This window comes from Panthera pardus, unplaced genomic scaffold (genome assembly GCF_024362965.1).
Source record: "Panthera pardus isolate Hobbes unplaced genomic scaffold, ASM2436296v1 HiC_scaffold_13, whole genome shotgun sequence".
In the NCBI taxonomy this organism is placed as follows: Eukaryota; Metazoa; Chordata; class Mammalia; order Carnivora; family Felidae; genus Panthera; species Panthera pardus.
Window position 1 is genome coordinate 161,739,522 of NW_026526688.1, and position 144,179 is coordinate 161,883,700.

General features: G+C 41.6%; 2 protein-coding genes and 1 long non-coding RNA gene across 4 annotated transcripts; 2 read left to right on the forward strand and 1 right to left on the reverse strand.

The window, feature by feature from the left end:
• Positions 1-6,068: 6,068 nt before the first annotated feature.
• Positions 6,069-8,469, reverse strand: GSX2 (GS homeobox 2). The gene is made up of 2 exons (XM_019469760.2): positions 7,689-8,469; positions 6,069-7,004 (listed from the first exon to the last, which is right to left on the reverse strand). The coding sequence occupies exons 1-2, from the start codon at positions 8,263-8,265 to the stop codon at positions 6,664-6,666; spliced, it is 918 nt and encodes a 305-aa protein (XP_019325305.2). The 5' UTR covers positions 8,266-8,469; the 3' UTR covers positions 6,069-6,663.
• Positions 7,594-33,121, forward strand: LOC109279050 (uncharacterized). The gene is made up of 4 exons (XR_002085974.1): positions 7,594-7,751; positions 14,579-14,744; positions 30,741-30,818; positions 32,982-33,121. It is a non-coding gene; the product is annotated as an uncharacterized LOC109279050 (long non-coding RNA).
• An 11,318-nt stretch (positions 33,122-44,439) lies between these two features.
• On the forward strand, positions 44,440-96,733 carry CHIC2 (cysteine rich hydrophobic domain 2). 2 transcript variants are annotated; one of them, XM_019469768.2, is made up of 6 exons: positions 44,440-44,870; positions 67,636-67,690; positions 67,839-67,994; positions 91,547-91,603; positions 91,770-91,829; positions 95,298-96,733. In XM_019469768.2, exons 1-6 carry the CDS (start codon positions 44,752-44,754, stop codon positions 95,346-95,348), a joined length of 498 nt encoding a protein of 165 aa, XP_019325313.1. In that variant the 5' UTR covers positions 44,440-44,751; the 3' UTR covers positions 95,349-96,733. The 2 variants fall into 2 exon arrangements, with proteins under 2 accessions (XP_019325313.1, XP_019325321.1); XM_019469776.2 differs by lacking the exon at positions 44,440-44,870 and adding an exon at positions 48,736-49,235.
• Positions 96,734-144,179: the final 47,446 nt, after the last annotated feature.

Below are 144,179 nucleotides of genomic sequence, written 5' to 3' on the forward strand. Positions count from 1 at the left end.
AGCCTGCCCTCCCCCCCCCTCCCCTTCCTATTCTTTCTCTTTCACGCTCTCAAAAATTTCCATTATAATCCTCAGCGGTCTGGGCCCGGCGAGCTGCGTGTCCCTCTCCAGCCAGCCCTTCCCCGCAAACTGAGGCCGTGGGGGTGGGAGCCGGCTGCCGCCCACGGGCAGGGAACTCTTTGCCATCCGAACAGCATCACCTGCCTTTTTTTCTCTGCACCTGCTGTGGGTTGTTTCTCCCTGAACTTCAGACATCAGGTCGTTGCCTGAGAATTGGCCGGGGTGTAGTGTTCCTACAGGCTAAACATTGCTACATTTGCTGTTTTCTCCACCTTCTCTCTCCCTCTCTCTCCCTGTTCCTCTCTCTTCCCTTCCCTTCCTTTGCTCCCTCCCTCTCCCTCTCTCCTTTTCCACCCTCTGGCTTGAGACTTGAGTTCCTTATTTGAAATGGTGCAGCTAATACAAAGTCATCAAAGCACTATGGTTCTTGTCTTAAAGTGACAGCCCTCTTTATGGGGCTGTTTAAAATACGCCCCCTGCTTTTCAATGTCTCTCTATCCATCTTTGTCTGCTCTTCAGAAAAGCGGACAATATAAAGCCCAGCCTGGCGAGCTCCCCACGCTCAGGCCTGGGCAGTGCCAACCTCCGCCTTTAAGCAGATTGAAATTGTCACTGCTTCATTAATCTGAAACTAGTTACTTTCCTAAGCACACAGCACACACTTCCGATCTGCCGGGATTCACTCAGAGGAGCCCCTGGGGCCTTCCTGGGTTTGGGATTTGGAAGGCTCAACAAAGGTAGGACAAGGGCTCAGGAAAACATAGGGCTCAGCTTGAAGAAAGGCAGTGCCCAGTGCAGAAAGGCAGGCATCGACATCAATGTAAGGGCACACAAAACACTCTTCTCAGAGACAATGGGATGCCCAGAATTTTGGAGAACAAGGAACACAGCCATGGGAACAGACAAAAATATCTACGTCGATGTGGCATAGCTTTCAGGACTGTGAGGTCCCGCGGCCTTTAGGTTTCCTTTCCCCCAAACAGAAGCACCTTACTTCCAAATATGAGTCAGGGCTGGCTTTTGTTTTTCATCTGCGCTCGGATTCAACTCTGACACTGAAGGGTCTCTTCAAGTTCCTGCTTTTTTTTTTGGCCGGTCCTCACTTCCAGCCTGTGTCAGTCACCCCATGTGCCGGGCCTTGGGTGTAGGAAACCTGTCTTACCTTCTGTGAAACAAACTGCCTTAACTCTTCACGTTTGCACCATTAACAAAAGACAATGCAAAAGATTCTCCTACTTTTAGTATTTCCACTGGCTTAGAATAGCAAGTTTTTGGATTGGATTCTATTCCATCGAATTTAGCGGAGAGACACGGGCATTTTTTTTTTCAGAGAAGCTCAATTTTCAGTAATGTGAGCCTAAAGATTTATAAAATAGATTTATATTAAATTATGTTAATAGAAGCCTAGTAAATGCACCATTTAATTGCATGGAAAAAATGTTCTCTTTTAAGAGGTCTGTCACCTTAACAGGTACATTCAAAGATTCCCTGTGAATAATGAAAATAGGAACAATTGCTTTGATGCGCTGAGCTGTATTCATCGTCTAGGACAGCTTTAGGCTGTGTTTGGAGAGGGTGGGAGGAGCTCCTTTTAAAGCAGTGATTGCTCCTTTAAACCCCATTTCCTCTAGCAAATAGGTTCTGTTGCTCTGTCGTTCTCCTCTCCCAGCACCCCGAACGAAGGCCGGGCCTGAGATCCTACCCAGACCTCTCTCCTGGCTCTCTCAACTTTTTCTCCTCCCCCCAACCCAGCTCCAAACACCTTCCCACCTCCCTCCAACAAATCTCTCAAGGAGTGCCAGGAAAAGTGAGTGGAACCTGCAGGAAAGGTAGAGGTGGGACGGAAAACAAAACAAGACAAAATCTGGTGCAAATAACTCTTTTCTTTCTGTATATATGACCACTACCAGTGGAGAGCTCTCTCTCACACATACACACACATACACATGCAGGCGGGCGCGCGCGCGCCCACACACACACACACACACACACACACCCTGTTGCTTTTTGTGACCACTTTCAGTTAGAACAATCAATCACCTTTCTGACAATTCTCTGACCAGAGTAAGCCAAGCAAACTGCATTTCTAATCCTTTTTTTAAATGTTTTAATTTTTTAAAATTTACATCCAAATCAGTTAGCATCTAGGTGCAACAGTGATTTCAGGAGTAGATTCCTTAATGCCCTTTACCCATTTAGCCCATCCCCCCTCCCACAACCCCTCCAATAACCCTCAGTGTGTTCTCCATATTTATGAGTCTTTTCTGTTTTGTCCCCCTCCCTGTTTTTATATGATTTTTGTTTCCCTTCCCTTATGTTCATCTGGCTTGTCTCTTAAAGTCCTCATACGAGTGAAGTCATATGATCTTTGTCTTTCTCTGACTGGCTAATTTCACTTAGCATGCATTTCTAATCCTGATCGTGTTTGGTATAGGGTTCTGGTGAGGAAATGAAGGAGGGAGCCCAAAATCAAAGACTTCACATCCCCAAGTTTTCCTTCTCTTAAAATACCCTTTGCCATCCTTGAGGGGAGTGGGATTATGGATGTGCCAGGCGGAGGGGGACCAAGGTAAGAAGGCCACTGCAGAATAGCTCAGAATGAGAGGAGTCATCAGTGTCTCTATCAGCTGCATGGGTTGACATCCCCACCCCAGGGATAGGCTGCTGGTTGTCTTCTGCTCTGGGTATGGTTTGCATCAAAAAAGACTTGCCAAGTGCTCCTATCAATGGTAGGCCCTTGGCCTTGGGCTTGTATTGGTCACTGTGGGAGGATGAAGGAGAAAGGTCTCCGTTCCTCTTTTTCTCTCAGAATATTAGGACTGGGTTAGGGCACAAGGGCAGGGGTCATCCACTCCCACCCAGGACCTCTTCCTGTTTGAAGCCACCACAGGACTTGCTTTCAGAGATAGGCTCAACCACACTAATGGCTCCTGCTGCTCATTCCTTTTCTCTTCGTGGAGCAAGATCCTAATTTCTAATTCTTATTTTCATTCTCCCTCTCTCTTTCCAATATGTGTGTATAGTCCCCTAAGAGGCCACGGTTTGGGGAGGGAGGACAGAATTCTGTTTTTCAAGTGGGGTCATAATGAAAAGCTGGCATCTGGTGCTTCCCAGGTAGAGAAATTGTCAAGGGTGGCCCCACACACCCTAAACAGTCCTCTTTAATAAATCTGTGGATATTTTGGGGCGCCTGGGTGGCTTGGTCGGTTAAGCGTCCAACTTCGGCTCAGGTCATGATCTCACGGTCCGTGGGTTCGAGCCCCGCGTCAGGCTCTGTGCTGACAGCTCAGAGCCTGGAGCCTGCTTCCGATTCTGTGTCTCCCTCTCTCTCTGCTCCTCCCCTGTTCGTGCTCTGTCTCTCTCTGTCTCAAAAATAAATAAGCGTTAAAAAAAATAAAAAATAAATAAAAATAAAAATAAATCTGTGGATATTTCACTTAGAGTGTTTGATATCAAGATTGTTTAGCAGGGCAATTGTGTGTCCCAGGGTTGGCCTAGGATTTCTTAACCTAAGTGAAACTGTAGGCCTTTAAAATCAGAGATTCCCGGGGTGCCTGGGTGGCTCAGTTGGCTGACTGTCAGACTTTGGCTCAGGTCATGATTTCATGGTTCGTGGGTTCAAGCCCCTCCACCAGCTCGGGGCTGACAGCTCAGAGCCTGGAGCCTGCTTCAGATTCTGTCTCCCTCTCTCTCTCTGCCCCTCCCGTTAAAAAAAATTAAATAGGAGATTCCCAAAGCCTTGTTCAGATTTGTAAACTTCAGAAACATCAACTGATTACTTTGGGGGGTGGAGAGGGAGAGAGGGTTTGGGAGAGATGTAAAATCTACCCTAGTAGACAAGGAGACCTCATGGTTCACTCTTACAGTGAGAAGAAGGTCCACTCGGCACCTAATATCCTAGAACCTCCCTGAAAACCCTAGAGAAGGTGTCTTTGGAGAATGTCCAAAGTCTAGATAGGTATCTGTGCCTGAAACTTTTTGCCTCTGGTTGGGGGGGGGGGGGGAGTACATTGTTTATTCTCTCTTCCCTGAGGAATTTCCCCCCAAAGACAAGAAGGAGAGGGGCTGAGACCATCCAAGCAGCCCAAAACCTGGCTAGAAGGGCTGGCGCCGCGTGTCCCTCGCAGGGCGGTGGAGCTGGGCGCGCCGCGCGGCACGGGTGTGGCAGGTGCGTGGCTCCGCGCTCCGGGCGCAGGGCCTGGGGTGAAGCCAGGCGAGGCGCAGAGGCTCGGGTTCGTCCTCGGCTAGAACTTGGGAAGGGCCAGGCCTGAGCGCGGGACGGCTCGGGGGCAGAGCCCGGAGTGGGTGGGAGGGGGACGGAGGTGTGTGCCGACCGCCCCGCTGAGGCTTCGCTTTGAGCAGGAGCGCAGAGAGCTGCCGCAGGGGCGCTTTGTCCTTCCTGTTCTTTCCCGAGAAAAGAATTCTCCGTAAACGCCGGTTCTCGCCTCGAAACCCCTTTCCTCCCACCCCTGGACTCGTGCAGAGAGAGGACTGTTGATTGGGAAAGAGGGAGACGGGATCTTCAGGAAAGGCAGTGGGCCGGCGTGACCGGCCCGGGGCTCCGCGCGTGACAGAGAGACCCGGAGGCTGAGCCTCCCAAGCCCGGGCAGGAGAGAGCTGGATGCCTGTGACCGCTGCGCAGGACCAGGCCCAGGTCTCTGCACAAAGCCTCGGCCGCTCCCTATTCAGTCCGACGCTGTGCGATCCCTCCTCCCTCCCTCCTGTCCCAGCCGGTACCCGAATGGGAGCTGACCACGGGGGGCCTCGGAAGTTGGGAGGGGGGCTTTCCTTCTCCTGAGCCTCCGGTGAGTGTGTGTGTGTGTGTGTGTGTGTGTGTGTGTGTGTGTGAGAGAGAGAGAGAGAGAGAGAGAGAGAGAGAGAGAGAGGCACGTGGGGGGTGGGGAGAAAGAAAGAAAGACCATGATCACATCCTCCCTCCTTTCCCTTTGCCCAAACTAGCTTCCAGACCTCAGTTTTAGAGCCCCATCCCACCTGGTGAGGTATCAGTTCCTACATACCTAAAGTAAATCAGACCTAAAGAAATGTGTGTTGTAAACAGTTCCTATGGCTTGAACCTCTTGGGTGGCATCTTTCCAGAAAATAATTATATAATAATAACGCTAATGGATGTTAGTGGGCTCAGCTTGCAGGGAATGAGATCTAGTTTCCACATTTCCAGCTTCACTTCTCTCCCTTGGATGACAGGTCCTGGCTGCACTGAGCAGAGAGCCAGGTGGCCCTGCTAAAGGCAGAGCTAGAGTCAATCTCCAGGACCAGGTTTGCAGAAATTAACTCTGCAAGACTATGAGGAAGAGAGGGACTATAAGGGAACAGATTTAGGCTAAAGTTAGGGAGACCAAAAAAACCCTGCAAGAGTCCAAAGCACCTCTGAGCTATTTTGGAAAAGTGAGAATATAAACCTTTGGGAAGAATAATTCCCTGTGCCTGTTTGTTTCCTTGGCACCGTGGAAACCAGCTAATTTCTTAGCTAGGGGAACAGCCAGGAAGTAAGGTTTCTAGTCACTTGCAGCATCATTTGTAAGTTTCCTTGTGTGTCCTTCCACCCTGATGATGGATTGTTGCTCTTTCTAAAACTGTTCTGACTATTCAAATTCCTTCACATGACTCGGGTTTTAGTACTGAGAGCGATGGAGGGGGAAAGGCAGGGAGAGGGGAACTGCCACAGAAAGAATCTTTCCCTGTTAAATAAATCAAAAGGTTTGTCCGTCATTAATTGTCAGTGTCACTTTAAACGGAGTGACCTGTCCTAGCCACTGTGAATGGCTTAGCTGTTTTGAGGATGGGGAGTTACTACTTGGTAGGTGAAAATCATGCTTGATGGTGTGCCACATACTCCCTCAACCAAAGACCTACATTACCAGGTTTTAGTCAACACTTTCCTCTAAATTCTCATACACGTTTTCCGCCCCGTCCATGTTTTTTTTCAAGATACAGGTGAGAGGAAGATGGGGAAAGATGGTGAGAGCAAGCACCACAAGTTTAAAACCTTGATTTTGTTTCATTTATTTAAATAAATATAAATATAAATTTTATATAAAACTATTCACATACAAAGGGACTTCCAGTAACTTGAATTCCAATCTCTCCCCAGGCAAATTTTCAGAAAGCGAGACCTACAGCGTTTAATTTTCTAAGTTATTTGAAATTCATATGCTTTCACTAAAACAACAACAACAACAACAAAAGAAAATAATCAAGAAACCCGGTGTTCTTCTTAGGTTCTGTAAGACTGTAGGGAAGGGGAAAGGACATGCGCTTTCAAAAAGCCCCACACAGTGTTAAACTTGAATCAACCCTGGTTCCCCCCCCCCCCCCCCCCGTTATATGACAAGACTGAGTTGAATCTAGATTATTTACATTAAAAAAAAAAAACGATCTATAACTTCGAGTGGAGCTTCAAACACATAGGTCAAGGAGGAGATGCGAAGGGTCAGGCCAGACTACTCCGCTCAGCCAGCACTCAGCTCCCTCCTTCTCCAAATGGGACCACGCAGTGGCTGAGGATCTGGCGCCCTGCGTGCCAGGCGCGTTGGTGGCGTGGGGGCTGCCAGGAGCGTGTGGTGCGGCGGAGGCATCCCTCCCTCACAAGGGAGAAATCTCCTTGTCATCATTGGCCGAGGCCGGCGACAGGGAGTCCTCATCCTCCGAGCGCGGGTAGTGCGCCTGGCTGCCGACACACTTGCAGCCCGCGTGACTGTTCCTCTGTGTGCCCTTCCCTTCCTTCTTATGCTTCACCCGGCGGTTCTGAAACCAGATTTTCACCTGTTTCTCCGACAGGTTCAGGTAGGTCGCGATTTCGATCCTCCGGAGTCGAGACAGGTACATGTTGGAGGAGAATTCCCGCTCCAGCTCCAGGAGCTGCGTGCTGGTGAACGCCGTCCTCATCCTCTTGCCATTGGGTACCTGGCTGGCGTCCGAGCCCCCTGCAGACCGGCCAAGAGAGGGCAGAGAGGTCATTCTCGGATGACGTGTTCCCACCCCACGCGCCATCCCTTGGAAGGGACGCCTCTCAAGGACCCTCCCGCGGAGCTCAACCAAACACCTGTATCCATCCCTCACCCCTTCCCATTCCACGGCACTTCGTTACTCAGCACGGAAGGACAGAGACGCCCAAAGCAAGTGAAGGAAGGCCTTTGCTGTGCGAGATGTAAAGTCAGAGGCTTAAGGGAGGGGTCGGGGCTTGCGCTGTCCGGTCGTCTCCCTTCAAGCCCAGCAGAGAGGCAAGCAGGCTTAGCCCAGAACATCGAAACGCTTCAGCTAGCCTCGACGACGGACTGCCACACCGAAGTTCCAACATACCCACCCCAAACCCTCACGCAGTTAGCCTCCGCTTTCTGAGCCCTCAAGTGCGAGGTCCCAAAGGCCCCGATACTGTGCAAGACTCGGACACCAGGTAGCGGGCGTGAAAGCACCAGGCTGCTTGGAGAGGTTCGAAGCTAACTTCCACTTTCGTGGAACTTCTGGGGACGTCTCCACAGTTACACGAAAAGCCCCTCCTCCCACCCCACCCCGCCCCCCAGGCTGCCACTTCCTCCCCTGGAGGCGGAAAGTTTGCTCCCGGGAGCCGCGAAGGCGCGGCGCGCAGGTGCCCAGAGACCCCACCCTACCCATGGTGAGGCAGTGGAATCTCCGCGGGTCCCCTACGTTGTAGGTGGTGGCGGCGCAGACAGGTGCGTGGTGCTGAGGGTGCCCCAAGGCCGCCGCGGCCGCCGCCGCGGCCGCCGCGGCTGCGGCAGCGGCGGCCGAGCCTGGCTGCTGGGGCTGATGGTGGTGATGGTGGTGCTGCGGCGGGTGGTGATGATGGTGCGCGTGGCTCACGCGCGGGCAGAACTGCGCGTCCCCAGGACCCGAAGAGAACTGACTCTTGAGCAGGGGCAGGGTCCCGGCGCCCCCCGGCGCTCCCCCACCACTCCCGGCCCCTGCGCCCCCCGCCCCGGCGCCCCCGCCGCCGGAGCCCGCCGGCCCACGAGAGGAGTGCAGGTGCGAAGTGACGCAGAGTGGGCAAACGCAGAACGCGCCACTCTTGCGGGACGGGCAGCCGGGCCCCGACACAGACATCACCAGCGGGGATGGCATGCCCAGCGGGATGAAGAAATCTGGCCCGGGGTGCGGCTCAGGCAGCGAGGGCGCGGGCCGCGAGGAGTCCTTGATGATGAGCGAGTCGACATAGAAGGAGCGCGACATGTCGGGAGGGGTGGGTGGCTGGAGGGCCCGGTGGCCGGCGCTGGCGCCCCCTCCCCTCTCCTGTTCTGAGCTCTGCCCCGAGTGCGGCGCGGACGCAGGCGGTCAAGCCCTTGGGGACGCGGAGGTGTTCGGCGTCTGGGCTGCGAACAAAGGGGTCCCTGGAGAGGGCTGGTCCTCACGTCCCCCGCCCGGCGCCCCGGCTCCGGGATTTTATAGCCCCCACCCCGGCACGTGATGCTGCAGAGTACCGCTCGGCTCAGGCTCCTCAGCAGCTCCCCACCCTCGGGATAGGCTGCCCGAGTCACAACAGAAGCGGCGAGGAGGGGCGGGCGCGCTGCAGGGAAGAACTCGAGGGAGGGGGAGTGGGGGGGGACTTTGCAAAGTGTAGGTTTTGTGAATTTCGCGGGGACGCCGGCCTCCTCCCCCTCTTTCTCCACGCTTTCTCGAGAAATCAGAGCTGCATCCCCCATTCTACCCCTTTCCCTGGCCTGGGCCCCAGCCCAACTCTTCCCCACGCCCGGCCGAAAAGCGCCCCAGGTGGGGACCTTGAGGCCTTTGTAATAGGGATGCCCAATGCTCCCTGCCCTTCTGTACCAGCCGAGGCTGAGGCGCGGTAAAGTGTGAGGCCTGCAGTTTGGAGCACGGCCGTGTGGGCGGCGGACTGGCAGTAGCCCAGCCCGGGATCGCGGTTTGCACCACGGACCACACGCACGCGCGCGCGCGCGCACACACACACACACACACACACACACACAGTCCCCCAGCATTTGGACTTGGCCACAGTCATTCAGGTGGTTAGTTCGTGACGGATCCGGGGCGTACCAATGAGGCCTCCCAGCTAAGAAGCTGCCTAGCTTTTCATTCGAATGCTTGAGAAGCTCCAAGATGCCTTTGCACTTGGGGCTTCCCTGGGGCCGCTGGGATCAGCGACACTTCCTCGCGCTCCTTTGTAATCGGCAGCATGCCCTGTGGCGGAGAGAGGCGTTGAAGCGTCACTCTGCTTTCTCCAAGCCGATGCCTTTCCCGAGACACCCCTGCAAACTCCATCCCAATGATTTTGGAGAGAGGACCCAAACCCTAGCCCTCCTGGAGACTGGGCAGGGCTTGGGGAAGGCCTTTGCTCTGGGTCCCGCCACTTCCTGCCCCTTTACATTTCACAGCCTGACCTTGGGCGGCTGGCAGACTAACCAGCAAGCACTCTCCACGCTGCACCCCTTTAAAAGCTGAGAGAGGTTGAAGGGATTTGACCTACGGGAGGAATCCTGCCTCAGGATGGGAGAAGTGGCTTGGTAAAGGAAATCTGGGGGGCACCGTCTTCAGTGGAAGATGTGTATTAGTGGCTGTGTGACAGAAGGTGGCTGTCAAGCTAGGGGCTGTTGATCTTTGGGGAAGGTGAGGTCTTCCCCCCCACCCCCACCCCCGCTGGAGAAAATCTGGTCGGGGCAGGGAGCAAGCAATAGAGTCTGATCCTTTTTCCCAAACAGCAGACTTCAGACCTGAGTTCACACTGGTGTTAAGAAACTTGGGGACGGAACTCCCTCCACCTGTGAGAACCAAGTGCCCAAATCCCAGGGGAGCAACAGCTTCTCCGCTGGAGGCATGGCCACCTCTCTGCCCTCTGTCTCTTCTCTCCCCTTTTTCATCTCTGGGACAGTTTCTCTTGCCTGCCGGAGAAGTGTAATTGCGTTGTATGGACGCCCCGCTCTGGGGAGCCCAGGATTTATGGATGGCAATTAAAGTTTTATGAATTGCAGCTGAGGCTGGTTATTGAGCTATTTGAATGTGATTAGAATTCAATTAGAAAGCGGTTAGTGGACGGTGGGTCTCCAGAGTGTAAACAGACAGCTATTCCAGAAATGTGCTAATCCAACATCTTGTGACAACAATTAAGGAGTCTCAGGGCTTAACTCAGGGCAGCTCAGCTGTAACTACTTTTGTACCACAAGGTTTGACGATGCAGCCATCACAGACGTTCAGCCTCAACCTGGCCTGCCTGCCCACCCGCCCTCGCTCCAGTCAGGAGGACGCAGCTAGTCCCGAAATCATTCCAACCCTGAGAACCCTGGAAGCTCAACCACTAAGAGATGTTTGATGGCTGGGTGTTTTTTAAAGGCCTAAATTGTCCAAATAGGTGACATGATTTTCCCATTCACTTTGCAAGTGTGTGAATGTATATTTGTATGTGCACATATATGTATACATACACTATTAAAAATTTATCTAATACATACCTATATGTATGTATTTATTCACTTTGTGAGTGCTCAAAGAAAAGTAATACCTTTTCTCTCTCCTTTTTTCGTCTTCTGGGTTAGGTAGTAGGTTATCTGAGGTTTGTTTTGGGCTTACCGTTTGGGTCACTGTGTTCCCAGTGGTTCTGGGTATGCTCACTCTAGAATCCCCATGTTGATGTGCTGGAATGTGTGCTTATAGAAGGTTCAATTTTACTTTAGAGAATCCTAATTATGAAGCTCGAACAACTAATTTAACTTCTGTATAAGTATGGAAACATCCAGTTGGAGTGCTAAGGAATTTTGCAAAAAGTGAGAGGCTGGCGGGGGGGAGTGGGGGTCACTTAGGGCTGCAAGGGGTACAGTAGCTTGGGGACAGACTGGGGCTGAAAGCAGACCATGTCAGAGAAACCTGCTTGTAAGAGGACCTGGTGAAATTGCTTGAGCCTTCGTGATGAACACAGGGCGATGTATGGCAGTGCTGAGTCACTGTATTGTCCACCTGAAACTAACATAACATTGTATGTTAACTAAGTGCAATTAAAAACATTTTTAAAGTAAATTGCTCAGAAAAATAAATACATTGCTCAAGCCCACCAAAAGCAAGTCTTTTGGGGTTACGTTCCACATTGGAGGTTCTCAGGTTCTTCTCATTAATTCTCTTTGGCTCTCTCAGTTTCCCTCTTTCTCTTTAGCCCTATCTTCAGAAGTTGGCCCCACTGTGCCTTGCCACCCCCACTCCCAAAGGAAGCCTACCCTCCATGGCCCTGAGCAGCTACCAGCCAGACCCTTCCCCAGGATAGCAGAACCTCGAACCTGCTCAAAGCAGAAGGGGACCCCTGGGCAGCCCGTCAGTGTGCCCCCACCGTGCCCCCGCTGCCACGCAATTTTATTTCTCAGTGATTCTGTCCGATAAAATTTCATCGTCCATTAAGTAATCCCTGAAATGAGAGCTCTTATGAGCCTATAATGAGCTCTAATTGCCACGACTCGGGGAGCCACGTGGAAGGATTTATTCGGTATTAAGCAGTCGGGTACAGAGTACAGGCTGTTACCTAAGCCATTACTTTCATAATTCAAGGAGAAAATTAGTTCTTTTAAGGGGAGGGGGGATCCTTTGATTTCCTCTCTTTTGCTGGGATGACAGAGGATGGCTTTGTCTTCCTTGAGTGCAAGACAATGTCACAGATATGAAGGTAACAAAACTGTCCCCTCCTCTCCCCCTAACACACACCAGTCAGGGTACCCCACCCCTACCCTCAAATGAGAAAAAAAAATCAAAGCGGTTTAGAGGTGCCGTCTTCTTGCCCCTGGATCCTCCAACTTGAGCCTGGAGGAGCAGTTTCCTCCTAGCTCAACCTTGAGATTTCAATTCTAGGTTGTAGCTTTCAAGAAGTGTTCCAGTACTTCCCCCATCCAGGGTCACACCTGACCTGGACCTCACATTCCCCTCTTGCTTCCCACTCTTTCTATTTCCTTTCATGGGCAAAGTCAGGAAAAGCAAAGAATGTGGACTTAGCCGTTGCTTATTCCACAGGCCCTAGAGTTCTGACCTACTGATGTGCTTAGCTGTTTTTCCATCCGTAACTCCCGCATTGTCTTTCCCTCTGCACCCCCTCCAAAGTACCCCCCCCCCATCCCCAGTCCTCCTTTTTCCTCTCAGTTTTAGCATTTGCCTGCATGGTTCTTCTGCCCCAAACGGAGGCCGAGAGCAGGGCGGGACAGCCCAGGAGTTGGCGGGGCCGGCCTCGGATTTATTTGCTCCTCTTACATTGATTTCATATTAGTTTCCAAAGCGATGAATGATCTCAAAGCTGGGTTTTGTTAGCCGAACACAAACAGGAGACAGGACTTACTTGCCCCCAGCTCCCTTTAATGAGGTCATTATCAAAGCGTGAACAAGTCTATGAATGTTTTATTGAAAGCGCATCGTTAACTTGTATCCATCCTTTTCTCCGAGTGGCATTGTGATATTGCTGTCTGTGGCACATCTTACCCGATATAGCCCGAGATTTCCCCATTCTCTGTAACCAGGCAACCCTTTCTGAATACCCAAAAATTGAAAAGAACCGCTTAGTCTTCAAGAAAGTCCTCAATAATAGTGGAAAAGAACAAAGATCCAGGAGACAACAAAATGCCACAGGGGTGACTTTTCATGAGCAATTATCTCTCATTAATCAGAAGAACAGCTGCAATATTAATTTTCTCTCTTTCTTCCTCTCTTTTCACAGTCCCCAACATTTGAATAATCATAAATTTTGATTTTATGAAGGAGTCACATTTTCAGGGGCTGGAGGAAAGCAGCTACCTAGGTGAAGACAAGCAGAAAAACGCTCTCATTTTTTGTTTGTTTGTTGGGGTAAAGCTGCCGACAAAGCAAACTGAAAAAAAAAATAATAACAAAAACAAGAGGGATATACTAGAGAAAATGGCCTGCCACCCCCCCCCCCCCCCGCCCCTTTCTTCTAGATGGCGGCTTAGAATCAGGACTGTTTTCCCGCGCCGCCCCCTGACAACTCCCGCTCCCTCCCTTCTTCCCCCTGCCCAGACCCAGTCCCCGGTGCTGCTCTGAACTGGGCGGAGGGAAGCGTCCCCGGCGTCTGGCGTGGGAGTTTCAGCCGGGTTTCTGCCCGTTTAACTTGCAAACGTGAAGCCAAGCGTTGTCGATCTGACCAAAGAGACACTCTTTGGGCGTAACTCGCATTGTGGCCATCAAAAGCCCGCCAGCCTTGGATGAACTGAGACGTGCATTCAGCAGAAATGGGGCGCTCGCTCTCCTTTCAGGGGCCGGAGAGGCGATTGTTCACAGACGTGTAGCTGGGGTGGAAAACGAGGGTCCCCAGATAAGGCTGTAACCTACAAACCGGACTGGGGGTGGGGGAGTTCAAAGAATCTCATTAAAGCCGAGGCTGCAATTAGCAAATACACACTCAGAGAATCTAAGCCTCTCTTGAAAAGCCTGGAGTCGGGATGAAAGCAGGGCACTTAGGAGTCAGCCCCCACATTCCTACGCTGGCAGCGTGAAGAGGGGCCGGTGCCCGGCTCTGCCTTCAGCTGCGCGACTAGTGTTATTTCTAACGCAGCGCCCGGCCAGCGCGTTGCGCGGAGAGGGCAGGCTGCGGGCCGCGTGTTCACCCACCGCCAAAAAGTGGTCTTGCTTCTCCCTAGTGCGCATTCAGAGCGGAGGGGCCATTGAGAAACCTCAGTTCGCCTTTGTGCTCGCCACAGGCGCGAGAGTTCAATTCGGCCCCCGGAGAAGGGGGTGGGAAGAGGCTTGTGGGAAAGGAGTGAGGAATCTGGCTCAGAATTTCGGAAGCGGCCCGGCCTCCGTACCCTCTGAACAGAGTTTTGGTGACACCGAGGGCCTGCCACACAGCCCCTCTGCTCCCCGCCTCACCTTAATTGACATTCGCCCCCCCCCCCCAAATCCTTAAGCCTAACAGGACATCCCTCCCCCACCCTTAAAGCTCTCCTCTGTCATCAGAATAAAATTTATTGAGCGCCTACTCGGTGCCCAGCGTGTGCTAGGCCCTGCGGGGAGCACGCCTGAAAAGGCGAGGACTGGATCCAATAGAATATTGTTTCATTTCGGTAACAATGGCCTGAGGTAGGGAACAATTATCCGGATAATTGAAGCAAATGCTCCACCTCCCTCCCTCCCTCTCCAGTTCCCAGCGCTGGCCTTTTTTTTTTAACACTATCTTTTTCAGAGTTGGTGGTTTTGTTTGGTTGGGGAGGAGGTTGCTGGGAGCCTAAGGGGAAGGCAGAATTATTCACACGCGTCCACTCGTTCGAGTTCCCCACATCCCTTGGCCCAAAATTTACTGAAAGCACTGGCCTGAAATAGCTGCTTAATAATGGAATCCAAGACAGTTTTTTTTTTTTTTTTTTAATCCTACCCAAAAGAGAGTGAACCTTTATCATTTTTAGTGATCTGGCCTTTCTGGTCATCTACAAAAATCACCTGGACAGCATTATGAAAGTATAATGTATAAATGCCTAAGAGATTTGATTTAATGGTGCGGGACCCAAACTTAAGAATGAAACAAACAAAAACCGGCTTTGCGTGTTTCTGAATGCAGGTGAGGGTTGAGAAATCAGTGAGAAATCCTACCCCGCTTATCCTGGAGCCTGAAGAGAATGACTTAACCTGAGCCTCCTTCAGCAGTTGGTGGTTGGAAAGTGTGTATGGGGTGCCTCCTCTCTGCTGGGCTCTGGGCGTACAGGGAATTCCGTTGCACAAGGCAGGTAAGTCCCTTGGGAGTTTCTAGTACCTTAAAATGAATGGACAAATGAATTCAGAGGCCGTGAATTGCAAAAGGTAGCATGAATATCAAAGAAAAGCCCAGTTGGCTCTAGGAGGGGATAAAACTGAAGTCTGAAGTGACTCATGAGGACTGTGTTCGATGGTCGCGGAAGGGTGCACAGAGAAGCAGGGAAGAGTTTCTCTTGCTCAGTTAATTGCAAGAACTAAAAGGAAGCCAGGGAGATTGGTGGAAAAATCTGTTTCTGTGCCTGGTAGATAGGAAAAATGCCCCCACCTTCCAGTCCTTGGGAGGAATGAAGGACTGCTTAGCGCTGGGCCTGGTACCTGGTGTCTTGGGCATCTCTAGTTTTTATTATTATCCTGGACCTGCAGGTCTGTGTGCCCTAGAGGCTGGGGAATGACGCATCAGAGCCCCAGGCTTCACAGGGAGGGAGGAAGCTAGAGCAGCCCAATCATCTCTCCAGGATGGCTTGCCTTTTCTAAGCTGAGCTTCTATTTCCAAGTCTCCTAGCTTGGTGCTCCCACCCTGAAGCCGCCCAAGTTGGAGTTTATCTAGCCTTTGATTTCTGGACATACCTGTCTCCTTCAGCAGCCCCCCAAACCTGGACCTACCAGGGGAATTTCCCCACACCCTACTCTCTACCCCTATCAAAGGCCTCGGGTCCTGGAAGACCCTACTTGGGACTCAGCTTTAAATTTCTTTCTTTCTTTTTTTTTTTAATTGGAAATACTTTATTTATTTTTTTAATATATGAAATTTATTGTCAAATTGGTTTCCATACAACACCCAGTGCTCATCCCAAAAGGTGCCCTCCTCAATACCCATCACCCACCCTCCCCTCCCTCCCACCCCCCATCAACCCTCAGTTTGTTCTCAGTTTTTAACAGTCTCCTATGCTTTGGCTCTCTCCCACTCTAACCTCTTTTTTTTTTTTTTTTTCCTTCCCCTCCCCCATGGGTTTCTGTTAAGTTTCTCAGGATCCACATAAGAGTGAAACCATATGGTATATGTCTTTCTCTGTATGGCTTATTTCACTTAGCATCACACTCTCCAGTTCCATCCACGTTGCTACAAAAGGCCATATTTCATTCTTTCTCATTGCCACGTAGTATTCCATTGTGTATATAAACCACAATTTCTTTATCCATTCATCAGTTGATGGACATTTAGGCTCTTTCCATAATTTGGCTATTGTTGAGAGTGCTGCTATAAACATTGGGGTACAAGTGCCCCTATGCATCAGTACTCCTGTATCCCTTGGATAAATTCCTAGCAGTTCAGCTTTAAATTTCAAGGGTCCTTTGGCCTGGAGAAACTTTCCAGCTTTGCTGGTCTGTGTTGCACAGGAAGCAGGTGCCATCGCAGTAGGCCAGTCTTCATAACCACCATTTTCTGAGCTTCCTGTGTGCTTGGCCCTGAATGAGGAACCTTGCCTGCATGACCTTATTTGATCTGTTGGATAAAACACCAATATTATGGCTGTTTCTTGTTTAAAAATCCTGAATCTTAATGATGTCCAAAGACTTACAAGGTCACACAACTAAAGATGGCAGAGCCAGGATTCAGACCCTGTGTATCTAATGCAGGGGATCGGGAGTTTTAGGCACTGCTATCGCCTAATAATACCTGGCATTTATTGAGGGCCTATTATATGCCAGGGTATGAGTAAGAGTTTTAATGTATCATTTATTTTTCACAATGACCCAGCAAGGTAGTTACTTTTATCATTTACTCATTTGGTTATTATTGTTCACTTCTTGGTTAGTGTGGGTTTTCTGTAAAAGATCACAAAGAGGGCGCCTTGGTGGCTCAGTCGGTTAAGCGTCCGACTCGGTTTCAGCTCCAGGTCATGATCTCACGGTTTGTGGGTTCAGGCCCTGCCATCAGGTTCCAATCTGACAGCTTGGAGACTGCTTGGGAGCCTCTCTCTTCCTCTCTTTCTGCCCCTCCCCCCACTAGCTCTGTCTCTCTCTCTCTCTCTCTTTCAAAAATAAACACACACACACACAAAGATCACAAAAGCCATTCTAATGTGGCCCATATAATGGGGCACAAACTGGCATTGGGATGAGGGTATTGAATGTGATTGTTTTTATTCACCTGCACCCTGAACGTAGTAAGTGCTGAAAGACATTGAAGTGGGTGAAAACAACAGCTTATTCTTTTACTCCAAAATCCTTCATTATAATCAATACATATGTCCACTGGTTGGTTGGGTATCTGTCCCTCCCCAACTGACTACAAGCTGCACCTGGGCAAGAGACTGGGTCTGTTTTGTTTATTCACCGAGCATGTCAAACACCCAGCCTAGAGCTGGCATAGATTAGGAGTGAGATACCTATTTGTTGAATGATTCCTCATCCTACATTAAAGGAGACTAAGGCTCAGAGAGGCTATGCAAATTGTCCAAGGCCCCAGAGCTTCCAAGTGGCAGTTGGAGGATTCAAACCGAGGTCTTCCTCTTTTCACCCTAGCCCACAGCGTCCTGCGCTGTGTCCCCTGGGCCACAGGGACTGAGCGCGGGAACCGGGCTGCGCGGCTGCGGGGGGGGGGGGGAGGACAGTTTGAAGTCGGTCCTCACTCAACCCCCAAACCCCACGCGTGGGTGAAGCCCGGGGAGGCCGAGGCTTTAAGAGGCTCGAGAGGCCGCTCCCTGGATGGGGGTAAATCGGCTCCGAGACCCTGCGAGGCGCTGCGGCGTGTCCGCTGCTCCGGGCGCTTTCGCTGCCAGAGCTCCAGAACCGCACCCTACCCCCTTCCTGGCGTCAGTCTCTCCTTCTCCCTAACTTATCACTGGAAAACGAAGCGACTCTAAGGGATCGTATTGAGTCTACAGCCCGACGACATCGCGACCAGTAACCGAACCTAAACTCCAAACACACCGCATCCCCCACGCTGGGCCCTCGGTCCCCGCCGCGACAGGTGCGCATGCGCGCGCGCGTGCAAGGAGGGAGAATTTGCCGTGAGTCCGTGTGCGCAAGCGCGCGTGAAGTGTGCGTGAGAGTTGAAAACGGGGGCGTACGTGACCGTGTGACAGCGGGTGACGGGGTGTGTGTGACGAAGGTGAAGAGTGCGAGTGTTAGTAGCATGCGCGCGTGTGATGTGTATACAACTGAGGAGGGTGGGTGTGTGAGAGCTTGAGTGGAGGTTGTAAGCAGGACTGTGTGATACAGGAGTGTGTGAATGAATACACGACGGGGCGAATGAGGCCAGGTGTGTGAACAGCGTGTGTGTGAACGTGAGCGTGTGCTCCAGTCAGTCTGTGCGTAGGAGAATGTGTAAGAACGTGCGCGCGCGCGCCGGGGTGCGTGTAAAGAGTATGAGCAGGGGTGCGGCAGAGCGCGCGCCTGTGGAGTTTGCCCGTGAGCGTGTGCGTGCGTGGGACGCGTGCGTGGGGCGTGGCTCCGGGGTCCGACCTCCGCCGCTCGCCCCCACCCACCCAGTGGGCAGTCGCCGCAGCCAGCCGCCCCTCTGGCTGAGCGAGGTCGCCGAGAGGGGTAGGGAAGGGAGGAGGGGACACCGGGGGCCCCTCACGGTAGAAACCTGCAGGAGCGCAAATAAGTGGGAGGGGCTCTGGAGGCATCACCAGGCGTGCCCTTTTTCACCTGTCCTCAGGTTTCCTCACTCACCCTCTGGATCGTCTTTCTATTTACCCAACAAGTATTGATGGAGTGCCTGCAGTATATACCGGGCTCTGCGCTGGGAAAACCCGAAGAACCGGACAGCTTAGGTGCCACTCATCATGGAGCGTCCGCGGGACTTTCTGTTCGTGCGTAACTGCTTTGCAAAACGCTGGTGGTACAAACACACACTTTGGTCTCTACCCTCAAGCAGTGGGCGGGTAATGGAGGGCTTAGAAGACAGTATGATGGCAATGAGACAGTATATTGAAAACGATGCATTCCATCTGCATCCAAGCCTCAATCCTCCCACTGTGCTCTTGAGCTTGGGCTTGAGGTTAGGCGGTCCTAGAGGTGCATCCCGTTCCTTTGACAATGGAAATTATGATGGCACTCTTCTTACGGGGTTAAGTGAGTTGTCATGACAACCCTTGGCACAGTGCCTGGCACAGGGTTAGCACTCAGTATGTACAAGCTATAATGATGATGACGATGTTCCGCTGGCCTGATGGAATGTTGTGGACAAGGGGAGATGTGCTGTAGGCTACACAGTTTGAGAGATTTTCTATGGGCTTAAATTAATTTGTGTATATTTATATTCTTCTGTTGCGTCAGGTTGTGAATATCAGATGCTTGGTCTTTATTCTTCTCTACTAACTTCTTAACTTCCTGGACCAATGTTATTACTACTGCCATTGTTAAGGGAAAATGAAAAAGTATTGGCGGAAGACAGCAAGCACCCACAGGAGCCCGGTGTCCTTTCAGGCAGCCTTAGAAGCATTTTTCGTCCACCCATGTGCCATTAAAGCAAAAGGGAATATTTTCACAGTAACACACAATGCTTGCTGTAATTTAACCTTGTGAGCAAAACTTCTAATTAAGTATGACAGTAGGAAATAGGTGTCCTGATTAGCCATGTACCTCCCTGGAACGAGGTATTGTATAAACAGTTGCAGGACATGTTGTTAAAAAAAATTTTTTTTTACATTTATTTATTTTTGAGAGACAGAGAGAGACAGTGTGAACAGGGGAAGGGCAGAGAGAGAGGAAGACACAGAATCTGAAGCAGGTTCCAGGCTCTGAGCTGTCAGCACAGAGCCCATGCGGGGCTCGAACCCATGAACTGTGAGATCATGACCTGAGCCGAGTCGGACACTTAACCGACTGAGGCACCTAGGCACCCCTGTTGCTGTTGTTTTAAATGTCTTACTAAGATTCTTTTTTGGTGGGGGGAGGGCGGTGTTCAGACTAGGATCACAAAATAATTTTGTTTTAAGCCAAAAAGAAAACCCCAAAAAGAATATTTTTAACAATTGAATTTACTTATGGAGACTTTTCAAGAAAACATATATTTAAAAAAAATCTTGAAAAGTGTGAGAATTGGTTGTAGCATGTAGGTTCTCAAATTTAGCCACTGAAAAGGAATTTTACCATTATCCAGCTGGCCTATCCATCTCGTGTTACAGTAAGAGAAACTGAGGTGCAAAGAGATAAAGTGGTAAAAGTGGTCAGTCCCTTCCAGCAGTCACCAAGTAGGACTATCTCAGTTTTGTTCCTCTGTCCACACTATCCACACTTACACATTTCTCCTCCTGGTTGCCTGAGCAACTAGGAGGAGAAAAGGGAGAGGACTTCCCGTTCCCTTCTGTATGAACACATCTCTATTGCTGGCCGCTCTGTCTTCTGGTGTCTCAGACCCAAACCCTTGGAAGCTTCCTCAAATCCTCTTTCTCTCTGTACATTTAATTTGTCAGGAAGTCCTGATGGCTTGACCTTTAAACACATCCAGAAACTGCCCGCTTTCAGCGTCCCCACCACTATCACACTGGTCCAAATCACACTCTGTGGTCTCCCGCAGAGTCTTCTGACTGGGCTCCTTCCTCCCATACTTGCCTCTACAATCTGTTCTCAATTCAGCAGCCAGAAGAAGCCTCTGAAAACAGAAGTCAGATCGGGTCAGAGCAAGACCCAAAGGACTTAGAATGGCCCTCCATGATCTTAACGGTGGCTGTCTCTCTGAACTCCTCCCCTTCTATTGACCTACTCACCCACTCTGCTTTCCTTTCTTGTCTGGCTGTCTCCTGCACTGCCCTCCCCTCTTCCAGGAACTCTTCCCTACAAGTCCACTTGCTCACTTTATTATTTATTTATTTATTTATGTTTATTTGTGTGTGTGTGTGTGTGTGTGTGTGTGTGTGTGAGAGAGAGAGAGAGAGAGAGAGAGAGCGCGCACAAGTTCAACACTGCGCCGAACAGGGCGAGGGGCGGAGAGAGAGGAGAGAGAGAATCCCAAGCAGGCTTACCCCTGTCAGGCTGTCAGCACAGAGCCCAATGCAGGGCTCAGTCTCACCAATCTGGGAGGTGATGACCTGAGCCGAAATCAGGAGTCACTTGATGCTTAATGAACTGAGCCACCCGTGCAGTCCTCACTCTTTTTAAAAATACTGAAGCTCCTACTATTCCCTCTGAACTCCCTCCCCCCCTTTTCCCCATGCTTCATTTTGTTCTCCATAGCATTTGCCACTTTCCAACATAGTATATAACATACTGAGCTTATGTGTTTATTATCTGAATCTCCCTGAGGGAACAAAAACTCCTGGAGGATATTTATGTCCGTGGGGTCACTAAGAACAGTGCCGGGCATAATAGTTGCTCGGTCAATAGTTGACGAGGGATTAAAAGAAGAAAGCCCGTGTTCTTGGTAGATGCCTGACCACAATTCTATCTTACCTCTGTGTAGCACTTTGGGGTTTACAAAGACTCTTTAATATCATTGGATGTGCACGATTATATAAGCTGGATAGGACTTTTTAAAAATAAACTGTTACTTCCACAATGATGTATTCAGAGGTTAAAGGATGTGTCCAAATCAAATCCAGGACTAAGATCTAAATCAGAGTGTCGTTTTTGGTGGGAGACAAGTTCTCTATTCTAAACTTCTTGGCTAAAAGAGGAAAAGTTATAGGTTACTGGATTCACTGTGGCTCCTTCTAAATTTTGGCCCTGGGATGAGGGCTGGGGTCCTTTCTCCACTGCCTGCTTCTGGTATTAGGTAGTTGTTCAATCCCTAGCTAAATGAGTGGTGCTTGGGGGAACATGTCACAATGGCCACATCCTCTTGTTTTTATAATTTGCACAGGGTCAAAAACAAGAGATATTGTTTTGTTGTTAGCTCCAGCTCATTTGGAGTCTGGCCTGAATCTCTTGACTTGGCTGGATGCCCTTCCTCATCTGACTGCTCTGGGCAAACCAACATACTGTCTTAGTCAGTCCATTACAGTTCCTTCCTCATGTTTGGGTTCTCTGTCAGTCCATCAGATTTAGCTGATGAGCTCATTGACTGAAAACCAATTGAGCAAGACAATGTCCCTCATTCTCTGGGCACACACAGCACCATTGTCTTCCACAGATACTAGTAATAATTGACAGCCCCTTATGAGGACGTTAATATCTCAAGTTGCTAATCAATAACTGTTGCTAGAGCCAGAATTTATCATATTGAACTACAAAGGTAGCAAAAAAATACTATGATTCAGAACAATAGATGTAAATACAAGTTTACCAATTCTGAGCAAGTTTTTAAGATAACACTATTTCCAGGGCACCTGGTTGGCTCCATTGAAAGAGTATTCGACTTTTGACCTTGGGACTATGGGTTCAAGCCCCACTCTGAGTGTAGAGATTACTAAAAATAAATAGATAAATTTGAAAAAAGATAACAGTATTTCCTCAAAGATGTTCACATGTAAAATAAATGATAGTTACTTCTTTGCTATCTCTCATATATCATAAATTATTACTTTTTAATGTGAATGAGGAAAATGTAAGCATTTTGAGACAAGAAAAGGAACAGAATAATTTGTGTATTGAAATATCAATTCAATGTTGGATTATTCACAGATTAACCCATGCCATCTCCACTAGAATGTAACACGTGTCTCAGTTATACACTCTTTTTCTGTTCCAGGTACTTAGAGCAACAGAGATGTTAATTATGAATGCAGGAGACATAGTTCAGAAAGGTGTAATGGCAGCCAAAGTTAACTGCATCGTTGCCTTTCTGAAGGGGGCTTTTTACCTGGGATCTGTTGTTGTTGTTGTTGTTGTTGTTGTTGAGACTGAGCAAGTTAACGGAGTTCCAAACAACGTACGCAGGAATGATCATAATACCATTTTTAAAAAATGTTTATGTATTTTGAGAAAGAACGTGTGTGAGTGGGGGAGGGGCAGAGGTGTGTGTGCTTGCGTGAGCGTGTGTGTGTGTGTGTGTGTGTGTGTGTGAGAGAGAGAGAGAGAGATAGACACAGAGAGACAGAGAGACAGAGAATCCCAAGCAGGCTCCGCACTGCCAATGCAGAGCCAGACGAGGAGCTCCATCTCACGAACCATGAAATCATGACTGGAGCCAAAATCAAGAGTGGGACAATTAACCAGCTGAGCCAGCCAGGTGCCCCATAATACCATTTATATTGGCCTGAGAATAACCCCCAGCCAGAGAACTCTTAGCGTATTTAGTTGTCAACAAAAGACAAAGCATAACAGATTAATGGCTACTTTTAAATATAAGGCCTCGGTCATACTGTTAGATGGACCTCTGGAAACAGAGCTACAGTTGCTACTGAAGTTCGCCATTATTTACTGGGTGCCTGCATGTGCTAGGTGCTGGGATACAAAGGTGGCCAAAGCCTCACCACAGCCCTCAACGAAATCTAATAGGTGTGTGATGATGGAATGCAATAATCTATGGAGCCATGGAAGAGAGAGCCATCCCTTCTTCCAGCCGGCATCAGGGACTCCGGGGCTGGGCTTTGAACTATTTAGAGTATATGCTCAGATTAAAAACAACACAGCAACAACAATAGCACAACAACAGAGAAGAGCCTTCCAGGCTAAGGGTCCATTCATGAGCCCAGGCCTGGAAGATGCATCCTGTAAAGGTAGAATGGCTGCATGCAACAGGGAGAAACAGCAAGGGCTGCTTGGCAGCAGAAACAAAGGGTCTGAGTGGTAGGTGAAGGAGTACGAGATATCTCTATATTAGATGGATTGTCTCTGAGGGATGCTAAGTAGAGAACTGAAAAGATTATATTGAAATCACTAACAGGATGGATTGAAAGAGAGAAAACCCAGAGCAGTTAAAGTCTTAGAGTCAGTCTCAAGGTGATGAGGGTCACATTAATCCGTGGCGATGGGAAAGGAGAGGAGAAGTTAAATTCAAGAGTCGTTTGGAAGGGAGTGCCAACAACCCTCGGTTGCTAATTAGATGGGATGCGGGTACAGAAAGAGGAATGAGTCAGTGCAGAGTTGGATTTCTGGCTCAGCTATCCTGTTAGCAAGGGTAGTGTTAACAAAATAGTGGTTACAGAAGATAAGCAGTTTTTCCTTGTTTCGGATAGGCTTGTGGGTAGAGTGGATGAACGAGGAAGAAGGTGAAGGTTTTGATTGGAAGCACTTTGAGTTTTAAGTACTGTTAGAACAGCCAATGGGACATTTTTGATGTGTAATAGCAGTTGGAAATATGGATCTGAACTTCAGAGAAATTGGGGTTGGAAATAAAAATTCCATCAGCCTATTGTATTTAAATTGTATATAATTGTTGGAACATCAAGGTAAAATGAAATTACTGGGGGTTGAGGTGATGGTTAGGACAGCCAAGCTCGTTGCTTTGGTATAGTATCTTTCTGACTAATTGGCACATCGTATTTAACATATTTGTTGAATGCTGACTCTGTTCCAGAGTCTTACTTTCTACTCTTGGGAATTGTATAATCTCTTGGTCAGTCTATTGAGATGTAATCAAATACCTACCACTCAACTGTGGGACTGGAATACAGTGGATTTGGAAACCAAAACAAGATTGGAAGGCAGCTTGGTGTGAATATGGGATTAGAGTTAAAAATAGCCTCCTTTAGAGGCACCTGCGTGGCTCAGCTGGTTGAGTGTCCAACTTCAGCTTAGGTCATGATCTCACAGTTTGTTCGTTCGAGCCCTGTGTCGGGCTCACTGCTGTCAGTGGGCACCTGCTTTGGATCTTCTGTCTCTCTCTGCCTCTTCCCGGCTTGTGCTCTCTCTCTCTCTCAAAAGTAAATAAAACACTTTAAAAAATAATAAAAATGGCTTCCTTTGGCCAACCAGGTGCCTTAGAAGTTTGGCCTGAGCACTCTCTGCTCATCCCATCCTATATAACAGAAATAGAGTAAAGTAGGGAAATCCTGGTGTCATATTCAGGTACCCTGCCTTGTTTTCATTCCAAAAGACTTCTTTTCCCATGTAGACCTTAAACATTTTCTGATAGACTCAACCTTATCTTCACAGGGCCTGCTGACAAATGCCAAGGATCCATCAAGTAGGGCAGCCAGATGTTTATGGCCTCGTTCTGGCTTATTAGCACAGCATTACTCAGATTCCCAGTCTGAGTCAGAATCCTAAGTGACTGTTCCAGGTCACAAGATGTTTGTGTTTTCCGAAGGATTTAAAGTGCTTGCAAAATGGTCTGTCATACCCACCTCCAGAAGGAAGATTGCTCATCTTTGAGATTGCAGGTAGATGGAAAAAGGAGGAGGAAATGGCAAATCAATGCACAGAATCAAATCCAGTATCATCATTTATCATCAGCTAGAACTGGTCATTGGTCCTGTTAATTTTCCATCAGTTACCACATTGCCTCACTGCCCTAGTGCTATGGCATTCTGATCAACCTCTCTGCCTCAACCAGGTGGGACTGTTTGTGGTCATAGCACACACAGCCCCATATCCAAGTCTTCTTACCTACATCTTTCCCCACTTAAAGTGCTTCTACCTTTTTCTCACTAATCCATTTGTAATCTTTAAAATGCTCCTCAAAATGGTAGCGTCTTCATATGACTTTTTCTTCCTAAGGGTAACCACTCAAATTGTTCACAATTCCTCAGTGTTTCCATATATGGTAACTGTCAGTTTCGTCTCTGTTTATATCCTGAGGCATAATTTCTTAGGACTTGTTTGTGAATACCGTTAATTTTTCCAGAGCAATATCTTATAGACTAGCCTTCGGCATCACCTAGAAAAATTGTTGAGTTGAATGAACTATTCAGTTAAATCAGTTTGAAGTTTTTTGGATGAGGAGAATAATAATGATGATTCATTCACTGAATATTGTGGCAGACAATGTACTAAGCATTTTGCCATGTCACACTAAAGAATGAGGAGAGATCATCTTCATTTTACAGATGACAAAACAGGTTCTAAGAGGTTAAGTGATTTGCTTGAGGTCACATGATTAGTAAAGAGCAGAGCCTCGATTCACACCCCTGTCTTTGAAACTCTACAGTTCATAATCTTGCCATGTTTTTAGCGTTCATTTAAAAAAATTTTTTTTAAGGGGCGCCTGGGTGGCTCAGTCGGTTGAGCGGCCGACTTCGGCTCGGGTCATGATCTCACGGTCCGTGAGTTCGAGCCCCGCGTCGGGCTCTGTGCTGACAGCTCAGAGCCTGGAGCCTGTTTCCGATTCTGTGTCTCCCTCTCTCTGACCCTCCCCTGTTCATGCTCTGTCTCTCTCTGTCTCAAAAATAAATAAACGTTAAAAAAAAAAATTTTTTTTTAAATTTTTTAAAAATAATTTAAAAAAATTTTTTTAATATTTATTAATTTTTGAGAGAGAGAGAGAGAGAGAGAGTGAACAGGGGAGGAGAAGAGAGAGAGGGAGACAGAATCAGAAGCAAGCTCCAGGCCCTGAGCTGTCAGCACAGGGCCCAACGCGGGGCTTGAACTCACAAGCCGGGAGATCATGACCTGAGCTGAAGTTGGATGCTTAACCCACTGAGCCACCCAGGCGCCCCTAGTGTTCATTTTTTAAAGGACAAAAACAGTTTCTGGTATCGTCTTGATCTCTTTCCATTCCTCCTCGTATAGGGCTGTGTACTGAACGTTGTAATTTAATTTTAGGTTGCAGGAACACATGGATGATAGCTTCCTTCAGCAGATGAGTGTTTTGGTAAGGATAGGTGGGGAAGTAAAGGAAAGTAGGTCCGCCTCAGCAACTGCACAGCAAGACCTCATGGAGCGTTGAAAAAATTCCCTCCTCATGCCCATTTCCTCAGAAGGGGGCTTACTCAGAGTTTTATGGATTTTCTTTCCCTATGAGAACAAAGCTTTCAGATAAAACGCCCTTCATTAGAAACCAGTTCTTTCAGGACTGCCTGAGTGGCTTAGTTGGTTGAACGTCTGACTCTTGATTTCGGCTCCGGTCATGATCCCAGGGTCGTGGGATCAAAGCCCTGTGTCAGGCTCTGTCTTGAGCATGGAGCCTGCTTAAGATTCTGTCTCCGTCTGCCCCCCTTTCCCCTGCTTGAACTCTCTCTCTAAAGTAAAAAACAAAACAAAACAGTTCTTTCATTGATTCAACAAATATTTATTGAGTGCTTACAATATGTCAGCTATTCTCCAATGCACCAGGGAAAAGTGGTGAGCATAACAGATACATTTTCTCCTAAGAGGGCTTCTGTTCCAACAGTCTTATATTAAGTTTTGGTGATCATAAATCTCATGGGACTGATCTCTTCCTGATGCTTATTCTCTAGGCTTGAAGGCTTCCTCCTTTTCAGGACTGTGCTTGAACTTAGAAGTGAGTATAAGCCTGTGTTTTCCAAATTTATTGATAGGGGACACCTGTTAGTTGCTTCTACAGCACTCATCGTGTGTGGTCTCAGCCTTGGAATTCTGGGGAACCTGACACTATCTATGGCTCCACAGAGGTACATGTGATCTAGGCTAAGCCAATCAGTATGTTATCCCTTCCACGGTATTGGCTTGGTAAATAGCAGGTGACCTGAGACGGTCCAATAAGAGCCAATCTCAAAAATTTTAAAGAATACTGATTCTCTTTAATACTCTGGAGACTATGAGGGCTGGATCTGCTGCAGTCATTTTGCAGAGAAGAGGGAAGAGTCTAATATACAGATGTAAGCAGAGTCCAGAAATAGATCTGGAGGCCTGGGCAAACTACATTTTGCCTGCCCCACCTGTAGACTCTAGCCATCAGTGAAGCCAATAAATATCTCCATGTTTTGAAACAGTTTGAATTTAATTTTGTTAGTTACAACTTAAAGCATAGCAATCTATACTAAGAAAAGAAAAAAGAAGAAAAGAAAGGAAAAAAGAAAAATACGCTTCTCTGTTTTTTTGTTTTTTTCTGGAAGCATTTTATAGAACTAGATTTTCTCAGAATAAAATCACATTGGGAGAGGTGCCTGGGTGACTCATTTGGTTAAGCGTTCAATTTCGGCTTAGGTCATGATCTCATGGTTCATATGTTTGAGCCACACATTGGGCTCTGCTCTGCACTGACAGTGCAGAGCCTGTTTGGGATTCTCTCTCCCTTTCTCTCTGCTCCTCCCCTACTCAAGTGCTCTCGCTCTCTCTCTCTCTCTCTCTCTCTCAAAATAAATAAAGGAACTTAAAAAAATCACAGTGAGAAATGCTGATTTTGACAGTTAGATGGCTATAAGCCAATGTCCCAGAGAGGACAAACTATGCCTCCCTTTGACCAAATATTCTTTTTTTTTTTTTTTAAGTTTATTTATTTTTGACAGAGACAGAGTGCGAGCATGAGCTGGGGAGGGGCAGAGAGAGAGAGAGAGAGAGAGAGAGGGAGACACAGAATCTGAAGCAGGCTCCAGGCTCTGAGCTGTCAGCACAGTGCCTGACGCAGGGCTCAAACTCACGAACTGTGAGATCATGACCTGGACCAAAGTCAGACGCTTAACCGACTGAGCCACCCAGGCGCCCCTTGACCAAATATTCTTAAGAAATATTTTTGTATCTACTGCAATGTAGTCTAAATGCAAAGAAATCTTCTTCACTGTTAATCTTCGAAAACGGCATGTGGTTAAAATTTTTAATACAGTTGTTCGGTCAGTATTTAAACCATCTTTGAGATATTAAGGAAAGGAAGAGAAAAAAAGAGGTCACTGTGATTATAGCCAAAGGAAAGAAATAACATATCTCAGGAGAAAGAAGATATAGAAAAGATGGAAGAAATCAAAAGATGTGGATGAAAGTCAATTTTCTGGAAAAGGAAGTTTTAACACTAACCTGGAAGAGAAAGTATACAGTAAAATTTCTTGATTGTGTAATTCAGTGTCATGTAGGCAAATGTGAAGATAATAGTTAATAAATCACAAGAAGATCTCTTAAGTTTGAGTGGACAGAAAACTGAAAGACAGGCTCAATACAGATGAATATAGTTGCAACTATATTAATAAAGTTGTTTCTATATTATTTTAATTATGATCCGAGACAAAAGGGGTATTAAAAAGGATTGTAAGAATGTTCCCTAATGATATGAGCCTAATCTGACTCAATTAAATCTGACCGAACTGTTCTGTTCAACATGACCATCATAATGTTGTTTTTGATCATCTCAGGAATGAGAACAGAAAGTAATACCTAAGCCTTTGGCAATGGCATTTATCAAATGACGTTTGACACGTATGTGATGATAGGGGACCTGAACTATCTAAAATTTATAAGCTCATTTCACTAACCTGAAATAGCCCATATTAGTGGGCACTAATTATAAAATCAACATGTGAGAAACATTACATTCATGGGTTGATTGGCATCGCTCACAGTTGACCTAAGATTATCATCTAAAGAGCTTTTGATTCTGGATTCATTTGCCAAGTTACATCATTCCTGAAACATCTCAAATCAAGCAGGACAGTGTAGAATCGCATGCTATTACCACAGCGTGTAGTTGGGTCCGAATGACCCTGACTTAGTCAACAATCATGATCTGATCATGAATGATCAGCTGCTCTGTGATACTGACAAGAATGATCACTTACTCATGTGACAAGCCCTTAAACATCTGTTCCCAGTGGTTGGCAGTGGGGTGGCAGGAGGAATGCTGTTGGAATGAAGTTACAGGGATCTAACAGAGTGAGATCTCTGAACCAAAGTGAGATCACTTCTTTTTTTTTATTTAATTTTTTTATTTTATTATTATTAATATGAAATTTATTGTCAAGCCGGTTTCCGTACAACACCCAGTGCTCATCCCAACAGGTGCCTTCCCCAATGCCCATCACCCACTTTCCCCTCCCTCCCACCCCCCATCAACCCTCAGTTTATTCTCAGTTTTTAAGAGTCTCTTATGGTTTGCCTCCCTCCCTCTCTAACTTTTTTTTCCCCTTCCCCTCCCCCATGGTCTTCTGTTAAGTAAGTCATACAGAGAAAGACTTCTTTTTTTTTTTTAATTTTTTAAAATGCTTATTTATTTTTGAGAGAGAGAGAGAGAGAGAGCAAGTGGGAAAGGGTCAGAGAGAGAGGGAGACACAGAATCCAAAGTGGGCTCCAGGATCCGCACTCGGCACAGAGCCTGACTCGTGCTCGAACTCAAGAACCACAAGATCATGACCTGAGCTGAAGCTGGATGCTCAACTGACTGAGCCAGCTAGGCACCCCCGAAGTGGGATCACTTCTAAGGTAAACAGCAGCCACAACAGCCTTACAAGGACATTTGGAGGAAGTATCTCCTTGTGCACAAACCTCTCACGGGCTAATCACTATGCTAATCCATGGCAAAATAATCTGTCCATTCCTTAGATGGTACATGAACCCCTTACAGATGATAAGAGCTATTCGTCTGAATCTCAGAAGACAATGAAGTCAAGTTGACTGTTCTTTCCAGTTCAGCCATTGAATTTTTAAGCTGTCGGGCAACTGCGTAGGTCTGAAGGGATGACTACTCATAAACCCCTTCCATTGCCCTGTTGTGTGGCTTTGCTCAGGAGGGCAAGAAGAGAGAAAAACGGGGAGAGAAATAGTTGCGGTATTTTCTTGTATTCCTATACAGCTTTTCAATGCTCAGAACACGATCCAGCATGATGAATTGTTTCTGTGAAGGAGGCAGCTAGAAAGGAACATTGTCTTCATTCTCCAGATAAGAGAACTGAAGGAAGATAATTCAGGGTAGGCTGATTACAATGTGGCATGAAAATGCATATCTACTACTCTTTATTCTAGTATTCGATCCACCCTGATTGAAATAACACAGTCATCAATAATAACAACTAACACTTATTGAATACTTACCATTCTTTAAATATATTATCTTATTTAATCCTCCCAACAACTGCACACAATGTATACTATAATTAGCTTCGCCGCACAACTGAGGATAACAAGTATTGAGTCAACCCAGCTTCCTGTTTCTTAAATATCATCCTGGGAATGTTAAGTGTTTGGGGAGGTAAATGAGCTTTTTTATAACCACTCAGCAGTGCCTCGTTATATACTGTGTAAAAAACGGTTAGCCACATTTTCCCATTAAGTTTGTATTTTTTTCCTTCTTATTTATCTTCCCTTCCTGGTAGTGGAAACTTACCCACAGAAACAAAAGGAGTCTTTGATCGTCACTACATCTCAGCCTTTCAGGAGCCATTTGAGCTTGAGTAAGTCATTTAACCTGTTTCCTCTGAAATTTATAGAATGGGAATAACATCCCACTGTTTAGTTCATTGGATTGTTGTGAGGGTGAGATGAGACATAAGTGAAATGTTTTGTAAAATGTTTTGCACTGTGTATAAGCGCTGATATAAATATTATTTTTAACGTAGATGGTCTTTTTTCTTTGCCTCATTTCCCCCTTATTTTTCTGAACAAAGAGTGCATTCTTTTACATGTTCAATCCAAATGTCTTCCTGTGGTGCAATTAACTACAACAATAAAAATAATAGCAAGATTTCATGCTGTCTCTCTCTCTCTCTCTCACAAATAAACATTAAAAAAAAATTTTTTTTTAAAAAGAGGGGTTGCACCTGAGTGGCTCAGTCAGTTAAGCATCTGACTTCGGCTCAGGTCATGATCTCACGGTTCGTGGGTTCCAGACCCACGTCGAGCTCTGTGCTGACAGCTCAGAGCCTGGAGCCTGCTTCGGATTCTGTGACTCCCTCTCTCTCTGACCCTCCCCCATTCACTCTTCTTCTCTCTCTCTTAAAAATAACGTTAACAAATTTAAGAAAATAATAATAGCAAGATTTCTGAAGTTCACTTAGAACTATTTTGTTCCTCCAGGTGTAAGTTATTCTCATGGTAGTAAGGTGCATTTATTTTTCTGAACCCCCTGAGTACCTCAAAGTTCATTATATCTTCTAAGGACACACTAGTATCTTTAAATATATCAAGCACAGAGTTATTAGTGGATTTCCCAAAGCCTAAAATTGTTCACGAATCTTCTTAAGTGCTTAATATCATTAGGAGCAATATAATACTTTGAATATTGAAGCCCTAAAGTTAACTTGAGAGAATTTTATCTTTGAAATTTAGTTCTATATCAGGGTACCTGGTAGGCTCAGTTGGTTAAGCATCCGATTCTTCATTTCTTGATTTTGGCTCAGGTCATGATCTTAGGTTCGAACCCTGCATGGGGCTCCAGGCTGACAGTGCAGAGCCCGCTTGGATTCTCTCTCTCTTTCTGCCCCTGCCTGGCTCAGTTGGGTAAGTGTCCGACTGGCTCAGGTTATGATCGCGCAGTCTGTGAGTTCGAGCCCCACGTCAGGCTCTGTGCTGACAGCTCAGAGCCTGGAGCCTGCTTCCAATTTTGTGTCTCCCTCTCTCTCTCTGCACCTCTCCCACTCGCACTCTGTCTGTCTCTCTCTGTTTCTCAAAAATAAATAAACATTAAAAATTTTTTTTAAATGAATAAACTTAAAAAAATGTAGTTCAATATATAAAAAAATAAATTTAGTTCTATATAAAAGTAACTCATGTTTGCAGAAGAGGTTGGGACACACTACCCAATGGTAGTAGAAAAGAAAGAAACTTCAAAGTATAAATGTAAGAAGCAGACATTCAGAAAGAAAATGCTATGAGAAAATATTGTAAGAACAAACTAGATGTGAGTGAAAACACCATAGCAAGGCTAGTGCCTAAGTGTGGGGGGTGGGGTGAGAAGTGAGACAAGGACACAGAGGCAGACTGTCTTCTAAGTTCCTGTTCGAAGCTAGGTGTTGTCTAAACTGAATCATGTGAGAAGTCCAGCCTGACTATTAAATCCAACTTTTCCCTGTACCATGCTCAAAGAAGTGTAGAAAAATCTTAACATTGGTGAACAAGAGGGCCACTGGCTCCCAGTGAGAGTTCCAAAAGGGTGCAGAATAGATTTTCATCTCACCCATTCATGAGCAAAAAGTGGTTGTGCTTCTCAAGCCTTAAAGGTGAAGCACAATATTTAAAAAGTTACGTGCTGAGTGTCTATGTAAGTATGGCATTATGGCAATGCTGCAGAGGCATAAAATAAAACAGCTTAACTGAGGCACCTGTTTGGCTCAGTGCGAGGAGCATGTGAGTCTTGATCTTGGGCCGTGAGTTCAAGCCCTGTGTTGGGTGTAGAGATTACTTAATAAACTTAAAACACACGCGCACACACACACACACACACATACACACACACACAACTTACCTAAAAAAGATACCAGAGAAATTTTTACACATGGACACACACACATCTCCCCCAAATCTTAAAAATTAATGGTTTGATCAATCTATTGATTGAAAGATTTCTTTCAATGGTCTTTCTTTCAAATGGTCTTTCTGCCATTTCTTATGATATCCAGGGTCAAGAAGGAAGAGCTAATCCTTTTGTCTTCTGACTTGGTTGGAATAATCATCTATTACTACGTAACTGAGTACCCCAAAACCTTGTGGCTTAAGGAAGAATAAATGTTTGTTATTTCCGGCAGTTTCTGTGTGTTCGGAATTGGTAAGTGGCTTAGCTGGGTGGTCTGGAACAGGGTCTCTCATAATATTGCAGTCATCATGGTAGTTGGGGCTGCAGTCATCTGAAGGCTTGATTAGGGCTGGAGAATCTGCTTTTAAGATGGCTTAATTCGCATGAGTGACAGAAAACCTCAGTTCCTCTCCATCTGAGCCTACTTATGGTGGAGTTTGAGTGTCCTCGTGACATTTCAGCTGGCATTCCCCCAGACTGAGTGATTTAAGAGAATAATATAGTTGCCGCCATGTCTTTAATAGCCTAGATTCAGAAATCACATACTGTCATGTTCACAAATCCTATTGGTCGCACCAGTCAGCTCTATTCAGTGTGGGAGGGGACTACAGAAGGGCATGAATACCGGATGATGAGGCTCAGGAGGGATCTTCTTGGAGGCTGGCTCTCACCTTAGTCAAATCACACTATATCTGGTTCTGATCCCCAAATAATAAAAAAGGTGTGGGAGTCGGATACAGCCTCTGCAAAGAGTCAGGAACTTGAATCTACCTTCTTGAAGAAAAACTGGTTGAAGTAAATGGGCAGGTTTAGCTCAAAGAAAAATGATTTCAGGTGGGGATATCTTCACTTATTCGACGGACTGTCACATAGAAGAAAGAGTAAACTTGTGTCCCCAGAGATTGGAATGAGAATTAATGGATGAGGTTGTATTGAATGACTCTTGGATTCCAGGCTATATTCAAGGGCTTGGAGAAAAAAAAGAAGGAAAAAAAAAAAAAGTGCCAAGACATAATTTTAGACCTTAAAGAATCTAGTCTTTAAAAACTGTGGAAGAACATCATATTTTTGCTTATGCTCAATATGCTATAGCTATTTAATGTAATTATTGAGATGCTCAATAAAGAAGGAAGCACCACATGGTTTAGACTGAAGCAAAGTTCTGGAGCCAGTGTGGACAAGATGACTTCTGGGCACCATTCTGTTTCTGTGAGCCTATAATTTTAGGGGTAGTGTCCAGACATTTGTGAATTTAAAAGATGGCAGAGAAGAAAAGCCAGTACAACTTGTATGTCATATTTACAGTGTTGGTTTAAATCACGTAAGCAGCCACAGATATTATTCTAGGGTAATCTAAGAAAATCCATATATTTTACCGATCTTTTTTATTTTTATTTAAAAAAAATTTTTAATGTTTATTTATTATTGAGACACAGGGAGAGACAGAGCATGAGCAGGGGAGGGGCTGAGAGAGAGGGAGGCACAGAATCTGAAGCAGGTTCCAGGCTCTGAGCTGTCAGCACAAAGCCCGATGCAGGGCTCGAACTCATGAACCACGAGGTCATGACCTGAGCCGAAGTTGGACGCTCAACCAACTGAGCCACCCAGGTGCCCCTATTTTACCGTTTTTTATAAAAATATCTGGGGGCAGACACAGTAATTATGTATATACAGTGTGAAATCAAGGAAGAAAAGAAATGGGATGACTTCATGTATCTAATATTTTTAAGGCACCAAACGTGCTAAGCACTATTGTAGTTATTGGGAAGGTAGAGGGAAGTAATCTGAATAGTTCCCTTGCTGGAGTTTAAAAACAAAGCGTAAGATCATGGGAAGAGGAAACTCTCTGTTTAGGCTCCAGTCCTGGTTCTACCACTTCCTAGGTGTGTGACCTTGGGCCAAGTTACCTAATTTCCTTTTGCCTCAGTTTGCACACATGTGAGGTAGGGATGAAGGTGTTACATTATAAGGATGTTTGTGAGGCTAGGTGAGTTGCTGTGGGCAAAGGGTTTAGAACAGTGCCTGATGGCATGTCTGCCTCATAAGTGTTTGTTTCTGTTCCCAAACAAAATAGATTCTGCTTTCAGGAGGCTCCCAGTCCGTTTATATCATCTTTTTTCCCTCTCCCTCAGGAGCACAATTGTTGAGGTGACTATGGAAGCAGCAGAGGGTATCTGTTGCTTCCTCAGAGCTTTTGACATAGTCGTATGGCAAGCAACCTTTCCTTCATCCACTGGAGTTAAGCAGTGCTATTTTACATTACTTATGCTCTGGGGACCACAAACTCTAAGGGTGGCACCCATCACACAAATTTTAGGTTGAAAAAGATCTTTTAAAATGATCGGTGAGGGTTGAGATGATCAATTTCTGTTTTTGGAACCATACCTGTGAGTAAAGACTAAGTAAGACATTTTGTTTGTCTTCCCAGAGAACAAAGAAGTTTGAGTTTCTCAAAACAATATAAAACCCTCTTGATGTGTTTTAAAATTCTTCCTTGCCCCTAGGAAGGTGGTGCTTAGGGCTGGAACATAGTGCTCATGGCTGACACTACACATTTCTACTCCTGTTGCCAGGTATCCTAATATCATATCTACTTCATGCAAATAAATAAGTTCAGGAACATTAAAGAAAAGCATATGTTAATCTCAGTACAATCGTTCCTATTACTCTTGTTCACTCTTGTCATGTTTTAATAGCGATAAAATAGTAAGAGGAAAAATAGCTGACGTATTCTCTGTGATTACCAGGTTCCAGGCACTATATTCTAGATCCCATCTCATTTGCCCTTTTCAGGAATCATATACTTGATATGATCCCTTCTCCAACTAATTTCTTAGGTTGGCCATTCCTGTATCACAAGTTTGGTGTATATTTAGCCTTTTTAAAAAAATTCTTATTTCTTTTTAAAAAATTTTTTAAAATATTTATTTATTTTCAAGAGAGAGTGAGACAGAGAGCAAGCAGGAGAGGGGCAGAGATTGAGAGAGGGAGACACAGAATCTGAAGCAGGCTCCAGGCTCTGAGCTATCAGAACAGATGCTTAACCAGATGCTTTTGGCTTAGGTTATGATCTCACAGTCATGGCATGGAGCCTTCTTGGGATTCTCTCTCTCCCTCTCTCTTGGCAGCCCCCTCAAAATAAATAAATAAACTTAATTTTTTTTAATAAAAAAATAAAAAAGAAAATATTTGCAAATGACATATATGATAAAGAGTTAGTATCCCAAATCTATAAAGAACTTATCAAACTCAACACCCAAAAAACAAATAACTGACTGAGCCACCCAGACACCCCAATTGAGACATTTTTTAAACCTAAAAAATATTTTTAAAGAAGTCTCTTAGAGTTTTCTTCCCTCTCTCTCTTTTTCCCCCCGTCCCATATGTTCATCTGTTTTGTTTCTTCTTTTTTTTTTTTTAAGTTTATTTATTTATTTTGAGAGAGACAGAGACAGCACAAGTGGGGAGGGGCAGAGAGAGGAAGAGAGAGAGAGGATCCCAAACAGGCTCTGTGCTGCCAGCACAAAGCCCGACGCAGGGCTTGAACAAACAAAACCGTGAGATCATGACCTGAGCCAAAACCAAGAGTCGAATGCTTAACCGACTGAGCCACCCAGGTGCCTCTGTTTTGGTTTCTTAAATTCCACATGTAAGTGAAATCATATGGCATTTGTCTTTCTTTGACTATTTTATTTCACTTAGCATAATACACTCCTGCTCTATCCACAGCATAGCAAATGGCAAGATTTCATTCTTTTTGATGGCTGAGTAAAATTGCATTATATGCATGTATATATATACACCACATCTTTTTTATCTATTCATCAATCAGTGGACATTTGGGCTCTTTCTATAGTTTGACTATTGTCGATAATGATGCTATAAACATTGGGGTGGATGTATCCCTTCAAATCAGTATTTTTGCATCCTTTGGGTAAGTACCTCATAGTGCAATTGCTGGATCATAGGGTAGTTTTATTAACTTTTTGAGGAACCTCTATACTGTTCTCCAGAGTGGCTGCACCTGTTTGCATTCCCACCAACAGAGTGAAAGTGTTCCCCTTTCTCTGCCTTCTCACCAACACCTGTGGTCTTTTTGTGTTGTTAATTTTAGCCATTCTTACAGGCATGAGGTCATATCTCATCATAGTTTTGATAAGTATTTCCCTGATGATGAATGATATTGAGCATCTTTTCATGTTTCTGTTAGCCATCTGGATGTCTTTGGGAAAATGTCTGTTCATACCTTCTGCCCATTTCTTGGCTAGATGATTTGTTTTTTGGGTGTTGGGTTTGATAAGTTCTTTATAGATTTGGGATACTAACTCTTTATCATAAATGTCATTTGCAAATATCTTCTTTTTTATATTTTTTAAAATTTAAGTGTATTTATTTATTTTGAGGGGGCTGCCGAGAGAGAGAGAGAGAGAGAGAGAGAGAGAGAGAGAGAATCCCAAGCAGGCTCCATGCCCATGACTGTGAGGTCATAACCTAAGCCAAAATCAAGAGTTGGTCGCTTAACTGACTAAGCCACCCCAGCATTCCACAAATATCTTCTCCCATTCCATGGATAGCATTTTGGTTTTGTTGATTGTTTCCCTCACTGTGCAGAAGCTTCTTATTTTGATGAGGTCCCAATAGTTCATGTTTGCTTTTGTTTCCCTTACCTCTAGAGATGTGTCTAGTAAGAAATGGCCCCAGCCAAGGTTAAAGAGGTTGCTGTCTGTGTTCTCCTCTAGAATTTTTGATGGTTTCCTATCTCACATTTAGGTCTTTCATCTATTTTAAACTTATTGTTGTGTATGGTGTAAGAAAGTGGTCCCGTTTCATTCTTCTGCATGTTGCTGTCCATTTCCCAACACCATTTGTTGGAAAGACTCTTTTTTTAATTGGATATTCAATCCTGCTTTGTCAAAGATGAGTTGACCATATAGTTGTGGGTGATACATTTTTATCAACTACAGTCCACAGTTTATTCAGATTTCCTTAGTTTTTACCTAATTTCCTTTATCTATTCCAGAATCCCATTCAGGATATCACATTGTATTTAGTCATCATGTCTCCTTAGGCTCCTCTTGGCTGTGACAGTTTCTTAGACTTTTCTTGTTTTTGATGACCTTGACAGCCGTGAGGAGTACCTACCAGGTATTTTGCAGGATGCCTCACTATTGGAATTTGTGTAATGTTTTTCTCATGGTTAGGGTGGTGCTGTGGGTATTTAGGAGGAAGATCAGAAAGGTTAGGTGCCATTTTCACCATATCATAACAAAGGTACCTATTATCAACATGATTTACAGCTGTTGATATTGACCTTGATTTCCAGGCTGCAGTAGCATTTTTGAGGTGTTGCCATTGTAGTTAGTCATCTCTACTTTCCACGCTGCACTCTTTGAATTTTTTTTTTAACGTTTATTTATTTTTGAGACAGGGAGAGACAGAGCATGAACGGGGGAGGGTCAGAGAGAGGGAGACACAGAATCTGAAACAGGCTCCGGGCTCTGAGCTGTCAGTACAGAGCCCGACGCGGGGCTCGAACTCACGGACCGTGAGATCATGACCTGAGCCAAAGTTGGCCGCTTAACCGACTGAGCCACCCAGGCGCCCCCACGCTGCACTCTTTGGAGTAAAGTCTCTGCATAGTCTCCACTTAAGGAGTGGGGAGTTTTGCTCCCTTTTTGTTACTGTTTTTTAATTATATTGATTTAGGATTCCTATGTGTTTGCAGAGTCAAGGGTTCTGGTTGGCTCTGTCAATTGCTGGCTACAGAATTAAGTCCTTCCCTAGGATTTGCTCTTCTCCTAAATACAGCGGATATTCTTTGATTCCTGTCTTACATCATCTCTGCAGCATCTCATGTGGACAATTACTATCTCCTTATTCTTTCCTTTCCCTTCCCTTCCCTTCCCTTCCCTTCCCTTCCCTTCCCTTCCCTTCCCTTCCCTTCCCTTCCCTTCCCTTCCTTTTCCATTCGTAACACCACACTGTCTCAGTTTGCCTTTCACCAGTTTGGCTTTTTCCTCTCAATTTCCTTCATCGGTCCCTCTTCCTCTCCCTATCCCTAATCACTGAAATTCCTTTATCTTAGATCCTCTTATCTTCTTACACTCTCCCTAGGCCATCTCACCTCTTGACTCTTGAGCCATCTCAGTCATTTCTTTCTTTCTTTTTTTTTTTTTAATTTTTTAAATGTTTATGCACACACGCGCGCACACACACACACACACACACACACACACGTGGGGGAGGGGCAGTGAGACAGAGACACAGAATCCGAAGCAGACTTCAGGTCCGAAGCAGACTTCAGGCTCTGAGCTGTCAGCACTGAGCCTGACGTGGGGCTTGAACTCGCGGAGCCTTGAGATCATGACCTGAGCCGAAGTTGGCGCTTAACGAACTGAGCCACCCAGGCACCCCCATCTCGGTCATTTCTATGGCTGCTTTTACCATCTGTGGGATCTGATGGATCCCAATGTGTTTCCTGTCAAGAATAGTTTTTTAAGGCGACAGGAGTTTATTGAATACACCACAAGGGAGTGGAGGACAGGACAGCATAGGAGAGACTGCATTCCCTGCCAAGAGTTCTGTTTTGCATCTCCTCCTTCCCTTTCTTCCCTTTGCCCTGCATTGTCTGTCTATCCATTCGCCCATGCACACATCTATCCATCTATCTTTCTAATGTCTTTATCTATGTTCTACTGGGCATCTCCATTTGGTGTCTCCCATTCCACAAACTGAATCCACTATCCTCTCCTATAAACCTGGGCTGAACGCAGGAGACTCAAACATGATCATGAAGACAAAGTCATGTTTGCTTCATCCCTTGACCCTATTTTCCTCAGGGTTGGCATCATTTCTAAGCATTTTCCACCATGGCAAGAGCGACATAGCTCCTGTTTCATGCAAAAGGAGTTTTCCCTGCTTCCCCATAGTTCTATTAAAAGTCCTGGTATTGAATCTCATTGGTGTTGTCTGAATCATGTGTCCATTCAAAGCAATCACTGTGCCCCAAGGTATCCTATGGCCTCTGATTTGCCAGCTTTAGGCCATGAGCCCACTCTTGGAATTGATGATATGGTCAGCTTAACCCAATCACAAGTACTTAGAGTGGGGGAGGTATGATTTACCACAAATCATCTGGGGATATGCTGGTTTCAGAAGAAGTGGGAGATGTATTCTGGGTAGGTTGGACTACTGGTCTCCCACTTGAAAATTAAAAAAAATATTTTTTAAGTTTATTCATTTTTGAGAGAGAGAGACAGAGCGTGAGCAGGGAACAGGCAGAGAGAGAGAGAGAGAGAGAGAGAGAGAGAGACACAGAATCTGAAGCAGGCTCCAGGCTCTGAGCTGTCAGCACAGAGCCAGACGTGGGACTCGAACCCACGAACTGCAAGATCATGACCTGAGCCGAAGTTGGATGCTTAACCAACTGAGCCATCCAGGTGCCCCTCCCACTTGAAAATTTTAAAATGCACTGGCTTTCTTGGACCCATTGCCTGGCTTCACGTCCTCAGTGTATCACCTTTACTTTCAGGATGAAGTTCAGACTCCTTAGCAAGGCCTTCAAGTGTCTATCAACCTCTTTGAACCCATCTCAGTTTGGCTCTGCCTTCCTTATTATGGTCCAACCACAGTGGCTTTGGTTTGTACCTGATTTAGGCCATGCTCTTTTCTGCTTCAGGGTCTTTAACCATTGCTATAGACTGAATGTTTGTGTTTCCCCACAATTCATAGGTTGAAGTCTTAACCCCCAATGTGATGGTGTTGGGAGGTGGGGTCTTTGGTAGAAGAGTAGGTCATGAGGGTGGAGAAATAAATTTCTGTTTTTTATATGTCTATGGTACTCCATTATAGCAGCCTCTGTTGCTACAAACATGCTTGTCCCACTACCTGGAACTTTCTCTTCTGTTCTGTTTCCCATCCTTATACTTTTGCTGATTTCTCAGAGTTGAGTTACAACCATTAACTGTTCTCATGGTCCCTGAACTTCTCCACAGGACAGACTACAATTCTAATAGTTAATCATTTTTGAAATTACCCGTCAGCCCTCCCTCGTGCCCCAATGTACTTTATGCTACATGGAGGCACGGATTGTGTTTTAATATATTATTGCTAAGCCCTCGTTCCTGGCACAGAATATGGCATATGGGAATAAGTCAATGCATATTTATTTAATGAATAAATGAGTGAAAAAGGGAGGGTTGACATGCTGTCATAGTTCGGGCTGTCATGACAAAATACCACAGACTGGGTGGCTTCAACAACCAAAGATTATTTCTCACAGTTCTGGAGACTGGAAGTCCAAGATCAAAGGGCTGGCTTATTTGGCTCCTGGTGAGAGATAGCTTCCTGTGATGCCAGCGGCAATCTTTTTTTCTGTGTCCTCACACCAAGGGGAGATTGGTGGGGAGAGCAAGCTCTTTGGTCTCTTCTTAACAAAGGCACTAAATCCTAAGGACCTACTCTTGGGACCTCACCTAAACCTAATTACCTCCAGAGGCCTGACTTCCCCAATACCATCACATTGGAGGGTTAGGATTCCTACATATAAATTTTAGGTGGGGGGATACAATTCAGTCCACAGCATTACCTCATTTGATCTTTGACAACCTCAATGGCATGAGTTCCATTTCAGAATGAAGAAAAGGAGGCTTAGGAAGTTGAATCTGCCCAAAGCCACTGGCTAGGTAGTGATAGAACTGGTAAGTTTTCAAATCTAGGAATATCTGCCTTAAAAGCAACTGAATGTCCGTCTGTTGCCTCATGAGGCCTCTGAGGCATTATCTCGTTTGGTTTTGAGTCATTTAGTCTGAAGGTAAACGTGACAGCGTGTGAAGTAGGAATGTAAAGGGGAGCCAAATGGAGAGGAGCCTGTACAGTAGAGAGCTGGAGAACACTGAACACTGAGGGAAAAGATATTGAGAAGGGGAGTTTGTTCCCGGGGAGAAACTGGGGAAGAAGTTTGACAGGAAACTGGGCCCTGGAAGGTTGGGGGTGGAGTTTGGGATTGTGATGTCATCGATCATTAGGGAAACTTTGGACTCATCTTCTCTCATCCTCTCCGCCTCGTTCCCAGGTCCCACACCCCTTTGCTAGCTCTGACAGGTTTTTTTCAGAGCAGGAAAAAGAAGAGCAAAATAGGAAGAACAAAAATAAAACAGCCCCCCACCTTACACCGAGGCAGCGGGAGATACAAAGATCTCTCTGTTGAATAGATCTTAGACTAAGAACATTTCTCCCACACAGAACCAGTGTTAAGATAAAGGGTGACATTCACACAGTCCTCAGAAGCCTAGTTAACTCGTGCTGTTCTGGAACTAGCACTAGTAGCAATATGTGTCCATTCAGAGAACATTTATCCAGCTCCTTTTCTGAAGCAGGAGCTGTGGCTGAGCTGTGAGTTGCTGTGGGTGACTTCCTCTGTCCTTGGGAAGTTTCCAGCTATGTGATGGTTTAGATACTTTGGGGCCCCAGCCCCTTATCTCGGCCACTGTTTCCACAGAAAGGTGAATTCTCAGTCACGGCACGCTGGGTGTGGGCCACGCTTAGAACATGCTGACCTTCCTTCCTCTTGTTCCCTTTTTTCACCCTCCCATTTGCAGCGGCTCCTTCAACGGAGGGCAGCCACTGGCCTCTTGGTTCCTGCTAAGAAGGAGACTCAGGAGCTTGGCCTACCCAGTGCACTGAGGTTGAAGCCGTGGGTTTGACTATTAAATAGCCATTTGGCGATGAGAAAGTCACATAGAGTCTCCGAGATGAAGGACTAAATTACATCCTCCTTAGTTACCTCATAGGAGTCTTGGGGGAATATTAAATGATATGTATGTGCTTTATAAACAGTAAAGCATTACATAATGCGAGCAATTGTGCTGATCCTCATAGAGCTGATTAGTGGGATGGGGCCTTAGACAGCCCTTATTTGCTGTGTGCCAGACCTTCTTCTAGGCATTTCATGCATCTGCGGAGGAGGCCAGTGTGGGGGTGGGGGGTGGGTACTATTATTCTTATTTGACACATGAGGAACAGAGAGGTTAAGTGACCTGTTCAGGGTCACATAGTAAGTGACAGAGCTGAGATTCAAAGGCAGGCAGTCACGCTTCACAGCCCACTGCTAACCACCAAACTAAGCTGCCTTCTGTGTGCTTCATTAGTACCCTCTGTATACTCCTCTGGGAGCACTTGACACAATTATAATTGCTTACGTTAGTGATAAATAAACTACTAGAAGGCAGGGACTGTATTTCATTCACACACACACACACACACACACACACACACACACGCACACACGCACACAGTGCCTGACACATAGAGCTCAGTATATATTTGTTGAATTAGTAAATGAATAAATGTCCTCTGGGGAGATATACAGCAAGTCTGATACAACTACTGCGGTTTTCCTTTATCTTTTCTTGGCTACCTATGCTCATTTCCTTCAACCATTTCCAGTAAGAAAATGTTTGGTATTTCTTGCCGTCCTTATTGCCCTCCTTTGCATTTTTCTCAAGTTCAACAATGACCCATCTAAAGGGAAATGTCAGAATGTGAACACTGTACTTGCAGAATAGTCTGACACCAGCCCTAGATCCAGTATGACTGTTCTCTCCTGTCTTTGTGGTATATACTCATTATCTAGGACTCCCTCAGGAGTCCACTGCTGCCCCTGAACTTTTTGTATGGCCGGACAGGTTCTTGACTATGAAATTAAGCACCCAGAGTGACCCTTAGGCCTTCATTAGTGGTCTAGGCAGGTAAGCAGAATCCATTAAACTCTTTCTCCCCTCCCCTCTTCTCCCTCCTCTACCCTTTCCATTCTAGAAGGGGCTGTAAGGAAGGGAAAGGGATTCCGTAAGGTCTTAAGGGAAGAAAACAGGTTATGGTTGATGAGGGAGTTGGGGCAGGAAAACTGCATCTTTCAAACTGGAATCCAGAGAATGTGGCAATTTTTTTGCTTCATGTCATGACTACAGTGAGTTCTCTTGTAAGAAAAAAATAGCATCATTGGCCTGTATTTAAGGGGATGATGGGACATGATGTTTCAGTTTGGACATGTTTTGAAAATTCTTTTATCAAAGTGGACAAAAACATTTGCAATGTTTCTGTTGGGCTCCTCAAATTGGGAAAGTACAGACTCTGGCTTCCATCAAGACTAAAAACACTGACAAAAAGCGAGATTCATCTATTAGATAAACTGGCAAACACGCACTATAAATTTTGTATTCCAACCAGGGTTTTTGTTTTTAGTAGTTTTGGGTAGAGGTTACTTTGGGTGATTAAGTGCTCCACTGGACAGACACCCCTGGCTCCATTCCTCCAGGCGGGATCAACGCCCCGGGCCCTCGGAGCCGCCCTTTGCAGGACTCACTTGCTGGAGGGCGGGACCGCGCCGGCGGGGGCGCGCTGCCGAAGCGTCGTCGGCGGGTGGGAGCGGAGGAAGGAAGGAAGGCGCCCTGGGAGCGCGCGAGGCCACACGTTCGCGCGCGCCCGCGCGCCCACGCGCCCGACCGCACTCCCGGGAAGTCTCGCGATGCCGTAGCCGGCTGCTCCCGCTGCGGGTGGCTCTGGCTGTTGCTGTGGTTGCCTGAGTTGCTGCTGCTGCGGCGGCGGCGGCAGCGGCGGTACTGGTGGAGGTGTCGGCCCTTGGGCGGATGTTGACATTGTGTTGTTGTTATTGCTGATGGTAATGGCGGCGGCGGCGACGGCCGGGACCCCATCTCCTCTGTAGCCGGAGCCGAGGCAGCGAAGAGCTAACTCCGCGGCCTCTGAGCCCGAGGCAGCGACTCCCCTCAGCCTCCGCCGCCTCGCCTGCCCGTTTCCCGGCCGCGGCCCCGGCCCCTGGAGTCAGGCCCCTTTGGGCAGGGGGGCCTCGGAGGCTCAGGATGGCGGATTTCGACGAGATCTATGAGGAGGAGGAGGACGAGGAGCGGGCCCTGGAGGAGCAGCTGCTCAAATACTCGCCGGACCCAGTGGTGGTCCGCGGCTCCGGTCACGTCACCGTGTAAGGCCCGGAGGAGGGGAGGGCGAGGACGGGAAGGTGCAGGGCTGGGGTGGGCGCCCCCCCTTTACTCCTCGGGAGCCCTCTTTCCCCGGTGTCCGTCTTGTGTCGGGGCCTTCGGGAAGAGTAGGAGACCAGGAAGTGAGAACTTGCTTTAATTTCGTTTGTTTCGATCTCCGGAGTGGGGACAGACACTGCCCTTCCTCCCCCACACGCCCCCTTTAGCAGGCCCTACAGGCCTGGGCGATGTGACGGATCCCAGGAGCGAAGGTTTTTCTTGAGTCTGCCCTTTGGGCCACCTCTTCAGCTTCGGGGTGGAAGTACACGTATTTATGAGGTTCCTCCCCCTTGTTTTCTCTTCCAGTTACCCTGTGGTTCTCTCCTCTCATCTGTGCCTTTGAGCCTAGTGACATATGGCTCAGAGGCCAGATCTGGGCCATGTGAGACCCCAGTGACAATTGGTAATGAGTGGTTCACCGTGGTGTCTGTGCCTTTCACACATACTCACAGGTCTTCCCAGTTTCTTGCAGAGTCAATTTCAGCGGAAATGCAGGTTCCTGTAATTGTATATGATAAAAATGTGTGGATGAACCTATATTTAAGATCTGCAGAACGATATATGTTTACTACCAGTTTTTAAAAAGAAATCTACGTGCTGGACACACTCTGCTGGGGTTACTGAGTTCTCTCTGTAATCAGAGCCTCCTTTGGGCATGAACTCTGGGATGGCTTCTTCATTTGATAAGGGTTCCTTCCTGTAAGTCTGATTTGCAACATTTAAAAGTCCGATGTTATTCAAACAATAAGGAATGAGAGCTTTGTAAAAAGGTCATGACTAATCAAAGGAATGTGAAGACTTGAACCAAATAATGAGCTGTCCGGAAGCAGGAAGTTTTGTAATGTTTGTCTGAGAAGTCCAGAGTTGTGTACAACTTGAAGTATTTATATTCTTCATTTTAGATCTCTTGTTCAAATCCTAGATCAAACTTGTATGCTTGTCAGAAATCTCCACAGTACACCCTTCTAGTAAAATAAAAGGGCCAGCAGATCCGAGACTGTCTGGAACAGTTTTCGTTGGGTTTTTGGTGTGGGGTGAGTGGGATGTGCAGTGAATAACTTTTAGTGAAAAGGTAAGACTCCTTATAGAAGATTTTCAGCAAAATCCTTGTATTTCTCACTACGTGATATGACCAGCCATATTGTTGTTTGGGTATGCTTATGTAATGCTTTGATTTCTTTAGCACCTGTTAGTCTATATTCAGGTGACTTAATAGGGTAAAAACACTGCATAATCATTGTCACAGTGCCATGGGAAGACAATGGGATTTATCACCACAATAACAGTTACTTAGTATTTTCACTGTCATCTCCAGCAGAATTAAGAAGTTTCATGGATACTAAATCTTTCTTTAACATGTATTACAGAACTTTTTTAGTCTCATAGCCTGCCATTTAATTTTTTAGTTTGACACTCAGGACCTTTTTACATACATTTATTTATTTATTTATTTATTTATTTATTTATTTTCTTTTTACATTGTTTTAAACCTAATGAGTGTATGTGTGCATAAAGAAGGGATTTTTTTTTTTCAAACTCTTTGATGCTATCTCCCTGCCTTTCCCCCCCTAAATTCCTCTTGTTAAAGAAAAGCAGGCAATTTTTTGCTATTTAAAAAGGCGCTGCTTGAGTTATAATGTTTCCTCTGTTTAAGGAAAAGAAAAACTAAGCACTTTGTTGGGTAAATAGAAAATATAATAAAGTGCTCAGAACTAAATAGGTGATTAGTAAATTTGATTGTAGTTGGCTACTCAGACAGGTTAATGGGGTGGGAAATGATTATTAGTGGTTTTCAATCTCACTGCCCATTAAAATTACCTACGGAAATTAAACAAACAAAAGAACAACAACAAGAAAAGCTGCGTTTTCCCCAGGGCCAGGCCAGTTGAAGGCCTAGTATCTGAGTGAGGTCCCAGGCCTGGATGTTGGTTTAGAAAGTCCTACAGGTGATTCTAATGTACAGGCAGAGTTGAAAATCTCTCATCCAGAGTATGAGGAGGGACTCCATGCCCCCAGTAAGCAGTATGCCTTTCTGCACTGGAGTTCATGTTTCTGTGATCTCTCTCAGTCACTTTCCCTCTTTTCCCCATTACCTTGGTTCTAGGCTCTGGGTTCAAATCTACTCTCTGCCACTAGGGTAAATTATTTATGCCTCTTCAGTTACGATGGGGATCGTTATAGTCCTTAATTTTTAAGGTTATTAAGGATTAAATGAGACAGTATACGCCAGGAAGTCATCACATTGTGTGATACTGTGCCCAATAAATATTAACCTTCATTAGTTACCCTCTGTATTTAAAAGTGTTCCACTTTGAGAAACATGAGTGTAAAGCACAGTACTAAGAAATCCGAACTGCCATTTTCAAACCTAACAGTGATTGACTTTAGTCCTATTTTTCCATTTCTAAACAATGTATATGAGGTTAAATTACTGTGTGAAGTATTTGCATGAAAATTAGTGAGAATCTTCATTGAAAACCTAAACCCGTTTTGTAACGACATAGATAAGTATAGTAATAGTAATACAAAACTTTTTACATGACTCTGTCATATATAATTCACTGGCATACTATGCCCGTGGGTAGCCCACTTAGTGCCTATAAGGTTTTTGAAATTGGCTCTTTTTTAAAAAAAATTTTTTTTAAGTTTATTTATTTTTGAGAGAGAGAGAGCGAGAGAGAGCGAGAGAGAGCAAGCACGAGCTGGAAAGGGGCAGAGAAAGATGGAGAAAGAGAATCCAAAGCAGGCTCCAGGCTCTGAGCTGTCAGCACAGAGCCCCATGCAGGGCTTGAACCCACAAGCTGTGAGATCGTGACCTGACCAAAGTTGGACGCTTACCCGACTGAGCTACCCAGGCACCCCTGAAATTGGTTCTTATGGGTTACTGTAACTGTTGAGCATGTTCAGTTTTTCTTACCTTTAATTATAAATAAGAGTTGTTAAAACAGTTGTAGTAAAGCTGCTGCTGCTCCCACCCTACCTGTTTTTTTTAAACTAAGGAGCTCTTCAGAGCAGTCTTCTCTTACAGGTTTAGAAGTAAATGATAGTGCCACCTGAATCGTCTGTAATCCTGATCAATCTCAAAACATATCGATTCATCCATATTTGTTTTTCATAGATTTCACTTTTGAGTAGACCTTTATATCTGAATATTTCCACTCTTTTTTCCTCCCTACCATAATAATCATTTTACAGTATTACTCTTACTTTATTTTAGAAATTACTGTATTCTCATGTGACATGATCTGGCATGTCATTATAGTGATGTGAAAAAGTAAGATACCTTCCATTTTCCCCTACATAGGCAGGTCGTGGTTATTTTGGGGGTATAATTGTATAATCAGATTTTTGGGATATAAGGATGTAAAACAATTTGTCTAAACAAAGTCTGTTTTAATGTGTTTTTTAACACAAATATTTTTATATCGATTGCAAATCAGACTTATACTTTGTACTTCCATCATGATCAGTATTCTTTTTTGACATTCTTCTGGATAAGTTTAATAATTTTCTTCATTGCTAGATTTGCATGTAACAATATGGAACAGAGTGGCAGCTCCAACAGGGAGAAATCTTATACAGAAGCATATTTTGAGGAAAGGTGGTATTTGAAGGAAGAGGGAAATAAGTTCCTATTATTGCATAACATTTATGTGCATGGAACTTAAGACTTGAGTTCACACTTCAATTAAAAGTAGATTTCCTGTGTGTGTGTGTGTGTGTGAGAGAGAGAGAGAGAGAGAGAGAGAGAGAGAGAGAGTTTTCTTATTTTATTATGTAATGAAAATGAGGGGAAAGTGATTATCTCATTAGGGGGTATAGGCGAGATTGGTTAATATTCTTAAATTATAAAGTTTTTTACTCTTCAGTAGATTTGCCAAAATATAGTGATCATTGTTGAAGACTTTGATTTTTCACAATGATGACAGTGTTAAAGGATTTAATCTAAAACTTAGAATTTAAAAATAGTTTTTAGACCAGTATTTTCTAGCTGATCTATCATTATAACCGACATTATTTGCTTCTGGCTCATTTAATGCCCTCCCATATCAGAATCACACTTGGGGCTTTCCTAGGGCATATATAATCTTTGACTTCTAACTTAAGTCCTGTCAAAGAGGCAAGTTATTTTGCTAAGGTTTGTTTCTAATAATGTTATTCTCTTTTAATTTCACTAAATTATTGTATCTTCATGTACTCTCTTCTGAGGTATAATCTTCCTACCATCTCCACAAATAATTCCTCATTCTTCAGTACCAGTTTTTACCAATGGCTGTGGAACTCAATCTCTTTGCTTGTCTTCATGTCAGGTATGCTGTGGAAAATTGAAAGATTTAGAATGGGGCTTGAAATGAAAAAACTTGGAAACTACTTTGGGGTGCAATAAAATCTTTGCATAGGAGACATCACAAGAACATGTTGACCTTTCAAATGGTAGAGTTAATAAAAAATGGTCTATCTTGAAATGTATCAGTATTCCAAGACTGATACCAGATGCTGTAGTTAGCAACAGGAGATCTGAACGTGATTTTCCCAAAAAATAGAATCACTTCAGTTAAACAAGTTTTTTAACTTCATAGCTTTCACCTTCTCTCCCCCACCCAGCATGATATGTAAGGTGTATTCCATTTTTATTTTATTTTATTTTATTTTATTTTATTTTATTTTATTTTATTTATTAAAAATATTTTTTAATGTTTATTTAATATTGAGAGACAGAGAGAGATAGAGCATGAGCAGGGGAGGGGCATAGAGAGGAGGAGACACAGAATCCGAAACGCTCCAGGCTCTGAGCTGTTAGCACAGAGCCTGACATGGGGCTCGAACCCACAAACCGCGAGATATGACCTGAGCCAAAGTCGGATGCTTAACCGACTGAGCCACTCAGGTGCCCCAGGTGTATTCCATTTTTAAGGATTAAACTTTTGTTCTGAGATTTTTTTTTTAAGACATTATTGATCTTTCTCCATAAGGCTGTGAAGTTGTTTGAAGTCAGGAATTGTGGTTATTAGTTTGTATTTCTCCACTGTTTAATCTAGTGTCTGGAATTTTATGGGTCCTAAAATGTTTGCTAAATAAATGAGATAATTGCATACATCTTTGGATCTTGTCAGAATTGCCAAAGGAGTAACTGTTTTCTTTCCTGAACCTCCTGATGAAGGCAAACAGTGTTTTACAATAGAACTCTTATAAAATCATATTCAAATGATAACTGGCTTCCTTTTTTTTTTTTAATTGATAATTATAAGGAAATTGTAAAATTAAGGTAAGATATTTTTTCCTCAGATTTTTCTTACTCATTATTTCAAAGGAAATTAGTTTGATTTAGAATATAGAGTTGAACATATCTTTGGTAACTAACACAAAGAAAAAGAATGCTAAACACTTTAATTGGATCAGCTACCAAAACTTCTCAGTGGGTAAACTTTCTTGAAGAAATGAGGATTATGGCCGTAAGCTGAAGTTTCAAAATTTTACTGTATTCGAATTTGAAATTTACATGGTGTTTCAGTGTAAACAGTTTAGTGTTGGATTTCTGCCTATTAACAGATGTGAAATTGACTAGTGCTTAAAATTTTATGTGACTAGCTAAGTGCAATACAGGGACTAAATGGTGAAAATTAGTTCTATGAAATTATAATTACTTAAATACTATTCTAGATAACATTACCTTGACTAATAATATTTCTCTAAAGAGTAATATTTTTATTTTGAGAGCTACTCCTAAACTCCAGATTGAGTTTATATTCCTTCATTTATTTATTTATTTATTTATTTTAGAGAGTGCCATCGTGAGAGTGTGGGAGTGGGGGAGAGGGGCAGAGGGAGAGAAAATGTTAAGCAGGCTTCATGCTCAGCATGGAACCTAATACGAAGCTCGATCCCACAATCCTAGGATCATGACCTGAAATGAAATCAAGAGTTGGGTGCTCAACCGAATGAGCCATCCAGGCGCCCTGAGTTTATAGTCCTTATTAGGAATAGGTTAAAGGCCCAGGATCTTTTACTCCCTGTAGTATCTATGCCTGGTTTAGCTTTCTAAGCTATAAAGCTACTTAAGATTTTATTCTCAATAAAATTAGGCTTTAAATATAACATTTAGCAACAGATGCTTTTAAGTATCCTTACTTTAGTATCTTCTGTTTAACATTTTTTTTGTGACTTTTCATAATTTGTTTCAGAATCCATTTATAAAATCAAATCTTAAGCCAGACTTTCACCATTCATGTAGTCTAGCTTAGTCTCAATGCAGATTTCCTTCTTTTTTTTTTATTTGAGAGAGAGAGAGAAACATAGACAGTTCAAGTGGGGGATCGGCAGAGAGAGAGGGAGACACAAAATCCAAAGCAGGCTCCAGGCTCAGAGCTGTCAGCACAGAGCTGACACGGGGCTCGAACTCACAGACTGGGAGATCATGACTTGAGCTAAAGTCTAACGCCTAACTGACTGAGCCACCCAGGTGCCCCTGCCCAATGCAGGATTTCTTCAACTTGCCTGATTATCAGAATCACTGAGAGTATTTTATTTTATTTTTTATTTTAAGGTTTATTAATTCATTTGGGGGTGGGGGGAGGGGTAGAGAGAGGGAGAGAGAGAGAGAATCCCAAGCGGGCTCCATGTAGGCTGCCAGCACAGAGCCTGATGGAGGATTTGAATTCACAGACCGTGAGATCATGACCTGAGCCGAAACCAAGAGTCGGACGCTAAACTGACTGAGCCACCCAGGCACCGAAGAGCATTTTGAAAAATACACATTTTAGGTTCTCCACCAGTCGGAATCTTTAAGGAGAAGAGTCTAGGAATTTTTATTTTCTTTTTAACATTTATTTATTTATTTTGAGAGAGAGATTGCGCACAAGCTGGGGAGGGGCAGAGAGACGGGAGAGAATCCATTCTAAGTAGGCTCTGTGCTGTCAGCGTGGAGCCTGATTCGGGGCTCAACCCCACAAACTGTGAGATCACAACCTGAGCCGAAATCAAGAGTTGGGCACTTAAGCAACTGAGTCACCCAGGTGTCCCTGGGAATTTTTATTTTTAGTAAGAGCTTAGGTAATTCTCATATCAGACACATTTAGAAGCAATTGATGATATGTGGAAAGAGTATGGTCTTTGATGTTAAGCAGATTAGTTTTAATTCTCAGATACTTCCTAACGGTAACCTAACTGTAACCGTTAACATTTTTGAACTTTAGTTTCCTCATCTGCAAAAGGGATAAGTAAGGTCTGCCTCAGAGATTAGGTGTGAGAGTCAGAAATAATTTATCTAATGTCATGTGCCCACAGTAGAAATACAGCAAATTATTACTTATTACATATTTTGATATTTATGCTTTTGTGCACATTTTTGGCTAATATTTACCGTTTTCCTGGAAATCCATATAAAAGGTAACATATGCTTTCCTACTTTAAAACAAGATCCTGGTGGCTCAGTCGGTTAAGTGGGCGACTTCGGCTCAGGTCATGATCTCATGGTTCGAAGGCTCATGAGTTTGAGCCCTGCATCGGGCTCTGTGCTGACAGTTCAGCCTGGAGCCTGCTTTGGATTCTGTGTCTCCCTCTCTCTCTGCCCCTCCCCTGCTCGCACTCTGTCTCTCTCAAAAAAAAAATAAATATGAAAGAAATTAAAAAAATAAAACAAGATCCTGACCATAAATCAGAATTATCTCATTGTGTTGAGGAAACATTTAATCAAAAGCAGATATTATCAGGTTGGTACACAGTCATAGTCTTAGGGGTTCTTGAGTTATTTTGGAGTTTGAGAATCTTCTCTTTTTTAAAAATGTTTTTAAATGTTTATTTGTTTTTGAGAGAGAGAGAGAGAGAAAGAAACAGAGTGTGAGTGGGGGAGGGGCAGAGAGAGAGGGAGAGGTAGAATCTGAAGGGGGCTCCAGGCTCTGAGCTGTCAGCACAGAGCCCAAGGCTGGGCTCAAACTCAGGAACCACAAGATCTGACCTGAGCCGAAGTCGGATGCTTAACCGACTGAGCCATTGAGGCATCCTGAGGATCTTCTCTAAGTGGCACTTTATTTTAAATTTCACATGTGTGGGCTTCTCTTTTCTATATACCTTCTTTATCTAATGGATGAACTGTAGGTTGAGAATGAGACAACCAACATTATTAGAACTATGAATAAAGTAAGAGTAGTTGGTTCTGGGTGCTGGATTTAGATCCTTGAGTTTTAAGATATTTGTTTAATCAGAGAATTTTTTGCTTAATCCTTCATTTTCAGCTGTCTTTTTTTTTTTTTTTTTTAATGTTTATTTATTATTGAGAGAGTGTGTGAGAGAGAGAGAGACAGAGCGTGAGCCAGGGAGGGGCAGAGAGAGAGGGAGACACGGAATCTGACACGGGTTCCAGGCTCTGAGTGTCAGCACAGAGCCCAACGCAGGGCTCGAACCCATGGAAAGTGAGATCGTCACTTGAGCCAAAGTCAGACGCTCAACCAACTGAGCCACCCAGGCGCCCCCATTCTCAGCTGTCTTACTAAAGTTTCCTGATAAGTAGTTTAACAAACATTTATCAGATTTTGTGTTAAGGTGTTATGCGAGACTCTAGGTACATAGTTATGAATAAAACACATAGTTCCTCTGTCCTCCTGGAGCTTACAGTTAAGAGACAAATTATGTCGGAGCACATTGCTGTGAAGGAGCCCGGTAGAGTGCTGTGACTGAAAATAACGTGGTTAGGGAGAAGCTCCCTGAGGAGTAACATTTAGGAAGGGCGAAAGAGTTCTGTGAAGAGCATCCCGGGTGTGGAAAACAGTAAAATAAGTCTGGCTGGCCTGAGATGCTGAAAAGCTACTTGTGAACTGCGGTGAGTGTAGGGAGTTTAAGGGGACGGTGCCTTGAAATGAGGTCGGTGAGGTCCGTAGGGGCAGGAAAGGATGGTAGAGGGATTAGACTGAAACCGAATTCAGAAGGCTTTTGAATGGCGTAGATGAGATACGATGGTGGTGATAGTCTTTTGATAAAGGAGGTGTTACGGTTCTGTCTAGAGGTCATCAAATTTCGCAACTTTCCTGTGAGAGCCGGAAAAAATAGCAGTAACTGCTTTGGCTGTCTCGTTCCCATCTCATTTTCTATTTTGCTTTGTGTTTTTTGTTTTGCTTTGTAAAGAGTGAGGTCGGAGAACTGTGGCTTCCCTGACTGTAGACTCGACTGTCTTGATGACATACCTGCATTTCCTGTTCTGCTGCCACAGGGCAGCTCACGTGCCAAGAGGACAGCCTGTGTCGGAAGTGGAGAGGGGCTTTCCCACAAGATCATAGATTTGGAAGCGAGGAACTTTGTCAGGTCTTACCCTTCAACGACAAGACGTGTGGTGTTTGACAATGATCTATTAGACTGGAAGAAAAGACTGTGCTTTTAAAGTCTTGACACTTAAAGTGAAATTGAGTACACAGTGGATGAAATTTTCTCACAAAGGCCTGGGCTGATGATTTGATTTCTCCTTAAGCTCTTCTCCAGCCTCTCATTTACGTAGGGTCCTACCATCTAAGTAAACCTAAACTTATTTAGGTTAGAGTTGGTTGGACTTTGGGGTAAGCTACCCCTGTTGTTGTTGTTTTTTAGTGTGTGTGTGTGTGTGTGTGTGTGTGTGTGTGTGTGTGTGCTTCCTGCAAGAGCTCCTTTTTTTTTCTCTTTGAATTTGTGTTGTAGTTACAGTGGAGTCCTTGGTTAAGTCTAGTAAAGGAATTCCTGTATACTAACCTTCTTTTTCTGCTCTTTCTAAACTATTCAATTGTAAATGTCACTTGAAATTGATACTTTTGGTAGTTTATACTATAATCCAGTTCAACCACATATTCTTAAATGAACATAATTTATCATTATTTTTGAAATATTTATTTTGAGAGAGAGAGAGAGAGCGAGCATGCTTGTGCAAGAGTGGGGGAGGGGCAGAGAGAGATGGAGAGAGAGAATCCTAAGCAGGCTCTGTGCTGTCGGTGCAGAGCCCTACAGGGGGCTCAGTCTCACTAACCATGAGATCATGACCTGAGCTGGAATCAAGAGCCAGATGCTTAACACACTGAGCCACCCAGGCGCCCCCATAATTTATCATTATTGTGTTGCTCATACAATTTACGTAAGCGTGAAGAATATTCTAACATATGTATAAATTAGATAGTTGAGTTAGATTAATTGAATTCCTATATCATCAGAAGTCAATACCATTAAGTTTAATCAATATATATTACATAACTGCCATTGTTTAACAACATATGTAAACATCTATAAATACTTGAAAATATAATCTTAATAATTGAAAATTAGTAAAATTCTAATGCTAGAATATTATGGAACTATATAGTGATGAGTGAATTAATAAATGATTTAAATAAGTCTTTGATTTCACAAGTTTATTAGTAAAATTGTACTTTCACGGGGGCGCCTGGGTGACTCAGTTGGTTAAGCATCTGACTTTTGATTTCAGCTCAGGTCATGATCTCACACTTCATGAGTTCAAGCCCCACATTGGGCTCTGCACTGGCAGCATAGAGCCTGCTTGGGATTCTCTCTCCCTCTTTCTTCCCCTCCCCAGCATGCACACTCTCTCTCTCTCTCTCAAAATAAATAAACATTTAAAAAAAAAGATTGTACTTTTACAGAGTTGGATGAACCGCAGATATTCAGAATTTGGTCACACAGTTAAAATTTTTAGATGTGTTCTGAGATGCATGTGTATATGTCTCCCAACACCAGGGGTTCTATATCTTCTGGGTAAATAAACACTGCACTTTCAGTTCTGTCCCTTCCTCCTTGAGCCACATTGATATTCTGATGTCTATCGAGACAGCCAGATGAATTTAAAGTGTGGCTTTTATGCATTAAACTGTTAATTTTCTCTATAGTTACGACTTCATCTTCCAAAATAGCTAAAAAACTGATTCCGTTGAACTCAGAGTTCAACATTAGGAAATAAATGTTGTCTTCACTTGCCATCCTCATAACTCCCCATGTGTTCAGTTTGAAAGTTCTAGTTCATATGTTCATAGATCTTGTCATATCAATAGGAAAATAAAATTCTGTGAGTCTAGGTTTGTACAGGTTGAGTGTCTCAAGATCCAGAATAGCCAAAACTGATTTCATAATCTTTTTCCCAAATTAATTTCAACTGCAGTCTTTTTATTCTCAGTTGATGGCAGATCTGGCATCCTATTTGTTTAGATTAAAAACATCTTTGATACATCCTTAAAGTCCCTCTTTCTCTTTCCTTGCATCCAGGCTGTCAAGAAATCATTCATTGGCTCTGTCTTCAAAACATATTCAAAATTCGACCATTTTTTATCATCTCCACTACTGGTGTGAGTTGTCATCGTCTCTCTTCTGCTATACACTTAATTTTTTCCCCCTCCCTCCTTCCTTTGCCTCTCAACCTATACAGTCTTCTTAGTACATCTGACATAGTGATCCTTTGATTGATTGATTGATTGATTTTAAATGGAGCATTATGCTACAGATTTTTTTTTTATGTTTACTTTATTATTTTTGAGAAAGAGACAGTGTGAGCAGGAGAGAAGCAGGGGTGGGTGGGTGGACAGAGGATCCAAAATGGGTTCTGTGCTAACAGCAGAGAGCCCGATGTGGGGCTGGAACTCATGAACCGTGAGATCATGTCCTGAGCTGAAGCTGGGCGCTTAACTGACTGAGCCATCCAGGCGTCCCTTCTGTTTTTTGGTTTTTTTTTACTCTTTTCTAATTATAGTGAAAAACAAAGATTACTTAAAAATTGGAAAGTAATACTTCTCAGTGAAGCAGAAAATAAACTGTCTATAATCAGCAAGAGACCAAGGTCATTTAATATTTTGGTGTATTTGTTTCTAGTCCTTATTAAATTTTTCTTTCTAGGAATCTCTTTTTTAGCTTAAAATAGCAATATATGTTATTATAGAAATTTTAGAAAACTTGAAAATATTAGAAGTGAAATATCACCTATAAGGTAATTGCCTACGGTTAACCACTATTAATATTTTTATGGCTTATCTTTTAAAAATTTTCTCTGTATATGTAAATATTTTTATGAAAAAAATTGAGACCATACTTAAAAGTCTTTTGTATTCTACATTTTTCATTTGACACTAGGAAAATATGCCAGTGTCACTATGGGTTCTTAAAGTATGAAATATGAGACTCTATTAGATTTCAGAGAACAGAATCACTCAGAGGACCATAGGCAGTGGAAACTTATTGTAAGAATGCATGGACACTAAGGAAGACAGGAGACATTTGTCACTGTACAGCCAGGCTTCAAGGAGACTGGAATATTAATATTTTTGGATATAGTGCAATCTGGCTATGAGGTTATTCTGTTATTTTTCTCAATAGCATGTGTCCTGTGCTCCCTGGTCTAATGGTCTATCACAATGACTTACTTTCAGTTGGAGCTTGTGCTGTTGCAGTGTGAACTGGCAGAGAGCTTTTCCCTCTCTTGTTGTATCTGCTTACTGTTGGCCTCAGCTTATTCCTTACTTCTACTTATTCATGGCTTTACTGTATCTTGGCTTCAGTTGAAGCTTCATGTTACCAACTATTGTCTCCTGTGTAGATAGACACCTCGAGAAAGAGGATCAGACTGAATTAGTGAATGTTGTCTAAGTTGGGCGGGTTTGTTGGGCCTCCATCCCACATGCTGCTAGCTAGCCCAGGGATTAGTGGTTCTAAAATCAGATGCCCATTTGTGGTCTAATTCACCAGAGCATAGGGAACTCCTGGTCAGGCACTCAGAGTAACAGACTTCTCTTTAGTATACGTGGTTTTGAGCTACACAGTGTCTTTTCAGATGGATATATTATCGTTAATGTAATTGTAGGACATTTCTAGTATTTGAGAACTTTCACTGTCAAAAATAGCACTGCGACTGAGAAGCAAGGAAAATAAATACAAAACAAGATGAAGCAGTCAGATTCTTGCAGTTCTGTATTTCAAAGACAAAATTCGTCATGAGATCAAAACATGATTCAACTCAAAATAACAGTGCATTAGTGAATTATAAGAGACATTAATGTGAGAAGATATAAGGAACATGGAAGAATTAAAAATGGAGGCAAAAAGGACTGGATTTTTTTTTTTTTTTTTTTTTTTTTTTGAAGTGGGTTCCATGCCCAGCGCAGAGCCCATCATGGGGCTTGAACTCAAGACCCTGAGATCAAGACCTCAGCTGAGATCAAGAGTCGGATGCTTAACTGACTGAACCATCCAGGTGCCACGGATATATATTTTTTAAGATTTTATTTTTAAGTAATGTTTACACCCAGTATGGGGCTCTAACTAACAACCCTAAGATCAAGGGTTGCATTCTCTGAGCCAGCCAGGTGTCCCAAGACTGGATATTATATAGGCTTGAACTATAGAAAAGGTTGAAATGCATTCAGAAAAACTGTTGATTAGTGAACCCAAACTTTTTTTATGTTTTTTTTTTATGTTTACTTATGATAAGTTACCTAGTTAATACCAAATAGATTCATATAGAAAAAAATTATAATGGTATTGTATATTATGAAACGCTTTTAAAGTATTTATTTAGCAACTATAGTACATCTGAAAATTAGATCTTATTTTAAGAAACAACAAATAAAACGTTTAACTCTCATACCAAAATAACGCTCTAGAAAACTTGATTATTTGTTAACATATTTGTGCCAACTGTAATTATTTTCTTCTGATACATTTCTAGAGGGAGAATTACTGGGTCAAAAGGTATGTGTATGTTTTTGACTCTTACAAATTGTACTCTGAAGGTTTCTGTTATTTTGTAAGTTTTTTTTCTTTACAATTAAAGTCATAGTGTATGTGCAGCTTTGTATTTTTTTACTTAATAGTATTGTATATGTATCTCCTATGTTAGTTGTTTGCAAACTTCATTTTTAATAGTTGTCTAATATTCTGTTATATTGAGATACTAAAAGTTACTTAACATTCCCATAATGTTATTATGTTTATTTTTCTCTATTGTGAATAAAGTTTCAGGGAACTTGTTTATGCCTGTTATTTTATCCACGTTAGATTATTTTTCTTTCTTTTTAAATTATTTATTTTTTTATTTTATAGAGAGAGCAAGCAAGCATGTGAGCTGGAGAGAAGTGGAGGGGGAGAGAGAGAATCCCAAGCAGGCTCCACGCTTAGCTTAGCTTGATCCCGCTACCCTGGAATCATGACCTGAACCGAAATTAAGAGTCAGATGCTCAACCGACTGAGCCACCCAGTCACCCCTCAGATTATATTTTAGGTTAGAGTACTGAAAAAGAAATTACTGGGACAAAGGTTTAAATGTTTGTAATGCCAAATTGATTTCTAGAATGGTTATAATTAATTAATTAATTTTATTTATTTATTTATTTATTTATTTATTTATTTACTTTATTTTTGAGAAAGAGTGTGTGTGGGGGGGAGGGGCAGAGAGAGAGAGAGAGAGAGAGAGAGACCCACACACTCAGAATCCGAAGCAAGCTCCAGGCTCTGATCTGTCTGCACAGAGCCTGACATGGGGCTCGAACCCACGAACCATGAGATCATAACCTGAGCCAAAGTTGGATGCTTAACCGACTCAGCCACCCAGGCACCTCTATTTACTTTTTTAAAGAGTTTATTTGTAAGTAATCTCTATACCCAGTGTTGGGCTCAAACTCACAACCCCAAGATCAGGAGTTGCATGCTCTACAGGAGCCAGGCAGGTGCCCCTGGTTGTAATGACTTAAAGTTTCATTAGCAGTGCATGGTATTTTCTATCTTAAGACCTCTTGACAAATAGTTTTTTGTTGTATTCATATATTAGTCTTTGTAGATAACTGAATTAAGATGCCACCCACCCTGAATCATATCTTTTGAAATTATTGTTACTTGCAGCTTTTTTTTTTGTCTTTAATCACAGAATTAATTTTATTTTATTTTTTAATTTTTTTTTTATTTTTTATTTTTTATTTTTTAATATATGAAATTTACTGTCAAATTGGTTTCCATACAACACCCAGTGCTCATCCCAAAAGGTGCCCTCCTCAATACCCATCACCCACCCTGCCCTCCCTCCCACCCCCCATCAACCCTCAGTTTGTTCTCAGTTTTTAACAGTCTCTTATGCTTTGGCTCTCTCCCTCTCTAACCTCTTTTTTTTTTTTTTCCTTCCCCTCCCCCATGGGTTTCTGTTACTTGCAGCTTTTTTGGATCAATACAATGTTAGGTTATTAGGCTTGAAGGCAGTTCAGCTTCCTACCCATTGCTCTTCTTTCAAGCATATCAAATTGGCATTGTAGAAGACGAAATTTGGCCTTTTCAGTACTGTCCAGAGCCAATTGTCCTTTGATTTAGAATAAAGGAAATTATATTTTGCCATATTTAAAGACTTTAAACTTGGAGGAGCATAATGGATAAAAGTAAGTAATTTATAATAAAAGCAGTAATTTATAATGTGGTCAAGTTAAGCTGAAACATATAACTCATTTTCATTGCTAACAGACCCCACTTCCTGGCAAACTTAAAACCCCCTGAAACTGGAACTAAGGTAACATCAAAATTAAGTGATCTAGGTCACATCAAAACCATTTAAGATACTTTGCAGTTATATTAACAAACATGAAGTGCGACTTTTCTTACTTAATAAAATAAGATGATTTTCTTAAAACTTTATCTGACGGTATTGCTTTGGTTGGCCTAGAATTAAACAAACAAACAAAAATCAAAGCAGAACTCAAAGACATTGCTAAGGAGTTATTTGCTGTAGCCTGTGCCAAATAGGACATTGCCCACTCTAGGGATGCCTGGGTGGCTCGGTTGGTTAAGCATTGGCTCTTGATTTTGGCTCCGGTCATAATCTCACAGTTTGAGTTTAGGCCCCGCCCTGGTCCGTGCTGACTTTGAGGAGCCTGCTTGTGATTCTCTCTCACCCCCCTGCCCCTCCCCCATTCGCGCTCTCTCAAAATAAATAAACAAAGAAAAAAAGACATTTGCCAACGTAATACTGAAGCTTTTTGCTGGGAGAAAGTATGCTCTGTGGAGGAGGACTTGCTGAAAAGACTTGTTTTCAACTAGTCTGTTGAGTGGTCTCATCAGTAAAGAAATGTAAAGTCTGGATCGTAGTAGTTTGAATATTGGATGGAAGGTGAGATAAAGATAGTGAATATAAGGACTCTTTCAAGACATTGGATGAGGAAAGAAAAGAGGTGGATGCCGTCATTCACTGAGGGAGAAGAACATAGGGATTCAGATTCTCAGGCTGGGTAGACATAGGCAGGTTTGTAGGATATGTGTCAGGAGCCAAACGAGAGGGAGCAATAGAGCGGATTACAGAGGAGACTGGGGGAGATGCAACCAGGAGCAGATGGTTTAGCTTTTGGGAAGCTTGCCTGCGTTGAGACAGATGGTAGATACTGAAGACATAGGTAAATGTGACTGGGATAAAGACAACAGTCTTCATCCGTAGAGAGTTAGGATGTGTGTCCTTAGAGAGTAGGAAGGTGTACAGAAAAGATTTAACATAGTAGGCTTGAGATCGCTGTCCTTAGAAATACTTGCCTATACTGTCGGCTCTTGGCTGGTGTCTGGGAACTTGAACTTTTGGAAAGTTCCCAGTGTTCCCAAACTATTTGAGAATGGTTTACTGAGCCTAAACTATTTGAACAAACAGTGTGGTTTATGCTGAACACCTGCTTTCCTTCTGGGAATCTGGAATTCTGGTGTATGCTAAGCAGAGGGTACATTCTATCAGTTCCCGATAAAAGCCTTGGGCAGTGAATCTGTAGTGCACTTTCCTGGTAGACAGTATTGTACACATGTTGTCAAAACTAGTTGCTGGAGGAATTAAACGCATCCTTGTGTCTTCACTGAGAAGAGACTCTTGCAAGCTTGTTACTGGTTTCCTCTGGACTTTGCCCTATGTGCCTTTCCCCTATGTGCCTTTTCCCTGTGCTGATTTTGCTTTTTATCCTTTGCTTTGAGTACAACTATGTACTGAGTCATGTGAGTCATCCTAGTAAATCATCAAACCTGAGGGTAGTTTTGTGGACCTCCAACAAAGGGGGTGACCTGGAAGGCTGAAAATGATGGTTGAGACTTAGAACAGTGTGGCAGAAACAGAAGTCATGGCATCAGAGGAAGAGAGAAAAATGGTATGGAAATTTGCAACAAAGAGTTAGTAGAATGTAGATTCAGCTCTTGTTTTGGAAATTAATTAATTTATTCAGCAAGTATTTATTGACTATCAGGCATTGGGGTATAATTAAGAAACCATACTTACCTATAAACAACTCATTATTTATCAGAGTAGGGAGTTAGGCCTGTAAACATAATTATAATAAGGTACGGTAAGGACTGTACGGGAGAGAATGTAGTCAAGTATTACTGGAACCTGGAAGATGGGGAGTCTGAAAGGTGGACTTTGAGGAAATAAGCTATCATTGAGAATTTCTAGGAAAGAGTGTCATTCCAACAGGATTTTTGGTTATACTCAAGAAGAAAAAAAAATTTTTAAAGAGAAGATAGAAGAAGATATCCAGGTTAGGGATACCAGAGTTAAATATTAAAAGGAGTTTGGAAGAGGAGTGGTCTATCAGGAAAGGGAGATTCTGAATTGGATAAACATGACAGTGCAGGGTAACAGATTAGAATGGCTCACACTCTGACTTATGGCTATAGAATTGTAAGAATGAAAAACGAAACAAACAAACAAAGAAAGAATTGTAAGAATGAGGGGACAGTGAAATTGAAGAAGGGATAGGAGCAAAACAAACCTATTTGAAGATTTCATTTAGATTTAAGTGTTGGGCTCACCTGGCTGGCTTAGTTGGAAGAGCGTGCAACCCTTGATGTCGAGGTCATGAGGTGCAGAGATTGCTTAAATAAACAAACAAACGAACTAAATAGATTTAGGTGTAAAGTTGCTGTCTCTCCAAAGCTTTACTAAGTATATTACACGAACTTTCAAAATTACCTCAAATTACATAAGAGTAAAAATCAACCTTGTACATGCTTGCTTTTTAAAATTAAAAAAAAAAAACTGTATGTCTTCTGTTGTAGGACCTTGTTTTCTTGAAGTATTACATAGAAGGTTGTCGGTGGTTGTGATTTGAGTGAATTGTCTTTTCTCCAACTGCACTTGGAGACTTGGAGACCCGTAAACTTGTAAAATAGGCTAAGTTTAATATATTTTATCTTGTTATATTTGCCATTCTTTGAAAAAATTTTAAATATTTTATCAGTTCTGAAGCCGTGAGTATTTTAACCGTAATTGAGGAAAAGGTCTTTTAGGTAATAGGGATAGATGTCGATATAGCACGTCTGCATTTTCTTTAATTCCATCTGGTGGACTGACAATAAGTATTGAGGGGTAAATGAGACAGTTGTTGGTAGCGCTTTGTTAATGCTTACTTTCTTTTTTATGTCATCTCTCCCTCTTTCCTTCTACTTTCCCCTCCCCACTTTTCCTTACATTTTCCTCTCTCCTGCTTTTATTGCCAGGAGACCTGTTAAAATTAACAACCATTGTGTATCTCTACCAGTAACATTCAAAGCTAGAAAAACAACTATTAAAATAATATGCTTTTAGTTTTTAAGGTATAAATGGTAGTGCAAATATTTTTAAATGAATCATTTTTTTCTTTGTTTACATAATGCTGGTTAGTTAACTTTCAGCCTCTTATAATTTTTTTGTTTATTTTGAGAGAAAGTGAGCAGGGGAATGGGGCTGAGAGAGAGAGAGAGAGACAGAGACAGAGACAGAGACAGAATCCCAAGCAGGCTCTGCACTGTCAGCACAGAGCCCAACGTGGGGCTCAGAGTCACAAAACTGTGAGATCATGACCTGAGCCAAAATCAAGAGTCGGATGCTCAGCTGAATTAGCCACACAAGTGCCCCTCTTGTTAATATTTTTTTTTTTAAATAAAGCAGGACCGGGGGTGCCTAGGTGGCTCAGTTGGTTAAGTGTCCGACTGCGGCTCAGGTCATGATCTTGAGGTTCGCGAGTTCAGGCCCCATGTTGGGTTCTGTGCTGACAGTTGAGAGCCGGGAGCCTGCTTCAGATTCTGTGTCTCCCTCCCTCTCTCTCTGCCCCTCCCCCACTCATGCTCAGTCTCTCTCTCTCAAGAATAAATAAACATTAAAAAAAAAAATTTTTTTTTAAATAAAGCAAGACTGTCACTTCAAAACAACTGATAGCATTTGTTGTCAGTAATAAAATTCTAGCTTTCAGTATGAAAATTAGAACTTTGGAAAACTTGTATCTGTCACTGTGAACTTGACAGCTTCCCAATACTTAAAAGACCTTTCTGATGAGATCAGTGGTTCTATTAATGAGTGTGATGATTCTAACATCATACAATGAAGTGTGTCAACATTTGGAGTATCTGCATAACTCAACTTAGTAATATTTCCATTTCCAAGGGACAAATGCATGAAGTTATAAAATCAGGTGTAAGTAAAGCCTTCAAAAGGCAAAATATATCAGCGGAATTTTATGTAACAAAGTATTAAAAGTTTATCGATATGGTTTCAATTTCCTTCTTGCAAAAAAACAGTTAAGAAACTACCACGTGTTGAGTTTTTTGTATACAATCAAAGAATGATATGTACAGATTTCCAAATGCCTATCTGGTGAAGCCTAAGTTTCCTTTTAAATATCAACCAAAAGAGCATATCACAACAGTTTGAATGCACAAAGAAATGTGAGAATCCACCTGTCTTCCATTGTCAGATATTAAGGAGATGTAAAAATGTAAAACAATACTTTTCTCTCTAAAATTTTTTTTGAAAAAGTTGTGTCTCATTAAAATGTTATATTTGTTAGCATATACTAGGTTCTTTTATGAATAAGTTTTAAAAATGTTTTGATGCCTCAGTTCTAATGCCTAATCCAAAATACTGGTAAATATAAACCACATAAACTTAAGCTTTTTGAGGTCCTCAAGGATTTAAGAGAGCAAAGAGGTCCTGACCAAACCTTTGAATTCCCCTGTAGCAGAGAACTAATTTCCAAATGGAGATGAAGAAGGGGCGCTTGATTATCATGGCTCATTCTCCTGGTAATCATGAGTACTGGATTTGAATATTAAATGACTTGTTTAGAGACTTTAAAAGAGAAAGCACAGTTGGGGTTCATTCCTGTTGGGCTGGGGAGACTTCAAGGGCTTCAAGCACAGGATTTTCTTTACCCTCCTTCCAGGTATTGTTGTTCTGTGGATGGGAAACACGAGCCAAGAGGAATGGAAAAATCATCAGCCCCAAGTTAATGGCTGATAGAAAAACTAAGCACTCCCATATAGTGTTAATCATGTCACTGGGTAATCTTTTCTTGGGACATTCTTTGGGGGGTGAGATGAAGGAAGAGGCAGGTTTACTATCTGTTCCTAAGATAAAACCTAACAGAAGGTATGACTAAAGAGGAACTGAGTGAATATCCTTGGAGCTACCAGTTCTTACTGGAAGAATAACAAGCCTGACTTAAAAGGAGCCCTGACCTGCAGGAACAACAGGACAATTTATTACTGGTTGTGCTCCCTGGGCAAAGCATCAATACTCAGCCACTTAGCCAATAAGGAAATACTTAGCCTCTAGAAAGAAAGGAAATTGGGGTTTAAACTCACGCTGGACTGTTCCCTTCAATTTAGCATATTACCTGGCAGTAAAGTGTAGATATTCACTAAAATAATTGAATCTGGGTTAAATGTTTAATGATTGGGATGAAAGGGGGAGGCTTTTCTATTTAGGGGACTTGGAGTAATCTGGTGGTTGCTTCTCTAAAAAATTTTCAAAGACCAATTGGAAGGAGATGGTTAATTGCAATAATAAACGTGGTTGAAATGGGAACTACTGATTGAAAGCAAGAACCATCAGACCAAGGGAGATAATACTTCAAGAGATGGAAATTTATAATTTATACTCACTGAACATTTGTTGAATGTCCTCTTCCCTAAGGGAAATAGATGAAAAGGAAGTACATTATGTAGACGCCTCACTGAGAGCTATCATTGAACACTTCACAGTGACTTCTTCCTCATGCCAGGACTTTTGAGGTTGGAAGTGAGTTATCTGTTGGGGCTTTTTCAAGTAAAACCACATTGCTCTGAGGGCCCTGCATAGACAGAAAATAGATTTAACTCAGAGTCTTTCAGTCTTAGAATGGCATTAATGCCAGGATTATGTGCAATACCAATAATTGCCAGTTTATGTTTAGTACGAAAAGAACTTTGGCTTGGACTTAGGTAGTTGGGTTGTAATCTATTTTGTAAACAGTATCCATTATTTATAAAGACAGATTGATATCATTTCAATGCTTCTATAAAATAATGTATGAATTACTTACGATAACGATAAAATGGTCTCCGAGGCCACCATTCGCACGTAGGGAAATCTAGATGATGATGCAGACCACACAACCTGACCCACAGAAGTGTTTTGTTTGCCTTGCACGGTACTTTAAAGATGGGAAATTTTACATAGAAATCTAGTTTTCCAACTCTTCTTAAAGACAAATCATACAATTTTTCAGACGTGGGCCTGCATTCTAGTAGGACCATAATCAGCTGGATCTGTCCCATGACACCATACACACACACGTTCTGTATACCCTCCTCTTGGCCAGTCTCCACCACTCCTTACTGCTTTCGCATGGCTCACCTTATTTGATTTTCCTGTTTGGCTCTACTGATGGTTAAGTTAGAAGTCTCATCTGGCCAGCTGTTTCACACAGACTATCCTAGGGGATCCTTCTTACTAGTGCCAGCTACCTGAAGTGCAGTATTGTGTATTTATAAGGGTCGTTAAGACAGCGAATCTTAAAGGTTCTCATCACAGGAAGAAAATAATTGTAACTATGTAAGGTGATAGATGTTAACCAAACTTACTGTGGTAATCATTTCACAATATATACATGTATCAAGTCATGTTGTACACCTTAAACTAACGCAGTGTTAATATGTCAATTATATCAATAAAAGTGGAAAACATTTTGGCTTCAGGATCCAAGTTATCATTTTTAAGTATCTCACTTTTTATTTCCAGGTGCAATCTGCTATTACCAATGTGTCCATGAGTATTTTATTCTTTCCTAATGACTCATACAAAGAAATAGTCAAGTGCCCAGTCCAATCTCATGATTTTTGCAGACATTTAAAAGCTTAAACATATTGAAATGTACTACCTCAGTTCTATTTCTTTGGGGGTATATGCATATAGCAGGTGTCCTCGTACTTGAAAGTTTAATTAGCCAGGGCAGCTGTCACATCGTCCAGGTGTTTTTAGCATTCTCTGGTTGTAATGGCAGTGGCGATGTGATCTCAGAAAATGCTAACTGATCAACTTGCATTCTTAGACATGTTTCTGCTTTATTGAGTGCTGACAAGTGCTCTTGACCTAAAAAATAACTAATAGCAGAGGTTGTGGCTTTCTATTACTTAGTTGGAAGAATCTCAGTAATTTTGGCAACATTGGACAGTTGTGTTGTTTCTCATTACATTAATATTTGACTTACAAAGAGAGCCCCAAAGAAGTCATTTCTTTCTGTATTTTTAGCCTCTTATACAAAAGTTTTGATTCAGCTGCTAAAATTGCTTGTTGCATTTCATAAGTTTTTGCTGATTACAATGTTTTTGTGTCTCAAACTTCCACTGTTACTCTGTATATCAAGTTGCATCTATTTACTTGACCTTTGATTAAGTTAAATGGTCTGTTTTTTTTTTCAACAATGACATGTAATAACATATTTCTCTTCTTTTTTTAAAAACTAGATTTGGACTGAGCAACAAATTTGAATCAGAATTCCCTTCTTCGTTAACTGGAAAAGTGAGTGTCTATCGTTTACTTAGGTACTATTTATATACCTCAAAAGTAGAGTCTTTTCGTAACAAATTAGAAAAAATAATTATGCCAATGAGACATGTTTCTTGACATTAATATTGCAGTGTTGTTATTTCTTAAAATTTTTCTTTAGGTAGCTCCTGAAGAATTTAAAGCCAGCATCAACAGAGTTAACAGTTGTCTTAAGAAGAACCTTCCTGTTAATGTACGTTGGCTACTTTGTGGCTGCCTTTGTTGCTGCTGCACATTAGGTTGCAGTATGTGGCCAGTTATTTGCCTCAGTAAAAGAGTAAGTTGAATTAATATATTTTAATTTAAATTTAGAAGTAGATAAGCAAATCTTTCATTTACCTACTTTTTATTTTTGTATTGAACGAATCCCACCGTTGAATACGACAACAAAAATAATCTGATCCAGTAGAATGATTAAGTACATTATGGTATGTCCATAATGTCATATTAAATTTAATTATATGTTATATCTGTAATTTTTATGATCTAGGAAAGTACCTAAGAGTAGAGTAGAGTACGGCATTCTCCCTCTACGTATACATTAGTGGTGGTATAGCATAGTGATTGAGAATGCCGGGTGCAGCTCTACCACTAATCTCTGTGGCCCTAGGCACATTTCCTAACCTTTTTAAAATCTAGCTATCTTATGTACAAAATGACAGTATTCACCTAACTACTTGAATAGGATTGTGGCAAGTATAAAGTGAAATAGTATATGGAAAGCTATTAACTAAGTAGCTCAAAGCGTCTAATAAACATTGACTAATGGCGTGATTACTAAAATGTAAGATAGTACCAACAGATGAAATAACATGGTTACAATGTTTGTTTCTCGTTGGTCAGATTATGGGGAATTCTGTTTTCTTTTGAAGAAATTTGGTGGCTTTTTTTTTCTTTTGTATTTTACAAGTTTCCTGAGATGAGTACATAGTGATTCTGTAATCAGGAAAAAATGATCTAAAGAGTCATAATTTTGACTAAGATATGGATAGAGATATGGCAAATTGTTAAGGATGGAATGCATTACATTTTTGTTAAGGTTTTTAAAAAGTATGGTAACTATATGTATAAAAATGAAATCCTGTTAAGTTGAAATTGAATGAGTGGTTTTATGTGGCTGCATTTCATTTTGTCGTCAAATAATGATAGGGAATATGGAAAAGCAAATTCAGTTTGTCCCTTGATTTCTGTTATAAAAATAAGCAGTATATTCCTAATGAGAAAGAATTTTAGCTAGTACATTTTATTGATAGGAAGGAGATAATGCCTTTGTGATAGAATTAATTTTGTAATATTTACTGTAATATCTGTAATACTCATTTTTTCTCCAAGAATATTTCTTCTTTTCCTTCTTGTATTTCTGACCAGATCATCTTCAGACCACAGAATGGTGTTTTTGTTTGTTTGTTTGTTTGTTTGTGTTTTTTTTGGTTTCGTTTTGTTTGTTTTTAATCTTTGGTTGTCCCTTGATCCATGATCAAATTTGCAGCCCTTGGAGGTTAGATCCTCTTACTTCCGCCTCCTGTTTGGGATGTTTTCATTATTTAAATGACTGCTGTATCTCATTTTGGTTGGCAATTTACTGCTGTTTAACTCAGGGAATCATAAGAATTTTCTTATTTTAGAAATCTACGTATTTAAAATGTAGTTTTTTTTTTGTTTTTGAGGTTTTGAGATCCTTTGTTTTTTACCTTTTAAACGAGAAAACAAGACATTGCAATGTGTGTACAGTGTAGGGTTTAGAAAACAAAACTAAACTTCCTACTCTTTTCCATGTGTTTTTAGCAACATAAATCATTTTGTTAAAAACATTTATTTATTTTTGACAGACAGAGAGAGGCAGAGCATGAGCAGGGGAGGGGGAGAGAGGGAGGGAGATACAGAATCCGAAGCAGCCTCCAGGCTCTGATCTGTTTGTTAGCACAGAGCCTGACACGGGGCTTGAACTCTCAAACTGAGAGACCACAACCTGAGCTGAAGTCAGACACTCAACAACTGAGCCACCCAGGCGCCCCAACATAAGTCATTTCTTAGATGCTTTCATTAAATTCTTATTTGAGACATAAGGTAGATTGCTTTTTTTAGGTTATTCTCATCTGTAGTTTCAGAAAGTACATTTTGTTCAACAATGTAGTATTCAGTCCAAGGTCTTAATTTTATATGGACTTTACTATCTAGTGAGTGCAAACAAATACGATTACCGCTTTTAAAAAAGCCGTGCATTTCCTTGTCTCTGATGTAAAGTATTACATACCCAGGGAGAGAGTGACACTTCATGCATGTATGAAGGTGCTTTGTACAATGGGAGCAGGATAATTTAGAGCAGGGATTTTTGACTTTTATTTGTCGTGGACTCTTTTTGTGTTCCGGGGAAGCCTATGAACCCTCTCTTAGAATGTTTTATTTGTATTTTAAAAGATTTAATGTATTTAAATGTATGAAATGAAATATTTAATGTATTTTAAATGTAGGAAATGAAATACACAAGTTATAAAGTTTCCTTATAACTTTCATTATCGAAGGGCTAAAATCCCTCAAATATATTACTTATAAATATTTATTAATGCATACAAAATAAGATAGCAGAGGATCTATGGTAATACGATGTGATAGGAAAAACCTATGATATCTGTGAGTGATGGAAGTACAGGTCCTGTTTAGTCTACCACAGATAGTTGCATACATTCATGACCTAAGGAAACTATACCACATTTCAGTTAGAGGTTAGTGAAAATGAAGACGAATCTTTGTTTCATCTACTTTTCATGGAGTCCTAGAATTCTATCTAGGTATTTCATGTTAAGAACCCTTGATTGAGATACTAGTATAAATAAAGGCTAAAACCCTGCCTGATTGTTAGCCACTGAACCTTTCCTCTGTCTTCATTTGTGAGGTGGTATTGGTTAGAATTGTCTTGGGGCGCCTGGGTGGCTCAGTCGGTTAAACGTCCAACTTCGGCTCAGGTCTTGATGTCACAGTTTGTGAGTTCGAGTCCTGCATCGGGCTCTGTGCTGACAGCTCAGAGCCCGGAGCCTGCTTCAGATTCTGTGTCTCCCTCTCTCTCTCTGCCCCTGCCCTGCACACGCTCTGTGTCTCTGTCTGTCAAAAAATAAATAAACATTAAAAACAAAAATTAGAATTGTCTCCGACTCTTAAGTCGAATCAGGACCAAAGGCATACTTTCTGTGCAGCTCAGTGTTTCCACCTTCATGACATTATTCAATAATTTGGATTATTAGATTTCTGCATTGCTTTGTATTTTTTTATTTTATTTTTTTCTTTTTCTATTATTATTTTTTTAATTTACATCCAATTTAGTTAGCATATAGTGCAACAATGATTTCAGGAGTAGATTCCTTAAGATTTCTGCATTGCTTTTAAATCCATCTCCAACTAAGTACCCCTTTGTATCAGTTGACCTTCCTCTGGAGACCTTGTTTTCAATCTGCATTATTATTATTATTCCTTTCAAATTACCTTTCGTTTTAAAAACAAACCTCCATAACCTATCTTTGAAAATTATTTAATATACAGCAGAATTTACTCTTTTTGATGTAGATCAATGATTTTTGACAAATGCATAGAGTAGTATACTACCACCACAACCAAGATACATTACGGTTCTCCAGAAAACTTCCTTGTGCTGTTCCTTTGTAGTCATACCCTTTTCAGCTCTTCAACCCTGACAGCCACTGATCTGTGTGCTATCCCTACAGTTTTGCCTTTTCAGGCATGTTATATAAATGGAATTATGCAGTATATGTAGCCTTTTGAGTGTGGCTGTTTCCTTTAGCTAGTGCATTTGAGATTCATCTATTTTGTTGCATGTATCAGTAGTTTATTTACTTATTTATTTTTGCTGAGTAGCATTCCATTGTATGGATGTGTCACAATTTGTTTATCCACTCACCAGCTGAAGGGACATTGTGTGGTTTACACAATCCAGTGTGGATTGTGTAATTGGTTTCCACAATCCAGTTTTTGGTGATTTTGAATAAACTTACTGTAAATGTTCACATGCATATTTTTCTGTGAACGTAAGTTTTTATTTTTAGGAGTTGGGTGGCTGGATCCTACAGTAAGTGCATGCTTGATTGTATAGGAAACTTCCAAATTGTTTTCCAAAGTGGCTGTACCGTCTTACATACCAGCCAACGATATATGAGAGTTCCGGTTGCTCGGCATCTTTACCAGGACTTAGTATTGTTAGTTTTAGAAATTTTAGTCGTTCTCATAGATGTAGTGCATCTCATTCTGGTTTTACTTCCTATTACCCTTGTGACTAATGGTATTAAACACCTTTTAATGTGCTTATTTGCCATTTGTACCTCTTTGTTAAAGTGTTTATTCCAATATTTTCCCATTTTGTTGTTGTTTTTGTGTTTGAAAGAGAGTGAGTGAGCAAGAGTGGGGGAGAGGGGCAGAAGGTTAGAGAGAGAGAATCTTAAGCAGGCTGCACTGCGTGGCGTGGAGCCCAACGCAGGGCTCGATCTCATGACTGTGAGATCATGCCCTGAGCCAAAATCGAGAGTTGGGTGCTTAACTGAATCAGCCACCCAGGCACCCCCAAATATTTTGCCCGTTTTTAAATCGTTATTTTTTAGGATTCCTGGGTGGCTCAGTCAGTTAAGCATCTGACTTCAGCTCAGGTCATGATCACAGTTCGTGAGCTCATTAGTTCGAGTCCCTCATTAGGTGACCTCGTGCCCTGCTTCTGGTGAGCACGAGCCCTACTTAGGGTGAGCCCCACTTCTCTCTCTTGATGCTTTTCATGGGATTCTTTTTCTCTCTCTCTCAAAAATATTTTTTATTGTTGAGTTTTGAGAATTTTTTATATGTTTGGAGTGTAAGTCCCTTGTTAGGTATGTAGCCATATATATTTTTAAATGCTTTTTCTAAATATTAAAAAAAAGTTAAAAGAGGAGTGTCTCTGTGGCTCAGTCTGTTAAGTGTCCCAACTCATGGCTCAGGTCATGAGTTGAGCCCCTTGTGGGGCTTTATGATGACAGCTCAGCCTGGAGCCTGCTTCGGATTCTATGTCTCCCTCTCTCTGCCCCTCCCTCGCCCACACACACTGTCTTTCTCTCAAAAAATAAACATTGAGAAAATTCTTTTAAATGGTTTTTCTTTTTTTCTTTTCTTTTATTTTTGGGAGAGCACAAATGGGGGAGGAGGAGAGAACGGGGGACAGAGGATCCGAAGCAGGCTCTGCACTGACAGGCTCACAGCAGCGGGCCTGATGTGGGGCTCAAACTCACAAATTGTGAGATCATGACCGGAGCCAAAGTTGGAGGCTCAATCGACTGAGCTACCCAGGTGCCCCCAAATATATTTTTCCAGTCTGTGGCTTGTCTTTTCATTCTGTTAATGCCTTTGGCAGAGCAAAAGTTTTTGAGTTTGATGAAGTCTAATTTATCAATATTTAAAAAATGGGTTGTGTGTTTGGTGTTCTATCTAAGAATTCCTTGCCTAAATCAAGGTCACAAACTTTTTCTCCTATAGATCTCTTCTGTATTTTACTTTTAGATCTATGACCCATTTTGAGTCAATGTTTGTGTAAGTGTGAGGTACAGGTCTGAGTTCATTTTTTTTTTGTATATAACTACAGGTTTTCCAGTACCATTTTTTGAAATGACTGTGTTTTCCTCATTAAATTGCCATTACACATTGACAAAAGTCAGTCGACCCTATTTACATGGATCTATTTTTAGACTCTGTTCTTTAGATCTTCGTGTGTCTGTCTTAATTTTAATACCACATGATCTTTACTATAGCTTTCTAGTAAGTCTTGAAATTAGATAGGGTGGCTTCCAAACTTGTTCTTATTTTTCAGGATTATTTTGGCTATTCTGATGTTTTTACTTTCTATGTAAATTTTAAACTCAGCTTGCCAGTACTGTGTCTGAAATTTTTTTTGATTGGGATTAAATCTGTAGATCAGTTTTTGGGAAGCCTTGAACAAGTCTTCCACAGCATGAACATGGCATAACTCTTCAATTATTTGGATCTTCTTTGGTTTTTTTCATTAGTGTTTTGTAGTTTTTTGCATTGCATATAGATCATACACACATTTTGTTAGCTTTGTATGTATTTCTTTGTGCATAGTGTTATTGTTAATGGTAGTTTTTTAAGTTTATTTTTGAGAGAGTGAGAGCTTGCATGGGGGAGGAGGCAGAGAGAGAGAGAGAGAGAGGGAGGGAGAAAGAGAGAGAGATAATCCCAGGCAGGCTCTGCACTGTCAGCATGGAGCCTGTTGCAGGGCTTGAACTCATGACTTGTGAAATCATGACCTGAGCTGAAATCCAGGCTGACTGAGCCATCCAGCCACCCCAATGGTATCATTTTTTAAATTTTGATTTCTAGTTGTTCATTGCTAGTACATAACAACTACAATTGATTTTTGTATATTAACACTGTGTTCTGTGACCTTGCCAAACTCACTTATTAAATTCCAGGAATGTTTTTCTAGATTCCAGGGGATTTTCTATGTAGAAAATAACCAAACATGTTGTCTGAGGATAGTGACAGTTTTATTTCTTGGCTTCTAATCTGCATACTTCTTATTTATTTTTCTCTCTTTTTTTCCCACTGGGCAAGACTTCCAGTAAAATGTTGAATAGGAGTGATGAGAGTGGACTCTTAGCTTCAGTCTTGGTTTTCTCTATTGTTTTTCTGTTTTCGATTTCATTGATCTTTGCTCTTATTTTTGTTATTTTGTCTCCTTGCTTTGGATTTCATTTATTATTTTTTTAGTTTCTTAAGATTGATGCAGAAGACATTGATGTGAGAACTTCCTTTTTTCTGATATAAGCATGTAAAGCTGAAATTTTTCTCTAAAGCACTGCTTTGCTTGCATTCCATATTTTACTTTCATTCAGTTCAAAATATGTTATGATTTTCCCTGAAACTTCCTCTTTGATTTATGTATTATTAAGAAATGTGTTATTTAACTTACAAATATGTAGGAATTTTCCAGACACCTTTCTGATACTGATTTCTAGTTTAATTCTGTTGTCAGGAAATATACTTTGTGTAATTTCATTTTCTTAATGTGTTAAGTTTTACTTTAGGGCCTCAAGTATTGTGTGCTTTGTTAATGATGTCTTTAAAATTGTTTTTATTTTAGCAGCCTTATTGAGATGTAATTCACATACAATAAACTGCATATATTTTCAGTGTGTCACTTGATGAATTTTGTCATAAAATTAACACCTTTATACAGGTATACATTAAAATAGTGAACATATTCATCACCCCCAAAAGTTTTCTTGTGTCTGTTTGTAATCCCCTCCTCCACCCCTTCCAGGCAGCTGCTAATCTGCTTTTTGGTAGTATATATTAGTTTGCGTTTTCTAGAGTATTATATAAATGGAGCCATACAGTATGTATTCATTTTTTTTTTTAAGTTTATTTATTTATTTTAAGAGCATGCACATGCATAGCATGCGAGCAGGGGAGGGGCAGAGAGAGAGAGAGGAAGACAGAGAATCCTAAGCAGGCTCCACACTGTCAGCAACAGGAGCCTGACATGGGCCTCGATCTCACAAACTGTGAGATCATGACGTGGGCCGAAATCCAGAGCTGAATGCTTAACCACCTGGGCCACCCTGGCGCCCCTCATTTTTGTTTCTTTTACTCATGATTATTTTGAGATTCATCCATGTTGTTGGGTCGATGGTAGGTAGTTCATTCCCTTTAATGCTGAGTAATGTTTTATTGTGTGGATCTATCACATTTGTTTATTTGATTGCCATTTGTGTTTCCAGTTTTCGTCTATATAAATCTGCTATTACTATTTTTGTTCAAGTCTTTTTATAAACATATGCTTTCTTTTCTCTTGAGTAAAAATTTCTAAGAACAGAGTAGTGTGGTCGTATAGTATATGTGTGTTTAACTTTTTAAGGAATGGAGAAACTGTGTGCCCAAGTGGTGCTGTTTTTTTCACATTTTCACCAGCAGTGTGCAATAGAGTCTTTTCTGCTCTATTCTTGTCCACATTTAATATGGTTAGTCTTTTTAATTTTAGTCATGCTAATAGGTATGTAATGTCATCATTATAGTTTTAATTTGCATTTCCTTAATAATAAATGATGTTGAGCATCTTTTCATGTTTATTTAACATTTGTGTATCTTTGGTGAAGTATTCCAACTTTTTGCCTGTTTTTTTTTTTTTAAATTGAGTTTTCTTACTGTTGAGTTTTGAGAATTCTTTATGTATTATGGGTACAAGTATATGCTTTAAAAAGATTTCTTCCAATTAGTGGTTTGACTTTTCATCTCCTATCAGTCTTTTCAAAAGTGGAAATTTCTAATTTTAATAAAATCTCACTGATTCGTTTGTTCTTTTATGGATTGTGCTGTTAGTGTTATATCTTATAACTCTTCCTAAGCCTGGGTGCAAAGATTTTTTTCCTGTTCTAGAATTTTTATAGGTTCAAGTTTTACTTTTAGGTCTATGATTGATTTAGAGTTAAAATTTTTATATGGTGCAGTGTATGGATTGAAGTTAAAATATTTTTTCTTTGCATATAGGTATCCAGATGTTTCAGTAATATTTGCTATAAAGGCTATTCTTTCTTCACTGAATTGCTTTTATTCATTTGTTGGAAACTAGTTGTCAGTATATATGTGCATCTGTTTCTTAGCTCTGTTCTGTTCTCTTGATCTGTTTGTTTATTTTGATGCCAATACCACATTGTCCTGAGTATTGTAGCTTTATAATTATGTCGTATAATTGGGTAGTGTTTTCCAACTTTGTCAAGTTGTTTTTCTTTTTCAAAGTTGTTTTGCTTTTTACGTTGTTTGTATTCCATATGGATTTTAGAATCAGCTTGTCAGTTTCTACCAAGGAGATTCTTTTGGGATTTTAGTTTGGATTGCGTTGTGTCTATGCATCAATTTGGAGAAATTGGTGTCTTAAAAATATTTAATCTTCTGACCCATGGAACAATAATATATCACTCCATTTACTTTTAACATTTTTTCTGATCAATGTTTTAAGTTTTGAGTGGACATGTCTTGTATATCTTTCCTTAGATTTATTCTCAAGTATATATTATTTTTATGCTATTTTGAATAATATATATTTTTATTTATTTTTAAGATTTTTTATAGTGTATATAGTATACTACTGTACATTACTATGGTGTATAGTGTAACATACAGTGTTATGTTAGTTTCAGGTATACAATATAGTGATTCAGCAATTCTGTACATACTCAGTACTCATGTTGTTAAATGTACTCTTTAATCCTCATCACCTATTTCACACACACACACCCCCCTCCCCTCTGGTAACCATCAGGGTTTTTTTTTTTGTTTTTTGTTTTTTTTAATGTTTATTTATTTTTGAGAGAGAGAGAGAGCAGGATAGGGGCAGAGAGAGAGAGAGGGAGACACAGAATCGGAAGCAGGCTCCAGGCTCTGAGCTGTCAGCACAGAGCCCAACTCGGGGTTTGAACTCATGAACTGTGAGATCATGATCTGAGCCAAAGTTGGACACTTGACTGACTGAGCCACCCAGGTGCCCCATCCCATCAGTTTGTTTTTTTATAGTTAAGAGTGTTTCTTGGTTTGTCTTTCTCTTTTTTTCCCCTTTACTCCTTTGTTTTGTTTCATAAATTCCACGTATGAATGAAATTATATATTTGTCTTTACCTGACTTATTTCTCTCAGCATTATATTCTCAAACTCCATCCATGTTGTTGCCAATGGCAAGGTTTCATTCTTTTTTTATGGCTGAGTAATATTCCATTCTATGTATATACCACATCTTTTTTTATTATTTTTTTTTAATGTTTATTTATTTTTGAGAGAGAGAGAGAGAGGGAGAGAGACAGAATGTGAGCAGGGTAGGGGCAGAGAGAGAGGGAGACAGAATCGAAAGTAGGCTCCAGGCTCTGAGCTGTCAGCACAGAGCCCGATGCAGGACTCCAACCCACGAGCCATGAGATCATGAACTGAGCCGAAGTTGGACAGTCAACTGACTGAGCCATCCAGGTGTCCCTATACCACATCTTTATCTATTTATCTATCGATGACGTTTGGGCTGCTTCCATAATTTGGCTATTGTAAATAATGTTGCAATAAACATAGGGGTGTGTGTGTCCCTTCAAATTAGTGTTTTGGGATTTTTTGTGGGTAAATACTCTGTAGTGTGATTACTGGATCATAGAGTAGTTCTGTTTTTAACTTTTTGAGGAATCCCCATGCTCTTTTCCACCATGGCTGCACAGGTTTGCATTCCCACCAACAGTGCGCAAAGGTTCCTTTTTCTCCACATCCTTGCTAACACTTGTTGTTTCTTGAGTTGTTTATCTTAGCCATTCTGACAGGTGTGAGGTGATACTGCAGTTCTGATTTGCATTTCCCTGATGATGAGTGGTTTTGAGCATCTTTTCATGTTCTGTTGACCATCTGGATGTCTTCTTTGGAGAAATGTCCGTTCAAGTCTTTTTCTTGAAGCCCATTTTTAAATTGGATTATTTGTTTACAGGGTATTGGGTTGTGTACATTTTGTATATATTTTGGTTACTAACCCTTTATTGGATATGCCTTTTGCAAATATCTTCTCCCTTTCAGTGTGTTGCCTATTAGTTTTGTTGATTGTTTCCTTCACTGTGCAGAAGCTTTCAATGTTGATGTAGTGTCAATAATTTATTTTTGCTTTTATTTCCCTTGCCATAGAAGACCGATGTAGAAAAATGTTACAGCCAATGTCAGAAAAATTACTGCCTGTTCTCTCTTTTAGAATTTTTATGGCTTCAGGTTTCACATTTAGGTGTTTCATTCATTATGAGGTTTTTTAAAAATTTTTTTTAATGTTTATTTTCAAGAGAGACAGAGAGAGAGACAGAGTGTGAGTGGGGGATGGTCAGAGAGAGAGGGAGACACAGAATCTAAAGTGGGCTCCAGGCTCTGAGCTGTCAGCACAAAGCCCAATGCGGGACTTGAACTCATGGACTGTGAGATCAGACCTGAGCTGAAGTTGGATGCTTAACCAACTGAGCTACCCAGGTGCCCCTTAGTATGAGTTTATTTTTATGTATGGTGAAAGGAAGTGGTTCAGTTTCATTTTTTTTGCATGTATTTCTCCTTTGATTTCTTCTATGACTAGTGCATTATTTAGTATTTTACTTAGCTTTCAGATATTTGGGGGATTTCATAGAGATCTTTCTGTTACTGATTTTTAATTTAATTTGTAAATTAAAAATTAAGAGTGTGGTTAGATAACACTTTGTTTTGAGTCCTTTTATATTTATTAAGAATTGTTTTATTTCAGCTATGAGCTGTCTTGGTAAATGAATTAACTTTTGTGCACTTCAAAAGAATGTGCATTCATCTGTTATTGGGTAGAGTGTTTTATAAATGTCAATTAAGTCAAGTTGGTTGGTAGTGTTCAGATCTTCTGTATTCTCACTGATTATTAGTTCTATCAATTATCAAGAGACTAGTATTAAAATCTCTGATATAATTATGTAACCGTGGGTTTTTCTATTCTTCTAGTTTTTGTTTTATATTGTGACACTTTATAATTGGGTGCATAAACTTACAGGTTTTGTATTTTCGTTGTAGATTGACCTCTTTATCATTATGAAATTGATCTTTATCTCTGATATTTTTTTTTTGAACACTACTTTCTCTAATTGGTCATTTCTACTTTCTTTGGATTAATATCCAGATCTTTCATTTTTTTGCTTTTAACTTATTTGTACCTTTATATAAAGTTCATTTCTTCCAGGCGGTGTTGTGTCTTGCTTTTTTTTATTCAGTCTGGCAATCTGCCTTTTAGGGATTTTGGACCATTTGCACTTATTGTGACCAGTGACATGGCCAAATTTAAAATTTCATTTTACTGTTTGTTTTCTTTTTTCCTACATCAATGTTTAGTTTCCATTTTCATTTTCTGGCCTTTTATTTCTCTAATGTATTGAGAATTCATATAATATATTAATCTCTAATTAATATAATTTATTGAGGTGAAATTCACATACCAGAAATTAGCCATTTTAAGTGAACAATTCAGTAGCGTTTAGTACATTCACAGTGTTGTACAACTATCACTTCTCTCTAGTTCCAAAACATTTCCATCACTCCAAATCCCTAACCCAATAAGCAATTTCTCTTCATTACCTTCTTCCCCCAGCCCTGCTAACCATCATTCTGGGTTTTGTCTCTATGGACTTATCTATTCTGGCTGTTTCATATAAATGGAATCGTATAATGTATGACCTTTGGTGTCTGGCTTCTTTCAGTTAGCATAATGTTTTTGAGGTTCATCTATGTTATGGCCTGTGTCAATACTTCATTCTTTTTTTATGGCTGAATAATATTTCATTTTGTGTATATACCATACTTTGTTTATCCATTCATCCGTTGGTGGACATTTAGCCTATTTTTACCCAAAAGGTGCTAGTGCTGCTATGAACATGGGTGTACATGGATGTGATACTTATTTTCAGTTCTTTGGGTGTATACTTAAGAGTGTGGGATCATAAGGTAATTTTATGTTTAATTTTTTGAGGAACCAGAGCAGTGTTATGTTTAGGGCTAGTTATTTCCCACCAGTGAGGCAAGACTATCCTGGATACTTTTCTTAACAGCCTGTGAGTTGTTATCGTTTCTAGTATGGCTGATGGAAAGAGGCAGTTTGCTAGATTTTTGTGAATTCGGGACATTGTTACCTCTAATTCTTTCTAGTAGTTCTCTTTGCTCCACCTCTGGTAATTTCTTTACCTGCAAGCATTGCTCAGGACTCACCTTAGCAGTTCAGTAGGAACTGTCTGCATATCTTTGGGGTTTGTTCAGCGTAGCACTCTCTTTGGTGTTCTGTTCTGTGGCTTCTAGCTGCCCTGGTCTCCCCAGACCCTCAGTTTTGTCGCCTTAACTTAGGGAGGCCCCAGGCTTTGTCTGGGCTCTCTCCATGTGCTGTGACCCAGAAGCTGCCTTATATCAATAAGCTTGGGAAAGCATGGGACCTGTGTCATTTTTTCCTGGTCTCTCAGGAATCAGTATTTTTCATCGTCTGTTGTCCATGGTCTTGGAAACAATTTCATATGTTTTGCCCCCACTTTTCTTTGTTGTGTCAGGCCAGAGTGTAAGTATGGTGCCTCTTGTAGTATCTTGGCTGAAAATGGAAGTCCGTTCTCTTTTTATAGAACCGATCTTGACATATAAGTACTATGCTGGATGCTGGGGATAGAAACATGTATGTTAATGCTTAGAGAGTATGTAGTCTCTTTGGACAGTTGGCTGAGTGAGTGCAGAAATAGTGTAAGTTTGTAATTACTTGTAATGTTTTTCATGAAGTAGCTCTAATAACAGAAGACAATAAATATATGTCCTTAGGGCCTAGGAACATGAAGTGGCCACCTGCAGTCACAAAATGCATTTGAATCTTGTCTTATATCTCAAATACTCATTTGAATTTTTCATTCTATTGCATAACATATATTTGTTTTAATAGAAAATGTTTAAAATTACTTCTGTTCAAAAATTTTTTTTAATGTTTATTCATTTTTGAGAGACAGATACTGAGTGTGAATGGGGGAGGGGCAGAGAGAAAGGGAGACACAGAATCCAAAGGAGGCTCCAGGCTCCGAACTGTCAGCACAGAGCCTGACTCGGGGCTCGAACCCACGAACCGTGAGATCACGACCTGAGCTGAAGTCAGGCGCTTAACTGACTGAGCCACCCAGGCGCCCCTAAAATTACTTCTTAAGTTGATAGTATGGAAAAAGCATATTTGTCTTACGAAAATGCTGGTTTCAACTGCCATTTCTTTATGCTGCTAGTGTGCCATTCTCTGGAAAGTACTTATTCAACTAATATTTCTGAAACCTCATTAGGGCTTGGTGTACTGTTTTAGATGCTGTTTAGGTACTATTTAGAGGTTATGCGTTTCCTCTTGTGAACTTAAAAGACAAAAAGCAATGAGGTGATTACAGATAGTTGATAAGAACTTGGAAGACAATAAAACAGGGAACTTCAGCCTCTTAGTAGGTTCTCTGGTAAGCACCTGAGGAGCTTCCAACTGAATAAAATGCTTTAGCTTCATTAAATAGATTTTATGGCATTTTCCTTGCAAAAGCTTATTTTTGCTTACACATTTGTTTATACTTTGCTCCCTGATTGTGCCTTAATTGTAGTATTATAATTTAGAAAATTTGTGTCCAAGTAAGTGAACTCTGACTTGTATGTGTTTTCATTTGGGTTTGGCTGATTTTTTGAGGAAACAGGTTTCATAACTTTACTGTGTGTTGTGTTACAGTATTTTTGTTTTGATTTGTGTTTCATATTGGAGTAACTATTAGTTTCAGTCTTCTGAGACTTTGTGCATATTTATATCCTATTCCAACTTTAATAACTTTATAGACTCTGTATATGCTCTTAGCCATTATCCTTTTTGACTGAAAACCCTAAGTTGTTGACTGTTCATACACCAACTTCTTACACTTGTTAGTTTAAATTTACCTCCTCTTTTTCATGCCTTATCTCTCTTACATATGACCAGAATTATGTGGTTTCTAAAAATGCTATATGGATTTGTTGTAAATAGTGTATATTTCCATTCCCTTTATACTCTTTTATTTACTTATTTTTATTTATTTATTAATTTTATTTTTACTTAGTCCTCTATCAGGGAATCATTTGCTTAGGAATAGGGAAGTAGGCTGCACCATGTGGTACCTGGGATCTGTAGTTTGGTGCTAGAAAGAACTGGTTTGGAAAGTGGCACTTACTCTGAGTGACTTTTCAGTTTACACTCTCTAAACTTCAGTCTTTACCTAAATAGAATGGTGTTAATCTCTTACTTGCAGTGTTTTAAGACTTAGAGCAAGTGCATGTAGAATACTTAGTATAGTATTTTGCCTATAGTAGGTGCTTAGTTAATGGCAGTTGCTATTATTATCATTTTTTTATTATTCTTCCTGGTATTTGTCCTGCTAACTGCTATGTCCCAGTGCCTCTCACAGTGCCTCACATCTACCTTGTGTTCAATAAATATGTGTTGAATGAATGTACCCTTTGGCTTTTGAAATCCTTGAGTAGTAAGATCATAAGATTTCAGAAGATACGGTTCTTACTATTCAAAACAAGATTCCTACGTAAATAAAAGCATTTTGTCTTTTAGAGTAAGTAACAGGCATTTTTTCCTGCAGTGTAATAGTGTAATAGTAAATCACCGTTTGAAACTGGGTGACCTTGAAGGAATCACTTAACACCTCTGTGAGCTTGAAGTTTTTCTATCCCCTACTCCTCTTTTTCTTTTAATCTGAAAAAAAAAGGAAGCCTAACTGACCTCTCAGGTTCTTTCCAGCTCTGAAAATCTGTAATCCTTTAAAAATTGATCTGTGTCAGTCTACAGAAATGTTTGTATTTCTGAGCTTTAAGTAAAGAAGTTTTCAATGTTGATTTTAATTTCAAATGTAAAGAATGAACATTTCAGTAAAATTTTTCATATAGGTTTTTTTTTTTTTAATTTTGGCTTCTCTGAGTTTGTTTGTTTTTTAAGATTTTATTTGCAAGTCATCTCTATACCCAGCGAGGAGCTTGAACTCACAACCCCGAGTCACAGGCTCCACGCATGGACTGAGCCAGCCAGGTTCCTCAAGTTTGTTTGTTTGTTTGTTTGTTTGTTTGTTTGTTTGTTTTAAAAGGTAATTGCTATTTAGGTTTTGAAACTGATGAAAAGGGCCTGTATACAGTCTAACTGAATTTCTCTTTAAATTGTGGTATGCTTAGATTTACTTCTGGATATCTTTTTCTCTCAGCCCCAGTTTAGTTAACTAATAATTATGAATTACTTTCCTTGGGATGTAGTTGGAGTTGAAAATCCAAACGGGGGAGGCCAGGAGTAGAGTTTTTGAGTGAGAATATAGTCTTGTAAGACTTGAAGAAATTCAAAGGAAAGTCAACCTGGGGGAATCATAATTAGGAAGCTACAAATATTTGTATATGGGAGAAATTTGAAATATACTTACTCAGTTATACTATAGTATTAAAAGTTACCAGAGTTTTCAGAACTCTAAGTTACTCTGTGTTTAGATGGTGAGAATTTGTAGTCAGTAACTGAATCATAAAATGAGAATGGCATTGAACATTTGGGTGAAGAATTAGATAAACAAAAATGCCTCTACCGTATTGCAGATAATGAAACGAAGCAAAACAAACTTAAAAGTGTCTCTCTCTCTCTCTTTTAAAAGTGTATCTATTTATGTTTTAGTAATCTCTACATTCAGTAGGGCTTGCACTTATGACCCTGATGGGTCAAGAGTCATCTGCTTTTCTAACTGAGCCAGGCAGGCACCCCCAAATTTAAAAACATCTTAATGAAATTTTAGTGAAGGGGAATCCTGAAAAGTTTCTAATAAACAAGGGATGATGAAAGAAATGTATTCTTATAATAGTCATTATTATTAATTGAAGATGTAGAAAATCAATGCTAACTTTTTTTCTTTTTTAGAATGCTATCCAGTTTGCTTTGTTTCTATAAGTATAATGGATATTTATAAGGGCTTTCATGTGGTCAGTAATGCTTTTTATCTTCAATGTCTTTTTTTTCTTGACTTTATATGCCCTTCTTACAGAGGTTTTTCAGGAATCTGATCTTTGTCGCGAAGGAAGGTTTAATGCTCTTTTAATGTACAGTGATACACTTAGTATTACAAAATACGATTTATAGAAATTTCTATCCTCTAAACCAGGAGAAACAAACTTGAATTATACATTTGGGTATAACTCACATTATGTATTAATGTAGAAATGTATTAATGTTATATTTAAGAAAACCTTTCATATTGGCTATCTGACCTTTATACCTTCTTTAATGTAATTTAACATATTAACATTTGGTTTATAACGTAAGTCACTCCAAATTGCTAAATTCCTGATATTTGCATAACTGAAAATGTTTTGCTATAAGATATAAACTCTGCAGTGATATGTAATGGAATAATAGACTCCAAGGAACAAATGAAGAGAAAGATCATTATAGATAGCCCCTGCTTTTTGGAAGTTCACATTGTGAATACTTCAGTTTTACAAAAGTTCTGTATTCGTACCTGTTTTTGGTAACTCACTGAATGAAATCTGAAGAGGATTTTGGCTTTTAGGAAAAAAGACAAAAAATGAAAATAGTGTTTAGCGTTTGTTTTGCAGCCAGCCATCATAGAGACAGCGGGCACCCGGGGCAGCAGGAAGGATCCCACCAAGCTGCCTCCCCGGGGAACTACAGTGAGCATCGCAGCATCCAGCCACCATAGCTTTGAACTGTGTCTGTGAGCATCAGTACCTTATCTCCTTTTATTTTGTACATTTGTTAGCAAGATGTCTCCTGATGTATCAGAAGAACCTAAGAGGTTATTTTTTGGGTTTGAGAAATCTCAAAAAAATTTCCATATAAATTAATGGTAATTGCTTCTTTATACTGTTTCGGTTTATGGACAAGTTTTTGTTAAGAACACTCTTTTGGATAGTGGGGGAAACCTGTCTTATACACCTGCTATTAGCAAAGCATTTTATATGCATTCTTTTTGGATTTTCTGTCTCCCTTTTTACTAAAGTATGATTGGTGTACATAAAAGCTGTACATATTAATGTATACACCTTGATGAATTGCGGCTAAGTATACACCTGTGAAACTGTCACCATAATACCATGAACATGACCATCACCTCTGATAATTTCCTCCTTCCCTCCCTCTTTTGTGTGTATTTGTGTGTATGATAGAGTATTTAACTTGTAAGATCTATTCCATACATTGTCTTTTTTATCCAGCTTTGAGATACAATTGACATGTGTAAATTTAAGGTGTACAACATGATGATTTGATATATACATACATTGTTGAAACCTATATAAAATTTTTATACCAGTCCTATGTGGTAAATATTACAATATCTAATAGTTATTGAGTGCATACTGTGTGCCAGGGATTGGCTTAATCATTTTACTTGCAGTGTGTCATGTAATTTTCCCCAGATTTCATGAGTAGATGTTCATGTTATTCCTACTTTAATGATGAGAAAACTGAGTAATCTGTTTGGAGAAGTTAAGTAATCTATTTGATTAGTCTTAAGGCTAAGCCACGGCTAGAATCCCAGCCTTACTGCTCCAGATCTCATGCTTTTTTTTTTTTTTTTTTCCATTCTCTGATAAGGATACAAAATTAAGCTTTTAAAAATTACTGATTATAATTTGATTTTATACCTAGAAGTAGGGGGATTTTAAAGGTTTGAAAGAAACTTAAAGTAAGATCATTACTGGGGAGCCTGGGTGGGGCTCAGTCAGCTAAGTGTTCAATTTCGTCTCAGGTCATGATCTCATGGTTTATGAGTTCGAGCCCAGCGTTGGGCTCTGTGCTGACAGCTCAGAGCCTGGAGCTGGCTTTGGATTCTGTGTCTCCCTCTCTCTTTCTGCCCCTCCCTTACCCATGCGCGCGCTCTCTCTCTCTCTCTCTTTCTGAAAAATAAATAAACATTTAAAAATTTTTTAAATTTTTTAAATTATTAAAAAGTTAATGTCCACATAAAATTTTCAAAAGGAGCCTTTAAGTATAGGGAGGGAATTTGTTTAAACATCCTTCTGAGGAATTTGATCATGTTCTAGTTTGTCTTTTTGCTGAATCCAGATTTTTCGTGTGTCACAGTAAGATATGCCATTTAATTTTCTGCACATCAGTACAATATAAGACGTATTAATTCCGAATAGAGGTGTATCATGTAATTTTCTCTTGTTCAAATAATTCATTTAAAATTTTATATGGTTTCTAATGAATTACAGCTAAAAACATTTTTGTGTCACTTATTTTAGCAATTTGAATTTGCACAGATGTTAAAGGAAAGCATAGTTCTTGAAAAATACTTAAATACTTTAAAAAATAAGATTTTGCATATATTCAAGCATTGTTCTAGTTAAAGCTTAATGCATTATAAATTTAGGAGTTTAAAATTAAAACTTGTTTTAAATAAGAAATTGAATTTAAATAAGAATTGATATTGTGATGTTATAAATTAATCTTATTCAAATAAATTTGAAGTTTCAATAGCTGAACTTTTATAAATAGTTATTAGTGAGATTTTATTTATACATCTTATTAACATATCTTAACATCTTTATGTTTTAAAGACTGGTAAGAATGCCATTTCTTTGGGAAAATTTCAGAGAAATTTTGTTACAGCTTCTACATTTAGCATTTTTTTCTTTGGCTTTAAAGTACTTTAAAATTCATGAGATTTCCGTTGATTGTATTAGCAACTTTTAGAAAACCACTTTTTGAAAAACCACTTTTTAAACAATTGATTGTGATCAATGAATCGTTGGTAATTGAGTATGCTATTAAGTAATACTTGTAGCAAAGTAGAGGAGTAATATGCTCAAGGTTTTCTAAAGGATTTCTTGCTGCCCTAAATGACTTATTTAGATCTACTGGCACATAATTTGCTTATAGGGAGTAGTAATTTATTCCTTAGGAAGTAATGATATTTAGAAAAAAATGACAAAAATGCTTCATAATGAGTCAAATTTGAATTTTCAGGAAACCCTAATTTTCAGTTGTGCTAACTTACTATTTCTAGGTGCCTCATAGGTATTTTATTGTAAGCTTACTTTATTTAGATGCCTCTTTGGAAATTGATAGGAACATGTCATACCTATTGTAAATTTTTTTATTAATCATTATTTAGTTAGCCATTTTGTGAATTGTCCAGGCCATTTTACTTCTCTTAAGGTTTTCACGTTTTCACTTATTTTCACAATTCTCAAAAAAGTGGTCTCAAAGGTAATAGAAATAGAAGCCAAAATTTCTATCCTTCTGTTACTTGTTACTTAAAAGTCTGTTTATTAAATAAGTTTATTTAGAATTGCAGTGTTTTTGAATCTCTATTATTTTTTATTTTAACATTGCCATATGACTATATTAGAGTTAGTTCACCTGTGACAGAAATAGAATTAGCAAGGTGTTGAAGAAATGTGTGAAAAAAGAGTTAAAGTGAGCTTTGTGATAAGGAAGATAGGTGGGAGTCCAGGTTCTTGGAGCTGTCCCCTTACAGACCAGGTTAGTGGCATGCCATTATTCCCTTAAAAACTTGTTTTGCTTGCATGGTGTGAGTTGGTGGTCTTGGTCCTTTTCGTTAAGAGTCCATGATAAAATTAGATTTTTGTTGATCATCTTATGCTGCCGGACCGAGGATTCATTGGTAAAGAACCACTAACCTGTCCTCTCACCCCCAGGGTGTGAACGCTGAAAAGGATTAAGGCCCACTGTAGGGAAGCTTGCACTGAAGCCTGCACTGCCCTCTCCCCTGTTCTTTTCAGTTAAATAGAAGAAGATTTTTGGTTCCCATGAATATCAATCTGGTGCTTTTCATAAGCACCAAATTCTTTTAATAAGATGACTTATTTTTAGAAATCCAGTGGGCTAGAATACTGAAAAAGGATTTTTTTTTTGGTATTTTGTGTTGACAGATCCTGTACATACTAATTTTTTTCGATGCACATTAGTTTGCTTTAATTATTGAATTTGGTGATTGATACAAACTTTTAAAAAATCAAGAACAAATTTTTATATGGCTAGGTTTGCTTGTCTAGTAGTAATTATAGAGTTTGGCAGTGTTAAATCTTATATTTCTTTAGAAATAGCTATCTAACAACACTGTGGACATAAACTCTTAACTTTGATTTCTAGGTGACTGCAATTATGAGGTGCTTTCTCTTCCTGTTTAAAGACTTTTAAGTAGCTTTTACAAATGCTGAGATGTATATTTTTTCAATATTTGCTAAATTGATGTTGTATTTGATCTCGAAAATATATTTTGATTTTGTTAGCTAAAATAAGTACAGAATATTAAACATTCTTGGTAGTTAAAGCTTTATTTTTCCATTTAATTTGAGCTTTTGTTGTTACTAACAAATCATTTGTGGCACAGTTTCTTGCTCCCTTTTTCCTTCCTTCCTTCCTTCCTTCCCTCTCTTTCTTTCTTTCTTTCTTTCTTTCTTTCTTTCTTTCTTTCTTTCTTTCTTTCTTTCTTTCTCCTTTTTTAAATGACTGCTAAGAATCTATATACTTGTCACCTTAGTGTCCTAGAAATGTTCCACTTAGATCAAGGGTTCCTTTCTGGTTTTGTATGTTCTCACCTGCTCCTCACTGTAAATCATTGAGATGTCAAGTGCAGTGATTAATTAAGCTGCACGTGCAAGTGCTTTTTTTCACCTGTCAAGCAGGAAAGAAGTCTTATCGCAAGATTAGATGTTGCTAATTCACAGTTTTTTCTCCAGATTGTCAAGTACGTAGAAATATTTTATATTTAGATGCTTATTCAGAATACGGCATACCAGGGTTTGTTTGCTTTAGAATTCTTAAATGTCGTAAGATACAATTATTATACCAAACCCTATCATTAAACTCCTAATTAGAGGCAAAGAGTCAATTCAGAATTCCTACATAAATATTTTGGAATTTCAGGCTCATACTTTGTAATTTACCTTTTATCCAAAAACTGCTAGTTGATGTCAGTTATTTAAAGTAACTGCTTTCAAGTTTCTAAATTAATTTTGTGTGCATCATATACACCATGAGATCCATTCCTAATGAGATCCATTCTCGCTATAGTATAGCATAGGTTTAAATTTGTGATGAAATCATGTTGATGGTATCTACACTTTTTTCTGCGCAATGAATATTTACTGAATGTAATGTTAAGCTTTTACTTTTTATACATTGATAGAAAACAACGGACTCGGAAAGCTTGTTCTCTCCTCCCTAGTTATTTCATTCTCCTCCCCCTGTTTTAAACATCAGTAAAAGTAAAACCTCAAATTGTATAGTAATCTTAATCTATTATTAAAAAGTCCTAGAAAGGAAGATTACAAGGTAGATTCAGGTCTTGAATCGGTTTTGCCATTGGTTTAGCAGCGGGTGGGCAGGCAGATGCCTGCTCAGAGTAGAACCTATTGCCATTTTTCACCATTGATAGAGTAGCCTTTCAGAGTCAATGAGCTCTGTCAATGTGAGCTTGTCAAGGCTACAACTTCATAGACCTGAGAGGCGGTTTGAGAGGTCAGCCCTTTTCAGGTTCGCTGTGATGCAAATGAACTTTAATGCTTAAACAACTATTGGAATTTTTATGTCTGCTCCTTGTTCTTTTTTCTTCACAAAGTCATTGACGAGACATTCAGTGCTTTTTAAATTGGAAGTTGCATTGTGCTAAAGACCTAGTACAGATTTACGGAGGGCTGAAAGCAGTTAGATCATGTTCTTTTCATGGTGCGATTAGAATCAAATCGATTTCCCTACAGCCTTCAGCATTCAGATGGCAATTTTAACAAAGCTTGGGGGCTAGACAAGGGACAAAACGACTGAACTGAATGTTAATTACACTCTGCAGCCTTATTTTCTTTTGATTTGGGGCTGACTGGCAACTAAATTAACAAAAAGTGTGACCATAACTGCTGCCCTATTTTCATTTAAAAGGAGAGCTGCCTCTAAAAGGCTATCTTTACAAAGAAACAAGTGAGGTCTGCTGATCATTGTTAACAAGGGCACTTTTTTTCCTTTAAAATTCTTGCCAAAAAAAAAAAAAAACAAAAAACCCACACAACTGTTAAAAAAAAAAAGTAATGTAATAAATTAGTCATTGGCGTATTATTGCTCAGAGTTAGGTGATTTTCTGATTCTTAGGACATAAGCTTGGAGAAAATAGTAATAGTGGGTAACTCATTGGTAGCTATGAATTATAATTGGCACCTATATGAGTAGTGTAACGTTAGTATGTACAACATGCTAAAAGGTAATGTGGTAACTTAGGTTACTGTATATACTTTAAATATTAACCATTTATTCTGTGACAAACTATTGAAAACCAGCTTGATCCTAACAATTTTTCACCTTGCTCATCCTTGCTTGACATGCAGATTTTCATATTTGATTCTTAGTAGTCATTTAGTTGTGCACATTAATAGCGCTGGATGCTTTTTTTCCTTCCCTTGCAAGGAAGCTGCAGCTGCACCAAGTTGCAGTTGCTTCTGGTGGCAGCACCGTCCCTTTTGCACCTGCAGCTGTGTCAGTCTCATCCTAACACCTGGCATCATGAATTATCCTCTCCTTTATTCACACGTCCAGGCAAGACACGTTTCATGCTGCATGGTGTATATTGCAAAAATCAAGTGAACTTAAACATAAATTTTTCAGTTGATTCCTTGAGCAACTAGCAGTATTGATTTAAAATTTTGATTTTAATAATCACTTTTGTTGGTTTATGTACAGTTTTGCCTCTGCTTGAAAGTCTTTGTGGAATAATTAATAAACTAGCTTTTAACTTTGGATATTATTTTTAAGTGTGATGTAAAAGTTTGTTTTGATAGCTGATTGATTTTTTTATTAATTTTTAATTATTTTCTTTTTGATTTTACCCTAAAGTCTTTTGTATTTTGTTAACTAATATCTAGCTAACTTGTTTTAAAATCGATACGAAGGAACTTTTATCACTAAATACCGCAAAAATATTTTTGAAAGAAACGGGGATTGAAATGTATATCACTTGGTAGATTACATTAGCCTTTTAGACGTTGACAGTTTTAAACCAGAAGCTAGTAATTTTGAAACGGTTAAAAAAAGATACAGTGCTAGAGAATAAAGCCATATCTTTATTAAAATAGAGTACTACTTCTGGTCAGGTCACTATGCAGTACGAAAATGCTGAAAGTGTTCTAGACTACCATGTACTCAGTCACTGTCTTCTTACCTCTCTCCTTTTCACACAAAAAACAGCTGCAAGACAAAGTTTTTCTAAAACCAGTCAAGAGTAAACTTTTTTCTCATTTGTCTTCCAGACACGAAGATCGATTGAGAAGTTATTAGAATGGGAAAACAATAGGTTATACCACAAGGTGAGTACCGCAGGGAGCAGCTTCGTACTGTTGGGGTCTGAATTGCACAGTATGGAAACAGATGCTTTTGTTGAACTAAAAATATGAAAGGTGGACAAATGGGTTAGTCTGTGCGCTGCAATAAAACAGAGCTCATTTTTCTTCTTTTACTCTCCCACTTGTCTAGCTGTGCTTGCACTGGAGACTGAGCAAAAGGAAATGTGAAACGAATAACATGATGGAATATGTAAGTTAAAGGGCTGTTTTGTGAGTTTCTCTATTAAATGATCATTTATTTTGCTTCTGATCTTATTCTTTCCATGATTATTAATCAGCAAAGGTGTCAGGAGCTTAATCTCCTGAGTGCAAGGATTTTCTACGGTTCACAGATGCGTGGTTTCATGTGCAGGACTGATTTATAAAGTTATGAATGACTTGAGAACAAGGCTTCACTGTGTTCTGAAAAATAATAAATTAATTGCCAAGATAAAATAGCCTGAACATGTGTTGATGGAGTGTGAAATTTTAGATGCTGTATAAAGAATAACCACAACTTTGGTTACGCAGCAAGTCAGATATGGCTTTTTTATATAATGCTAATCAAGTTTCCAAGTATGGAAGAAAACCTTTCAACCAAGCCGTTGGAGCTTAAGAAACCTTTAGCCTTTATAGATTTTAACTGCCCATACCTCAGTGGCCTTTAAAGAATCTTTAAAAATGTTATTAGAATATTGTTTTGTAAAAATTATCTTAGAGGGAAAGCAGGAGGTGAGATGTTGCTCATCCTGTATTCTTTAAGAGACATCTAAGTGGTGCATGTATACAATGAATTTGAAAATTTATTCAGTATGGGATTTAACTTACTGACTCCTTGATTTTACTTGAGCGATTTTCCTTGTACAAAGTTGAAAATACTGTGGAAAATCATGAATTTTTATTTACTCTCCCTTGAGCTTGAGTGTTTTATTTTAAATATGGAAAGGTTATTATATTGAAAGAAAAAGATTTGTGAAGGGTTAACTGTTGAAAATTAAAGTCCTAGTCTTTGTGAAGTACCAGGCACATTTCTGACAAATTTTGTCTATTCTTTGAAACAGTATAGCCATCAAAGATAGTATAGATTTGTGTGTGCATGTGTGAGAGAGTGTGTGTATGGATAAGAGATTGATTAAAACAGTGCTTAAATAGTTGCAAATTATCATAAAATCATTTTTCTCTGTAGCGTTTTCCCTTTCTTTCATTATCATACAGTCAAATCCCATTTCTAACCTTGAACAGAAAAGACATCTTAAAAATGTCTTTTCAGTGAGTCAAAAATGTAGATTTTATCATTATTTAGTATATCAGACATGTTAATTTATGATGATGTGAAAGTCACTTGATACTTTTTTATTAAAAAAAGTACATTCCAATAACTCGTTTTGAGATTGACCTGTGAAAATGTTGGTCTTATGCTCTCATGACGGTAAGAGAGTTTATGTATTTTGTGAGGAGGGATGAATATGTAGATTTAAAGGCTTTTGTGAAAAAATACTTGCTATATTTATAAACCCAAATAGTGGTGAATTTCTAAATTGACTTTCAAAAGTAAAACATAAAAGTTATTCCCAATGCTGTTATTTCCAGATAGAGCTATAAGAAAGTCATCCATTCATAAAATGTACTCATTATATTCATGCTTATTTTTATGACATATTTTATTAACTAAAAATAATTTACTAACCTTCCAAAACATTCTGAACTATGTGCTTTGTTTGTAAAATAGTTTAATTTATTACGAATTTTTAGATAAACACTTTTCCTCTAAAGCCATATTATTCTTACACCATCATAGAAGGTACCCAGAAGAGTAGTAAAAAGGAAAAAAAAACAGGGATGCCTGGCTGGCTCAGTCAGTAGATCATATAGGACTCTTGATCTCGGGGTTGTGGGTTCAGGCCCCATGTTGGGTATAGAGATTACTTAAAAATACAAATTTTGTTTTTAAAAAAGGAAAAATACAGAAAAATTGCTACAAAATGTATTTTTTTCTAAATTTTCTCAGAGTACGTGTCATTTGTGATAGTCGCATGGTGGAATAACATAATTTCAAAAACTCCCTAAGAAATAATTTTAAAAAGTTAAGATAGCACAATAATTAATAAGAAGAGAGTGCTTTGTTTTTCTAATGAATTGGGCCTTTTTACCACAGCTTTCTCTTTGACCTTAACTTTTCTTTAACTTACAGAAATTTCATTTGTTAGTTAAAAGAAAAGAATTCTCCTCGGTTATATTTTGAATATTGGGGACAATCTGGAAAAAAATAAACTTGATACCAACTTTTATCCAGATGCAATAGAAGAAATAAGACAAGTGGCCAGTTTCTGTGTGTGACTCTGAAGGAAAACAGTTTCTAGGATATATTTTTTGAAAACCAATAATAGTTGACATGTAGTCAAAGATAGCTTTTATTTTGTATTACGTAGTTGTAGTATGTAATGTAATGCCTACACCTAAGACCTGAAATTATAAAAACTGCTTGATGAGGACATGTTTGAAATATAGAAAGTATTTATTGAATGTTGACTCATAAGTTGTTAAACCTCAAATCAGGTAGTTTAATCATCAGATGTTAGAGCTGCACAGAATTTTGTCATCTAGTCCAGTCCCTTTATTTAATATGAGGAAACTGAGAAACAGGGGAATCTAGCTCAAATAAGAAAGCTAGACAGGAAGCTAGTGGACATTTTGTCAGCAAATAACAGGTCAGAGAGTGGCACCTAAGGCTTATTAGTATGAGATAACCAAAGTAGCGGAGGAATATTTTTGAGCTGTATGTGGAAGAGCCTTCTTTATTGAGGCAGATCAAAAGTCAAGAGAAGTGAATAGTGAAAATGAATGTTTCTGGCCTATTTGGCTAAATGTACAAGAGTGTCCAAACCTGGAGGTTACATCAGGACAAGTTTGTGAAAGAAAAAATGAGGGGATGACCAAACTTGGAAGCTGTTCAAGTAATGTTTTGTTTAGCATCTATTTCATACAGAGTTGGAACAAGGGAAAGAATTGATTGTAATTTAAAGCAGCTCAAGATTGGAATAAAAATTAGCTGTAGTCAACTTGTGTTTTTCTGTGTTACTGTGTTCTTGTTTTTATTGGTTTTCCTAGTAAAAGGTCTTTTGGAACAAATTTAACCTTTAATTTTGCTAACCTAGGAAGAAAAGGGCTTCTAAAAAATTAAGAGATCCTTTATCAAGAGATCCACATATCCTGGTACAGTAAAGTGAGAGCAAATCTAGAACCTAAAGACCCATGGAACTGGGTTAGGTACAAAAGAGGAAGCCTGAAGAAATAAATATTGGGTTGGCTGCAACCACATGGTGCAGTAGAAAGGGCAAGGCTTAGGAGTTAAGATAGCCCTTTGTTCAAGTATTGACTCCACAGTCCATGATGTTATACTTCTTGGATCATCGCTGTCCTCATCTGTAAAATGAGGATGCTAATACTTGCCTCGTAGAAAAGTTGTTGGGATTAAATAGATGGGTAGAGTATGAAACACTTGGTATGTAGTCCAGTTCTCATCCCATGACTGCCAGCTCTGGCTCCCTTTTCTTGTCACGCATGCACGCATTCTCCTTCAGAGGCAGCAAAATTGCTGTGAGCGACGGACTAGAGTTGAAAGTTTTTAAGATAAAAATGTACTTAAATCTTTTTAAAACTTTTTTCTCTCCCTCTACAGGTCATCCTCATAGAATTTTTACCAAAGACACCGATTTTTCGACCAGATTAGCATTCACTTTATTTATAGAGACTTTCCAAGTATGTTGTCTTTCCAATGGTGCCTTGCTTGGTGCTCTCCTGGTGGTGACATAACATTGGTTCTACAGAATCGTGTGGTGTTTTTTTTTTTTTTTTCTGTTTTTGTTTTTTTAAATAACCGCATGTTCTAAGTGTGCATTTTTGTCAAACTTTGCAACAGTTATTTCATACAGATGTTTAATACTTAAGTTATTGTGCTCTTTTCTGTTATGTATTCTGATTTTCAAGGATTACTTTTTTGTATTATCGAAAAAATACATTTGAACTTAGCATAAAAAGTGGCCAGCCTTTTTTATTTTATCACCAAGGTACACACACAGTCCTCTATTTATTAATTCCATAATATAGAAGAACACTTTTGTAAGCCTCTACTTATCTATTCCAAGCACACTCTTTGTATTATTTTTCTTCCTTTTAAAATTTAAAATAGTTATTATTTTAAAATAGTAAGTTTTCTTTAATAGCTTTTTGGAATCTAACATATCCTTTTCCATACAATTCCTAATGCTCTGTTTACAGCAGAAATATCTGTTACGTTATGAAGACCTATCAACAAATTTTGAAAGTGTTTCTGTCTTCAGAGGTAGTAAGGCAGTATTAAATTATTTTTAATAGAATAGACAAATAATGAATGGTATGCATGCACCTAATGGTTACTAGAGCTCAGGATCACAAAATATAGTAGCATTACAATCTGTGTATATTTTTGATCAAGATGATGATAATGGCCTTACTTGCGTTATTTTTTATTGTTTGTCAAATCTTCTATAGAAAAGTATGGAAATACTCCTTTTAAAATTTCTAAGGAAAATACTTCTCCCAATCTAACATAATTGTAGAATGGATATATGTTTCTGAAAAGTTTTTGAAAGAAAGCAAAAGTTCTAGAATTAAAAGTAAGCTGGTGTTTAAATACCCCATTGATACTTAGAACAGATTACTATTGCTAAGAAATGGAGGACATATTTAGTACTGTTTTTATTCACTAGTTTGCTTTCAGTCCAGTTATGTATACTTTTTTGACTGAGAATGCGACATGTAAGTTTGAATCAGATTAACATATTTCTTCTAAATATATACAAATATACATATCCCCCCCCCTTTTGGTTGTACATATCTCCATGCATTTTAAAACTTTCTAAATTTCTGAATGGCCTATGTGTAAATTTTTGTTTTTATAAACCTGAAATTATACAAGTTTTAATGTGTGTCAAGAACTTGTTCCATTCAACTGTGGTATCTAGCAATAATGTGAATAACTTTTGAAATTATATAAACTATGCTTACTAATTTGTATTAAGAATTGGTACCACTATACAGTATCTTTTCTCCTTGTATTAAATCTTTTAAATACCAGTTTCTTTAATTTATATACCTGTATTTTTTAAAAGTATTTCTCTGTACTTCTCCAAAGTACTGTAATTGTATATAAATTTGAATAGTTGGAGTCTAGAATCTTATATCCTATATCCTATATTGGACATTAGGAACTATCTTAAAAACTAGGGTGTTGTTTTTGTTTTTTGTCTGAGAATTATTTGTTTCCATTGCCCCCCAAAACACTTTTCCTACGAAGAGTTCAGAGTACAAAGATTCAAACACTTCTCGCTTTATTTATTGACTTTATGTCCAGGGCATGTCCTACCACATTAAAGTAGTGGAACTAAAAGGGAATGCTACTCAAAAACTAGTATTCCTGTATGGTTTCAGTGTGAAAAGTATTAAGTGGAGAAGGCTGACTCTGCCTCAGGATTCAGAAAGAACAGAAAAATACATACGTAGACACTGCAACACGTCTACATATTTTAGGTATTCCATCTCAAAAATTTTGTAAATTTGTAGAGTACCATATTGATCAGCTTTATAGGAAGAACTATACCTATTTAGACATAATTTTTTTCTCCTGTTATTAGTCTTCTGGAAATTATAATTTTAAAATTATTCCCATAAGAATATTTTAACAGTAAGATAATATTCATAGTTGACAATATTTAGGAATAGGATTTTTTCAAGCTTTTCTGATTTTGAGAAGTATGTCAGTTGCTTTAAGTTTCCTTAGAAATATGCACTCTCATTTAATGTGTGTGTAGAAAAGAACGATGAATGACTAATATGTGGCATCACCATTAGCCAGTTATACCCTGAGCAGTTCCATTTCCCCGTTCGGCTTTTCGTTTTTAGCTCCCGTGGAGCCCTCTGGCTTATCTTTTCTTGATTCATGAATCTAAGGGCCCATGTTACTAGAAGTTGTAATGTCAGAGATGCATATGTTGTGTGAACATTAGCCCAAAGGAAATATATAAAATGGTAATTGTTCTTCAGTTCCTATTTTCTGACTTAAAGTTCCTGAGACATAAACTATAGGTACTTTTTAAGTTGGCCAAGAAAAGGTATTATTGGCAGAAAATCTAATGTGTAGATTTTACATAGGCTAAGTGAATAACTGTGATCCTTGTTTATGTATAATTGGCATTTTACAGGTAGTCCATCATTCTTGTGTAGAAACATTTACTTTGCAAAGCTTATTATATTTTAATACATGACTATAATATAACTGGGTTAAAACGTATACTCTAAAACCTAATGACTATAGTAAAACTCAAGTGACACAGTTAGCTTCTAAGGCAGATACTGGCCCCGCTCACAAGAGGGTCACCTTACCTATAGCAAATGGTCATCAGATGCTTTATTAAGACTCTTCAATGACTAGGTTCCATTCATTTGAAATTCAAACATACAATTTTGGCCAAAAATCAAGAAGTGTTCAAACCTTTAATAGTAAGCAATGATTCCCTTTTCTTACTAGAAAAAGTACTTTTATAATTGAACAGTTTTGGAGCGGGAAGAACTACAAATTTCTCCATGGTTGTGTTCTCAATGTTATTTGCAGACGACTTCTGATTGCTTCTTTATACTAGTAGACACAGGCAAACTGTGTGTAAAACTTTGACAACATTCCATATCCATCTTTGGTTATAAAAGAATGATATTAATAGTGACAGGTACAGCTGGATTCACAGTTGCATGTGTTCAAACTACAGTAGTCTTACATAACATTATGTACATAGACTGTTTCCACTTTTATGGTATTCTGCTTTACAGTTACAACCTTGAGCTGCATGCCTGATTTTCACTGTAAATATTTGCTTTGGCTCGGCTGTTGGTCAGTAGTACTAAATCAGAAGTACAACCTGTTTAAAAAACTGTCTTTGACTGAATTCCAGCATCTAGTCCTGGACCCTGTTTCCTTCTCTCCTGTCCTATCCTACTGAAGTACCATGGGTCCTTTTGCTGCCCTCTTGATGTCCAGATGGCCATGGACAGAGTTCACCATGCCTCTGTCTTCCTTCCCCCGTACAAATGGTAATTCTTTTGCGTTCTTGGCTAGGTGTTTAGAAGGCCAATTAAATTGAGCTAGTCACATTAAGTGATTAATGGCTGACTCTCTCAATTCTGCTAAGATGGTACTTGAATTTAAAAAATTTCCTGACTTAAGTTTCCCATTGTTGCAGTGGTACAATTGGTATTTTCCTTTTCATCAGACTCTATCAGTCCAGACTCTGCAAGGATGGTTGCAAGTGGGGCTTCTCAAACCACCATTTCTGAAGAAAGCTGATTTATTCATAGAGTATTGGAAAGAAGAGGCTCAAGGCCAATCCTTTTATATATATATATATATATATATATATATATATATATATATATATATATATAATTTTTAATGTTTACTTTTGAGAGACAGAGTGGGTGTGGGGGAGGGGCAGAGAGAGGGAGATCTAGAATCCGAAACAGGCTCCAGGCTCTGAGCTGTTAGCACAGAGCCCAATGCGGGGCTCGAACTCACAAATGATGAGATCATGACCTGAGCCCAAGTCGGATGCTTAGCCGACTGAGCTACCCAGGCGCCCTAAGGCCAGTCCTAAACCAGACTGTTAATCATCCCATAATAGTTGTGCTTAAATATACTTTTAGATATAATAGCCAACTTTATGTTATGTTAAGGAACATACCTTTTATTTAAGTTGAAATTTCAAGGTGATTAGTCTTTAAGGCTTATTATCTTGTTCTGTACTTTTACAGAGATTTTTTGGTAGTAACAAAAGAGAAGCTTAAATATTGTTTGTATTGTGAGTCATAATTCTGTGCACTTGTTTCTGTAATCGGGGAGCAATACTGCCCTTCCTCCCACCATGGTAAATTGAAACAGCAGAGGCTGATTGTAGCCTTAATAGTACTGAAAGCAGAAATTCAGAGTGCTAATCCTGATTTTGAATTTATTTCTGATGTTCTGCAAAATCATCAAATTACTTGGCTTCTTTGCATTTATTTTCATTTCCACAAAAGGAAGATACTATGACTACCTCATATTTTTAAGTCATTTATTTTGCTTTTATTTACTAAATCCTATATAAAAGTAAGTAGCTAGATGTTCAATAGTAACAAATGAGTAGCTTTTTGATTGAGTTACAAAGTCAGCAGAAATTTGAGTTACTGTCCAATTTTGCATTTAAAATTAAAGAGTTAGAGTGAGTACTCCTTATATATATAGTAATGATTTGCATGTTTAAAAATCACATAGACATTAAATATAATACTTGAGAAAGGTTTCTTTCTAATAAGACCCTTTAAGATAATAGGTACATCTCAGATACTTGAGCAAAACCATGCCCCCCCTTTAGTGACCTTTCCTCTACTTCATAAAACATGGTGCTCGGAATTTGAGAGTTGAGTGCTTTTTTCTCTGTATGAAAGATAGTATATTGCTTTCCTAGCTCTTTGTCAGAAATATTTCAGTGAACTAACTATACCAGGCATTCTTAATTTGGGCAGATAAGCCAACATTTTATTTGTAAAGAAAGTCAACCAGCCTTTAAGAGAAGACAAGTAATGGATCAGTGTTTTGGCTACTCTTCTGGACCATAATACATTCTCAAACTGCAGATTTCCTCCTATTATCTTGCCTGCCGGTTTGTAATTTAGTATAGCTGGTTCCAGTTCTTTCTTGACACAAATACTATACAGATTTAAAATGTTCTAGAAGGAAAGAGCATTCTGTTCTCTCAAGAAACCTTTGGCACTAATAAAAAGACCACCTCCTTCTTTATCTTCTAGTAGCAGCTTATTTAATTAGGTTAATTGCAATAATCTCATTGCATTGCTCTGAGGTCTTCATGAACAGGAGTTTGTATTAACTGAAGTTATCAAAGCCCTTTGAAAGTTCGTATTTCTCTTTACATTTGTCGGAGCTAATGACTGACATCTTGTCCTGGCAGAAGAGTTAAGCGTTATGAAGCTGGCAGTGGAAGCAAGGTAGACATGACTGGAAAGCAGTATGCTGAAATCTACTGGCCAAGAGAAGTAACTGCATTGTTATCCTACACTTTGGTTACAAGGGGCAAAATTATGCAATGGCTGGGAATTGCACACAGCTTTACTGCTTCCTTTTTATACATTCTTTATGTATTACAATGGAATTTTTTTTTAAAATTTGTTCTAGATAGTTTTCCTCGGCTATCATGTCCTTTGAGAAGAGAATGGGAGGCTACCTTGAATAAAGTATTCTTTTATTTATCTTTTATAATGGAAGTGTGACAGTTTTTTAAAAAATAATAAAGGATTTTAGGAATTTGTTCCTATATATATCCTTAATGAGCATGGAATAGTTTTCACATAGAATAATCAGAAACTCATGATGGGTGAACAATTATGCAGACCCAAGATCACGGTCCGTATTGTGTTTTCAGTTAATTCTAGTTACAATCAGGTAAGTCTAGTAACATTGTAAAAAATGAAAATAACCGGTAAAATATACAGCTGAATTTTAAAGGTATTTGTATTTTTCTTTCATTGAGAAATTAACACCATTGTCAAACGTCTGTTGTTATTAAAATTAGATTTTTGGGGGGTTAGATAAAAATTTGTTGACCTTCATAATTGTGAAGAAATATGTAGATGGGTTATATGTGAGGCGATTTGCTTTTTGGTCACGTGTTGGTTGCAGTAGGTTTAGTCTTATAAAATCAAGTCTTAATTGAGAGGGTTTTTCTAGTAAATGGATTTCTAATTTGAAATAGGGGACTTTTTTTTACTTTTTCTTTACTTGCTTGCTTTGGCTAGTTGAGTTTTTGTTAAGTGAGTTGGTTTTAATGAGTGACTTCAGTGCATGTTTCTATGCTTGAAACTAAAATGTGGGCTGATTTACAGCATTTGGTCTTTGCAGACTCTACTATATTAGATAAAATTTTAAGGCAATTTAGGTGAAGTTGAAAAAGAGAGCCTGGTACGTAGAGATCAAATCACTTTAAAAGAAATTGGCCAAACTAAGGATGTCTGTTGAATTGACCATGTAAATGAACACACACACAAATACTTCTGTAGACATGGATTGTACGAATATCAGGAAATTAAATAATTGACATTATGTATATGAGTTTAGGAACCATGCCTAACAAACCTTTATATTTATGTGTTCATAACTTGCATGTAATTAGAAAAAAGAATAGGAAGAAATACAACTTATATATTATCTTTTTTCTCCAAAGATCTTATTTAAGGTGTTCCTAAATTTCAAAAGCCAATACAGCTTTAAAATAGGATTCTCAGTTATCTTATTTAGGTTTAGCCTCGGTTTTTAAGCTTTCAGGGGGACACAAATAATTCTAATCACTACTCCTGTAAATATACATATTTAGCAGTGTTTAAAGTTTGTTGTATTGTTTCAAATGACTGTCATACAGATTTTTTACGTTTCATTGTACCTGATGACCCAGCATACACATGCACACAAACTTCATTCGAAGATAAATTGTAACTCAGCTTACTAAGGCATCTCGTCACAGTAGGCAGGGAAGGTGCTTCCGTCCGTCACCTGGATTGCTGACGTTAAAATAAAAATGACAATTCTATTTGAAACATTTAAAAACTAAGAGGGAAATTTTGTGTTTGTGGATTGTTTCCTCAAATCATCTCAATATTGTAGTTTTCAAAGAATTGATTCCTTATTTTCTGAATTCCTGCTCTTTCATTAGCTTATTTTTTTTTCATTCTGATGAGAAAAATATGAGAGTTCTCAGAAGTGTATTCAGTTTCCTTTTTCACAAATGGAGGCCTAAGCAAAAATGCCATTACCTCTTGCAGCAGTTACTAGAAGGCAGCACAGAAAGCCTAAAAAAGATAGCTCAACCTTTTGTACCTACAGCCTTAGATATTGTTAGGTAGCCATTCAATTTTCTTTGCATTGTGTGTGAGATGAATATTTCTTGAGACTTTTTTGTTTGCTTTACTAAAGAAATCAACGAAGAAAAAAAAAAAACCCTCAAAAAACAAAACAAACAAAAAACACCCTGTAACTCATGTGAAGCATGCAGGGTGTTGTAATTTCAGTTTGCAAAGCGGTGTGATACAATGTTGCTGAGCCAAAAGCACACGATAGATTTAATGTAGCCAATTGTGTACTTTTGAAAAAAAGAGTAACTGTTCCCTGTGAGTTAATTTTGGATTTTTTCAAAATCTCTCTTTTAGGCTTTGTGCTGGATTCTTCCAGACAAATGCGTATTCCATGTGGGCCACTGTTCTGCTAAATGCTCTCAGTTCTCCTTTTGCAATCAAGATTATGTTGCTAAGGAGATTTTGCTTTTATTGGTGCCATTGATTTGTGTTAATACGTTTTGAATACCTCTCCGTATTCTTCCGCAGACAAGGCCAAAAGAAAAACTTCCCCGAGTTTCCCAATTTACATCACAAATGGAGCGGTGGTGTAATGAAGCCGATATAAAGTGGGCAGTTGAAAGGGAACTAAAGAAGGGCACTCAAGTGAGAAATGAAGAACTGTGCCGAGTGTAGTCTGTGGGCTGCCTTCGGTCCAGCTGCAGGAACTGGCTCTGGCCAGAGGTAGAGTGAGTGAGCACCTCCCCTCTGCAAAGACCACCCACTTTTTGGAGCGCAAGGCTGCATACCATAGATGACCTCACTGACTCATATGGGGCCATTAAAACAGTGAGAAACTTTTCTGAAGTGGCAAAGAGATGGTTCAACTCTTTCCGAATCCTTCCTGGTGCGTGACTGAGGCTAGACTTCCTACACCTTATGACCTGAAGTTGTCCTTTAAAGGAAGCCCTGTGGATGAACCAGTTTTGGCTGTGAGGATTAGCATATTCATAATTGTTGGGAAGGCTCTAGGTGAGAAAGACCTTAACTGGATTGTGAAATTGAAGGTTTTAGTTATATGCTCCTTACTTGGTATCATGTTCCAGACTTCCAAGACTCTCTCTACTATAAAGCTGAGTGGAAGGAGGATCCAATTCGGTCTTGAGCCAGTGGACTGACTTGCTTAGGTTGCAGTACCTGAAGGTGCTAAGGACTTCCTTTTATGGCACATCTTACACACCCTTTTAGTGGTTGACATCGTTCAGACAGTCTGGCATTGATGCGTGTGGCTTTGTTTTGTTTTTGTGTTCAGCACAAATACTGCACTGATATAACTTGAAGAGAGTTTAGACATTTTCAATTAGAAATGTCAGAAATCTAGAAACTAGGAAGAAAAATTGCTACACGAGTCTCCGCAAATTTAAAATTGATCACAAGGGAAGTATCTCAAGTATTAAAAGGACAAGCCTGTGTGATTTGGAGGTGAGAAATGACTGTTCCTGGTCAAAACAAGTAATTACATCAGTAAAAACTCTAAACTAGTAGTTCTTTAATATTGAATGATCTGGGCAAGAAGCATAAATTGCAAAGGCATTCTTCTACCAGGGGGAAATACGAAATTTATTAAAAAGACATCTGAAAAGGAAATTCTTAATTCCTGTACTTATTGTACCTTTTCATTAGTTGTTTCCCCCAGAAGATGCTTGTTGGCTACTGTGCGTCATAGATAAAATCCCAATTTCCAGACTACATCCGGTAAGAATTTTTCTTACAATCAAAAACCTTGGTATATACATATTTGTGGATGTTTTTCCCTCTGTGATATTTATAAAGCTTTTTTTTTTAAAGCTTACCTATAGCTTAAAGACTAAAGTTGAAAAGTACGGGGATGAATTTAAATCTTCGGCCTTGTGTTTCTGACTGTATTTATCAAAGGTTTCTATGCTACCATTCAATGCTGGAATCCTAAAATTGAGAATTTGTAAAAATGAGGAAAATGGCTAAGACTTCATTATAGGTGAAAAGTAGTGAGAAACACAAGTATTTTTATATATTGAGAGCTTTTTTCTTTCCACTGAAAATGACTTTTACGTTACTTTATTTTTTATTTTTTTAATGTTTATTTCTGAGAGAGAGAGAGCAAGCAGGGGAGGGGCAGAGAGAGAGGGAGACATAGAATCCGAAGCAGGCTCCAGGCTCTGAGCTGTCAGCACAGAGCCCGACGCAGGGCTCAAACTCACAGACCGTGAGATCATGACCTGAGCGAAAGTCGGACGCTCAACCGACTGAGCCATCCCGGTGCTCCAACATTATTTTAAACTTTAGAATTCTCATACTTGGACAGCCTGACCTGAAGAGGCAGGCAAACCTGTTCTGTTCATGTACATAAGACATAATCATTATAGTCTTACTCTGTGCATCAAGCATGTACCAAAAACTCTTGTGAAGTTATTTTCCAAATATAGGTAAAATTTACCAGAAGTATTATAAGATTGATGGACTCTGATAAGCCAGCTCTTTATAGTTAGTCAGTCTTCTGTTTATAACATGCTACTACTACCTGCTGAAAGGTAATTTTGTAAAAGAACACAGGTGTAAAACCAACCACTCTGCCTTGACTGACTAGTATTTCTTCTGCATACTACTTAGGGCAAAGATGAGTTGGATTATTTATAAATGCATGGTGTGTGTGTAAATACTGTCAAAATCATCGACAATTTGGCTGGAAAAAGAGCTCTGACGAAAGGATATGTGTAGGAAATAAATTACCTTCTTTTCCAGTTTTGTCATTAGTGAGTGGGTCTTGCTTTTTAGCCATAGCTTACAGACTTTTTTTTTTTTTTTTAATGTAGAATATCGGATCTGGAAGAAACCCCAATGATGTCCTATGGGGGGTGTGCATTAGAATCAACTGGGGAGTATTTTTGTTTTTCCGTTACCCATGACTATATCCCCACCCAACCCCCATTAGAATTGGGAGGAGAGGCAAGGAGAGCATGTATATTTTGAAAAGTGTTCTCAATTATGGTAAGACATTTTCCCTTCCCATTCTAACTTTATAATGACCTAGGCAGGTTGTCACTTGTCTACACTCTTAGATGGTTAGTGATAGTACCAGGACTAAAATCCCTAGTTCACAAATGTGGGGTCTGTCTTGCAGTAAATGCTATAAATAGAGTCTTTTTTACAAACTTAGTGATTTTTTTTTAAAAAATCCAAGAAGTTACCATTTGAAATCCAGAAAGCGTTATCAAAATTGATTCTTTGTCGCTGAAAGAGTATCATCTAAAGCAAATTATTCGAGCAAAAAGTTCTCAAAATTTCTTAGGTCCAAAGTGAGGAAATTTTAGCTCTAGCTCCTGCCCAACCTGAGAGCTGTGACTTAGACATTTAGTTATTTATTGCTGATCCGTGTGAAAACATTCAGAATGGCTGGCAGCCTCCCAGGCCCGAGTTAAACATTCTACGGCCTGACGAGACTGCTGGGTAGCCAACTTCACATCAAATTAAACACATTCTCTTCATGATGAATAGCTTGGAACCCAAAAACTTGATTTCGTTACAAAAAATGCAAGGGGTGTGTTGTTTTCTAAATTAAAATTATTTTATGTGTTAGTGCCACCATTCTGGTTGTGATTGTCAGGTGTATTTTCTTCCATGGTGGTGAGATGGAAGAGAAATGGACAACAAGGGACTTTTGGTACTAATAAAATTAAAAAAAGGACTCCAACAAGGTTGGACACAATGTGGCCCAGAGATGAACATTCATGAATTTTGTATTGAAAAAATTTACATTTCATTAACATTTTAAATTACAAAGGCAGGTCTACGAATACCGATTTGTATGTGTGTGTTCTCATTGCATTTTCCAAGCAAACAGTGAATAATGTAATGCTAACTTAACTATATCCTGTTTCCTTACCATTAATTTCCCTCTTTATTTATTTTTTCTCCTGCCCCCCCTTTTTTTCTTTTTATTTTAAAGTGTGAGTTAACTATAATGTGTAGCAACATTAATTTCAGTGAACCCTGCTTTACATTTGCTATAGATCTACGCATGTAAACTTCATGTACTCTTCTTCCCTATGTAACAAATGCTTGGGGATAATGAAGTGTTGTCTGAGCATCATTGCTCAGCTATGTAGTAAACCCATTCTCCACAGACTTGCCACTCTAGTTCTGCATCCACGTAGATAGAAATCAATTGTCCTGATAAGGAGTGACAATATAAAAATGGAATGTTCGACAATTAATGTTCACTAGGGACTAGAAATTCGACTTCAGCTTGCCATGCTTTTAAACATCTTATACTTTGGGAAGTTCTGTGAAGTTACAAGGGATTTGAAAGGGTTGTGGAGGAAATAGCAACTGACTAATGTAATGAATTGAAATGTTGGAACTAAGAACTCTATGCTGGAGGGGCTGGCTGGCCAGCAGGCTGCCAGTGTAGGGTAATTGACAAGCAGGTGCCTGAGAGATGAGAGGAAAGACCCTAGTTTAGTTATTGGCATCAGTAATAATGACATTGTGGCTCTAGGCGGTGACTGAAGAAGAAAGTAGTCTATCATATGAATTTGAAGTGTGAATTATTCAATTGCAGAAAGTTATAGTGTCTAAAATTGTTTTTACTGACTGAAAGTCCTTTGACTGGAATCTCCCATTTAAGGACTTGTTCTTGTACAGCTTGAAAATTTAGCAGCTTAAAAAAACATAGCAGTTGTAGGTATATTTTTGAGGAAACTATAAACTTTAAAAATCACAGAATTTTTAATAGTTTTTATGAATGTGCTTTTCCTTTGAATGCTTCGAGCACTCAGATTCTTACATAGTTTGGGATTCTCTTCTCAAAGAAGCAGGCGTCAGCGAAGATAGAGCCTTTTGATGTAGGATTGCTGAGCTCAACGTTGTCTCTCTTACGGTAATGGTCTTCTTGCAGCAGTATGGAGCCCCTAAAACTATGCTTCAGGTGTGTTCTACCTGAATGCTGCATTTTTTTTTCAATATATGAAATTTATTGTCAAATTGGTTTCCATACAACACCCAGTGCTCATCCCAAAAGGTGCCCTCTTCAATGCCCATCACCTCCCCTCCCCTCCCTCCCACCCCCCATCAACCCTCAGTTTGTTCTCAGTTTTTAAGAGTCTCTTATGCTTTGGCTCTCTCCCACTCTAACCTCTTTTTTTCCCCCCCTCCCCCATGGGTTTCTGTTAATTTTCTCAGGATCCACATAAGAGTGAAAACATATGGTATCTGTCTTTCTCTGTATGGTTTATTTCACTTAGCATAATACTCTCCAGTTCCATCCACGCTGCTACAAAGGGCCATATTTCTTTCATTCTCATTGCCACATAGTACTCCATTGTGTATATAAACCACAATTTCTTTATCCCGAATGCCACATTTTCAAACATGAAGGGTAAACATGAAGCATCTCTTGGTTATATCTGTGGTTCCTCCATTGAACTACTCTGATTTACTCATCGAAATGACATTCTTGGAATAAATTTGTATTAAGACCACAAATGAAGTTCATTACATCATTGGAAACCAACTGGAGAATGTTTTCAATTAAACAGGAAGATGAAGTATAGCAGCTGACAATGTTGAACCCTATCTACTTAAATAGCATGCTAGAATTTGTTCAAGGCACACCTTTGAGTGATGTCTAAAATCAATTGGGGGAATATTTAAGTAGCTTAAAACAAGGAGTAAAACAAAAATGATCTTTGTTTTTAAATAGTTCAAAGTATTGACCGGAGATAGTAGTAGTTCTGCCTTGAAGTAACATTTAGATTTCAGAATTTGAGTGTTATTTTTATGTTTATTTTGACAAAATGCTGATTCTGCTTTCTTCAACAACGAAAAGGCTTAAGGCTTTGGATTTTTTGAAACTGCTAGGTCTAATTGTTGAAGTTTTGAAAACAAATCCAAGGGAATGGCAAAAATAAGTCAAACAAGATAGGATTTATTATGACAGCAAATCTATTTACTTACAAAATTGCCTTTCAAGAATATCTTTTTTTCAAAGCAAAAGAGAGAAACAAATTTGACAAATTTATTATTGTCATTTAAATGCCACTTCAAGTGTGTTTTCTTTGACTCTAATTTTAACAGTAAAGATAGGTGATTACCTCATCTTTTTTCCTGAAGCAAAGGAGTCCAGCTCAATATGGCAAATCTACTGTTAAAAGCTACCCTGTTAGTATACTTTTCTTAATAAGATTGTTCATTACATTTAAGTAGATTGAAAAAATAAGTCGTCTCCTTTATCTCACACGATCCGTAGGACTCTTGTTACTTCCAACAAGTACAGTTTTCCCTTTAAAGAGTACTTTCATCATCAGATGAAAGTTTTTTTGACATCAGTTCAAAACTCAGAAGGCACAAAAGAGAATAATTGCTAGTTTTCGTTCTCTTCAGTTCACTTCCTTAAGTAATCCTTACCTTGTGAGGTTATTTTGTTTTTGTTATTAGTATTTATTTTCCTACTAGTTATTAAGGAGATTTATTATTACAGCGTCCACAAATCACGTACAGCGGCCTGGAATTGAAGATAAAGACTTCCTTTAAAAAAAAAAAAAAGGTAGTTATGTTAACTAACTAGAATTTAAAAAAAAAAAAAAAGATGTATTGAAGTGTACTTCCAAGAGATGACACCACGGTGCTCTAAAGACCTGTTGAATTATTCTTCCTGATTAAGACAAAAAATTCAATTAATAAGTTGTCTTCGAATCCACAGTTGATCTTAGGAAAATAGTCTGAAAACCAATTGCCCCTCATTGTGGCTAAATGCACTAAATTGATTAATGTAGATTTGAGTGCCAGGTAACAGAGCTAGAAATAAGTTACTACTGAAGACATTTGAATTATTCTCTTTAATCGAGTCCTATTTCAGATGGGTTTGGTGAAGGAAAGGCTCAAACAATGTATTAAGCTTGGCCCATTCCCAGATACTGTGTGCCAAGTGCACAAGATATTAAAGGAAATAACATCTCTGTTTCTGAAGAGTTGAGGTTGGAGGAATAAGCATGCAACGTGGTCTGACAAGAACCAAGGGAATCGGCCGTGGTAATGACCATACCATGTAATTCAGCAATACATTGTGTACCGTGTGGGAAGTTCAGTGAAGTCTGCAGGAGAGAGAGTAGAGGTGATTTCGAAGCCCCAGTTGAAACTTAACGGACGTGTGCCGAGACAGAACTATGTTGCGTTAAAAAAAACTGAGGGGTTCTGATAACAGGAATGAGCAGTTGCCAGAGGAGAGAGAGGTGGGGAATGGGCAAAAGGGGTGAAGGGGAGTGGGAGGCACAGGCCTCCAGCTATGAAATGAAGAAGTCACAGGGATGAGAGGAACGGCATAGGAATAGAAAATGAAGTCAATGGTATTGTAGAAGTGTTGTATGGAGACTGATGGCAGCTGTGCTTGTGAACATAGCATCACATACAGAGTTGTGGAATCGCTACACTGTACCCCTGGGACTGATCTAACATTGTATGCCAACTACAAGCACACGCGCGCGCACACACACACACACACACACACACTACTAACAACAAAAATGGGTTCTGCAAGACTAGAAAACAGGGAGAATTGTCTGGTACATAGTGTTATATGTTAAATCAATGAATTAAGTGGAAGCATCAAGAGAAGGCCAGAAAAGGAAGAAGGGGTGTATGGCCTGCTGCAATTTTAACTCTAACCTGAAGCTGTCAAAGGATTTTTAGGAAATGAGCGGGCCTGATCGGTCTGCCACTGACAAAGCTCATCCTGACCCTGAAATCAGCCAAAAGAAACAAGTCCCAATGTTAATGTTTTAACCTGTAAAACAGGTTAAAGTCATACTTCCTTAAAGAACTCATTATTCTAGAAATAAGAGCAAATAATGGGTAAGAGGGAATGGAGGTGTAGAAAAATGATTTTACCCTTTAACTTAAAGGCTAGCCTTCAGACAATTTTGCGTAGTTATCTGGGAATTTATCAAGGAATCTGCTGACAGCAGAGAGCCCAATGCAGGGCTCGAACTCACGAACCGTGAGGTCATGACCTGAGCTGAGGTCATGACCTGAGCTGAAGTCAGACGCTCAACCCGCTGAGCCACCCAGGCACCCCTCACGAAATAGCTGTGAGGATTAAATAACATCCTGCCTATGTGCCACTGGCAATGCCACCGGCCATAAGCCACCAGGAAGTGTAGGGGTCGAACAAAGTTGGGTTCCTTGCGTTGTTGAAACTAGAGCACACAATGGGGCATCAGTGAGTGTATTCCTATCGGACAGCACTGAAAGGACTTTGTTATGGGATATGGACTTATTTGGGAGAGTTCAAGGAAGCAAGAGTTTGCTTGCTTCCTGAGATTCTCTCAGGAAGTGGGGTTATTTTATTTATGATTGGCTATCTTCATGGATCTTGTTTATAAGGTAGGAAGAATGTGGCGAAGTTAAAGCTGTAATTGGTAAAGAAGCGGCAGTCGCTAGTCTTGACGGGGCGAGGGGGATGTTTGGAATTTGTGCTTTGCACCGTGGCTTTGTTTTTGTCTATACTTAGACGAAATTATGAAGAGGGCTTCTCTGTTTCTCATTTCATCAGGGTCATAGAGTGACCTTGCCTAATATTGGTGTTCTGTGACATTAAGTGTGTGTTCAACAGGAGAACACCAAGGCCTAGCTGATAGTAACAAGCCAGCCTCCAGATGCCATGGACTGCTTTTCTCCCCTTAGTGAGCACGATGCCTGGCAAACAGTTAAAGCTTAAGGAATAGTTCTTAAGGAACTGTAATATTGAGCCCAAGTCTCAAATGCTTTTCTGAAATCTGGCATCGTGGCTCTGTTGGCCTCTTGTATGTGAATAGATTTTTCTTACATTTTAGATTTTTACTTTGAGTTAGTGTTTTTCATAATCAGGAAGGATAAATCAGAATGTTAAACTTCTGATTCCTTGAACGTTTTTATGCAAGTTTAACTGAAAGTTTAAAAATCTAATTCCAACATGTCTATTTTATGTAAATACCACACTGGCCGACCTTTATAGTGTTCATCATGACTGCCCTTAAATATTAAGTGCAGTTATTCATATGATCTCTGTGTTCCCAGATATACCACGAGAGCAGGGCCCTGTTTGTCTGTTATTTTATCCCAGGCACTTGGTACGATGCCTTGCGTAGACTAAGTGTTGAAGAAATGGTTATTGAACAACTCAAGGAGGAAACGACACTGTGCTTGGAAAGCGGAACCGAAACTAACATCTCCTGAGTGGTTACTCATCGCCAGGTGCGATTTTAGACACCACACACAAGTTATGAAATCCTGTACATAGAGGATAATTTTTCTATTCTGCAAAGGAAGCTTTGACTTAAGCTGAATAAACTTGCTCTTCTAGGAAGTGATTAAGCTCGATTCCAGATCTGTGTTTTTCATCAAACATTTAATAAACACTCGCATTGCACTGGGAATTCAACTTATCAAAGGCTGTCATTAGCATCTGCTGCCTTGTAATTACAGCCGTTTCTTCATCTGCTCCCCCCACCCCCCCCCACCCCTCCCCCCGCCCCGTCATAGTCACCTGGGAGTCTCAACGTGTCTTCAACATAGCTGTCCCCGACTCCGTGCTTACACCTAGCAGCCGAAGGGGGCTGGAGAAGAACCCACAACCAGTGCGCATTTCATTGTTAGCTCATTACCACAAGTGTCAAAGAGTTACCACCCAGAGTTGTTGTTATACTTCGCAAATACAATTGTTCCCTTGCTCTCCAAAATTACTTTGTCGTATCTCTGCTTCCCTCTTAAGTGTCCAGCACCAACCTTCTCCTACCACTGAATCTTTTCATCCATCCACACACAAACATCCTCTTTTGCCTCCCATCTTTAAACAAAACAAAACCCTCCCCGGACCTCCTATCCCTTTCTGCCGCTCCTCTCACATCTCACAGACAGCTCAGAAGCTTCCTCACATCCCAGCTTACCTTTGCTGACCCTAATACAGTTTTGGTTGCTCTCTCCCCTTGAAAGATTACCAACACCACTCTGCCAGATCAGCAGTCGAGCCTCTGTTACTCTGAAGCTTGGCGTCCGTTGGCCACTCTGTCCTCTCCCTGCCCTGCCTTTCCTGTTTCTGTCAGTTACTCACTCCTCTCTCCACCCACTGGCTCCAGCTCCTCTTAACCCCCAAATGGTGGCTCCCTTCAAGGTCTCAGGTCCAAGACTTGTGCTCTTCTCTTTTTATACCCAATCTCATCTGATGCCATGGTTTAGAGACCACCTATCTGCAGATTCATGTTGCCGGCTCTGACCTTTCCACTGAGCTGTAAGTTTAGATGCCCAGATGCCAATTTAACACTTCTCTACTTGAATAACAAAAAGGCATTTCGCACTTAAAATGGCCAAAGCAGGACTCTTGGTTTTCTCCCCTTGAAAACTGTTCTTTCTTCATTCTTCTCCCATACCTGAGTGTGGCTTCTTCGCTCGGATATTCAAGAACAAGGACCCAGGAGTTGTCGTTTCCCCTCCATGTGCCCTGCTCTCCATGCTCTACCTCAGAAATACGTCCTCGGTACTTTAATCTCTGTCCGTATCGTTGCTTGCGCTTTTGTCTAAGCTTCCATTACTTCCTGTCCATTCTTACCTGAATTGGTGCTCTTAACTGTTTTCTAACCTCCTATGTAATCCAGCCCTTGCCTATCTTTGGGCTCCATTTCCTATTTCCCAGCACCCAGTCTCACCCACTCCAGTCTTGATCCATGGTCTTTCCCGGTTACTCAAAAAGGCAAAGTGTAATTCTCTTTGGGGGCCTTTTATTCCTTGTTGCCTTTGCCTAGAATGACTTTCTGGTCATTCAGGTGTTAGCACCAGTGTCTACCTTCGTCAGTGAAACCTTTCCCAACCACTCAGTCTGAATTAGTCCCTCTACCCAGTCAGTATCCTACTGTAGTTTCTTGATTATATTTTTCACTGTCTGCATTTATCTTTTTCATATTTTTCTCATTTGGTATGGCTTCTATTAGGATATCAGCCCCATGAAATTGGGGACATTGACCGATTTAAATCCCAGCACTGTATTCCCAGCATCAAGAACAATGCCTGACTCGTGATAAGTGCTCAAGAAGTATTTGTTGAATAAATAAATTTTGTAGCCACACATGTTTTAATATAAAATTGGCATTACCCCACAACTTTGACCTTAGGAAACTCTCTTGTTTCTCTTATGGTTGTGTGTCCTCTCTTAAGGAATGTGTGTCCTCATTCCTTCCTTTGAGAAGCTTGGCCACTCCTACCCAGCCACTGTTAGGAAATTATAGTCTGCAAACCCCCTCAGATTGGAAAGAAGGGCAATAGGATCTTTGAATAGACATCAGTGAGGAAACTCAACAGTAGATTATCAATATAGACCGAAACAAAAAATAGAGACTGTCATAAAAACCTCTCACACGCTTGAGAATTTGGCTTGACCCTTGATTTAAATAAAGTAGTATACTTCCCTGATGGGGCTCGTTAAAGGTAACACTATTATGTGATGTGAGGAGAGATGAGACAAAGGCTGGAGTCTACTTTGAAAATATGTAAATCTCTGATAGGTCATGACTTCAGACCACACACAGACTGTCCTAGGAGAAAAAAGCAGGAAAGAAAAACTTCTATCCTTTTTGTGTTTGTACAAAATAGAGGGTAGTCCCAAGAGTGTCATGCTCTTTTCCAACCACGGACTAATCTTTCCTGGAATTGTAGAAGTTTTTTTTTTTTTTTTTAATTTTTCAAGTGACTGAAACAATGAAACTTAGTCTTCATTAATCCAAATGTATTTCCTAACATAAGAATGTGTGTGTGCTGAGTGCACTTTACCAAGCATTTAAAAGCGGAAAGCAGGATACGATCACCACTCGTATTTATTTACCTCGACTCTTTTCTCTAATGCAGAACTTGTTTTCAAGCATGGAAACTCTTCTGTATCCCAAGAGAGTTCATCTTAGAAAACAGGTAGTGCCTGGGCTACATTAAAGGTTAGCACTTGACAAATTAAGGGTTGTCTCAATGTGATCTGCTACCACGCTCACTTTTGTTGTCAATTTTTACTAGATTTCTGCTTCCTTACTATAGAAGAGGATAGTGTTCTAGCCATTATTGTTGGGGTGTGAAGCAAATGGTACCAACACAGATTAGAAAAACTTTAAAAACTGGTCATTTGCAATTGGTCTACTCCCTTGATTGTTATCTGTATACAAATGATAGTGAAAAGATTTGGAATTTTACTGTGTTTAAAGGAACAGTTTTTGCTAAATAGGTTGGAAGTGGGGGTCATTCCAGAAAAAAAAAAAAAAGTAGCAGACATTAACAATTAGTCATGAGATTTTAATTACAACAAAATTGTTTTTCTTTAAATAACTATGTAAGATAAAATAGATCTGTTTTCCTTCTTTTCTCTGTTGCCCATTAGTAATGATTAGAATATACGAAAAGGAGGGGCGCGTGGGTGGCTTAGGGGGTTGAACGCCAGACGCTTGGTTTCTGCTCAGATCCTGATCTCGAGGTTGGTGAGTCTGAGCCCCAAGTCGGGCTCTGTACTGATGGCACGGAGCCTGCTTGGGATTCTCTTTCTCTCTCTCTCTCTCTCTCTCTTTCTCTATCTCTCTCTGCCCTCCCCCACTCTCACTTGCGTGCACACTCTCTCTCTCTCTCAAAATCAATAAACTTATAAAAAATTTAGAATATACCAAAAGGAAATTTAAAATAATCCTCACCCTCATTATTACCCATCACTTGAATTCAATAGCGGAGTTAGCACTTGCGCTGCAGACCAAGTCCTACTTGCTAAATAAATAATGCCTCCAGTCAAAGCTGCTGTGAGACCCGTTTCGCCTGTGGCCCAGGCGGTAGCTGCCTCTTCCAATGCCAGTTGCACGCCATCATTATGTGAAGCTAATTTGGCAAGTTCTGGTCCTGATTTTGCACTCATTCCGGCAAAGCCAGTCCCTGTGGCACTGTAATAGTACCATTGTCCATCAGTCTGTCATAGTGACTGCCTTTAGGGCTCTCTGCTGTGCGCCATGTCCCCCAGGCACTGGCAGAACCACCAAAGAATAGAGGCCATTTATGGCTCCATTGAGGGTACATCAAACTCAGAGGAAAGACTCAGGGAGGAGGGCTTCTCACAGAACAGAGACGCTTTAAACATGCTCTCCTTCAGTTGTAATGAAAAGAAGAAAAAAAAAAAGCACTTAGCCTCAAGGCTTTTCCCCCAAAGGAGTGATGCACACTGAAAGATAATACACAGGTCTGAAGACTGAGTTTTGAGGGGTAAGGGAACTCTCCAGCCCTGTACTTGTCTTTCTGCTGATAATTTGTAGGGTATTGCTGGATGGGGGGAATGGACTTGGAGGTGGGGAGGCGGAGGAGGTGTTGACTTCTTTTACTTCCTCGCACTGCGATTTGAAATGGAACAAATGAGCCGGATCTTTTTTTTTTTTTTTTTTTTTTTTGCAATGAGGCAAGTATACATTAAAGAAAAAAAAAAAAAAAAAGGAACCTGGAGTTCTTGAAAACAAGGAAACATTAGAAGGAAATGAGGCAGGGAGAACATAATAGAAAAGTGGTGACACCTTTTCCTTTAGGGTAACCGCAAGGGCCACTGGAAATGCAGATTGTACAGGCAAGGCCGCGTGACTCCGCGTCCGCAATTGACACGTTAAGACACAGACGAGTGCGGAAAGTCAGGGAAGCCGGTAAGTGCATCTATGTGGATCCTGGACACTTTCATCTTGCCGGCCTCCGCATCCCTGCTCTCTGAAAAAGCCTCTTGACGGTCTGCTCACAGAAAGCAAAAGAGGAGGAGGAGAGGGAGCAGGAGGGGAGGGCCTTCCTTAAATATCTGCTTGTGGTATTGTCCTCCGCTCACCAAGAGAACTCTGCACGAGGCGATCCTATTAGAAGTGAGAACAAGTACCTATTGTTTAGGCTTAAACAGCGCTAAGTGTTCCTTCTAGAGATAATTAATTTAATTAAAATGGTCCCTGAAGCCAAACTGAGCTTCGTGTTGAGCACGGCACAAATTCCTTCCAAATTCCAGCACAAGGCTCTTCAGAACTGGCAAGCTATCAGCCATGCAATGCGGTGGACGCCCTGGGCCTGGTCCCCACAGGCCTCCCTTTTTGACTCTGCTTGGAATGGAGGCCTTAGGACAGGGGCTAGACCGGAGACCCTTCCCGGGCTGAGGGGAGTGCCTTTAGTTCTGACGGGTTTAAAGGAAAGATCATCCTTTATCTGTGGATTTAGTTCCAAAAATGATGGTGGCTTTTTTTTTTTTTTTCCTCTTCCTGGTAGCTTAGTTAAGGAGAAAATCAGTCCTCAGTATAGCCTCAGTGTGTTGGTGTCCAATAAATATACATTGAATGAATGCATACATGAATGAAAAGCGATCCTTTTGGTTGGCTTTTTGGCCTATTGTCATATGGAGTAAGGAGGTAAATTGAGTAGCATTTGATCTTCGATTGAAAACTACCAACCGTCATGTGCCCCAAGGGGACATAAGAAGGCAGCCCTGGATGGTGGTGTATTTATGGTGGATATAATTCAACATGTTTATTCCAACCCCCCAGGCCGGCACAATGTAGGGAGGGCCACATGGTAGGGCCGTTTAGCAAGCAGACTATGAAGTCAGAAAGACTGGGTTCCCCGCTGCCTTCCTTTCTTGTGGTGTGACCATGGGCACATTTTTAAAACCTCTCTCAGCCTTGTTTCTTCCTCTATAAAATAAGCATGAAAGCATATAAAGCATATGAAACCTAACGCACAAGGTTATTGTGAAGTTGAGGTGAAATATTGCATTCGTTCAACATGTACTCAACACATACCATGTGCCCGGCATTGTTCTAGGTGTTTGGGAGACATCAGCGAATGGAATAATGCTCCTTGTCTTTGTGACGCTTTGTAGTCTAGCAAGGGTAGAGGGGTGGGAGACAAACAAAAAACCAAAACCACAATAAAATCAATAAATGCTATGTTAGAAGTTCTGTGTGCTAGGGAAACAGTGGTGCAGGGTAAGAGTTCCCAAGGCAGAGTCAGGGGATCTGGAAGGAAGGAGTGGGTTACAAGTCTATGTAGCGCAGAGAAAGGTACGTAGCATAAGCCTCATTGAAAAGGTGATGCCTGGGTGGCTCGGTCGGTTGAGCGTCCGACTTCCGCTCAGGTCATTATCTCGCGGTTTGTGAGTTCGAGCCCCGCAGCGGGCTCTGTGCTGACAGCTCGGAGCCTGGAGCCTGCTTCCGATTCTGTGTCTCCCTCTCTCTCTGCCCCTCCCCTGCTCATGCTCTCTCTCTCTCTCTGTCTGTCAAAAATAAATAAACGTTAAAAAAATTTAAAAAAAGAAAAAGAAAAGGTGATGCTTGAGCAAAGTTTTGAAGTTAGGGAGTAAACCATGTGGATATCAGGAAACAAAACGTTCTGGGCAGAGGGAACAGCCGGTACAAAGGCCAGAGGGTAGGAGTATGCCTGGCATGTTTGAGAGCCAAGAGCCAAGAGCGCCAAAGCTAGTGGCTTGGAGCCGGGAGAAGTCACAGCAGAGCAGGTTGTATAGGACCCGCAGGCTAATGTCAGAACCTGGAGTGAAATGGGAAGCCTGTCTGACCAATATTGGGGCCATTTGGGGGAGGGAGGTGGCTCTGGGAGGGATAATAGCAAGTTTGCGGGCTGATGATGCAGTCGTATCATGATCCCGTTGAGGGAACACCGCTGATGCAGGAAAGAGGAGAGGTTTGAGTTGCTGGAAGGATGTGCTTGAGTAAGTGGTGAGAGGGACTGGCTCTGGGGGGATGCGCAGCGGGTTCTATGGCAACAGGTATCGGGCAGAGAGGTGGGTGCAGATGCTGGTAGCGGGTAGATGTGGCCACGGGAGTCTGTGGACATTTGCCTCTGGTTCTCAAATTTCTTAGGGAAGTAGGAAGCAAAGTAATCAGCTGAGAGGAGGTGGGGAGAGGAAAGTATGAGCTTGCTGTTGAGGAGAACGGGAGAGTAAACGGACTTCGGGAACATACCGCGCAGGGCAGGTGACATACGGGCCCACGGAAGGATTAATGATCACGAACTCAGAATGAGGCTGGTCAGTACGCTTTTCAGCCAGACACATTCAGCCATTCTGTACAGGCAGAGGCTTGGGTTCTGCGAGGCTTGTGGCTTTGCCGAAGCCCGATGACAAAGCAAGCGGGGCGGGGATTTCAGGGGTTCTGAAGTGAGTAATCACAACACGGTGACCGACTAAGGAGTTTAAGCTGGGTAGCGAGAGAAGTTAGGGCCTCGAGTAGAAAAGGGGAAAGATCATGGTTTGGAGGAATTGGAGTACTAGAAAGTGAGCTGGAAAGACTGGGGGTGGGGTCAGCATGGAATCTGTCAAACTAAGATTATGCAAACGCATCTAAAGTCTTAGGACCGTATCTGGTGCGAAGCAAATGCTCAATGATTGATGGCTATCGCTAGGAGTTTATAACGCCTTATCCAAAACCTTTGAGGCCTGATACGTTTCCTAATCCAGAATTCTCCGGATTGTAGGCCGTACGGTGCGTTTACATCTCCGTTGAGGTATTGGAAAGATTTCCGTCATCAAATACACTGGCATTTCTTCAGGGAAATGTATGAATATTCATATTAAATGGGATACACAGCCTCCTGAAAGCCTAGGCCAGATTTTGCTACTTGACAAGTTTTAGCACTAAACTTCAAAGCCACTTTTGTTTTCGGGGGCCTTTGAGATCTCAGAGGAGAGAAGGTGAACCTAATAGTGATATTTTACTAAGAGCTGTGAATTTAGGGGAAACCACTTGATTTCTCTAGATATTAATTAGTTGCTTAGTTGCTGCTGTGTAAAAAGAGTGCTTTGGGTTTGAAAAATTTCTGAGCTACTCTCGGACTTGACTGACATTTTATGATTTTTTGATACCCTTTGCCAAACATTAAAAAAGGTGACTTCCTAGTAAATCCTCCATAAGACAATTAGATAAAGAGGCTGGGCCCAAATTTTAAATTAATAAACATAAATTGGGTGACTATTATAGTGCCGCTTCAACTGTTTATATCAGAAGAATGTAGACACTTCCCTTTCCATATGCAAGGCTAAGAAAAATGTTAAGTCAGGAATAGGCAAATCGAACATCCATCAAATTTGGTGAAACCTCAGGGGTCAGATAGGTTAAAGGTCTGGCTGAATTCACACAGAGTTTTAATAAAAATACTGGGGTGCCTGGGTGGCTCAGTTGGTTGAACAACCGACTTTGGCTCAGGTCATGATCTCACGGTTGGTGAGTTCGAGCCCCGCGTCGGGCTCTGTGCTGACAGCTCAGAGCCTGGAGCCTGCTTCTGCTTCTGTGTCTCCCTCTCTCTCTGCCCCTAACCCCCTCGCATTCTGTCTCTGTCTCTGTCAAAAATAAATAAACATTAAAAAAAAATACTTATGAAATGCTGCATTGCGTAATTACATTCGTGTTTATTTTTATAATGGCTAAGGGTTTCCCAGTAGATGTTCCGCCACGACTTGCTTTGATGATTAGATGAGGCTGATTTTTAATTTAAAGCATAACATCCTTTGCATATAGTGTACTTAACAAAATCCTGGGGGAAACATGTGCCCTTGAAGTAGATGAAGTATATTCCCTGCTTTCAGTCACTCTATTCTTTAATGTAGCAAATCCTTTCTTTATAGGTGCAGCAAAGGTAGATGTCAGCCCAACGTTGTCCAATTATCACCCACTCCCTGGGGAGGCATTCCAACATGGAATTCACTTTCTGGAAGTGAGCACAATAGCAAAGAATGTTGCAACACTCCAAACTTTAATAGAATGTTTTGCATTTTTTTCCTTTCTATGTATCGTTCTTTTCTACAAATAATGACCAGATATGCCTGTTTTAAACTAAAAAGTCCCTGGGGGCTGGCTCAAGTGCATTTTCAACCCAGACGGTGCTACAGAGCTTCTCTCCACGTGTCCAATTGCATTACCACGTGGATGTGAGCTGGTAATTCAACAGTTTCTTCAAACATCTTCTACGCAATGGCTATTCTCCTTCAGGATGCTCTTACCATCTTTCCTTCCTTTTTGCTTAGCTCAGTTACTACTCATTCATTAATACTCACCTCAGGTGACAACTTCTTAGGGACGTCTTTCCCGCCTCCGCCACCAGCCCCATTCCCAAGACTAGGCTGAGTGTCCTTCCTAAGTGCCCCTAGGGGAGCACCATATGTTCCGTAATGTAGTGTCTATCTCTTTAGTGCCCAAGTGCCTGGGTCAGTCTCACACCAGGCCATCGAGATGGAAGGGACTGTGTCTGTTTTCTGTCACATTGCTTCTCCAGGGCCTAAGCAAGACTTCAGGGACACCCGCCTGGGTGGCTCAGTTGGTTGAGCAACCGACTTGGGCTCAGGTCATGATCTCACGGTTGGTGAGTTCGAGCCCCGCGTCGGGCTCTGTGCCGACAGCTCAGAGCCTGGAGCCTGCTTCGGATTCTGTGTCTCCCTCTCTCTCTGCCTCGCCCGCTCACAGTCTGTCTCTCTCTCAAAAATAAATAAGTATTTTTAAAAAATAATGAAGACACAACATTCCTCTACATACAGACAGGTAAACGCTAACAGCATCTTACATTTCAAATGTAACATTTACTCCTCAGCTCAGGTTGCTGTATTACAATGAAATTGCATCGGACAGCACGCTATTTAAAGCCCACAGGCTTCAGCTAGTTCCGAGGACCGGTGATTTCAGTACAAAATGACATTTGCTTAGGGGGCCCAGGTCCCCCAAAGAGCATGTCCTGGGGTACCCTTCCTGGATAGTATCACACAGTGTTTGCAATTGGTGTATGGTAACGACTCATTGTAGTCTGGAATGAATGCCTTGAAAACGGAATCTGTATCTTTCATCCGGTCTCTCTTTTCCATTATTCCCTGGGTCGCGCATGGCGAGTCCACAGCAGCAAATGACTTCCGATTCCTCTGTAGGAGGAGTGAGGGGGGTCGGCACGTGCACAGGAGAGGCTCTCTAATTGGCTGAAGAGTCCAGCCCCGCCCCACCCCCTCTCAGCCCGGGCGCTCTTTACGTGAATGGCGGAGCCCTGCTCTTGCTTCCCTCCCGGAGTAAGTCTGGAGCCTTCCTACCCCAAGTACGATCCCCAGACAAACCTGTCAGCATCACCTGGGAGCCTATCTGCAATTGGGAATCTCAGGTCCTACCCGAAGCACCAGACCGGAATCTGCAGTTTTAAAAAAGCCTCAGTTTTTTTTTTTTTTTTTTTTTTTTTTTTTTAAATGAGTAGAATGTTACGTTAGTTTCAGGTGTACACCATAGTGATCTGACAAGTCGATACATTATGCTGTGCTGGCCACAAGCTACACTGTGTCCGTTACACCGCCATTACAGTATGGTCGACTGTATTCCTTACGCGGCACCTAATCCTCAGAGGAGTTTTAAAGCACGCTCCAATCGAAGAAACGCTGGCCTAGAACGTCAAAGGAGGACCAGAACTTAAGCCTCACGTTACCAGGCAGAGAGCTCCAAGAAGCGCAGCCAAGGGCGATCTTGAAGGGGAGCTGGACCCCAGAGGGAAAGAAGGTAAGTAAGGCAGCCGGTCCAAGGGGGCGGTGGGGGCGGGGGGCACACGGGAACATTAGAAGTGACGCGTGGGTTATACCAGGCCCGAGGGGGAATTCAGAGAGGAGTCAAAGCAGGACCCAAACCAGTCATGGGGCATCCATCAAGTTGGGATTTGGTGGGTCCTGGCTTTGGGCCCAGAAGAGGTTTAGACTCCAACATCCTGGAACTCAAATACGGGCTCACTCATTCACCGTTGTAGGGCAAACTGCCCTGTGTTTTCGTGGCTTAAAACAGCACCTGTTTCTTTCCTCACTTGGGCGGGGCTCAGCTGGGGTGGCTCGTCTCTGCCCCACGAGGCGTTGGCCGGGCTCACTCAACGCGTGTGCAGTCGGCCGGCAGGTCCCAGCTGGCCTTGCTGGAACAACTGGGGTAACTGGGCCTCGTTCTCCATGAAGCCCCTCAGCCTCGAGGGGAGAGCGATTTTGTTCACAAGGCAGCAGTGTTTTAAAAAGGCCGGAGCAGAAGCTTCAAGCCTTCTGAGGTCAAAGCTCGGAAGTCACTTCTGCTACCTTCTGTCAAAGTCGGTCACAGGCCGCCTGGTAGGATGAGCTTTCAAGAGAGTCTGACCAGCTACCGCACTCGGGCGAGTTACTATCACTTTTCTGAGCCTCGGTTTCCCCATCCTTTAAAATGTGAGCAATGAGGGGCACCTGGCTGGCTCAGCTGGTTGAGCTTCCGACTCTTGATTTCAGGTCAGGTCATGATCTCACGGATTGTGCGTGCGAACCCCGAGTCAGGGTCTCCACGGACAGCGTAGAGCCTGCTTAGGAGTCTGTCTCTTTCTCTCTCTCTTCCCCTACCCCACTTGCACGCACTCTCTCTCTCTCTCTCAAAAGATAAATAAAATAAAACTTAAAAAAATTTGAGCAATGATACCTTTCTCATAGGATTATATTATATGAGACAAATAGCTCTTGTGACTGGCATGCACTTAGCACACAGTAAATGGTAACTATTATTAAGTACGTAGCTGAAATGTGTGTCTTTTCTCGAGAAAGTCTTCTTTCCCACTCCGCATAGCAAGTGCTTTTAAAGTGACTAAATTCTACTCCTAAAACCAATACTACAGTGTTTGTTAACTGACTTGAATTTAAATAAATAACTTAAAAAAAACACAAAGTGGCTGAAGTATTAGATTCTCACTGGCAGGTTTGAAAAGGGGCCAGGAAAAGACAGGATATGTGTATGTGTCTGTGTGTGAGGGGAAAAACAGAGAATGAGCTGAGGACTGGTGATTGACAAAAGAGACAGAAGGATTTACTGAGGGGGGATTAGATGTTTCTGTGCCTAATTTAGAGAAACTGCGGCCCAGACTGATCATTCAGCTCAAATACCATCAACTGTCGAACTGTGTATGCAAGGTGTGGTCTGGAGACCTGCGGAACCAGCAACCAGCCCGACCAGAGGTTGTTAGAAATGAAGAGTCCTGGGTCTCAGCCCACACCTGTGTCGGCATCTGCTCGAGAATGGGATCCTAGGTCGTTATCACCCGCAAGCTCAAGTCGAAGAGGGTTTTTTGTTGTTACAAAGAGCCCCTTCTCACCTTGCTGGATCTGCTGTGTCTGAACTTGGGTGGAGCCCCTTGGGGAACAAACAATATCTATTGGAGGTTGACCTCATGAGAAAAGGAAAAGAGCACATGTCCAGCATCTTGTGAGATGAGGTGGGTCATTTGAAGGGAAGAAGTTTGGCTTGAGGTCATCACTTCGATCAAGCTATAGGCAGAGCCAGGCAAAGACGAGGGAGATATGCAGAATTTTATGAAAATGTCATTTAGATATTTATAAGAGTCATGGCCTGGTCACACTGGAAGAGTAAGAAAACCATTTAGAATAGAATCAGGCATGAATAAGTGATTCTAGTGGTAAGCAAATGGGCAGTCTCTGGATTGCAGATACACCAGGTGATGCTATATCTTAAAACTGGGAAAGACTGGCACCCTCTAAAGGGCAGGGATTTGGAATTGCTTTTGCTATGGCAATCATAGCAAGAGTTCACTATGTTGTTGGCCATTGTCGAGGGGAGAATGAAATCTCACACCTTGACTGAAAGCCACCTGCCAATATGAATGTACATTTCACTAATGTGACCTTTACTCATCTGGGATGGTGTAACTGCTTTCTTAGTGGAATTTTTAATGCCGTTAAGATTTACAGTTAGCTAGAGATATGGTGAAGTCGATGAAATCTCTAAAGTGACGATTTTTGCGTAAGGTCAGGAAGAGAATTTCGTAAGCTTGAGTCTGATGTGTGTTGTTTGGTATTTCAGGTATTGGTAAGGAAGCATTTGACCTGTTAGAGAATGGCAATCCCAAGTTAAAGAGTGTAATTACTGACTTTTGGTTGAAACAAGTAAAGAGAACTTTAGGAATGATTTTAGAATACTTAAGAGAACTTGAGATTCACTATGGCTATATTTTGCTACAGTCATGGAAGTACTTGAGAACATTTTGCTTGTTAGCAGCATTTGAAGTGCTAAAAATGATCCAACATATTAAATACATAACGGAGCTTGAATTTCTGGTGGAATTTAACTGAGTTTGTACATGGGACTGTTTAGGAGAATTTAGATTCTGTGGCTTTAGTTGACAGAGTTTAAATCCCCTCGAAACTGATGGTTAAAGTTTTCTCAATTGATGGGGCGCCTGGGTGGCTCAGACGCTTGAGTCTCTGACTTCGGCTCAGGTCATGATCTCGAGGTTGACGAGTTTGAGCCCCACATCGAGCTCTGTGCTGACAGCTCGGAGCCTTGAGCCTGCTTCCGATTCTGTGTCTCGCTCTCTCTCTACCTCTCCCCTGGCCATGCTTTGTCTCTCTGTGTCTCAAAAATAAATATAAACATTTAAAAAAATAAAAAATAAAAAAAAAAAAGTTTTCTCAATTGATACGTAGACTAATAAGGTTTCTTTTTTTTTTTTTTTTTTTTTTTTAATTTTTTTTTTTTCAACGTTTTTTTTTTATTTTATTTTTGGGACAGAGAGAGACAGAGCATGAACGGGGGAGGGGCAGAGAGAGAGGGAGACACAGAATCGGAAACAGGCTCCAGGCTCCGAGCCATCAGCCCAGAGCCTGACGCGGGGCTCGAACTCACAGACCGCGAGATCGTGACCTGGCTGAAGTCGGACGCTTAACCGACTGCGCCACCCAGGCGCCCCAATAAGGTTTCTAAATTGAACTTTATGGTGTAAGGAAAACTAGGTTTTAGAATTAGTGAAAATGTGTTCCTTTAAGAAATGTCATACTACTTAAAAAACTCAAGGTGTTCGCAAACAGTTTTTATTATGCTCTAAAGCTTCTACTAAGAACGCCAAAAACTCACGTTGACGTGAATAATTCAAAATTGTCACCAGCACATGGTGAGGTTAGACATTTTAAAGCCAATGGCATTATTTATTTATTTTTAATTTTTAGAATTATTATTTTTTTGGTGTTGGGGGAGGGGTGAGTATGGAACTCTCCTCTTGCACCAAGACTTTCAAACATACAACCTTCAGGTTCACTGGTGAAATATTCACATATATACCGTCTGCAGATAACTGGCCAGCAGACCACACAAGAGGCCTCCAGGGTGGTTCCTCCACAGTCACTACCACCATCAGGCATGTCTCTAACGCCCCCTCTGCTTCACACCCAGATACCCATGGCAGGCAGAAGAAGAAAGCCACCCAATAAACCAAAAGGCTGAAGTTCTACCACAGCCCCCATGGGCTGCTGGTCTGCACTGTCAAGGTCACGCAGTCTGCTTACTTCCCCGTCTCAAAACACCCAGAGCTCAAGTCCGTATTCCAAATTGCAAATGGTTTGGAAAAATCTGTTTTAAAAATGACGCTTGGCAGGGGCACCTGGGTGGCTCAGTCTGAGCGTCTTGACTCTGGATTTCGGCTCAGGTCATGATCTCATCGTTCATGAGATGGAGCCCCGAGTTGGGCTCTGTGCTGACAGCACAGAGCCTGCTGGGGACTGTCTCCCTCCCTCCCTCTCTCTCTCTCTCTCTCTCTCTCTCTCTCTCTCTCTCTGCCCTTCCCCCATTTGCATGCTCACTCTGATAGCCCCTAACTGCATTACAGCATTAGAAATGTTTACAGAAAGGAATACCCAAGGGTTGTTCTCTCAGTTTGCTTCAAGTTCTGACTTTTTTTTTCCTCCTTTAAATTTTAAGTACGAGGGGTGCCTGGGTGGCTCAGTCAGTTAAGCACCTGACCCTTGACTTCAGCTCAGATCATGATCTCATGTCACAGTTCGTGAGTTCGAGTTCTGCACTGGGTTCTATGCTGACCGTGCAGAGCCTGCTTGGGATTCTGTCTCCTTCTCTCACTGCCCCTCCCCTGCTTGTTCACTATCCCTCTCTCAAAATAAATAAAAATAAACTTAAAAAAAACTAAAAAAAATTTTAAGTACAGGGTTAACCCTAATTTCATGGCTATCGTGCATTATTAAATATGTGCATGTTTTATAGGTATGTATGGTTTACCCTTAATTATCTGCACTGGGGGAGAAAGACTCATAGAACTTAGCCACAGTAGGTCTCAAGTTTGTCTAGTTGGCTAATAATAATAATTATTATTATTTACTGTATGTAAGATTGCTAAGGACTATATACACATGGTCTCATTTAATGATTGAAACAGTAAAAGTAGGTATTATTATTATTCTCACTTTACTGACTGAGGAAACCTACTTCAAGAGATTATATAACTTGCCCTGGATGGCAAAGATCATTCAAATATTTTTTTTAATGTTTCTTCATTTCTGAGAGAGAGAGAGCGAGCAAGAGAGAGAGCAAGCATGAGCAGGGGAGGGGCAGAGAGAAGGAGACACAGAATCCGAAGCAGGATCCAGGATCCGAGCTGTCAGCATAGAGCCCGACACAGGGCTCGAACCCACGAACCGCGAGATCATGACCTGAGCCGAAGTCGGACGCTCAACCGACTGAGCCACCCCAGGCTGATCACGCAAACATTTTCACATGTGACTTTGATCACAGCACATTTATCTTTCTGACACATTTCATTTAGGAATTCAAGCCAAAATGGAAATCATTTTATATTTTTAGAAAATAGAAATTGATGATGGCGGGAAGTGGATCAGAAGTAGTTGAAGCCGGCGGGAGATGAAATGTAATTTCAGTTATGCATTTGATCTTTTAAAGAACATTATCGAATTCCCAGTGTGTGCGGCACCCCGTTCAGGCTCTGCGAATGGATGGGGGGGAGCTCAAAAGTGATCCAGGGTATGATTCTTTCCCCCAAGGAGCTACGTATCTAATAGTGGGGAGATCCCGATTCCGAACAAGAGCAATGCGGGGCAAACGTATTGAGCCGGGAGGGAAGACAGGCCAGGGGAAACATCACTTGGCAGCTGGACGCATCGGGGGACTTCAGAGAAAGGGACAGCTTTGAAGGATGCACATTCTGGTTTGGAGGTGATGGGGGGCAGAGGGACAAAAGGACACCCTCCCAGGGGAGAGAGGAGCTGTAGCAAGTGCAAGCAGGAAACGAGACAGCAAATCCTTCAGCTACCCTTCCCGGAGAACGGAGTTCATATAGTACGCGGCCAACGGCTTCCCCTGTGCTTCGCGGCCATCACCCCCTTGTCCCTGTCGCCCTTCGCTGCCGCCCTGCCTCTAGCTCACATGCAGGTCCAGGGTAAGAAGAAAAGTCCTCCCTTAATCCCACGTCTCCTTGGGGGTCTTTCTTCCCTATCCTAGTCCTTAAAGTCTGTCGGTGTTCTCCCCGCTCTCACCCTCTGCTCATCTCCCTACAGTCCAGCGCTTCTGCTCGGTGCCCTGGCCTTTCCCTACCAGGAGCCCCACCTCCACCCCCAGAAAGAGGAAGCTCTTGCTTCCTCTCGCTGTGGGTCCTCAGTGGCCTCGGCACTGTCAACTCCAGGAACGCGAGACCTGTCTGGCGGGTGGCACTGTTGCTAACGTCCTTCATGAAAACCCTCCTCTCCGCCAGCTTCCGGACTCTTCTTTGCTGCCTCTTCTTGCCAGCTCTCAAGAGTGGTGTCTTAGTCCGTTTCAGCTGCTGTGACAAAAATGCCATGGCCTGGGCGGCTTAAACAACAAACGTTTCTTTCTCATAGTCCTGGAGGCTGGGAAGTCCAAGGTGAAGGCTCTGGCAGATTCGGCGTCTGGTGAAGGCCTTCCTCCTGGTGCGGAGACGGCCGTCTTCCCACGGTGTCCTCACATGGCAGAGGTGGGGAGGGAGCTCTGTGGGGTCTCCTTCATAAGAGCACGGCTCTCCAGCCTTGTGACTCATCACCTCCTGAAGGCCCCCCCTCTTGGTACCATCACATTGGAGATTAGGATTTTAACATATGAGTTTGGGGGGGCAGGGGGGGACACAAACATTCAGTCCATACCACGTGGGGTTCTTTTCTCTCTGTTTTTAGCCCGAACATGGTCTCGGTCCATGGTCCCCGAGGGATTTCATTACTCCAGTGGATTCAACCACTACCCCCCTTTCACCGAAGTACACAGGAGCTCTACCAAATTGGGTAACTACCGAACCTGAACTTCCGGAGCTCTCTTGGGGCACCAGGTACCTGAGTGCTGATAGTACCATCACCCCCACAGTACCATCTCCACGTGGGCATCCCCACAGTACCCGGAACCCGGCATGCCCCGATGGCACAAATCAACTCTTCCCTCGTTCCCTACTCCAACCTTCTATTGCATTTCCCACCTTTGTTGATGGTACCGTCCTTCAGAACGTGTACAAGCGGGCCGTCCGGCCCCTTTACCCCACGTCCAGGCGGTGTCTCGTCAGAGCTCTGTCCTGAAGCCCCGTGTCTCCTCCACACTCACTGCCACGCAGCTTCGGCGTCTCCTCCTTGGACCACCCCGACAGTCTCCTAAGCGTTGCCTTTCCCGCTTCTTCAGATCCATGCTGGAGGAGTACCCCGCACAGACGTCACCCACGTTCCATTACTCTTCTCCACCGGCGGGTGGGGGGAGGACGAAGAGCAGGCCCCTTAGAAGGGCGTGCAAGGCCCTCTCTTTTTCTTGCCTTTACTCCTGCGTAGCCACAGTGGAGTTCTGGTTCCGTCTGACTTCTTGCAGTTGCCTCTCAGACCTTTTGTGTGTTCTTTTTACGGTTGTCTCCACCGGACTGCTGTCCGCCTGGAGAACTAATAGCCCCTGGAAAACGTAAGCGTTCCTGGGACCTCCGGGCAGAGTTGGTGCTCCCAGCCTGTGAGGGGTTTCTACAGGGTCCCCCTTGGTCTCATCCTTCGTTATATCGGCGGTTGGCACGGAGAGGACCTAGGAGACGGCAGAGGAGGAACGAAGAGTTAACGGTCTCAGGTCTCTTCCCTGATCCTCTAAGCCACCAGCCTCCCCGAAGAGTTCACTTTTTCATTCATTCCCAGATTCCTACTAAAGGGTGGTTTTCAAGACTCACTTTTTTTCCTCCTGCTAGATTCCTCCCTGGGGCTTGGCAAGAGGGAAATGAGTTTACTCCTGGTGTGAACAAGGAGGCTATTTAGGGCCTCTCTGGGCTCCGGATCTCTGCTGTGCTATGGCTCAAGGAGCTGGCTCCCCCCCCCCCCCAGCCTCCGTCCCCCTGCCCCCAACCCCGGCAGTAGAAAAGGAAACTTGGAGGCAAATTATTGACTTTGAAATGTCCTGTCTGTAGGTGATCCTGCCACCTTGCAAAGAGATCGCTATTGTTACACAACATCATTAGTGATAGCAGCCTTCCGGAGGATTAAAGTGTTATCGATCTTCCATTTTCAAGAACACTTTGGACTTGCAACATAAAATAGCAAATCTCCAACATTACAGAAACCAAATAAAAGATCAGCGCGATTAAATGAAAACCACCACCAATTAATCTCATCTAGGCTAAAAACTGCAAAATGGCTACTAACACTTATCATAATTACAATGACATTAAGGCGCCTTTCGGGGTTGTTTTTGTTTCTTTGTAAATGGGATTTAAGTAACGTACCCTCCGAAGATGATAAATCTAACTGCGTGACTACCAGGTGCAAGAATTCTATTTGTGTGGCATGAACAGGGCTGCTAATCCCTCACTCGTTCTTTTCCGTTTGGCAGCTAAACATTTCCTGGTGTGCCCCGTAATAACAGGCAGCTGTCCCGTCAACTCCGCCGAAAAATGAGATAACAAGGCAGGCAAATGATGTCTTTTATATCCCGAATATAACTTCCTGCAGTTTTCTTCTCAAACGCTTTAAGTAACAAGGATCTGGGCAATTTTCACACTGTTTCTTCTTCTAAAAAAGTTTGTCCAAATTCTTGGTGAATGTCATTTCCCTTTGGGCCATTTGGTGGAAAAAAGCAGCAGCCTGCTTCATTGCACCAGGACAGAAGGGCTGAATGGGGCCTGTGGATGGAAATCCCGCCTCAGAAGCCAGTGAGGTGATCAGAGCTGTAATAGTGTCTGGAGGGGTGGGTTGGCTCCCCAAGAACCACCACTGTGGACCTTTCTGTAGCGACGCTGGGCTAACTGGCCCTTTTAGAAGCAGTACAAGAGCAGCCTTGAAAAAGGTTCCCCGAGGGCCTCCTCCTGGGTGAGAAAATTCCAGCTGGGCGGGTAGGATGGTCTCACTCCGGGGAGCCCCGGGTTGTCTACAAGGTGTGAGCTCTGATGCATCCCGGAGGTCATCTGTATCTCTCCCACATTTGACAAAAAAAGGAAGCTGAGGCTCTATGCCAGAAGGCAGAGATGGAACTTGACCCCCGGGCCTTCTGATGGCCAGCCTGGGCTGCTGGCTTTTCCTGAGATAAGGGAGTGTTTCTTGACATTCTTTACCATCCACACTGACCCAAGACCATAACGTATTAAATCCTTCTATTTAAATGCTATTAATAACGCAGAAGGCTAATGTTCGGAGAATGTAGATTTTAGAATATGGGCTTTCAGGGACGCACTCAATGATCATTCATTGATCCATTCATTCACCAATCACTCACTGGGGAGGGATGAGAGAGACAAGTAGGCTCTTGCCCAACTTGCTGCCTGCGGTGGGGTTTCAGGAGGTGGCAACAGCCAGAGAAACACATTCTGAAAAATCCTGGACACGAACTGGGTGTTAAATGTGGGAGGGAAGAGCCAACAGTCTGAATGAATCCGTAAACTCCTCTTACACGGCCTGAGAGAAAAATACTTGCTTTGCGCCATCAGTTATTCCAGCTATAAAGAACTCGGTTTGCCCCTTGGAAGAAGGATCCCCCTCCTACGACAAGACAAAGTTAGATGCCGCTTTCCGGCCCTTTACTGGAAGTAGCCTTGAAACAGCCGCAGGGCAGGGACTGCTCCTGGGGCTGGGACTGCTCCTCGGGGCTGGGAACACCGGGCCCACTGTTTGCCTGGGAGGCCTGTGCAGACACCTGATGGGAGGCCCAGGCTGCTGAGCAGGGACTTTGTCTTGCAGGGCCCCAGGGGGGGTTCAGGCTGGGCCCCGGTCGTGAACCAACCCCTCTGCAGGGGAGGCGCCCTCTGGGGGAAAAGAGGAATTCCATAGATGACTGACTGGAGGAGTGTGCTGGTTTCCAGATGGTACTTTTTGCTCACCCCCCTACCTCTGAAAGTCTGTGGTCAAGGTGAGGTCTACGCAAGGGAGAACCTAGCGTGATTTGCTGGCGCGGCTGCCCCCCACCTTTCTTGGCGGAGAAAAGCGCCCTGTTATTCACTCAAAGGTTTTTCTCTCTAGCCTCCCCCTCTCCCCTAATTGGTTTCCCTTCCATTCCTATTCTTAGGAGGGAATTATATAACCCAATATTTATTGAGCACTAATGTGTTCAACGGCGTTACAAGTGTTAACTCCCGGAATCCTACTAACAACACAATGAGGCATTTCTATTATTACCCTCATTTTACAGATGAGCCAACTGAGCCTCAGAGGGGTTGAGTGCCTCTTCCAAAGTCACACTGCTGGTAACCGGAAGGAATTGTGGTTCAAATGGAGGAAGTCTGGCTTCAAAATTTCTTCCCGTAACTCCTCTAGGAGTAGAGGATGGGATGATCCCGAATCTTCTAGAAATGTGATGTCCAATGCAATAGCCACCAGGTACACATAGCTATTTAAATTAGCAGCTCAATTAATTAAAATTAAATAAATCAAACATTTATTCCCTCAGTAGCACTGGTCACATTTCAAGAGCCCGACAGCCACTGCAGTGGCCACCATATTGGATGGCACAGATGGAGAACTTTCCATCATGGCCCAAAGGGCTAATGGACAGCACTGCCCCAGAAAATCCCTGGTTTTCCGTAATTTTGTTCTGTTTAACAAAGGCCAGGGACAATAACAAAAACAAAGGTGATCTGTTAAATATGTGGTAACCAAAATGTAACTGTTGAAGATTTTTCATGTACTATTCATAGACTGAAAAAAATTTCTTCCTGGAAAGACGTTTCTAATTCAGTGACTGAAAAAAAAAATCAAAAACTGAAGTACGCAAAGTGGAATATGTTTTTGTTAACACACACACGCACACACACACACACACACACACACACACACAAAGAGACACCTGGAAGGACACACCTCGCTCTGTGAAAGGTCGTTATACCTCCTGCGTGCCCAACCCCCAAACACCCCCCCTGCACTTTCCTTCCGTCTTTTCTCTTTTCCAAAACGAAGAAAACCCCAACCCCACCACCAAACACACACACACACACACACACACACACACACACACACACACACACACACACGCAGATTTTAACATTTGCTAAAAATATTTGCAAATCAATTAAAAAAGCAAAGAAAGGGGTGCCTGCGTGGCTCAGTCAGTAAAGCAAGCGGCAGACTCTTGATTTCGGCTCAGGTCATGATCTCCCGTTTCGTGGGATCGAGCCCCCTGTTGGGCTCTGTGCTGACAGCGTGCAGCCTGCTTGGGACTCTCTCTCTCTCTTTCTTTCTCTCTCTCTCTCTCTCTGCCCTTCCCCCGTGCATGCTCTCTCTCAAAATAAATAAATAAACGTTAAAGAAAGAAGAAAAGAAAGAAGGAAGGAAATCTGCCCTGCGGTGGAGTCCCTGCAGCCCGCGCCAGGTGGCTTCGGGACCAGGCATAAGCGTGGCCACCCTCTCGGCTCTCCAGTTTCTTCAGGGCTGTGTCTGCGCTGCTGTCTCCCTGTGGACCAGCAGCCGGGGTCTCTGTCTCACGGCAAAAGCCGCAGGAGACTTCTCAGAAGGGCCCCGGGGAGGACGAGAATGCCTCAAACAAGCCGGCCGTCCGCAAACACACAGAGAGGCCGAGGCCTGAGAACAGGCGCCAGAGCCGGCCTGCCTGAGTTGACCTGGTCCCGACGATGACGGCTCCCTGGTGGCAGAGGAAGCTGTCCCCTCCCCTCTCCCCACCAGTGTGGGCAGACTGCCCAAGTGGTCAGCTGAGGGGAAGACCAAAGTGCCGGGCCCTTGCACACCCTTTCAGCATGCAGCACATTTGTGGTTTATGGTGTCTGTCGAGGGATTGAAAGGTCTGAGGTTCAAACTCTCAGCGTCTCAAGGGAAAAGAGAAGGGCTCTTACTAAGAAAACATTCGTAGCAGCTCGTCTCGAAGGACGCTTTCGTCAGGCCCTGACTCTCGACCTTTGTGTGAGAAAGCGTGTCACTGAGTAGGAAACTGGAAAGGCGTCTGATCTCCGTCCCTGGTTACGAATTCCTCCCTGGTCTCAGCCACACGAGCGGCTCGGCGGGGAGCTGCTGAGGCCCTTGAGGAGGCCCTGACGGAGGCCCAGCCAGCCCAGAGGGCCCGTGGCTCGGGAAGACTGCACCAAGAGGCCTTTCCTTCCAGGAAAGCCAAACTTTCAGCTAACATCTGAGCTGCTCAAATCCTCACAATACACTTAAAACCATCTTGGGACGTGAATTACCGGGTATCGTTGCTTAAAAGTAACCCCGGGACTCTTGTCTTGGGCTGTGTGCACTAGGGATTAAGAAGCACCTTCTCCAGGCGTCCGTATTAACAGCCATCTCCTGGTGTCGTTTGAATTTATTCTCACCAGTGTTTCCAGGCTCTAATTCCAGTCAGGATAGTTCTGGAAAGGGTAGAAACAGTGCAGACTAAGGGCTAAAAAGGAAGATTTCCCTCTGTTGGTGACTGAAGTAAACCCTCTACCATCTGCTAGAACAGGAGTAAGGACTTCCCTGTAAACCTCTGCCCACCCAACTCTGCCCCAGACCAAGCTTGCTGCTGAGGACTTCACGGAGACAAACTCTGCGTGAGCACTAATTAATGAAATTAGTAGTCACTTAGGAGGCCCTTTTGGTTTTATATTCATCAGGAATCTGTTCAAGGAGGAGAAATCCCCTAAAGCTAAAGTTGGAAAAAAATTCAGGTAGAATTACTACAGAACTTCTTTTTTGTCTTAGTTTCTGGAACGTCCACATCCAATCCTAAATGGGCCACCAAATTCAAGGCTTGTCAATGAGAATTTTTGGCCATGTCTATGCAAAGGTTAAGGGGCAAAGATCTTGGGGGGCACCTGGGTGGCTCAGTCAGTTAGGTGTCCGACCCGTGACTTCACCTCATGTCACGACCTCACACTTCGTGGGTTTGAGCCCTGCATGGGACTCTGTGCTGACAGCACGGAGCCTGTTTGGGATTCTCTGTCTCTCTCTTTCCCTCCCCTGCGACATAATAATTCATTATAATTCTTAAAACTCATTTGCATGAATGAATTCGTTATAATTCTTTGCAAGAATCACGCAGGAGGCCCCTGCGAGCATTTCCTAGTAACAGTGTTAGCATGAGGAAGTGTTTGGTAGACCAAGTACCAAGGACACCCCATGCTCATTATTGGAGGCAGTTACGTTTTAGAAAGTCCCCGTAAGCAATGCTTCGCAAATACCCAAGTATTTCTCCTGGGGAAATACAGAGTTAGTATCCTTTGAGCTTTGGGCACAGTGTCTTCATCTCTCAATCAACACGTAACCTTGTATCATGCATTTTTTTTCACTTAAGAGCACCTTCCTTAGTAGATAGTGTTGATTCGTTCACCTTGAACCCACTATAACTCATGCCTGAAGGAAGCTTATCTAGCACGCGTGTTTTCTCCCTAAGGCGCTTCCACTTAGGAACATTAGACGGCACATCATCAGCGCCGTGTTTGGGGGCCATTAAACAGTGAAATCACCAACAAAAAGCACGCACGATGTGGAACTACATAGACCAGGAAAAGGACACTTGTTTCTGAGAGCTGAAGCAAGAAGGCAGAGGGTCGCCGTGTTCAACCTCCCCTGGGAACCTGTATGTTGAGGGGCTCGAGATTTTCTCCCCCCTGCGCACGTCCGGGAGTGACCGAACGATTCCTGCCACGTGCCGATTTGGGGGGTTATGAGTGAATTTTAGTGGTTAGACAAACTCACAAATACAGCCCCTGTGAGTGATGAAGACTGACCGTATACCCTTCAGGGTAAGAGTTCATTAACCTTGTTCTTCCTCCACAGTATTCCCCTGATATTCTAAATTCATCATTGTTAGTTTGCCTGTAAAAAGGCAACAGCTTCTGGGAAGGGAGATGACTTGTGTTATCTCAGTCATTTGGATCTTATGAATTTGTTTGTCAGCTTCCTTGTTGGGAGGGACCTGAGAGCAGATTAGAAAGGGTCATGCTTGGGGCGCCTGGGTGGCTCAGTCCGTTAAGCGGCCGACTTCAGCTCAGGTCATGATCTCATGGTCCGTGAGTTCGAGCCCTGTGTCGGGCTCTGTGGTGACAGCTCAGGGCCTGGAGCCTGCTTCTGTTTCTGTGTCTCCCTCTCTCTCTGCCCCTCCCCCATTTGCGCTCTGTCTCTCTCTGCCTTTCAAAAATGAATAAGTGTTAAAAAAAAAAATTAAAAAAAAAAAGAAAGGGTCATGCTTAGGGAGTTGATATGGGCAGAGGGGGGTGGAAAAGAACCATAAGCAGGAGGATAGCAAACGATGAAGGCACACACCCAAGTGACAGTGGGTCTTCGCTCTCCCTGCCACACGGTGAGACCCTAGAAGCCTACCCTTGCATGGCTGGAGCACACCCCACCCAGCTCTCCTCCCACCCGCACCCCTCCCCCCCGCTCGACAATCTGCCAGAATTCAACTGCACCTCATCTTGTTCTCCTTCAGCGACAGCCATTCTCCCCAGATGCAGTTGATTGGCTCACTTACCAAAACACTGCCTGTCACTGGGGCTGGAAACATCTGTTCCAAGACGAGGTATGCTCTGTTGTGACCCCCGAGGTTTTCACTCATTCAAGGCAAACGGATGCCACGACCATTTCGGAGCTTGCACACCGTGCGGGGTGCCGAGTTGGCCGAACGTGAGCAAGCAAGGCGAGCGTGGATGAGGACCTCATCTTACCTCATAACGTGGACTCTGAATTCTCTGTCCTCCTCACCCCTGCTTGGACCACAGCTTTCTGAACTGTCAACTCCTCGGCCTCAGGCTAGACTTCTTGGCTCCCCTCCCTGACTCGTGACTGGCCTCTGCCCTCAGACTTCTCCGTCGTCCTGTCCTGATTTTCCAGTTTCCTGACCTTTTGCTTGGCTTGGTCCCTACTAGTCACAGGCTTTGCGCCCCCCAGCTCGTCTCCCCGGCAGCTTCCTAATGAAGCCTTGCTAGTTTCAGGCGTGTAGTTGGCTTCCTGTGAACTGCTGAGCGGGCCATCAGCATCCTGGGTGTTTCATATTCTTCTGGGCTGATGATACTCATGGAATGTTAGAGCCAAAAGGGACCCTGTATTCCCTCAGGTCAAATATTCAACCACCACCACCACCACCACCACAACCACAAAACTTGAGACGTGGGAGAGTAAAGGAACTCGCCCAGGGTATGCAGCTATTAAATAACAGGGATGGGACTAGAACCCAGGCCACTGATCCAAATTCATTGTCCTATGTGGCTTCTCTTATTCAGCTGAAGGGGGCACATGAGAAAAGGAAGAATCATTACGTGGCTTATAATGATCCAAGTTCTGGGGCGCCTGGGTGGCTCACTCGGTGAAGTGTCTGACTTTGGCTCAGGTCGTGATCTTGCGGTTCATGGGTTCGAGCCCCGCATCGGGCTCTCTGCTGACAGCTCAGAGCCTGGAGCCTGCTTCGGATTCTGCGTCTCCCTCGCTCTCTGCCCTTCCCCCGCTCGTGCTCTGTCTCTTTCCTTCAAAAATAAATAAACATTAAAAATAAAATAAAAATAAAATTAAAATTAAAAAAATAATGATCCAAGTTCAAGTGCAGATAATGGAAATTACTTTAGCTGGTTTAAGAAGAAAGGGATTTCATAAGGGAATTGGGTGCTTATCGCATTTTGCTGGAAGGGCTAAAGGGGAGGCCAGAGACTGGCTTCTGGGAACGGCTCCAAGAAGAGTACTGTAGAAGTGGCCTGTGGAAGGAAATAACTTCTCTGCCTCGATCTGGAGATTCAAGAAGTTGCTGTCCCAGCCAGGGGGGCCAGGATCCCCTGCTTCCACTGCGATCTGGGGATTGGGAAGCCAGGCACCCAACTGTAGGCATCTGAACCACAAGGATCTGCAAAACACAGCCTTGCCTTCTGCCTCTCTCCATTTCAAAATCCAGTCACTGGCCATTGCAGCTGATGGATGAAAGCTAAGTCAAATCCAGAATCTTACATGTGAGGGAGACCGGGAACCGTGGACTTGGGCTTCTAGGAAGGAGGCTATACCACAAGGAAACTGGACCAGGCGCTGAATGAGCTAACCTCCGGAGCTCCCAACCCACCACATCTCCATTTCCTCATCTAGAAAATGGGAATCGCGGTTTTCCCTACTTCATAGAGCTGTTATAAGCACTTACTAGGCTATAGTATAAGTAGAACATGTATTCCCAGGACACGGTAAATCCTCAATAAGTAGTCCATGAACTTCATGCAGGTTTACAGTCTACTTATCATGAACTATTTTGAGTTCACTAAACTTTCAACCTTCTTCAGCCTTGTCAAATTACGGCATGTGGTTGACCCCGTAAAATTGTTTGACTAAAAAAAATAGAGGTTTCGTTAAAGCAGGGCTTCAATTATTAACAACTGGAAGTAAATTTTAGAATTTTATCCTTTTCCATTTTACAGGGGGCGGGAAACTGAGGGCCGGGGAAATAAAAGGACCTGTCCCAAATGAAGCCATCAACTGGATTCAAAGCCTGAACTGGAACTAATGTTTTTTCCCCACACAAATAACCGAAAAGAGAGCTGATGAGGGTTGAGTCTTCAATTTTGCAAAATATTACCAAAAAACATAGTGAGTTCCAGTGTCTTTTTAATCAACTCTGCTTTATAAATATATACAGATTGGGGGGGGGGGTGTGTGGAAAACCTCTCATTATTGTAAAAGAAAAAAAAACATGATAAAGCCTGTCTCGAACAGCTGTTGACACTGTAAAAAGTGAAATACTGAAGGCACTCCACTTAAGAACAGGGATAAGGTGAGGGGCGCCTGGGTGGCTCAGTCAGTTGAGCATCTGACTTCAGCTCAGGTCATGATCTCGCGGTTCGTGAGCTCGAGCCCTGCGTCGGGCTCTGTGCTGATAGCTCGGAGCTTGGAGCCTGCTTCTGATTCTGTGTGTCCCTCTCTCTCTGTTCCCCCGCTGCTCATTCTCTCTCTCTCTCTCTCTCTCTCTCTCTCTCTCTCTCCTTCAAAAATAAATAAAAACATTAAAAGAAATTAAAAAAAACAGAACAGGGATAAGGTGAAGATACCTTACTGGATATAATATAATGGACATCACTAAAGTAATTTAACATTGTTCTGGAAGTCCTAGCTAACTCATTGAGTAAGGAAAAAAAAAAAAAAATGGAGCGTGACCATCATAAGAAACAGACCAAATGATCATTATTTGCAAATTTCTAGTATTACATATACTGTGTGAATATGTGCCAAGAAGACACAAAAGAATCAGTTGAAAAACTACAGTATTAAATATGATAAGAATAGTGAAATGGCCAGTTACCGAGTAAATATTTGAAAAATTAACTTCTTCCTTTTATATTAGTAAGAACGAATTAGCCATTATAATATGAAAATAAATCCTATTTGCAACGTCAACACAAATCACAAGTTACCTGGAAATAATAAGAAATTTGCTATATGGACAAGAAGGAAAATAGACATTTTATGAAGGGACTTGATAGAAGCTTAAATGAATGAAAAACATACTTTGTCCCTAGAGGGAAAAACTAATAACGTGAAGACGTCAACTCTCTCCAAAGTAATAAATCCCCTTAATGCGTCTCCAATAAAAACCCAAAAAAGGAGTCTACAGAGATTTAGACAAGATCATTCTAGAATTCACCTGGAAGAATAAATAAGTGAAAACCCACAAAACAATATGGCATTTTCCTTATGGGTAGATACAAATTAAGTTAAAGTTTTAAAATGTGAACCGGAAGGTTCCATGTCAAGTTCATGTTCATTTGGTGGGTGGGAGGCAGGGGAGTGGGCCAGGGACTTTGAATCAATCTGCTACATTTTATACCTTTTCCTAAGACAAATGTCTGAAGCAACTATGCTAAAATACGAATCTTTGTTTACAATATGTGGTAGGCGGTGTTATATTATTCTCTGCAATTTTCTGTTTTTATTTTTTCCAAAATAAAAAAAAAAAAGAATGAGGAAGATATGGAGTCTGCGCCAGACATCTGCGAAATTATCTGCAAGATAATTTGAATTCTCAACAACTAAAAGTATAGTTTTTGCCCACAAATAAATCAATGGCACTGAAAAGAAACAGATCCAAGTGGAGAAGATATCTCAAATACAAATTGTGAGGGAGCCAACAGAGGTTCTTAGCGATGTTCACACCATCATGCATCAAATTTGTTTTCCAGAGAGGTTTTTTTTAATTTTTTATTTTTTTTAAATTAAAAAAAAATTTTTTTTTAACGTTTATTTTTGAGACAGAGAGATAGAGCATGAACGGGGGAGGGTCAGAGAGAGAGGGAGACACAGAATCTGAAACAGGCTCCAGGCTCTGAACTGTCAGCACAGAGCCTGACGCGGGGCTCAAACCCACGAACTGTGAGATCCTGACCTGAGCTGAGGTCGGACGCTTAGCCGACTGAGCCACCCAGGCGCCCCTCCAGAGAGGTTTAAAAAAAGTAAAAATGCGGGGCACCCATCTGGCTAAGTCAGTAGAGCATGCTGCTCTTGATCTCTGGGTTGTGAGTTTGAGCCCTGTGTTAGGTATAGAGATTATTTAAAAATAAAATCTTGGGGGCAGTGGCGCCTGGGTGGCTCAAAGTGACCGACTTCGGCCCAGGTCGTGATCTCACGGTTCGTGAATTCAAGCCCCGCGTCGGGCTCTGCTGACAGCTCAGAGCCTGGAGCCTGCTTTGGATTCTGTGTCTCCCTCTCTCTCTGCCTCTCCCCCGCTCACACTCTCTTTCTCTCTGAAAAGAATAAACATTAAAAAAAAAATTTCTCTAATTTCAGGAGAGACAAGATCGAAATCTCCTCCTTATGACTTTTCCCCACCACTGGGCCTTTGCACAGACTGTTTCCTATGCCTGGAAACCTCTTTCCTCTTCTCTTCACTCTCGTATCCGCTACCCAGAAAGCCTTCCCCATCCTCCCTCATTAGCTGACACCCTGCATTATGGCTGTCTTGGCACCGTGAACCTCTCCTTTGTGTCACTTGTCACTTTTGCAGTTTTGCATTTGTTTCTGTGACTATTTGACAAATAATCTGTCTGCCAGTAGAAATCCAGCTTCACGAAGATATGCCTTGCCTGTTTTGCTTGTTCAAAAGTAGAATGCTTAGCCTACAGCGTGTGACGAATTGTAGGGGTTTGATAAATACTGGTTGAATGAATGAATGAATGAATGAGTTGTAGCCAAGAAAAGCTGCTTCTTCCTGCTGATTTTTATGCATGTCATACATGTGAAGATCTTTGTAATCTGTCATTTTGGGCCCCACATTTTCCTCGTGTTTAGTGTATCCATGGTCTCGCTGATTTGTGTGGCTGCACGTTGAGGACAAGAAGCAAACGACTTCTCAGCCTACCTGTATAGACGTCCGATTCTAGACGAAACAACCTTCAGAGCCAGCAAGAAGCCAATTTTGACCTAGCTTCTCGAAGAGGGAACCAGCTCACGTGTGGGACTGTGACCGAGTCCTTCCTACTGGTGGGGATGTTGTCCCCGGAGATGGTGAAATTAAAGTCACATATGCAGAGAGGACCACAGTCTCTCTCCAGATGGGTCTCCCTGGGCTTTGGGACCATGGCCAGAACCACAGTCCTGGCCATTTGGTCTCACAACATCTTTCCTGTGTAAGTGATCAGATGTCCCGCTCTCCAACTTATGCTTGTGTGCGGTCTCCCTAGGTTTTCTAATCTTTTTTGGCAAATGCGTTCAGAAATAAGGTTTTGAGAACGAGATAATAATTCTTAGTCTTCATTCTCTGTCTTCATACTGGAGTATATACTGGAGCTGAGCAAGTGACTGATGTTTATGGTGGCTCAGCCCCTCAAGAGGAGGTGGCCGAGGGAAGTCTCCGGTCAGCGCACACCTCCCTGGGCGGGGCTGCATTGTCGGAGGAAGCTGGAGAAAGAAGTACAACCATTTCAAAGCTCCCAAGGACAAAAAGTACATATGGGACTGAGTATGTGTGTTGTTTCAGGCATTCACTAGGGGTCTTGGAAGGAATCTCTTGCAAATAGAAGGAGACTACTGGGTGTGTACATCTTGAGGGCCAACTTTAGAGAAGCTTTTTAGTTTCATATGTTTTCTCCGTGCTTACGTCAAGGGTTTAACGCTCCATAATCGTTGTCATTTTTGAAGGGGGTCTCAATTTTCTGAGGTACACGGAGGCTGTTTGCTAACACCAAAAAGCGCAGGGAGTCATTGATCTAGATGCCACGACTTAAAGGGCCCAACCTTCTTTCCCACTGTCTATCAGAACCAATGAAACTGAGTCCATTCCTGCAGGGAGAGGACACCAACCGGTCTTGGGTTGTAATAACAAACGAGCCACCATGACTGAGCGTGCCACGTCCCAGGCAGCGGGCTGTACATAAATGATCCTATTTAACCTCCACGACAATGCTGTGAGGTGGTAGCATTCATTTTACAGATGGAAAAACAGGTCATGCTGTTAGCAGTTGATGGGTCTGGGATATTATAACTCTAAATATCACATTTCTTTTTTTTTTTTTTTAATTTTTTTTTTTTAACGTTTATTTATTTTTGAGACAGAGAGAGACAGAGGATGAACAGGGGAGGAGCAGAGAGAGAGGGAGACACAGAATCTGAAACAGGCTCCAGGCTCTGAGCTGTCAGGACAGAGCCCGACGCGGGGCTCGAACCCACGGACCGCGAGATCATGACCTGAGCTGAAGTCGGACGCTTAACCGACCGAGCCACCCAGGCGCCCCTCTAAATATCACATTTCTAATCGCGCCATCTCATTCAATCCACAGGCACAGTGCGTGGCACTCCTTAAAAGTGGAGTTGCTGGGTCAGAGAATCTGCACCTTTTCATCTTGAGTAGGAGTGGCTCAAGCCTCAGGAAGAGCCAGCCTTTGGGTTGGAGTCTGAAGATAGAAAAAAAGCCAATGTCCTAGTTCAAAGACCATCAGGCGGGAGGAATTCTCTCTTACTTGTGTGAGAGTCAGCCTTTCTGTTCTATTCAGGCCTTGAACTGATTGAATAAAATCCTCATTTTGATCTTTCATTAGTACTTGTTAGGGCTGACCACCAGATGTAAGGTTTCTGCTTTTCAGGCACATAGCAAGATTGTAGTTCTTGGCTCCCACCCACCCCCTGGGGTTGGTTGGGGCCATGTGACCAGTTCAAGGTCAAGCTTTTAATTGCTGTTTTGAGATCCTCCAGAGCTCTTTTTTTTTTTTCCTCTCCCACCCTTCCAGATAGTAGGGGCATCAGTCTCTACCTTCTAAGAGAATTCATCGCAGATATGGTACCCATGATACTTATACATATACATAGGGTACAGGCGAGAAGCAGACCTTTGCCATTTAAACCACTGGACTCTTGGTTTATTTGTTATTGCAAAATAACATTGACTATCCTGACCCATGCATACCATTTGGAGAGCGCAGCTGGGGACACTGCTTTCCAGAAAGGCTCCTCGCCCCTCCTGGGAGAGCCAGCATGTGTGTGTGTGCACATAAACTCTGTCCTATCCCCACTTCATGTCATTTTCCGGGAGTAATTATGGAGACAGTCTACCTCACTCTTTCTGTTTTTCAAATAGCCAATTCGAAGTCAGAATCTTGCAAATGAAGTCTTGAACCACAAGTTTTAACGACCAAGTTCCGTGAAACGTTTAAGATTGTTCTCGAAAATCCAACCGCACCTAATCCAGAATGACATTTGCTCACATGGCTGCTGCACTAGTTACCAAACAGGAAAAAAAAAAAATTTGAATCATGAGACATCTCTGAACAGTTATTAAATAGTAGCTAGTCCCTAATGGCGAATTCATTTTCATTTAATAACAAGTTATTGTGAGGTATAATGAAAAATAGAGTGGCATGCAAAATAAGCTGGCCTCTGTTTTCTTTGACATCGTGCCAGTTTCTTGGGTGCAGTGTTACAATACTATCCATCTTCATAAAGCACTCCTTGGAAAGCATTATTGAACAGCGGGAAGGATCAGTGGATGACGGCTTCATTAGTCATGACTAGGTAATCCTGGCCAATTTCTCCTGGGAATTATTTACACATTCTTAAACGCTCTTTGGTCGATGGCATCCAAAGAAGAAGAGGAGGAGATCGGTTCTAAGATCTTGGATGGTCTCCCAATCTGGCCATAAGTGACCCAAAGAAGGTCACAGAACACTTGCTCTTCCCCAGAGCTTTCTGGAATGCTTCTGAGAAATGGGACCTTCATAGCCGGTGTGGAGGAGACCTTAAAACGCTTGCCTGTTGTCGAAGACCTAGTGGAGAGGAAATATTGGCGTGTTGTCCGCTTGGTGGGCAAATCTCGGCTGTCTTATTTGGTAAATGGATGGCTTGGCCCCAAATTTATTCTTGCCTCTGGCTAAAAACTAGGACTTCCAAGGGGGCGTCTTCGGGAGACTGGTAAATGCACAGTAAACACCAGAATCCAACAAGTTCCTGTGA

What these genes read in the sequence shown, in the direction of transcription:
- GSX2 (XM_019469760.2), bottom strand. Translation starts at nt 8,265, where the DNA reads ATGTCGCGCTCCTTCTATGTCGACTCGCTCATCATCAAGGACTCCTCG. An exon ending in ATTCCACTGCCTCACCATGG is followed by an intron (nt 7,005 to 7,688) that starts GTAGGGTGGGGT and finishes GCCGGTCTGCAG; the next exon opens with GGGGCTCGGACGCCAGCCAG.
- CHIC2 (XM_019469768.2), top strand. Translation starts at nt 44,752, where the DNA reads ATGGCGGATTTCGACGAGATCTATGAGGAGGAGGAGGACGAGGAGCGG. An exon ending in CTTCTTCGTTAACTGGAAAA is followed by an intron (nt 67,691 to 67,838) that starts GTGAGTGTCTAT and finishes ATTTTTCTTTAG; the next exon opens with GTAGCTCCTGAAGAATTTAA. An exon ending in CGAATAACATGATGGAATAT is followed by an intron (nt 91,830 to 95,297) that starts GTAAGTTAAAGG and finishes CTCCCTCTACAG; the next exon opens with GTCATCCTCATAGAATTTTT.